At 39.1% G+C, this 144,179-nt stretch overlaps 2 protein-coding genes across 9 annotated transcripts; one reads left to right on the forward strand and one right to left on the reverse strand.

Moving 5' to 3' along the window:
- Positions 1-18,159: 18,159 nt before the first annotated feature.
- Positions 18,160-62,844, reverse strand: ENPP3 (ectonucleotide pyrophosphatase/phosphodiesterase 3). The gene is made up of 26 exons (XM_051613825.1): positions 62,591-62,844; positions 56,838-57,030; positions 54,748-54,826; positions 50,778-50,900; positions 49,572-49,697; positions 48,636-48,696; positions 47,206-47,303; positions 44,446-44,525; positions 43,756-43,875; positions 42,440-42,549; positions 41,020-41,085; positions 40,037-40,109; positions 38,572-38,680; positions 38,285-38,413; positions 37,011-37,042; positions 33,997-34,124; positions 32,532-32,598; positions 30,828-30,915; positions 29,904-30,073; positions 29,724-29,775; positions 28,836-28,990; positions 24,292-24,424; positions 23,667-23,744; positions 22,392-22,524; positions 20,587-20,743; positions 18,160-19,029 (listed from the first exon to the last, which is right to left on the reverse strand). Exons 1-26 carry the CDS (start codon positions 62,842-62,844, stop codon positions 18,856-18,858), a joined length of 2,988 nt encoding a protein of 995 aa, XP_051469785.1. The 3' UTR covers positions 18,160-18,855.
- MED23 (mediator complex subunit 23) lies at positions 62,789-101,129 on the forward strand. 8 transcript variants are annotated; one of them, XM_051613609.1, is made up of 30 exons: positions 62,789-62,902; positions 65,162-65,193; positions 65,296-65,383; positions 66,112-66,236; positions 66,369-66,480; positions 67,196-67,294; positions 67,804-67,905; positions 68,828-68,897; positions 70,498-70,610; positions 71,815-71,910; positions 72,493-72,510; positions 78,839-79,039; positions 80,480-80,653; positions 81,732-81,877; positions 82,421-82,666; positions 82,842-82,984; positions 83,550-83,724; positions 85,319-85,482; positions 86,594-86,718; positions 87,204-87,409; positions 88,340-88,520; positions 89,465-89,635; positions 90,915-91,131; positions 91,968-92,204; positions 93,589-93,754; positions 94,622-94,694; positions 95,755-95,969; positions 96,563-96,683; positions 98,644-98,775; positions 100,018-101,129. In XM_051613609.1, exons 1-30 carry the CDS (start codon positions 62,843-62,845, stop codon positions 100,189-100,191), a joined length of 4,182 nt encoding a protein of 1,393 aa, XP_051469569.1. In that variant the 5' UTR covers positions 62,789-62,842; the 3' UTR covers positions 100,192-101,129. The 8 variants fall into 8 exon arrangements, with proteins under 8 accessions (XP_051469569.1, XP_051469573.1, XP_051469574.1 ...); XM_051613613.1 differs by having other exon boundaries at positions 80,510-80,653; XM_051613607.1 differs by lacking the exon at positions 62,789-62,902 and adding an exon at positions 63,502-63,520.
- The last annotated feature ends 43,050 nt before the right edge of the window (positions 101,130-144,179 follow it).

The raw sequence follows: 144,179 nt of genomic DNA on the forward strand, positions 1-144,179 counted from the left end.
TTAAACTGAGTGTGGAAAATAATTAACTAGCATGGAAAATAATTAACCTACCAGTGAGAAGTATGATCATTTCAGCTGACTGACAGGGTGTCGAGGTACTGTAGACAAGAGGAGTGGGAAACCAGAAGGACTAAGTTTTGACATGGAAAAAATCAGGTGAAAAGTCTCCTGTTGAATACTGGTAGAAGAGACAAAACATTTCCAGTGTTAAACCTTCAGAAATCTACAGATGCTTGATCTCTTTCGGAGGGAATTGTTAAATAGCAGTCAACAGTGACAAAAGATGTCATTGTGCAATGAATTAATTGCAGGGATTACTGCGCTGGATAGTGCAAATCCAAATTTCAAATAATTGGCTGTGGCCATTTCAATAGAGACTGAGGAAGCTTTTGAGGAAGCTAGGGCTGCTGCCAGCACAGCTGCCAGCTCCAGCTGTAACTGGGTCAAGCTGCCTCACCAAATGTCAAGGGAGAGCAGCATCAACACTAGCTTCATGCTTCCAGGCATTATCTGTAAAGGGAGTAATCAGATATTATAAATTTTAATTTGTCCTTTAGCTGTTAGCAGCTGTAGGCAAGACAAGTGAACAAAAATGAAGTAGTAGGGAAGAAAGGTAAACATAGAGAGTTATCCATACTGCTGCTGTGCCAGATCTTGTGAAACTTGCATTTTTGTAATCTCAAAAAATCTCCACCAAATGTCTGTTTCTGGCCAGCAGGAGCAAGGAAGTGATTCTCTCCCTGTGCTCAGCACTGGTGAGGCTGCACCTCGAGTCCTGTGTTCAGTTCTGGGCCCCTCACTACAAAAAGGACATTGAGGTGCTGGAGCTTGTCCAGAGAAGGGCAACCAAGCTGGTGAAGGGGCTGGAGAGCAAGTCCTTTGAGGAGAGGCTGAGGGAACTGGGATTGTTTAACCTGGGGAAAAGGAGGCTGAGAGGAGACCTTCTCATCCTCTACAACAACTACCTGAAAGGAGGTTGTAGTGAGGTGGGTGTTGGCCTCTTCTGCCAAGTAACAAGCGATAGGTCAAGAAGAAATGGCCTTGAGTTGTGCCAAGGAAGGTTTAGATTGGGTATTAGGGAAAAATTAATAACTAAAGGGTTTGTGAGGCATTGGAACAGTTTGTGCAGAGAAATGGCTGAGTCACCATCCTTGGAGGTGTTTAACAGGTTTGTCAATGTGGTGCTTGGGGTCATAGTTTAGTGGTGGACTTGGCAGTGCTAGGTTGATGGTTGGACTTGACGAAATGGTCTTTTCCAACCAAAACAATTCTGTGATTCCATAAACACCCGAGTACCCACATAACCCTCATCTGACCCCAATGTGTGAGGTGGCTGTGGCACAAACAGGAACTATGGGCTAGCAACAGAGGGTGAAGATTACACCTTGTTGCATGACTGGACTATCTGCTCACTCCAGCCAGAGTGTGAAGCCCCTTGCTGCTTTCATAGCAGGGGGACAGACTGAGCTTCCATGCAAAAGAATGTCATCATACTAGGTTGCCTGTGATAATCAGTTCCAAGCTGGCTGGGTCTTGACCTTTAAATTTCCCTATAAACCTTCTCCCAGTGGTTGGTGATTGTGGAAACTATTTCATGTTGCTTTGTCTCTAGTCCTTAGCAAAACTTCTGTAGCCATGAAAAAGGCCAGGAGCTCCAGAGTAAAAGCCTGAAGCTGCTTGTTAAGAAGCATTGATGCTCAGTGTAACACTGGACTGTCCACCTCACAGAGCTGAAGAAGCCCAGTTTCTCAGCTCCTGCTGTGAAGACATCTCTGGCATTGTTGCATGAGAGCTGCATTGTAAAGTATTCTAAAAATCAATGAGAAATTAGCAATTATCTTACTTTTTGAGAGATCATAATGGGGATTTCTTTTTTTAGCACTCAAAATATGTCTAAAGCTTTACAAAAATGGAAGAAAACCTTAATGAAAGGGACAAATGAAACTGGCCGTGTAGCTGAAACTGTTTCATTGTGTATGGCAGTAATTACTAAAATTAAGTCAGAAGTCCCATGGCGTTTATGAGCCCATAAAACCGTGTGGACTGAACTGTGTTTTTCAGATTTGTATCTGTAAAAGCGGCATTAACGGATGGTACATAGCTGAGCAAAGACCCAAAACACGTGAGCAAGGTAAAGTTTCAAGACACACTTTGCCAGACTCAGGTTCTGAACTTTCCATCTTGTTGTCTCTTTGTCAGGAAAAATCTTAGTACAAGTTAGTCTTTTATAACAGCTGCTTCTAGAATCTGTTAATTTTGCTCTCCAAAATGCCCCCTGTTAGGCAAGTACACAAAGGAAGTTGTGTTTTGTGAAGAATTACCCATTTTTTGGCTATTTTACTGGTCTTCATGGAAAGTATGATCTAAGGATAATAAACTGATCCCCTAATATTTCTTGTATCATTGAAAAATGGCATAATCCTGCCTGCTTTCCAGCTTCATGTGGCATAGGTTATTGCAAATTCAATAACTGTTAATCTAACAGTTGTTAGATCGCTGGCAACAATACAAGCAATGAAAAGCCGTTATTTTAGCAATGGGAAATACTTGCTTGACGATGATTGCCTGTCTCTTTAACCTATATAAAAATGTTATTTGATATCAGAAAAAATGCCTAAACACCTTTAAACTGTAAAATCCTAACAACAATGTATTGGGAGTATTTGACAGGAAGCACAGTATAAGATGTGTGAATACTTTGATGTTTGAATACTTTAATGCTACCCAAGCAGACATCCATTTTTCTTTTATCAGCATAATGAACAACAGCTTGTTGTCTAGCAAACACAGTTTTAATACTTAATCTGCCAACCATATATAGAGTGGTCTGCACAAGCCAAGCCTATTACCAAAAGGAATTCTTTTCTACCTATGGTGGAAAAACTGTAGGATGTTCACCAACCAGAAGAAAAGAGAAAAAAACAAAGGAAAAATACTGTATTAGAGTAACTAGGCCAGTGGTTTCTTGAAGACCTGAAGATTTTTAAATCAGTGCTGCTTCTAGTGAGATTAAAAGCAATGCTTTCCAACCTGAGAGGAGTCCAGAACAAAGCAGTAACATCCACTGCAGCTATCTGGTGATTTAAAGAAGATAAAACATTCCTTCTCAAGTTAAATGTTGTGTTAGGATTTAAACTAGATAAATAAACTGAAGGTTTGTGTTCTTATCCATACTGGTTTCTGTGTGATATTGACATGCTACAAACAACTCCTCTTTTAATTCCTGTTTTAATACCCATTTCTTTTGAGACATCTATAACAACTTGGTGATCCAGAAGGTAGCATGTAAAAAGGAAGCTGTGAAATTACATTGCTTAACTCTCCTCTGAATCTTGTAGATGTGTTTCTAAAGCCCAGCCTCACCACCCTAAATCACATTGATAAATCCCCCAAGATCTCATTGATTTTTACAACTCCAAGTGAAAAAAACTCAATACAAACTAGGATGGGAAAAAAGAATACGCAACCTTTCAAAATAGATGGTCAGCCGGGGACAGAAATTAGAAAAAATGCCTATGGAGTGCACATCTTACACCTCCAGACAGATTTATATTCCTAAATGCTATAGGCATTTCATGTCTAAGGGTTCAACAACTGCTGTATTAAATCAGGTTAAACAGTAGTCAAAGGTCTTTGGTTGAGAAGAGAGACAGGGAAGGTCTCTCGGTAAGTACTGTTTGAGATAACTTTTCATCACATCTAACCACTTTCTGAACACATGCACTCTTTTAGCATCTACCCCATTCTGCAGTAGGAAGTTTTGCCATTTAATTACTGGTACCTGAAGTAATGCCTTTTTAAATTTTAGTATCTATTGTCATAATGTAAAATATGTAGGTCAGTGCAATTTGAGGAAGCCCTATGCCCCGTATAGTAGCATTACCATTCAGATGCTGCATGTTTCCTTTTCAACAGCTACAGGCATTGGCATTCACTACCTTTTTACGGGAAGCAAATGCATGGAATGCCAAGTTAGTATTTCACTGCTGGAACAACATCTATTTCATATGAACATACTAAAATATCATCAGAAGATTCTGGAAAACATCTTTACTTCTGAAAAGTACCCAGAGTAATGCTTTAAGGCTGGCTGCACTGAAATATCATTTTAAAAGTTTGTAATTTTCACAATGCAAGTTGTTTCTTCCGGAGTTTGACTGACCACAAATGATCCAGGAACTTGTTGCATATTTTAGGAAACATCTGGTATTGTAAAATATGATATTAATAAAATCCAAACAAACAATTAAAATACTATGTACAGAGATAATGAGAGATGTACCACTTGTTACTCCTTTCAGAAAAAAACACAAAACAAACAACAACAACAAACAAAACACTAATGAAGATGTAAGACAGGAGTTTAAATATAATGAATATGAATATCAACATTATGAACACTATACCTGACAAGTGTAATGTTAAGACCAACTGGAATACTTGAGAGATAAAACTCAAAAGATCTCCAGAGGGGAGGGAGAAGAACACCTGGGAGGAAACACAGTGCAAGTTGTATCTTCATCTTTTAATGCTGCACGTGCTGTTTCTCTTTCATCTGAATTTCAGTGCTCTATATGCAAGCGTAAGCTTAGGAGATTGACAGATTCAATAGAACAAAATACCTAATGAAAACGTTCTCTTGTTTGGATCAGATTTTCCTTCTGTAAAAGGACATCCGTAAGACCTCCAAGTAATTTGAATGGCTGTGACACTTCTGTGCTTCAGAGCAGCAACAATAACAAATACTCCATGTTTCTGGAGTTTTGATCATCACAGCCTTCACTGGACATCTGGTTTTGCAATCCCGAGAGATCTGTGCAAAAACACTTTTGAAAGCTTAAACTCTGTTTAAGAACAGCATCTGTATATAAGTTTTAATCAATCATTAATTTTAGAGCTCTCTAATAATCTCTAAGTAAACTGACTAGAGTCATACTTTCTCAGGAAGACTATAAATCTTTCCCAATGGAAACAGCTCTCACAGAATCTAAGGGATAGGAAGGGACCTCAAAAGATCATCTAGTCCAACCCCCCTACCAGAGCAGGATCACCTAGAGTACATCACACAGGAATGTGTCCAGGCAGGTTTTGAATGTCTCATTTTTTCTATTAATTTTTCTATTCATTTGCCTTTTTGTAAGAAGATATGAAGACTTGTATCGTCAGCTCTTGTAGGGATGTTTCTTTAGACTGTCATAATTTAAAACCTACTATGTTCAACCAAACCCCAGTATGTATTTTATGGGAGGTTGAATTGACTCAACCAGGATGTTAGTGGTGTCTAAAAGTCAACTTGCCCTCACCCCAGAAAGAAACATCATGTATTTTTAGTGAATGTTTATTTTTGTCTGGGGTTGCTTTTTCATGGAAAGTTCCACAATCTCTGTGTACCACATATCTTGGCCACATAGTTTAAAAGTTATTGGTAAATCAGTTTGTCTCAGAGTACCCATTTAAGCTTCTGAATGAATGCTTGTCTTTGGAAGGTATCTTCCTATAAAACTTTCAGGGTGTTAATTCACCACAGGGTTGTTGCTCTTAGTCACCCTGGTACTTACTCTTCTGAATTGCAGCGTAATTCACACAGAAAGCTTCTGAACAGTAGTGACAGCTACTGTGACATTTTGAAGATGGCAAATTTGTGCTGAGGTGCTTCTTCATTAGTTGCCTCTTCAGGTTTTTTAGTGCTGATAATCATGATAGCATTCATTGACAGCAAGTTGGCTCCTAGTGACACCCTGTGACACATGATTAAAACCATTAATCAAACAGATATACAAGGTTTTCTTATGTTTTGAATCCCAAACAGTGTTTATTCATGCAGCCTATTTAGAAAAAGGTCCAAATTTTACTTAGAGGAGAGGGGTAGGGCAAGCAACTCCTTAAGATGAAGTAATGTACTTTAATTGGTAGTCAGAAGCTGTTGCTTGTATTCTGGTTTAGCAATCCAACATGTCCCATGGGCTTTCAGAGCATGTACAAGCAATTATGAAACAAGGAAAACTTTGGGCATAGTTCCATGTTCTTGGCATTCTTAGAGAGCAATGGAAGTGTCTAAGAGGATTCTATAAATGCAGATTAGCTTTTCCACAGAAACAATACAGACTATTTCCCCATGTAGATAAGCCATAGTTCCATTGCCTGGTGCCTCAAAGACACATTTCCTCTGATTTTTGTCACAGTCCTCTACTAGCATAATTTATAGTACAGGAGCCCTTAGCCTGTCTTTTTCCATGACTCACAACTCTCTAACAGAATCCAACAACTGTGAGATCAGTCAGGAAGACAACCACACAAGAAGGCCTACTTACACAGGATCAACACCTGGGACTTCCACTGTGACCTGGTCGCACACCACAACCACCAGTCCCAAAAATGAACTAGACAGTTGGCACCAAGTAATAAGATGGGATGAATCCCAGTCACTGATGGCCAGTCACAGCAGTGCCATTGCCCTTGAACTCTGTTCAGTCAGTACTTTCTTTACAAACAAAAGCTTACATGTTAACAAATATTGTTTAGCTTCTCAATCAATTATTGGAAGATAGATATTAATGGAAGGGGTTTTGAGGATGCAAGGAAAGTATTACTATACTCCTTTCTGTGTGTGTGCTTAAAATCACAAAGTACATGCCAGAGATCTATCTTTTTAGAAGCTTTATGTGAAGAGCAGAAGTAAGTAAGCATTGATTGTACCCTATGAACAACGTAAATACTGAATCCTTACAAGGCTTACAAGTATTTGGAATAATCTTTTTATAAAAACTACAATGCGGTAAATCTGCTCATTCTTCCCCTTTATAGTATAAAAATCCCAGGCTTCATCACATCAGTTTTAGCTACCGTATTGGCTCAAGCATATAAACCAGTTTCCCTCTGGTCTTCTTTCTGAGATTATTTCTCAGCCATTGGTGTTTATCTTATACATTATGTGTCCCCTAGAGAACTGAAAGCTAGACAGAAAGGTAGAATTATTTTTTTTTCAACTACTTTGGAAGTCTGCAAATGATAAAACAGGCAGGTCTTTCCACTAACCAGCATCCTAGGCTAACAGCCGGATCGCTAATAGAAACATGACACTGATGAACAGTGATCAACAGCTGCATCCTGTATCCAAAAAATAAAGAGGCTGGGACCCAGCTCTTATAACAGTCATGTAACAGTCACTTGGACAATCAGCTCCCACATGCAAATCATTTAATACACTTAATTGCCTTTAGCCTCCTGCATTTCTTCTTCATCTGCTAACTGACTGCCCTCAGTGGATATAAATAGGAATGACCTGCAAAGACAGCTTCTCTGCAATGAAATTTTCTGGGCAGATCCAGAAACTACCACATTCTCCGTTGTGTCTGGGCTCTTTTCAGCCAGGCTGCCTTGCCCCAATCTCTGTATATGTTCCAACTAAAATTCATGTATATTTTTCTTATGAGGAGTTGGAATAGGATTTTGGCAAAGAAAGCAGTGAAAACAGCATGAGTTTTGGATGTGATGAAGAGAAGAGTCATGGCAGAAAACTGCTCTGGAAGAAATTTCCTCTCCTCAGGTAATTTTTAGAACTTCAGAAGTTCTCACATTCTGCACAAGGTCATAGCCATCTTTGAGAGGGGGAGAACAATCAGACAGAAAGGCAACAAAACAAGTAGTAAGCTGGTTCTTAAGACACTCACTCAAGTTGTACAAAATCCAGCATCAAGCTTGTGCCTGCAAGCTGCTCCAGCTATGAACTTTGTCACCTCAGCTGGCCTTGGAGCAATATGGCTGTCAGCCAGGACTCTATTCAGGTTGTCTGTCAACACAGAAGAAACCTGAAAAAAGTCATGGAGATGACATGCTGGCATCTAACCTTTTTCTGAAAATTGTTTGGCTGACTAGGTTATGTTGGGACAGCACTGAAATTCAGACTGTAAAATTATTTAACTTCAGTGAGCCAACTGATTCATACAAATAAACAAACAAAAAAAAACAACAAACAAACCAGAAAAACCCACAAACCAACAACTAAGTCTTATTGAGCTTTTTCTGACCAATTCTATCCGTGCCCTTTTTTCCCTAACTAGTCAAAGGCACTTTGTACAATCATTTTCTGGTTCAGCATGACATTTCCTGTCATTTCATTTCAGAGAGGCTTTCTCTTGCACATTCTTGCAGATGCAATGCAAAAGAGTCACTAAAGTCAACAGAGGAAGGAGGCGTTGATGAGTTGCATTACAACTTCACCCTTGGAATAAAGGACCTCATGACCAGCTTTTTCTGCAGGTATCCACACACATACTTCTCAACCTCACAAACACAGCTAGAAGTAAAGCAAGTAGGGAACAGTTTTCCTGTCCAAGTGGTCAGGAAGATGATTCATAAGTACTGAAAGCAGAGCAGGAGCCAGGCCTGCTGAAGTGGCAACACAAGCAGCTGTCATGCAAATCCTAGTAACACAGATGCTTTTTATTTAAATTACACTAAGCCCAGTATGTTTCTCAAGTTCCTGGCCATGAGGACTTTCTGTGTTAATCTTCATTAAATACCCTTGAGCACTGTCTCTATCAAACAGATCTTGCATTACCTTCCTATGGTAAAAATGCCTTTTTAAATAAATTTTATAATTATTCATTAAGGCAAAAAACCCCACAGATCCAACTGAGTCATTGATACAATTCCCCGTCATCATGGACAACTGTGTCTTTCAGGCTAATTCATAGGTTGACCAAGCTCTTTCTTAAAAATATTTGTATTTGTTCCTTGCAATTTCCCTTGAGTAGCTATTCCAGAAGGTTACTGGTGAGAATCTGTCTTCCAATTTCCAGCAGGAACCTACTGCTAGCAAATTATATATAGTTATAATTGTTTGGTGCTAACACTGTTCTGTAACTCTGTTTAGTAGCTCTCTTTTTTCTTTCTCTGTTGTTCATCACTACTATCACTTCTAGCAATACAGCTAGAAAGATTGGTTTATCTCCGCTCAGGTTCTGGGTTTGCTCTGCTAAACAAGACGAGTTTTTTTAATCTTTTGTTTGTGAAGAGCTTAAAGTAGGCAAGAATGCAGGGACTTTGTTTTTTATCATATCAGGATCCTGCCTTTGCTCCTGGTCCGAGTTGAAGCCAACTCTTCGGTAACTGTAAGGAAACCCTTACAGTTTTAACTCCCCTTCATCTACTAAACAGCAACAAAAATCATAGAATCACAGAATGGTATAGGTTGGAAGAGACCTTAAGGATCATCTAGTTCTGACCCCCCTGCATGGGCCGAGACCCCTCCCACTAGATCAGGTTGTTTAAAGCCCCATCGATCTTGGCCTTGGAACACTTTCAGGGGTGAGGTTTCCACAACCTCCCTGGGCAAAATCCTGCTTTAATGTCTAGTTACCTTTTTATCAGACTTTTTAATACCATGTATTTCTCATGTACCATCAATGTGCATTAACCAGTCCTACATCAGCTCTACTGTGTCTCTTCCTATAAAAACTACCTCTGGAGACCATGTGGACAACTATTTGACAAGCTGCTTAGCTGCTGACAGTCAGCAATCCAAGACAGGGAGGTTCCACCAGTGACAGTCATACTGTTTTTCACTTTGAAGCAAGCTTTTGGTTAGGTAAGGAACTGCGGCAGCTGTGGGTGAACTCTGTGTAGGCTTCAGGATTCCATTTTCTTGGAAGCTTCACTTCCAGTGATGGTCATTCCAGGCAAAGAGCAGAATGCTTGTGCCATCTAGTCTGAACTGGCCGAACCTGTATGTGGCTATATGTGAAACCACTGAGAATTAATATCTGAAGAAGAAATTACACAATTATTTGTTTCCTCTCCTCTACATGGTCACCAGGGAGGCTATCACTGAAGTTGTCACTCAGTCCAGGCAAGCCCATGTGGGCTCTAGAAGCACCAATACACACAGAACACCTGATTTGTAATCACAGTGATACATAGCAGTTGACAGCAGTTCACAAATGACACCAAGTAGTTAAAAAGCAGATGGATTCCCAGAGACCAGGAGGAAATAACTGTTTTCTGCCGTTTAACCTCAAACCTCAGTAAACAATTCAAGATGTCACACAGGAAAATCCCAGAGCATGAACAGCATACTGGTGTGTCACGTCCCGTACATCATTACCCTATGGTATAGCCGTCCAGAACACTGTGCAGCTTTGTTGGACAAGAAGTGGACTCTGGATTCAGTCATTCATAAAGCAGAAGCCTTAGCCAGAATCTAAAAATCTGTCAGTGCTATTTTTCTTTGCAGTTATTCTGCATTAATGACAGTATAGAAACATAGAATAGAAAATAGAAAATTTAATCTTTCTTATGGCAGGTTTCATAAAGTTCCTGAGGTAGTCCAGAAATCAAGTAGACAACTTTCCTTTTGACTTGAAGTCATTCATCAAGTATGTTATGAACCCGTTATTCACAGCAATCAATCAGTGAATTTGTCAAGAATATTGCAGCAATTTGTCCATGGTTGTAATAGACTGTTCCTGTCTGGAAAAGAAGGAGCTTTCCATAACTGCACTAGCAGCAGGCAGTGATTTCTGCCTGCTATTTTGGATTGTACACTGCTTGTCTTTGTGTGAGACACAAAAATCTCTTTCCTATTTTTATTTCTATATCCTGAAAGCTTCCACATTGCTTTTATACACCTCGTTTAACATTTGCTAATTGTTAATAATTAGAATATTTTGTAGTACCCCTAACAACATTTCCACTGGATGATTTCTCTCAAAGATTTTGCATGTGAGGAAGATACTGAAAGAGTTACTGGATAAATTTCTGCAACCCATACAGTTTTACAGCATTTCTCATACAATGATGTTTACTTGTAAATTCTCATCCACATTTCATTTAGACCGACAGAAATTTTCTAAGGGTCTTTACACTGGTACACTAAATCAGTACCTCAGAGAACAGTTACAATGACATAGATGTTATCATAAAATGTTCAAGTCTTTTATTATAGAAAATGCTTGTTTCTGGACTTCTCATAACTCACCCTATTCCTTTGGCAGAAATAATATTATTTGAATGAGTAGGTTAATCACTTTTATGCTGAGCTTTCTGAGGGTCCTGTGTTACAGAAGCAGCATGATTTCTGGTTGCAGAAAACACAGGTGACAGTGATCAGAGTCCCAAAGACAGAGCAAGGAGCTAGTTTACATATGGGTTTTATTCCAAATTAATTGTTTATGGAATACAGCTGGCACATGGACAGTTGGGCCAAATGCTGAGCACCAAGATGGAGAAAGGACTGAGGACTTCTCTAATTGCAAGTGGCAACAGCTGGGGAAGCCAAAGATCACATTGACCAAAGGCGCAGGGGAAAAACATGACTGGGGCTTGGAAGAGAAAAAAAAACACATTGGAGTGAAAGAAATGATAAGCAGGAACCATTGAAAAGAAAGATGCTGACAGCAGATACAGCTAGTGACTCACAGCACGGAAAATAGAAACTGGTGTGGTTGCTGCTTATACCCAAGGTTGTGGCTCAGCTACCAAAAGGAGTCACTGGCCAGTCCTTGTGCCTTCCACAGCCCACAGTCTCCTAGGAAACATTACCAGTCCTTTTTGAAACATGCCTCACTGCTATCTCCTCTCTTTTCGTTCCTCTGCTTTCTCACCAGACAATGTCCTGTTTGCTGTCACTCCATCTGACTGTGCCTTTAGGACCCAGGATTATAGGGAATTATTTATTGTCAAACCACCAGAAGCACATTCAGTATGGCAAACACAGCCTGAAAGTTGTTGGCATTGTTCATAAATAAAAATTTACTGAGATAAAGACAAGATCGTATGATGTGCATTTCCTAAGCCTATGCAGCTAAACAGTTACCAGAACTATGTACTACTCATAAGATTAAGTCACACAACACATAAAATGTGATCTAACTCATAACTGAGGGAAGGAAATGAGGCAACATTTCTCATTCTGTGGAAAGAATTAGCATAAGCAAGAGTTTGAACTCACCTTTCCCATGGGTCTGTAGTCAAGCTTTTACAAATGCCAAGGAACAAAACCTGGAATAGTCTTTTTCTACATTCAGACAGTGTTCTTTTTCTGCTCTTCTTCCTCCTTCTAACTGAAGACTGATCTGAAACGCCTAATGGTGCTAGGGAGATACCCATCATCTCAAATCTGAACAAAAACTTTAGAAGAATGTGAACTGGTGAGATGAAAAGATGTGGACAGTGCCCCTTAGGGAAGAATGGAAAGAAGGACTGCAAAGTAATCCCTTTGGAATCTGCTGCTGCATGAAAAATGTGCTCCTAGATATAGAAAAGTCATCCTTTTGCCTAACATGGAGGACTAATTCATAAAGAGAAATTAAAAACAGCTATCATTTCTGAAGGACATTTTGCATTCTTCACTGATGGGAATACCCTTCTGATATTCTAGAGTTCATAGAAATGGTATTTACAGCTGTAGTTTTGGTAGTTAGACATAAATCTAACAGATTTTCTCCTGAAAACAAATAGAAATGGGGGAAAAAATCCAAACCAGAACAGCTGAATAGATGGAAATAACATTCACTGGCTTGCTTGCAAAGCCAAAGGAGCAGTCTTTTCCAAAATGCTTTTTCTAAGCCATTCCCCATCTGTCCTCTTTATTCCCCTGGAGACCTACTTACTCCTGAGATTTGCAAAAAAATTCTACAGCATGTGCTGAATATGATAATAAGAGAATGACAGAGGCTGTTAGTTCCCATAGTTGTTGTGAAAAGGTTTTTTTGTTGATCAAATTGAGTGTTTTATATTCACAGCTGACTGATACACCTTCCATCTGTGCTGGTGAGTATTAAGCTGCTCATAAAAAACAGTCTTGCATATCTGAAATACAGGACTCTTTAATCCCATCAACAAAATAACGGGCTTGTATTTTGCCCCTAAGAAAAATTCCATAACATAAAATCACTGGCTTCAAAAAGCATTCCTGAAAAAGCCCAATGATTACCCTTGCAACTTTGTGGCATTGCCATCGCCGAGTAGCCTCTAGTGGTGTACCCCAGGGGTCTATATGGGGTCCAGTAGTGTTCACCATCTTCATTAGTGCTCTGGATGATGGAGTAGAGTGTACCCTCAGCAAGCTTGCTCACACGGGAAGAGTGGCTCACATGCTGGGGTCCTGCTACCATCCAGAGGGACCTCTACAGGCTGGAGAAATGGGCTAACGGGAACCTCATGAGGTTCAACAAGGGGAAGTGAGAAGTCTTGCACCTGGGGAGGAAACACCCCATTCACCAGCATATGCTGAGGGCCACCCAGCCAGAAAGCAACTTAGAAGAAAAGTACATGGGTGTTGTGGCGGACATCAAGTTGAACACAAGCCAGTAATGTGCCCTTGTGACAAAGAGGGCCAATGATATCCTGAGCTGCATTAGGAAGAGTGTTGCCGTTAGGTCAAGGGAGGTGATCCTTCCCCTCTTCTCAGCACTGATGAGGCCACACCTGGAGTTTGGTGTCCAGTGCTGGGCTTTGTAGTGCAAGAGAGACATGGACATACTGGAGACAGTCCAACAAAGGGCTACTATGGTGGCAAAGGGATTGGAGCATCTATTCTATAAGGAAAGGCAGAGAGAGATAGGACTGTTTAGCTTTGAGAAGAGCAGGCTCAGGGGGTTCTCATCAATGTATATAAATACCTGAAGGGAGGATGCAAAGAGGATAGACGCTGGCTTTTTTCAGTGGTGCCCAGTAAGAGGACAAGAGGCAATCGACACAAACTGAAACACAGAAAATTCAATTTAAACATAAGAAAAAACTTATTTGGTGTGTCAAGATGCACTATGTTGCCAATGGCCTAGAAAATGCATTTAGACTAACCTTCAAGTCTTTTCAGCTTTGTCTTCAGTCTTACCCTATAAGTGGTTCTTCTAGGTGCTCAGAAGTTCTCCTGAGTTACTGTGGATATCCTGTCTGGAGGCTGCTGAAAACTTAAGTTGCTAAAGGGCAGAATTAGGGGAGGGGAATTTTTTTTTTTTTAAAGCTGAGGGTTTTGTTTTTAAGGAAATGAAAAGTACTTTGGCTTATCATGCCCCTGTCATGAGGAACCTAAGCAATAGCTCATTTCCCTTTCAGATATCTGGCACTACAAACAATCATACAAATGATTAAAAAGCACTCACTAGCCTTTTTTTGGTATGCCTTGCAAGCACAGCTGGAGTTGGCATGGTTGCCATGTTTGTTTCTGAACCATTGACCTCACTGAAATCACAATGTGGTCGAAATTCACTTGTCTGGCCTCGGCACCTTTAAGACAGTGGCTTCTAAATAATCTCCTGCTGTCATTGTAACTGTGAGCATCTGTTGCTGAGGTACAACCAGCCAGATAAATGGTTTTCTTACTGCCAGATGTGAGATTACTTGTGCCTCTTCTCTGGTAGGAAGGAAAGCTTGTGCCCACTTACTGCCCAGATGAGACCACCCTGCCTCTTACCTTGTACCACCACTCTCTGAAGTCCGTAACTTGCACAAAAAACACACATGCCTTTGGTGAGTTGTCCTGTCTGTGAGCCAGCAATCTGACTCCATGATAAGAGGCAAGCTAGAAAGCAAACAACACTCAGAATGTTTGCCTTTCCCCAGAGGGCCTCTGGAAAAGTGGAGTCTCCCCTAGCCACATTTCTCTCAGATGGAGTAAGACCTGGAGGTGTGCCCTTCCTTGCATCCAGTCTTGGGAAGCACTTGCTCTCCTTCTGACTTGTAACCATCACAGGCAAAACAGGCTGTGGCTGAACTTTGTGGACAGTGGGCAATTTGGGGCATGTGCCACATCAATTGCCTGGTCTCCTTAGTATGCTTTCATGGGTAATTTGGGTCCTTGGCAAAAAGACTCCTCCTGCTTCCTGTCTGGTTGATCCCAAAACCAATGCTGTCCAAAGCCCTGACCCTGACTAGATACCGAATCACGTTCCATCCACTACTTTTTGTCATTCTTCTGAGAACACTGCTATTCTTTGGTTTCTGCTCCAGGGACTGTGAAAAAATCAAATTTCTTGCTACTTACAGACAGTGGGAAGCAAAGTAATTCCAGTAGTCTTCACTTCATTCTCCCGAGGGGAAGTGCAATGGGGCAGGGAAGAGCTGCTTAATTAAGCGGACACTTCTGAGCCTCCACTTTTGCCAAGACATCAAGTCCAGAGGCATAACAGATTTCTCTACCTCATTATTGACAGCTCTTCACCCAGGGGCAGAAACTTTCACACTGCACAGAAACAGTACAGTTAGGATAGAAAAAACCTGTGCTTATAAACATCGTTGCATATTTTGCATATGAAAAATCCCATCATCCTACGAATCTATGTACAAACATTGCAGGACCAGCATACGAGGTAATTAAAAAAAACCAGTCCTTTCTATATCAATTAATGCTATTTTCCTTGAAGACTATACAAGATAAGAGTCACAGGTATTCTTTGCATTTAAATGTCTGCACTCAGCTTTGAAGTTGGCCTTCAGTGAGGTCTTGACAAAAAGCTGTCAGTCTCTATAATAAATATTAAGCAAAAAAAAATAAATTATTTTGTATGGTGACAGTATTGCAGGACTAGGGTGTGGTGTTAGGGAAACAGAGTAACTCTCACAAAAAAAAAAAAAATTTAAAAAAATAGCAGTTAAGTTTTCCTTACTCTGGCGGTAGGATTTTCTGGAGCAGGGTAGGCTGTGCCTCCTCTACCTGCTCCCTTTCATTATTACCTTCTGTTGCTACAGAGACAAGATGAGCTATAGGTAGTGCCCGATTTCTATATTTGCTCACAGGTTTGTTTCTAGTAATCTACAACTCAAAAAAACCCAAGCATAAGAGAGTGAGACAGCCAGATCCTCCTGAGCTCAGATTTCCAGTGGGTACAATAGTGCTCAGTTTCTCAGCTGCACTAGTGGTCTATGGAAAATCATGTTTCACAGTTTTTACATTTTTAATTCTCACACATAAGGTGACTCTGAAAGCTGGGACGTAGCAACATCTGCTTTTACAGTCAGCAGACTTATTTATGTCTATTCCACTCCAGCTTGATACTTTGGGGTCCCAAAACTGGCTAAAAAACACAGAAACTAAAGGCCTTGCCATTCTTGGGAAGTTTTTTCACATCCCCTAGGAAATAGGAGGCTTGAATCTTTCAAAACCAGCATTATTTCTTAGTTCTCAAGACAAAGCAGACGGGTTATCAATGGAGGACCATGTTTTAAATTAAATATTTGCCATATGCTGATTTTACTATGTGTTGGTTTTATTTATTATTATTTTTATGGCTTTGTTGTTTTAACTTCTGAATTTCTCAGTGTTTCTGAGTAAAAAAAGTAACCGATTATTCAGTCAACTGTTGTTTTGTCCTGCTTAGGTTATGGTTGGACTCGATGATCTTCAAGGACCCTTCCAACCAGGATGATTCTATGATTCTGTGATTCTATGATTCTATAGTAAGGAATGTGCCCAAAGTAGACTTTTCACAATGTCACATACTGTTTCACTGCCTCTAAACTGCAATATAGAACTTATTCCCCTCCTGCTCTCCTCTACATACCAGAACTTTCATAGATTTGATAACTATAAGGAAGACTAAGTATTCTTTGCTTTTGGAATGCAAAACAGAACGACCAGTTGGGAGTGTTGAAATGTAAGTGGCTGAAACATTCCAGGTCAAAGTTATTTGAAGAAAATAAATTGTTTAAATTCTTGGAATGACTGTACTGTAGTTTATAACTTCGGTGGCACATAAATTCTCTTTGAGGCAGCTGTTCATTTGCATCTCCATGCAATGTGCAGAAGTTACTCTATTTCAAAAAGAAAAAGATCCATAAAAATGTCTTAGGGAACTGCGTAAGTTTCAGGCTTAGGGAACTGCGTAAGTTTCAGGCTATGTCTCTTTTGGTATGTACACAGTGTTGGGTGTTTTCTTACAAACTGGCAAGATTTTTTTATTTTTTTTTGTATTTTAATAAATGGATAAGGCTTTACATTTATTTTTAAACAAAAATGCCTGTGCAACTCTATGAACTTGTTGAAAATTGTAGATATGGTCACCAAGGCCTGAACACCAATGAAAATAAACACCTTGCATAAATCTCCAGGTTTTGAAAGCTGCACTTCCTACCACGTGCAGCTTTAATTATGTGATGAGAGGGTGGTACAAGGGGCCAAACTGGCTCATATAACTAGGGAAAGGAAAGCAGAAAAACTTAGCCCACAGTTTTCCACCAAATCAGTCAGAAGCCCAGACATCTTTTAAAGCAGTCAGTGACTAGGCTCCCTGGCTGAACTTATTAGTGATGGGGAAAAGAAAACTGTCCGTGGTTGTTCCTGTAAATAACAAAAATTGCAACAGATTTAAGGAGGCCTGTGAAACCACAAGATCAACTAACAGATGGATGCTGCAGCCTCTTGGGAGGAGAGGGAACACAATGCTGCCAGCAGCAAACAGAATTTATATCATGGGGTGTGACAGAAGTTGTATAATACTGCATAAACAATTGGCACTGAGAAAGCTGGAGGCTCTGCAATATGAAGAGAGTCACCCCAGCATCAGTGCCAAGGGAAGAAGAAAGGGCTAAGAACCAAGTCCTTTACTCACAGAAAATTTTCAGGTAGTTATTCCTATGCAACCTCCATACTTTCATGTGTAAAATGATCCACTACACTTTTGAACACTAGATCATATGTCAGCTGAATTAATAGTAGGGGAAATAAACATGACTATAGCAAAGCCATTCTCATATTTGCTTTCTCAGAGTAACTACAGCTTCAGACTCCATTACCACAGAAGTTTGTGTAAAACCAAGTATGTGATCAACATCCTTTGGCGTTGGCTGCTATACAAATACTGAATGAGAAATACAGTTTTTGTCAGCCTGATAGAAAAGGAACTTTACACAGAAGGAGCCAACTTTTATCAGCATGGGGGTGTTTTTGGGGGAGGTAGACATTTTGATAGAGCAGAATACTAAAGAATCTGGTGAAGGAGGACAGCAAATGAGTTTTTGCTGCTATTTAAGTCTAGTACCTGTTGTGTGTGAGAGCATGGATGAAATTGATTTTCAGAAGCCTGGGCAAACCTCAGAGATATTATTTCATTATGCAGGTACCCAGAGTTATACATAATTCAAACACGAGTGTCTCTGTTCACAAAGGCATATCTACACCAGAATCTGTTTCATAATTGAACTAGAGTACTGGCCTGAAGCTTGTATTGCTGCTGTGTTTGGTGATACAGGGGTTAATTCAAATTTAAATATATCTAGTCACAACAACATCACATAAGTCCAGCTAGTTCTACTTTAAATTGCTAATGTAGACCTAACAAATATTATACCGTTAAGAAGCTCTTTGTTTCTTATCTCTGAAATCAATGTTATTATTCTAGACTAGTTAATTTACATGTCTAAATTATGTATTATGTAGATTCATTGACTAAATTACGGTAGGATTTACTATGCAGTGAACAATCAGTTGTATTCCTAAGTGAGGCAGTTTAGATGAAGTGTCCAATTTAGATGGACAGACTTAGATGCCACAGTGTTACAGGGTGAAATACTCTTCCATGTTTGAGATGATAGTGTCATGATTCAACAGTTCTGAGGTCTCTCTACTATTAAACATGTTCCTTTTGCAGGTTTTTTTCAAACCACTCCTAGTAAAATATTCTCTATTTTGAAAGCCTGGCTCAGCAATGATGATTTAAATTACTTTAGGTAGTTTTTATTCAGTTGGCACAAAACACCTGACCAAAGAACATGAATTTGAAAAAAGAAATTTGCTCCTCTAAGCATGTTTCCCTGTAGAAAAGCTGTAGTCATGTTTCCTATATATTTTAGCAGGGAAAAAAGTTAAATCACTTGATTTTGCTTTCTTCCAAGCACCGACACTTTTTTAACAGACACTCAGTTAACTTCAGTCTCATATACTGGCAAAAAGGTCTTTAGCTGTAAGATCTTGGTGATGGGTTCCTCTCTTTCCTGGTAAAAGTCAAGCCCAGTCAGGAGCTCCACATCCCGAACACGTGCAGAATGAGCCTGAACTCTTTCTTCAACCCATTCGGAAAGTGACTTATTTTCCTGCCAAAACCAAACAAGAACAATGTTTAAACACATAAAAGGTGCTCTGTTGTTTGGTGGTGGTGGTGGTGTTAGACAATAAGCAGTGTTTGAACTGGTTTCACCAACTAAAGGCATCCAGTTGCTAAAACGTCTTCCAGGTTTTCCTAGGCATCTTTGCGGCCCTGCATTTAGGGATCTCATTTACACAGAAGCAAACGGATGTCTCCTCTTCCCACCTCCAAAGTAACAGGAAAACAAAATCATGCTGAAATGGCAAGGATGACTTTTAACTGCAAAGTACAGTTGAGTCATATTTTAAATACACAAGTAAGGATAGTTTCAGTTGCAGTATAAATTAACTGCAGTGCTCAGGCTAGCCAAACAACAGGCACCTGACAACCTGAACAAAGTCTTTACAGCAGCTCAGTCTTGACTGCTGGACAGCAATAACAATTGCTGGAAAGACAGGGAGAACAACAGAAATGTAAACACTAATCAATCAAAAAATGTTATTGCTCAATTCTTAATTTTTGGCTACAAAGTTGTTTTGTGAACGGATGGTAATTTGCTTTTCCATTATCAATATCTGCTTCTGACACAAATGGTTCACTAAATTTACATCCCTGCAAGACATAATGAATATAAAATGCAATGATATTTGGGGTTTGTTGTTAAACTTTAGAAATAGTAGTTATTAATTTCTAAAGTATAAAGACTACAAATTTTTTATTTTGTATATTTAGTCAACTCTCAACTACCAAAAAGATCCCCGGGCAGCTGTGGGTTATCCACACCACAGATGTGGAGACAGTCAAGTTGTTTCTAAGCAGCACAAGCTTGCACCTGTCTGGAGCTGTGAGTTCAAAGTTATAAATAAATTAAATAAACACAATTTTAGTGCTTTGAGGGCCAGTTCAAGTCTGTGCAGCTATACTTGTGTGTGGGGAGACTCCGTAATACACACACTGAGCTAAGGAACCTTTTGCACCCCAGAGTTTATGAAACAGACACTCAGCTGGCTCAACAACACATATTACACTTGGCTAATATATTTTATTTGCTACAACACAGGGGATTTACACTCGCAGTGGTAGCATAGATTTTATTTAACTCAGGTATGAATTTCAACTGCTGAACAATCCATCTAAATGTCTACTGTCTAATTTCTGATAAAGGTGGAACAAAGGACTGAATTAATTCTTCTAACTCACTGGAGGGCATAACACTCTTAAGTCCTCTGATACCCATGGAGTAAGTTTATCCTGCAGCCTTCCACAAAGCTAGCTCATCATCCTGTTGGCTGTGCTGGTCTTCTAAGCCCTTTCCAGGTGACAGCATTTCCAAGTCCTCTTATCAAACCCTCCTTTCTTCTTCTTCCTTGCTTCCTATCAGCTCATTAGATCGAGATACCTCTTCTGGAGCTTCTTACTCCCTTAGTCATTGCTTTAGCTCTCAACTCACTTGGAATTAAGTAATTAAACACTTAGATTTCTAAAGATTCTCCAGATGACTGGATCCCACTGGGATTCAGTTCACAAAGCATGGAAGCATATGGGAGCATAGAACTATACTTACAGCACAGCTTTCAGTGTTGTCAGGTCGATGAGGAATGATAAAAGAAGAAGCATCCAAGGAGCCTGGACAGTTCAGTGGTGTATAGGACTTGTCCTTGCAGCTAGTCAGAACCACAAAGTAATGGGTTGGGACAGGGATTTCTGTATTGCTTACATTCCTACAAAACAAACATTAATTCAGGGATTTATCTATTATTAAAATTACTGATGTAATTAATAATATATAGAACTTAGCTTAGATCTTTCACTACTATATTACTTTATTTTATAATTGAAGTAAATACCTGATGGGGTACACAGCCTCACTATCTGTTTCATAAACAGCCAAACACACGTTAATAAGTCCTTTTGCTACAAGCAATCCCACTGAAACCAACAGGATTCCTTATGTAGTCAACACTCTATTTTGTCCAAAGCCAGAGATCTCTACATCTGGAAGAGGCAGGAGAGAGTTTCATATTTGCCCTTCATCACATTAAGAATTTTAACCAGATGGAACTGAATTGGAGAAGCGTGATGAGAATATTAGCTTCTAATTCCTTGCCAGCAAGAAATGTCAGAATAATGACTTGTGGCTATGAACTTTAGAAACCAGTTTAGGATATGTCTTAGGAAGTGTCTTTGCCTCCATTTTCTGGCTATTCTGTGAATATGGTCACTTTTGTATATAAACTTATGAAGAGCTGAAGGCTTCCCAAATTCACTGTCTGTCTTCAATATTCAACAAAACACCACCCCTGAAATCATTCTGCTGCTTCGTATGGCTGACTAACTATGCTGAATACAACATTTATTCCAAACTGCAGACAACACTGTGTGGTCGACTGGGTATTACAGGATTCTGCTTGGAAGGAAGTTCTAGTCTCTCCTCCCTTCCACCCTCCTACTTCGTGGCAGAGCTGATTTTCCTACTCTCAAACCACTTTTGACAGATGTGGTATTAAGTCTAGTCATGAATAAAACATCTTCAGTGACAGATTCAGCTGTGCAAATTTCCCAGCACTTTTCAACTACATAAATGTTCTTACTGTCAGAAGCCATTTTCCCTATATTTGGAAAAAATTAAAGTTGTTTGTTCTTGTTCTTTTTTTTCCTCTTTCTGTGCTCATTCACTAAACATAAATAATTGGTCTTTATCTTTTATATTTATCTTTTTTATGTAAGTCTCCTCTTATTCCTGTTTCTATACAGACATTAATTGTAAAATGTATTTTATTATGCTACCAGAGCTCATCAAAATGTACAAAGAACTTGTCAGATTCCCAAGTGACTTGTGTGAACCATAGCTGTGCAAAGGTAGCACTCAGGAATGTTACCTGTTACGTTCCCAGTTGCATGATTCAATGAGGGCAAAGACAAAAATCTGATCTTTGATAAAACACATCAGTTTGAGACAACAGGGATAAACAACACACAGATGAGTGAACATAACATGGAAGTGAGAAATTTATGCTTGAACACAACTTCTGGGTATTTAGATGTCACACAGTCTCCCAGTATTTCTGTTGCAGAGGCCCAAAAATCTAGGCATAAGCTTGGGAAGTTACTGGTCTGTATCTGTGCATGTCTACATAAATACACATGTAACTGCAAAGCTTTTTTCTCTTTCCTGGATCTTCAATTACTACAATACTGTATCTGTTTGCAAGAGTATTTGCTGTTGTATGAGTAACAGTGGATGTAGTTTTATAAAGGTAATATTACATTCTCTATGATACTATTTTCTTTCTGAGTAGTAGCTTGTTTCTGTGAAAATACAGTGGGAAATAATCTGGAGTTTGACTTCTGGCTTTTCTGTGTACTTACTGCTTAATTTCATCAAGGGTATCAAAATGGCCATCATAATTGTAATCAAACACTGGTCCACTGATAACATTTACTCCATTCCTTTCTCTAGCATACTCCTGAAGAAGCACATTATGGAAATAATCCCATATCTCTGTCATTAAAAGAAAATATAAGCATATTTAATGTAAGCTTGAAGTTATTTCACCACTAAAGAAAATAACATAGAACATTCACTATAAATGAATAATAAAAACTTCCAAACTCAACTGCCTGTAAAATCAATTCTTGTTTGACAAAATCTGAGTTTTGTCAGAAAGGACATATTCTCACTCACCATTCAAAGAGGCATGGTAAATGTTATTACAGCTCTGCAAGGTCCATTGTACTGCTGGAGACAGTGTGTTCAATCTGAAGCTGAAACTACAATTCTAGAGCTGAGCAGTCATTCATTTCTGGCCTATCTGCTAGCACCTGCAACTGCCAATTAGCAGGAATTAAGACAATGGTTTTCTAAGAGGAATATTTACCACCTGAGAGGTAATCTAACTTTATGGAACTCATGTCAAACACCTCTAGGCAATTTGTCTTATTTCACAGATGTAATTTGAGAAAACACAATTTGTAGGATATAAACCAGTGAGATTGTTTGAATATTCACAGCTACCATGGCAAAATAACCAGATGGGTTTTGAGGATTGAAGACATCCCCTACTGATGTACATCTTGCTTATGGATTTTTTCATAACATCTTTGATTTACTTGGAAGATTAAAGCCAATTAGGTTTTCTGGATCTGTTTTTCATATGACATGAGTGAATTAATAAATGAAGTCTGAAGGTAATGAAAATCACTGCTTTTCCTCCAGCTTTCTGCTGGATGGAACAGGCACTGTAACAGGGCACTGCTTGCAAACTTTGCAAAAGGATAGAAATAGTGCCATTTTCATTCACCTTGAGCATTTCCCCAGGGGAATATTATGATGAGAGTTTCACAGTTAGCATTTTGTGTTAGGACAGCACTCAGGAGAGGAAGAGAAAATTCAGAAGTAAAGAGGTACACCTAAGCAGAGGTCAGACAGGAATATAAAAAAACTAAACTTAAAAAATCAACTCACATCACTGAATTTTAAAATTTCACCCATCTACTTTTCAAAAGTTGAAAATATATTTGCAAAAGATATGGATATACTGCAGGCCATGCATTAATGTTGTTAAGTCCTTGTCATATCTTTATCAAATCCAGAACAATAATTACAGAAAATTAATCAAAATTAATCAAAACTTTGCAACCTACCTTTGAAAGCTCTATACATGGGAAGAATATTGCTGGTGAGTAAGGCATCATACTGCTCAACAGCAGATGAACTGAAGTCTATAAAAAGAACAAAGTGTAAATTAATGAAACACTACACAGAGATTAATTTGATTCTTATGTCACTACAATTGCAGGTATATTAAATGCAGTTATGTTTTACACTGGAGGATTAGTGTATAATCCTATTGCAAACTTATCTACAAATTTATTTGTTCAATCTGTTCAATAAACTAATTACCAAATTTTACAATAGAAAATAAAAATTCATACAGAGGATGGGGGACAGCTCTTCACTCCAACCTGTTACATATTTCGAACCAGTTTTCTTCACACTCAAGTTGTTCCCTTTTTTTCTTTTTTTTTTCTTCTTTTTTAATTTTTTTAAATTTTTTTTCTTCTTTTTTTTTAATTAAATATTCTAAACTGAAAATTTTTAGATACAAGTCATGCTTTTGGTCAGTCTACAGACACTGGAAACCTTTTTCTGCCCAACATGATGACCCAAAGAAGTTTGTTTTGGTGTTTGGGTATATGTTTAAACATAAACCCACATCCAGCTGATTAAGACTTTCTAAGCTCTGGCTATAAAAAGAACCGTGCTCACTGGGAGGATAGAGGAAACTGCGGGTGAAGGTCAGCCCTTCTGGGTAGTTGGAACACTTTTGGCTCTGAGCAACAGGGATTCTAACATCAGCCCGCAGACAGTCTGAAAGAGTGGGAAGAAGAGATGTGTTTTCCTGTGAAAAGGGAAAAAAACAACAACAGTATTACACCCACAGCTGTGGCTAACCCATTGCTTTGTATGGTTTTAACTTTCTAGAACAGACTTCATTGAATCTTCTCTTTTCATAGTGAATCAGGTCAATGTAAGTAATGGACACTGATGCTTTCTGCCTAATGTTTTTCCTCTAATTCTGTTTTTAAGTGATTCAGGGAAATCCTTATGCAGCATGTAAAATTGTAGTAGCAAAATAAGGTTATGCCTTAGGCAAAAACAGGTGACAAGCTTGACTCATTTGTCACTTTTACATATTTCTGGAAACATAAACTTGATGTCACATCCTCCTGGAAAGCAGCTAGTATATAAAGATGACACTATCACCTCAGCTTAGCATCTGAGGAAGCCGTTACCATAATAAGAGTTTGTGTTGCTCAAGAGCTAAAGTTAAATAAATTCATAGAAAACTCAGTACATATTGCTGGCTAGCTTCACTATCTTCAGCTGAGAAATGTTAACATGCACACTAGCTAAGATCTGGCCAAAACTGATCCTGATGAGTGCAGTTATTTATATAACCTTAACTTTTTTTCCCCTATAACCTTTTCTGTAACCTTTATCATAATTTTATGATAGCATTAACAAAAACATCAGAATATATTTTTCTGTGTTTAACTGCTTTTTGTTTTTCATACTCATTTACATGTAATTTATTTCCATTTTGGTAACAATGGAACATATTTATTTTCTTTATACATTTATACACAGCAGTTAAACATCTAAATTGATCTTCATTACATTGTTTACTTCGATTGACTAAAACCAAGCAGAAATAAAGGACTTCAATGTTCTTCTTGTACCTCTTTGTACTCCTTGATTTAATTTATTGACTTACTTTTATTACAGTTCTTGTAGATGCCCATATTATGGTCAAGTTGTGTAATAATGAAAATTGTATATATCATGTGGAATGAAATATGAAAGACAAAAGACTGCCTTTGCCACCTGGGTAGATAAACTGTCATTGTCCAGCAAATGTAAAACCCGATACAAAAGTGACATCCAATTAATTTGAGAAATTTGTCCTTTTGAGTTTCCAAAGCAATAAGGCAGTGTTAATGGATCAGGGTTACTGAAGAAACCAGTATTTTAAACTAACTAATAGAACTGTGATATTCAAAAAGGGCTTCAAATTCTGTGTGGTCTCTGAAAAGAAACTTGAGTCAAAGTAACAAAGGTCAGACAGAGTAAACATGCCAAAGACTACCCTGAGGAGAACTTCATTCTTCTCACTAAACGCAGTGATCACAGATGACATTTTCCAAATACAGCAAGGAATCTACTTCTGACCTATATCATGAACCTAGGTTATTAATAGTATTCACATTTTCTCCAACCAGAAGCAATGAGGACACCACTCAACTCTCTTCTCATTATTTGACTTTTTTTGAAGCTAATTGTATAAGCTATGAGCTCAAATCCAAGTGCGAAGGCAGGAGGACATTGTTTTAAAGCTATCTGTCACAAATGTAATACCTCATGTAACATGCATTTTCACAAACATTCCCATACATTTAGAAGGGGAAGGTTGCCTGTGGCTGTTTCCACTGGGAATCACAGGAGAAAATTCTCCATCTGAAGAAATGAGAATTCATAATGTACTCATGGACTCTCAAAACACTGAAAAAGCAACCATTCAATAATATTTCAGCTTGATTTTTCAAGTATCTACAAGTTAGCAAGAAAAAGGTATCAAACGCTGTTGAGAGATCAGAAAGGCTACATCTGCATCACCTTTTTAGTACAATGAGATCAACAATTAATGCATACCCAAACTGCAAGCAGTACTGCTAATTCTCTGTGAACTAACACGCTCACTCTGCTACAACCCATCTTCATTTTTTTCCTCAAAATAGAAGAATAAGCTATTTTTATCAGACCATCTATAAATAAGAAAAGAATGATGATCAAAGAAGCTGTTGAAAGTGTTCATTTATTAAGAAATGAGATGACAGCAATAGCCACCATCTCACAACTGCAGAATCAGAAAAAAAACCCTCATCAGGAATGCAACAGCTTTAACCATTTGGCTCCTAGTCTTTCAGGTCAAAGAACCACAATGTATTCTGAAGAAAACAGCTGCAACTTAAAAATGGCTTTGCCTGTCACACCATGCAATACCTTCTCAGATGCAGGTTATTGTCTTTTGACTAGCTAGTAGTTCATGTGAAGAAGCAAGAGCAATTTGCATCTGCACTACATGGCAGACTTTAAGCATCTGCTGTGGTCTGTCATGTCAACTTCATCCACCTCCAGGAACCTTTTTTCAGTAGTCAAGAAGAAAAAATACTAAACCACAAAAAACAGAACTCCCATAATCCCCAGTAAGATGAGCTTTAGTTCCAAAAATCCCAGAGGTTTATACAGGTCTCATCCCACTGCAGGACAGATTAAGGTTGTTATGTATTTTTATAGTAAACTTTAGTGATTCTACATAGCAAAACTGTTTCAATTCCACAGGTGTCTGCAAGCAGGTGGAGGAAATCTGCCTGCCTTCCTGGCAGAAGAGTATAAAACCTCAGGAAAATAAATTACCTTTGATCTTAAATTTTCCTTTGACTAAGAAAACTAAGTAACCAAAATTCTATCTGACATTGTTTATTTAAGATCTGTAACTATATATTATTCATAATATCCCTGCTCCTGATAGCACATGCAGGTGCATTAATACTGTGCAGGCTTAATCAGCCAGCCCAGTTTCAAAACTTCCAAATCACACAAAACCAGTAAAACTCCAGCTTACATAATCTATTTTACTGTTTCAGCTCTTATTTATAACTACCTAACGTCAAGAAATGCCTCGACTTGCAAATTGTGTGAATCGCTGCACAGGCTTTAGCCACAACATAAATAACCAAGGATGCAATAAAAATTCTGTGGAAAATGCCATTTTCTGTCATTCCCAAATATTGTAGCCAAAGCTTACAGTTAAAGGCATTAGCTCCATCCCTTTGTCCTTCCACTGTTGTTATAATCAATAAAGCTTTTTTCTCTTGATTACCACATGTTGTGATAAAAAAACATTCTATCAACTAACTTACTGTATCAGGTAAGTCAGTGAGTGAGCCTCTACACTTATAGCCTTTCACCTTTGTGTCTTTGAGAGTACTACAGAGGAAATTCATTCCTTTCTACTTTATCCATAGAAAGCATACATTATTGCATTAGAGTCTGCTGCAAATTATACCTCCAAAACCATCAGTTATTCTCTGCTTCCCACAGTGTTGCATAAACCACTGCAAAAAATTCCCATAAATATGCGTTTCTGTGGATTTAGATGATATATTGGGCTACTACTTTCTTTACAGACTTCTTTTCCAACTGAGAATTTGGGTTTCAACAAAGGAAAATGTCTGAAAAGCTATTTGCCCTTTTTCAAGCTTCTTGCTGCTGGTGCTGAAATCTGGTGTGACTTTTAAATCCTTTCAAAGCAAAATCAGAAAAAGCCTGCCCACAATTAACTGGTTTTCATTAGGGTAATGCACTGTCCTAGTAAGCTATAAGAGCAGATCATCAAATATGATGAAGTAAAAATAAACTTTCTTGAAACTTACAAGCCTTCTTTGGGTTGCATTTGTGATCCTTCACCCAGATTATGAAAAATGTATAGAAAGTATAGGGCAAAACTGTCTGAAATACTAATATTCTAGCAGGATATATTTCATTAAAATAATTTCCCCACGTTTGTACTGATAAAATAAGATCATGCAGACTTCAATGACTTATCTTCAGACAGGAACATTAGTATAAGGTTATTTCCTCAGAGCAATTAATTAAGCCTGTGAATGTCCACTAGTTTGCGGACCCTGCAAACACAAACAGTTTATTCTAGAGCCACATACCCTTGAACCTCAGAGGTCCTCTCAGCTATAATTAAACTTGTCAGTAATTACATAATGTAATAGAGAGCAAAAACAGAACATATAGAAATATGTATTAGTACAAACTGTCTTGCAGAGTTGCACAAAGGCCTGTTAATAGCAAGAAGACCATGATATTCATAGGAAAGCTTAAAAGCTTCCTATTTTGGAAATCACAGCCTGCTTTTCCTCGAGAATCAACAGACAAATTGAAACACCGCTGACAACTTATCCCCTTTACAGAATAGGCTTAACAGATCCAGCTTACCAGCAGCTTTACTCTTTCATAACTTTTGTGTCCCTGGCAGATGGCCTTCCCACTTGTTAAAGAAAAATATTATAAGACAGTTTAAACTTAAAAGATATCAAAGACCTGTTTTTTCTCTCTCACATAACAGCCTTAGTCATATGGTATCAACCAGTCCTTAACCAGCATTCCTGATGAATGGATCACATGTTCAATCTATTATATTACAAATTTATGAATAGTACAGATATTTGATAACTTACAGACTTGTTCACAGTGTATGCAGTCCACAGTGGCATACTGATATTGTAGCTGTATCCACTCACATACTGATGATGCGAGAGGAGGCAGTAGACATTTTCCTTCTGAAGAACTCTGGGTCTCCCATATGGCAGATGATAGGAGTTTGCCTTCTTTACTAGAATTTAAGCAATAATTATTGATTCATTCTTCTATAACATTTTGGATGGGTCAAAGGTTTAAGAGAGCAGAAAAAAATGTAAAATAAAACATTAATAAATAGAAATAAAACTAACAGTAAACAAGGATGTATGTTTCTTTAAATTGTTAGCTTCTGAGTGGAATAAAAAATGTAGAAAATGGTTTTTATGTCATGTTTAACATATGAAAGTTAATGTAATATAGCACACTTGGAAATTCTAGTTTCTTTGCAATTTCATACCAATATAAATCTTTTAAACTTGTCTTGCCAGTGAATTGAAATTTATGCCTTATTTGGCTAGGAAGCATTAGAAAAAAGCACACAGAAATATCTATGGGAATTTTTATTCAGAGAAAGGAAAAATTATGGCTATAAGGTGGGGAACAATAGTTATGGCATACAGCCTGGAAGCGTTCAGCCTTTCTCCAAACACCATTGAAACCTGTGTGATTTTTTCCAAGATTTTAATGGGATTCAGATCTGGTTCCTACACATGGATGTTGCTGTAACAGTATCAATCAGCATTTTTTTTAATAAATGCAAAGAAAAAAGAAGAAAAAAAAAAAAGTTGTGGTTCAACTTGGCTTTCCTGCTTCACTTCAAATTGCAATTAACATTTACAAAATTCTCACTGAAACCAGTAATAAAAAATCTAAACCAGGCATAGATATAAAAATATTGCTGTCCTTTTTAATTTCTTGCTACTTACTTTCTTCTTCAGTGAGTTTTAACTTCTCATTTAGTCTTGAAGCATCTTTTATCTGCAAATTACAGGAGAATCATTGAGAATTAACCCAGAGTTTAGGGAAAAAAAAAAAAAAAAAAAAAGCAAAGGAAACAGAACACACTTGATAAAGATAATTAAAAGATTCCAGAAGCCCCTACTTACATGCTCGCATGTGCATCCTAGTTCATCTCTGGGAGTCAGATGGGAAACTGGACATAAAGAAGGAGGTGATTCTTCTTTTGCATGTGAAGGACTGTAAAACGGTTTTTTTAAGAGGTGATTCAAGCTGCCATGTGTTCCATTGTTTGGTGCTGGTGTAATATGCAGCAAATCTGTTGAAACATTTGAAATTCATAAACATATTCTGAAGCTATTTTAGGACTGAAACGGCATTTAAAAAAACAATTATCTTTCCAATTCTACATATTTCCTGTGCATTCACTCTAAATACAGAAGAAATAGCTTGTTCACTTACCTTGCAATTTTCTAGGTATGAAGGTTCATTGCAACATTCCACCGCATCAAGATTTGGTAATTATGTGTTTGAGTGCTGTTGATACAGTTGTATACTTCACCTTAACATTCATAAGATTAGATGATTTAATGCCAAGTGTGAAGGTGATTGCAAAAGCATCACATTGTGAAGCATACTAGCCTATTGCATTTTTGTGTGATGTCTTAACCCATATTTTTGAGGAATATACTTCCTAATTGCACACTGCTGGGATTGCAATGGCCCATCTTAAGTTACAGGCAAGAGCAGTAACTCTCTACAAGATTCCTTATGCCAAAATTCTTCCACAGGCACCATTTCAACAGCAAGCTAATATGGCAGGAGAGATTCTCTCTGATTCTTTAGTGGACTCTTCCAAACAGAAACAACCTTCAAAGCAGACTTATTTCTGGAAGTTATTTTTTAGCACTGTACAGAATGCAAAAAAGCATGGCTTCAGTGTTTTGTGTGAAAAAACTAGCTTCTGAATTAATTAACTGAATTTTTAATTGCTCTTCTTTTAGCTCTTACAACACTGGTATTAGAAAATACAGTTGTTTTATGATCTAAAGTACTGGGTTGTTTCTACTCACCACACAAAAGGTTGTAAACTTCAATGTTTTCAAAAGCATCCACTTCTGTTTTCTCTTTGAAGCTTGGGCCATAGGCTAAGAATATAGCCTAGATTGTAATAAAACAAAAACTGTTATCTAGAGACATGCAAATTCAAAATCAGTATACTTGCATTTTACAGAAACAGGGACACTGAAACAAAATACAGTCTTTTCACAGTCCTAGAAGTTACAGTGTAAGATTGTTCTGGCAAAGAAGGCAAATTTTGCGAAGAAAAATGCAAAATGTTAATTCATTTCTCAGGATACTTTCATCTATAAAATTAATTCAGGGGTGGGTGGTTCTGTAATATTTTGATGCATATTTACAAAAAATGTTGTTTACTGTTTCAAATTCACACCTTTTTATGTTTTCATTACAACTGTCAGTAACAATGCCATTTGAACAAATGCAGAGTTAGGACACTCACAGATCCTATCTAACAGCTAATACTGAGCCAAAAATATAAGCACTGTGGGGGAGATGGGGTTTGTTTGTTTGTTTTAATACACGTTGCATTCTCAAAAGACTTTGGGTCCTTTAAGAGCCTATTGCCATGGCTAAAGCAAGGAGCAGGGAACTGGGGAGACCCATCCCAAGCTCAGCAGAGACCTGTATCAGTACCACCAATTGTGCAATGTAGTGCTAAGGTGGACCTTGCTGGGGCCTGCAAGCATTGTAGCAGAACATATACTATTTACAGTCTTACAGTAGTTTCTACTACTTTATAGGTCTCCTGAGCTGCCTGCCATAAGATGCAGGAAATATGATTAAACCAGACAATTCTCTGTTCTAAAATAATATCCTCATGTTCCCATAATAGAAAAGGAACTCTTAATTTATTTTAAAAAGACAACTTTAACACATTTTGCTTCTTTATAAAGAAAAAAAAAATTCCTCAGACACTGTGCCACCAGCAAAAGGTTATCTGTGATTAAGATATCCATGTTAACCAGAAATTACCTTCTTTTTCCATGCAAACATTCAGCACCATTCTGATCAGTGTGTTGACATATGGTTTTAATATAGTTGTGAAGATCTGGAAGAATCTGAGTCTTAGGCACAGAGTATGGGACTAGGAGTGGCATGCTTGACCTCACTTAAAGGTTCACATCACAGAAAGTACATGAAAAAACAAAAAGTTCAAGACCTCAAAATATTTTTGCTATAACCAGAAGTGAAAATGAGATGAAACTGCAATACAGGCTATACTAATATACAGGTTTTACTAAAGACTTTTTTTGCTCTGATGATAAGATTAAGCCTTGTAAGATAAGCATGGACAATGAAATTCAGTTTATTTGAGCATACAGGTTTTCAGATGACTAACTGAACTCCCAGAGCCTATGGAGATGTTTTAGTCAGTGCCTCAGCAGAAGAGTGAAAGAATGAATGAATTCAGTGTCCCACAACTACACATGGTATGCTTGGTTTACTGTAGTCTATCCAGCTCCATGGAGCTAAGGTGAGCCCAGAGAAGTTTTACTACAGGATCCCAAGGAAGCGGGCCTTGGACACATTGATGAAGGCAACACGAATATGTGGATCCAGCATGTGTTCACATTTTACATGTCTGGGTGACACAGAAGAAAAAACTATCATATATTCTATAGTCCACTGGTTCACCTAGCACATCATGACTGTCAATATAAGAAGGTGCAAGACTTGAACAGAAATCATCTTACCTCCATACTTTTAAATTCGTTGTTATAGCCATGGTTACCCCCTCCACAAGATGTGTAATTTTGATTTCTAAGAAGGAATCATCATATCACGTAAATAGTAATGTTACAAAAAGAACAAGTTCATATCAGTAATTCTGAATTACTCACTCAGGGTGAAGGAAAGTTGTGGATGGGTGTGTGGGAGTTATAGGATTAATAACATGTCAGAATAATCTGACTTATAATGACTAATATTGTTTCAGTTTACCCGTTGCTGAGATACATGGAAAGATAAAGAGACAGTCATCACAGTCGTTAAGAACATGTATCCTCTTTTCAAGGGCACAAGAATATTTGAGCACAGTTTAAAAAAGGGTGAATATGGAATTTTTCAGTGGGCATTTCTTTTTCTATGTCCAGGACAATTATTTGGTTGCAGTAAAACAAATAATCAAGTCATATACGGATTGGGCATTTTCAGCAGTTTGAGTAGCCTTGAAATTCCAATTTGGCTCAGGCTTTTCCTATTGCAATACCGTAGCTCAGTAAATACAGGCTTTGCACTGAGTTTTCAAAGCCTCAAGACTAAGACGCGTCTGAACTGCTCTTGACTTGCTCAGAGCTATTTTTTACTGCTTAGCTCTTACAGCAACTTTTTGTCATGACAAAGTGGTTATGTCTAATTTGTTATCTGCTTATCTTTGTATGGCAAAGACACAATTTTTATAGACATGTCAATAACAATCAGTTATTCTGTGTAGAATGCAGAACCCAAGGCTAGAAACAGCTAACCAATGGTCAGTTAAAGAAATGCAGGCCTAGAATTGTGCAAAAACAGACTAAATATAAGAAAGAGAATAAAGAGCAAATACCTAACCCATGTAGAATGTGCCATATCTAGTGAACTGAGATGTAATGCTAACTCGCAGGCCAGTGAAGAGAGAGCAAGCTGTAGTGTTCACATCCATCCAGGAAGGACTCCATGCAGGTCACAGCGAGAAAGAAGAAACACTGACCTCATGTTCCTCCTGAGGAAGGACTCGTAATGCTGTTTACTGGCCATATCCACACACAGACCAGAGTGACCCCATCAACCTTAGGACCCGGAAGGGTAGTGGAGGGGTGACTGTAACACCAGGAAAAGGGCTAGATACTGGGAAGGCTTTGCATAAAAAATTTAACTGCATTATTTCTGAGACTTTTTCTGTCTTTTTTTTTTTTCCTTTTTTTTTTTTTTTTCTGGTAAAAATTTGATCTGAAGTAATGAGGATTCTTTCATTAGACTGTTAAGATTTTACTTGTACTAATAATACCATTCTCAGTTTTATGAATAAGGCACATTTCGTTTTACACTTAGCAAGATTTTAAATGTAACAAAGAGGGAAACGTAACAAGTCTAAAGCAAAACAGGAAATGGGGCAGCTGTGAAGGAAATTAAAAGGATGAGAATGGGATGAAAAAGATAACAGTCACAAAATTATGTTACCTCACTGCTAGCCACTGCTTATCCACCAAAAGATGAACTTTATCAATACGAATGTTATTAGCATAGTGGAATCTTTTTGGCAAGTCTGGCGTCAGATAAGGCTTGAAGTGCTGAGGAGATCTTTTGCACTGTGCAAGAGGAAACAGCCCAGTCATGAGTTCTACTCAGTAATAAAAATAAACACATCATTCAAAATTATCACAAATGTCGTAGTGACAGGAATGTAAGCACAAAGCCCAATATTCACAGATAGCTTCTCAGATAACCTGCAGATCTCATCTTTGGCCCAATAAGGAAATACAGCTTTTTTTTTTGGAATGGTTTGAAAATACACTGCTATAATATGTACAGCAAGTTCCCAAATACTGTGGTAGAAGTACTCCTAAGGCTGAAAGACATTTAGTACCAATGTTTAGTCTGTGTGTCCATACAAATGTCACTGGTATCTAGCATGTAAGATTACACTCTCCAAGAGAAAGTACTCTGGCAGTTTATATCTGCTATCTTTCATTATTTTACCATTCAATAAATAACAAAGCAAACCATGTATACATAATGTAGCACAGTTCAGGGTTTCAGCCTCAAGACTGAACGTGTAGTCTCATGCCATATAAATTTCCAGTGCTCAGCTGTTAACTAAAGGCCTTAGCTTTTACATCCACCTTTAAAGTGTAAACAAAACTGTTTTGTTAGCAGACATGTTGTGAATGAATTTGGCATTGAGAGCCTAATGACAACCATAAGACATGCTGCAAAGATTTAACTGCATATGGCCATCGGGAGCCACTCCAGCTGGCTACAAGCATCATGGCAGAGTTTCAGAAATGTTGCTCTTAGTTAGGAATCCAGCACTAGGACAACATGAAACATCTAAAATGCTGAGGGAAGAGCTCCTAGGAAGCTTGGTAAGCCAGAGAAGTGGATCTGTTTTACCACACAGGCAGTACAAAATCCAACACCTTCACCTCTAAGTACTAGAATTGTATACTCTGCACAGAATGATTTATGTGACATGAGAGTATGTGTGCCTGGCCTAGTCACCAAAGAAACACAGTGGAATCCAAGAACATGAAAAATAAGGATTCATTAGATTTGATAGCCCAGGAGAAGAGACAATACTAAAAAGAGTAGTCAAATTAAATGGAAAAATAGAGGAAATCAACATATAACATTACTTTATGTCTATGGATTAACAATTAATATACAACACACAACTCCCTTCTCTGCTCAAAACTTTTGTTCTAAGAACTTGAAAGGGACAAAATATACAAAGGAAAAGGAAAGAGGAAGTGTCCTTATACCACCCCATTCCTGTAAGACAGAGATGTTACATCTCTGTAACTATCAGCAGCTGAATTTTCAGCTGGGGCTGAGAACATGCAAATTATGCTACTCCTCTCATACTAATGCTCTTCGATACAACGTGCTCTACATCCAACAATGGGGTAGAGGATGTAACAGTGGAAAAGCTCTTTCTGATATTCCCAACCATTGATATCATACTCCTGTGTCTCCTTTGGATGCTGGGGAATGAAGGACGTGTTCTTAGGTATTCAGAAGAAAAAAAAATGAAAAGGAATATTCACTGCCCTTTAAATCTCAGTGGCAGGCAACAGCTACACGTAACGTTGCACAACTGTTGTTCAACAGGTTACAGGAAGACCTCTAGTGGTCATTTTCCAGAAGTACACGTAGCCGAAACAGCTGAGAATTTTTCCAAGCTGAGAGCATTTATTCTAAAATAGTAGACAAAACATCTGTCTACTGCTTGGACTTGGCCTAGTCATAGAATAGAAAACAAACTGGAAGTGACTTTAATAAGGGGAAAATATGAAAATATATAGAAAGCAAGTATTTTAAACGTTTAACTCACTGTAAGTAAAAAATGCAAAGAAATAAAAAAATACAACTTTCCTACCAGTATTTTAGTTTCTCCATCACATTAATCCCTCATGTCTTAATGTATAACAAAAAAGTAAGTGAATTATCTATCTAAAAAAGTGTAAGTAAAAGTATGCACTGTCACATCTTCACATCTTATCACCTTCCAGTAAAAGAAACACACTTGGTGTTCCTTTGTTTTGCACTCTGTTCTGCACTCCTTTGTTTGCACCTTTCAAAGCTCAGCTTTCACAAAGTGCACCCATAAGGAACAACAGTCTACACTGAAGACACAGAGAAGCTTGGATCTGCCCTTAAGTGTCACCTCCACACAGTATGACAGAGACCTGAGCAGAACTGTCAGTATGGAGCCCAGTGGTGGTGCAACATATCTAAAACCACTGCAAGTGTTTAAGTGATTTGTCATAAAAGACCCTAAAAGAGCCATACTGCCTCATGCCAAAGATCCCTCTTTCCCAGTACTCTGTGTCAAATCAGATCTCTAGAATTTCCAGAATCCAATACTTAGAGAAAGTGTTTAAAAACAAGTCAAGTACTGAATGAACCTTCTTCTTTGTACCAGCTCCGTTTCCTCTAGGCTTCAGGAATTCCTTAAGTCAGAGTTTGCTTGTGGATCATGTTTAAAAGCCTTTACAGGCCTGTCCCCCATTAGTGTGTCTGAAATCCCCCTTTTCCTGTTTATATTTCCAAGCTCTACAAACACCCTGTGGCAACGTGCTCTGCAATGTCATTATCTATTGTGTAGAAAATTTGCTTTAACCTAGCCTGGGTGCAGCATTTGTAGTCCAGGGCTAACAGATGTCTATTATCTAAAGCATCCCTGTGTGGTATTTTGTTCTATAATAAAGCTATACCCAACCTTCTCAACAGGAAGTCACACACTTCTCTTTCTAAGTGAAGCACAGAAAGCTCTTTAGCTCTGAAAAGAGATCCCCCATGGCAAACCTTTATGCATCATCTTGTAACAACTTCCAGAACTGCCCCTGTGGTACACTGAAGTCAGCAAACTATTTAAACTGGCACTGTAGTCTCAGGTTTTCATGAACTGTGTTTTTTGATCACATACCTATTAAGAGAAACTATGAGAAAAAAATATAAAAATATTTACTTACTGTGAGGTTTTTAACAATTCCTTCGGAGTCAACTGTTAAAAAGAAAATATTAGTTAGCATACATTTAAACAGCTGAAGGTCCAGAGCCCCATGAGAAAAATTTCAACATACTTTTTATCAGTACAAGTGAATTTATTAGCCTGTGAAGATTATGGCAACCATAACCTTCCACATGCAGGAATGTTACGTTACCAAGGGTAACTGACTGTGGGTGTGGGAGCCTGTGGAAGTACCTAGCACTTGGGGTACACCAAGACAGACTGCTATGGTGATGACTACCTATACCTAAAGCTGACGCATCATCAGAACGAAATTTTCTTCTCCTGCCTAATCTCTGTATTATTGCACTTTCAGCAGCAGAGAAAAATCCTGTCTCAGTACTGTCACCTTCTGTATTTTCAAAGGGTGAATTTAATTTTTTGACATTAGCTTTCTAAAAACCATATCTGAGTGCTTTTCAGAAGGAAAACTCCTTCAGAAAAAATAAAACCATTAGAGGAAATGAGTCAACAATTATACAGAGATTAAGACACATACAAAACATCATTATTCTCTCCTATTTATTAATCTGCCCCTGTCTTAGATTGTTTTCTACTTAAACCAAGGAAAGCCTGTTGTATGCTGTATAAATATTGTGCCTACAAATGCAGAAACAATAGAAAAGATAATTGATTCCTTCTTCTCCCTGATACTGGGATTGTTTCATTGGGTTGTTTTGGGCTGTTGTTTTTGGGGTTTATTTCAGTCTGGTAGCAAAGTATCTATTTCAAATCAGAGTCAGCACACATGGTTTCAATTTTGTGTTCTTTTGTGATACTAGCTAGAGGGCTCAATCAAGGTTTAGATCCCACTGTGCTAAGATTCAGATTCCGTAACTTTGTACGTGCAGTTAGAAACCGTTCTGCTTCAAAAATACTGACTCTGCCCATGTTGCACAAGAAATCTGTGAAGAGCGATGCACTTATGAAAGACCTGAAGTTCCAGTTCAAAATAAAAAATAATTTTTACTTTGTCTTTCCACTTGACAAGAAAATTCAAATCAGAGCCTGCAAGAAGCTTTTCTAACCTTCAATTTCACCTAAAGGGGTAATTTAGAAAAACAAACAAACAGAACAAAACCAAAACAAACACAAGTTTAAGCCAGCCTAAGTGAAAAAGAAAGCTGTCCACTCTGGTGATTACTACTGATACCCATCTTCCCTAATTATTTATTTATTTAATTCTTTGTTTCCTGTTAGACTGATTGTGCAATCCCAGGATTGGTCCACACTTACAGGTAAAATAGTCCTTTGGAACATTTTTTGCTCGAATACGAGCTGCAGGCCCAGCATATATGTAGAAATCAATCTGTTCGAAATAATTGGTCATATATTCCAACTGGCTGCAGTAGGTCTTCTCCATCCCTGAAGGACAGTATAGAACCAGTTATTTTTTGATACAGTATATGGCAAGAAAGATAAAGTGAATTATAAAATGGATTAAAAGAAGCACACATATTACACAGAGAAAGGAAACCATGACTCAGTAAAACTGAAACTGAAAAAAGAACTATATACATTACCATGATCAGCTACAACTATGAGGTTTACACATTTGTGTAGGTTTCTTTGTTTAAGTCCATCCATTAGCATCCCCAGTGCTTGATCTGCTTTCTGTAAGGCTTTGATTACCTGTGAGATAAACCAGCTTAATTAGAACTTTTAGTTATTATTTCAAATTCTCACTTAAATGCAGTCATCAAAATCTGAAAAAAAGGTGAACTTTTCTGTTAGTTTTCAGGTCCTTAATATTCCTGCTTCTTTTCTTTTTCCACCACCATTAGAGTACAGATGTGCAGAATTCCACTACTCTACCACAAAATACGCAACACAAAAAATGTCACAATTATTGTTCTTTTATTACTTTAGAAAAATTGAGCTTTGAAATATGCTGATTGAAAGAAAAAAATGTCACATGCAGATCAAACTTATATAAATTGTTAGACTTAAAACATAAATACATTTTTTGTTGTAGTATGCACATGTAAATATATTAACAATAAGCAGTGTTTCATAAATATTTACACACATGTACTACCTACAACCCCAGCATTGCACCCAAGAAGCCATGGTGTCGTTCTCTCATACTTACAGTCCCTTCAAACTTCCTGCAGAAAACCACTGACCACCACTGAAATAATATAGGAGAAATGCAGCACCACCCACCCTGCAGCCATTCACCCAGGATGGCTCTTCCCGAGCTGGTGCAGTCTTCCTGTAAGTCCTTCAGCAAGGACGGTACCTGACTGAGTCTGAGGACTCCGTGCCCCAGCACTTGAGCTTTCCTCGTTTCCCTGGCTCTCCTTCACTCTCTTGAATCTCTTGCATGCATGGACAACGCACAATAATAGACAATTACACAGACAATAATGGGGGTTTAAGCCCTTTATGTGCAAAGAGAAATGGAGATCCCTATCCAGTTAGGGAGCCTAAAACTATCCCTAAAACTTCCCACAGGTGGATCAGTTTTTCTGTCGTTGTTCACTACAACAAGGCCTTTCGCTGAAGATAATTTTCAGATCTATTAAACACGACCGTTCCAGGAAGGAGCTGATATGATAAGTCCTAAGTTTCTTAAAGATGGAACTTTTTGCCTGCATTCAAGTAATATTTTTTGGATTACAAATTAGCAAACATTGAAGTACAGAGTTAGGAATAAATGAAAGACAGGTCTGAGAATTTGCCAGGCCATGTGCTTACAAATATTCCTTGGCAATAAAAACTAAATCAATCTAAATACAACCACGAAAATAGCATGATCTGAAATTATTTTCTGCCAGTCTGTTTGGTTTACACCAATTTTGATTCATACAGTGTTGGAATCATAACAATGTGGTGAACCACAAGAAAGAGTTCTTAAGAAAAACTCATAGAACAGTCATGGTAATTTTTTATCCACTGTCCTTTCCAAGTTTATAAATCGGTAAAGTTCATAGTGCAGCACCATTTTTACTGTGATTTAGTCTAAGGAAAACAAAAACTACTTACACCACCACTAACTGGTCCAAATTCATGTCCAGAAGAATCTGGTTCTTCAATATATAAAGTGTAGAAATCAGGCCTGGAGTTAGAAATAAATAAGAGTGGCATATTATGAAAATTTGGAGACAACATTTCAAAAGAACAATTTAATATAAAAAATAAAATAAAATGAAACTTTAAATTATATTTATAAATAACTTTTTAAAACCTTAATAATACTCCATGTAACAAATATAATAATTCCGATTCCTCTGAAATTTAAAATTAATCAACACAGACTATCTGAAGTTACAATTTCAGAAATGGTATCCACTGTATTTAATTGGTGTCCAGATATTACTCTGAAAAACTTTAAGATCTCAGAATCTACAGCAAGCTGTTCCTTTTTGAGATATAAGTGTAACTGCCACGTAAAGGATCTCTTCCTGATTAAGCAGTGAGGCTCTAGAGTGTATCTCCTAACTGCAAATATATTAGGAGTCTGTTAACAAATCTTGTTTACATGTCACAAAGTTGAACACCACAGTCAGTAATGACATCTAATTTTACTTTTCATCCTGAATTACTGTCTGAAAGTACTTTATTCAGTAATAAATAATGAGTCAGTTTACTGGACTTTATTCAGATATTTAACCTTTCTTGTGCAGTATTTTTCATATAAAATTTTTAATCCATAAACTTAAACTAGAAACTGAAAGTTCCATGTTTCCTCTAGGCCATACACCAAGAAAAAAGACCCAACAATAAAATAAAACTTTCACAACAGTACATCCCATTCAGATATATGCACACTTCTTATTCTTTTGTATCTACAGTCTTAGCCTGAGAACAAGTAGCTATGCTCTGGAATGAGCTTAAGCTCAACACATTAGAATTTATGATAGTGAGGAAGATTCCATGTTTCACACACACCAACAGAAATTTCAGTTGCTAAGCATTAAAACCTTTCTAAACTATAGTCTCACAAACCAGCCAGATATCACTGTTACCTTTCAGATTTCGTCTTAGCCAGCCAGTCCAATAATCCTGAAATTCTGTGTTCAAATGTAAATGAACTGGAAAGAAAAAAACCACACACACACAAAAAAATAAACAAACAAACAAAACAGAAGATAAGAAGCCTTTTTCTGATAAGTCCTTCTAATTCCATGATACAAAGTGTCTACCCTCTAGTCATACAGTAAAGTTGCAGGTCTAGTTTTCAAAAATGATGCATTTTTAACAAGGTAGTAGCAATAATTTTTATTATCCTCCTTGTTGTTTGAATGCAATCACTTTTAATGGTAAATTAGGCAGATCCTGCTTTTGTAAACAAAATGTGTTGCTAGTGGGAATACTCAAATATTTACAATTAAATACATAAAAAAGATTTCAAGTTTAGAACATAAACCTGAATTTTTATTCTTTCCAGCATGTATAAACCTTGGACCTTCATATTTGAAAAGCAAGTAAGGTCCCCTGCAAAATCTTTATGAGGTCACACTTTGTGTCCTGTGGAGGAATTCACCCATTAATAGCTTTGTTTTCCCCCAAAGTCATGCAGAAGCTTTGCTAGTTACCTATAGTACTCAGGTGCTTTCTGTGTACCATTCCTACACATCACTGCAATACCTTTGCTATCTATAGAGTTACATATATACATATTTATGAGACATATATATGCTATATATACTTGCTTTAGATTATATTTGTAAATATGAAGAATCATGGGAGATTTACTGGAATAATAATGAAAATTTAGAAATAATTTACTAATAGCAATGCCTTCCACAAGGAAAAAAGTACTATTAAGGTAATCACTATATTTTCATGTGTGTAACCTGTGAATTAACTAGACAGAACTATGACTCAGCAGCAGTGTGCACATTATCACACACACAAGGAAGACCAAAGGGAGGTGATGTAGAACTCTTTTTCCTTCAGTAGCTTCCCTATCCAGCATCCTCTCATCAATTAATTTCTGCCTTCTATATCCACTTGCTGTGGCTTCTGAGTTTATGTTCATTATCTTAGGATACAGATTAATGGAAAGCTTGTTCTCAAGTACAAGTCTTTTTAAAGGCCTGTGTAGTATGCGTAGATTTTATGTTTGGTAATCATTGGTATAATTATAGGATGCTCTCCTAGTGGAGAATCAGTGGTTAGCAGGTGGCTGAAACTTTCAAAACTCTCCAGGAGAGGACAATATACAGTTCTCTTTGACTTTAGAATTGTGAATCCCTCAAATGGTTTTGAAAATTTAAACTGCAATTGGTAGTTCCATGGCAAAAGCAGGGTGATGTGACGTGGTACTTACCTCTCAGGCTGTTGTGTAAAAATCTTATCTTTCATTTCCTTCAACTGTCATATGGCAATTGGGATTTTTGGATCAATTTACAGGAATTTACTACAAGCCCTATAAAAACTTACCGGTTATACTCTTTGTACAAGGTAGGGTATGTTCCATTAATTGGAACATCGGAGCCTGGCCAAAAGAATGTGCCTGATTTCAAATTTTGATACATTGCTGTCAGCCAGACCTATGGGTAAAGACACAAATGAATGATTTTATGGCATTTACACCACTGGAGGACCTCAGATCACCAAAGTAAAAATAAATTATTGGATCAGAAATATGGGCTGCAATCATGCATTTTTCTTTCCTCTTTCACACATCATGCAGTTGCCCAATGACCCCATCTGATTTGAAGTTCGTTTTCTGTGTACACATTTTGAAGAAAACCTAGTGGCACATAAGCCAGGATGTTGCCATTTCTTGAGTATTATCAGCCTGTTAGTATTTAAGAGGCATTTGGACAATGCTCTTAACGATATACTTTAACTTTTGGTCAGCCCTGAAGTCGTCAGGCAGTTGGAATAGACCATCATTGTAGGTCCATTCCAACTGAAATGATCCAATTCAATTCTATTCTATATATTCTAGTTATATAACTTCAATATAAGAGGGCATATTTCTATTCTCTTTAAAGAGTGCAGCTGACCTGATGGAATCCTTCATGAAACAATAGCACCAAAACCTGGGTACTTGAGCATCCTATAAACATGAGTATATAGACACGTGTATAAATACACACATGTGTAAATAAACATATAAAAGTATATTAAGTAGGTACACCATATGCTACACGTGTATTTTTTGTCCTTTTGTACCATTATTGCAGCTTGATATTTCTAGTAAAAGGCTGATATAAATCATAACCATAGGTACAATCAGGGTGGGTTTTTTAATGAAAGGAGTCGTATGTTATATGCAAGTGTTCATTACGGAATTAAGCTCTTTGCTACTTTCTTTCTTGCCTGGACTTTGTAAACGTACTTGTAAATGTCTGTAACTTGGAAATAGGTTTTTATATTTAATTTTGTAGCTAGTTTTCAAAAACAATGAAAAAATCCCACAATAAAACCATATGAAAAATTTACTGTGGCTTCCTGTAGCAAGAGTTCCATTTCAATACTAGCCAGAACATTTAAGCTTTTTTTACTAACAGCCACATTATTTTAAGTCTCAGAATTAACATTCTTAGAGCTATTTTACTTTCATAAAAAGCAAATTTTTTTGTAGGCAGGCTATTATACGACTCCTACAGGATATTTACCACATACTGCAAATATATCACACAGCTAAATAAAATGCAATTTTATCTCTTTTTTTTGTTGTTGTTTTAGAATATGGCACACGAGCCACTCTAGACATAAAGGAATACTGTGATGAAAAAGAAACCTACTGGCTGCCCTTTCCACCACGAAGGCTGGAATTTTTCAGTCCCCGAAAGTGAGAAATGCTTGTCCAAGTCTACATCATACATGCTGTTATCAATAATACCATGAGATTCTGGATACAATCCCTGCAAAATGAAAATAAAAATATATATATTAAAAAAAAAAAGCTGCATCTTGAAATCAAATGGAACCTAAACTAGGTTGCAATGCACATTGTTGTAGTGTTGCAATTATTTTCAGGGCTGTTTTATCACAGAAACAGAACATGCTTTCCTAACTGAGATTATCAGGTGCCAATAAATTCAGCATGCCTGTCAAATTCCCTTGAGTTTCCCTGTCTTCTCCCCTATTCATTTAATACCTGATGTGCTTTAGCACTGCATCTGTCATGTGGCTGTGCCTCAGCTGTGAAACCCATCCTAACACACACTCCCATCAGATGGCTGTGTTCTTACCCATGCTCACCAGCATCCAGTTGGACTGACAAAGATCAGGAATAACAGGTTCACAGGCCAGAATTAGATAACATACATATAAAGCCACATAGATCATGCCTGCAGGTAGTGTCTCAGCATATCTTTCTCTCTTTTATTCCTATAGCTTGAGCTCCCATGTTCCACAAAAAGACTGGCATCACAAAATCCCTTTTATGTTGTCCAGGTAATGAAAAGGAAAAATAGCAAATTCTCACTTACTGTGACAAGAGTATAGTGGTTTGGAAAGGTTTTTGTGGGGTAAACAGCCCTCATGTATTTTGAATGTGTGCCACATGTTTCTGTAAGAGATCATGGAGTTAATATAAATCTGCTTATAATTTTTTTTTTTTAAATTGAAAACTTACAGTCTTTAAAACAAACAAAAAATACCACAGTCAGTTGCTGTGGTATTAGAGGGGAAAAGCGACTCCAAATTAAGATGCATACCTTCTGGCATCTCCTGCTGAGCTACGCCTACCTTCTCTTTGCAGTCAATGGGCCCTGGACACTCAATGCAGCTGCCTAAAGCCTAGATGCCTTGAGCCATTTGAGACATCTTTAATGATCCTGCTGCACCTTCAGATACTGCTGCTACACTCATTTGTCTGCCAACCCAAAAATGTGTCTCAAATACTTCTGAGACCCAAGATGGCACTACACATATATGTTTATGCAATGAGACTGAAACCTCAGGTCAACCCAGGCAAGATATTCCTGCAGAGCTGTCTGGTGACCTGATGCATGGGAAAGACTCAGTTGCTCAAGCTCTGGAGTCCAGTGCCTTTTGAGATATCCTCAGATTTCCAGGACATCTGCATAAAAGCTGGCAGTTTTGATGCAGGATCACTGGGAGACCTGAGTTCTCCTGACAGGTGCTGAAGGACATCTACGATATACCACAGAACTCTGAAGTATGCTAGAAACATAGGTTAAGGTAACAATTTTTCCTGTGGCGCCCTCTGTCTGTTGATTGAACTGACTTGTCCTCTAGGCTCTTGTGCTGCACTGTACAGACTGTACTAACCACAAAAGCACTGACTACAATGAGCATGTTGACATCTCACATGCAGACACCTGCAAGAACTTATCTAAGTGTAGATGTCCTGTTCTAGAGCGAATCCCATCCTAGGTGGCCTACCTTTCTCTCCAAACATTGCATCATTTTTCAGCAACCTAAGGCACCTACCACACCTGAACATCTGCAATATCTAAATTCACTGTATTGGCTAACTTCTTTACCCACAAAACAAAGGTGTGAAAACTAGAAGATGCTTTAATGCCATTTTTTAATCTAGCTCACATGGAGAAACAGTTCTATGTTAAGCTGTAGTCAGATGATTATCTGATTCCCACTTAAGTACAATTTAGTCTTGGATGTACAGTGTTTCAGTCAAAGAACAGAAACTGATTTTAACTAAACAAACTCAACTAAACAATTAGAGTCTGAAATTAATCAACAAGATTGTTCCAGTGTGGTACAGAAAAAGCTTAAAGAATGCTGAAAAAAGGGCTGAATAATTGACAAACACATGAGAAAATGAGCATAGTTTTTATGGATTTCTCTTGAATGGTAAAGGAGATACATTCACAGTCTAGATATTCTATAACAACTATCTTGATTAGCTCTACTGAAGATCCTAGGTTAATTGTGTTAATAAAGAGGAAATATTTGATGCTACAAATCAGTGTTACGTTTTTTCTTGGGTAAAGAAAGAAATTTCCCTTTCCTTTTCACTGTAGATTTCTGAGAAGTGTAAGCATGAATGTGCACAAGCAATTGTTAAAATTGTTCATAAATATGAGTAACGCTGAATTAGATCTATTCTTGTTTGACAGGATTTCTTGGAAAGACATACGTAACATGGTTTTCATGCCTTTTGTCAGTTTGGCATTTCCTTTTCACCTCTTTTAAAAGAGTGGAACTGAACACTGACTTGTTCATGCATGATTTCTTCATTGAATCAAGTTTGTTTCAAAGTCAGAATGACATAAAATAGTAATAGATTTGCACAAGTCAGGCTTACACACTGCTACGAATTCAGGCTTCTGGATACCCTTATTAGCCACAAACAAGATTGTTAAGTATACTTTGTAACATCCATGTGAAGTTTTCAGATGAGCACAACAGACACAGAATATATGTTCATAACATATACAAACCCTGCCAATTTAGGCTATTACTGCTGAGAAGAAATGAATACATGTGCAAACATTTTGTCCAGGTAGAACATATCTTAAGAGATGAACTCTAAAATATTTAGAAAATTTTAATGAAGTATGCATTAATGGGGTTTCATTATTAGAACCCTTAGACCACACACTAAAGATGTTCAACTTACTATTTCTCCCAATATCTAGAAATACCTGTTCTCAAGACCCCTCATCAGCCCAGTTGCCCTTCTCTGCACCCTCTCCAGTACCTCGATGTGGTGCCCAAAACTGCACACAGTGCTCGAGGTGTGGCAATATACTTCACATTTACACAGCAAAATACATTCACTGACATACTTTTAAATATGCAGCTTCTCTTTCATGGCTTAAAATACCTGGCTTGAAAAAGTGCATCTTTGAGGAAAAATTCCCAATAAGGCAATGAAGTTTCTCTTCATATTGCACTTCAAAGTTGACCTCCTTATCAGTTCGAATTTTTTGATGGAGTACAGATAACGCAGGAAATCCTCCTCTGGAATTTTTTTTTCAGTCTTAAACTGTATTTTGATGTATATTTCAAACTATTTATTTAATAAATGGCTGGTTCTCAGTATTAGGGGCCTTGTTAAAAAGTCACGTTTGCTGTGCACTCAAATACAAGAATTAATGTAGAACAGAAGAAAATGAAAAGATATAAATCATGAGGGAGACTTGATTTGTGATTTTCTTATTGCTGAGCAACACATATGCATGGCAGAAGTAAAAGGGACTGGAGAGGTTGCATGCAGACTTTTAAAGCAAATAGTCAAAGCACTCTTGGTAACTTACTGAGTTTTTCAATATTTGGCAACAAAGAACTCCAAGTTTCCAAGTATTCTGCTCTAAATCCATCCATTGAAAACAGGATTACTGGTGGCAGATCAAACCTACAAGAAAATGTGAGTTTGTCAACGTAAAGAGTTTGGAGAGTTGCTGACTTAAGATCTTTAACAATATAAATTCTACCTTTAAGAGCAGGATCCAAAATTTCTATGTATTTCACAGGATTAATATTACAGTGTGAGATAAACAAATAGTTCCATTTTGAGAGCAAAAACACAATCCTCCCCAAAAAAACTCTGGAGGAATAAAATACAAGCTACTTAGGATATATAGAACCTAGAAAAAGAAACTGGGTTTTGTTAGTCCTTTAATTACAAATTTTTAATTGCAAATAAAAAAAAAAACAACAAATGCTGCAGGCTAGCATTCAAATACAAACCCAGAGTATAGAACAGTGAAAATAGCCCTGTACATAGTAATGAATACTTGAATTCTGTCTCATTTCTTAATGCATGCTAAAAAATCTTTGAATGGTAGAAGTAAAGCAGTCACCCAGAAAGGGATCAGCTGGCCTCAGTGCTGGGAAAAGTAATCTCTTTGCAATGCCAGGTGTGTGCTAACCCTTACCTTATCACATTTCCTTTGTGAAGACATCACTAAGCAGTCCTTTGTGGATCATATCTTTCAGGCTTCCCAGCTCTCAGAGGGCTGGAGAACACCTCCTTGCCTCAAGGCCCCTAACAAACTGAACTCAAAGCTACAAAAGAAATGCAGCAGCTGCTAATGTGCTTAAGATAACACTTTGTGTGAAGAAACAAGGGTAAAAGCCTCAGATCTGAGCTGATGCAGTTGGTATGTTAAAAAATAAGCACAAACTACCTAGAGGTGGACATCAGAATTATTGTGTTTCTGCATTTGTAGATACACAGCTAGTTTCATAGCTTCCTTTTTAACACACCCTTCTTCCCGTAGATAATTCCAGTAAAAAAAACAACAACCAAACAACGTGCTACTTAGATAAAAAATTGCAATCACAGATTCAAACAGTTATTATAGCTTGCATAGGGTGATTTGTCAGAATTATCACAGATACAAGATGGTAACATAAAATGGACTATGAACAATTTGTAATACATGAACCATGAGATAACTAGCAATTTTTCCAGGTCTTTGCAAACTGACTTTCAGTCTGGATTTGAACTCCTGCACTCTGCCCTAAACTGTAAATGATAACTGAATGTGCAACAGAACAGCAAGGGTTTTAGAAAGAGAAAACATTGCTGGCCACAAACTGCTTCAATAGAATATTTTATGGGGCAAGAACCTTATTCTCAGTAAATATGAAAACCTTATTAAAACCTACTTCAGGACACTGGATAGCTTCCAACCATCACAATTATTTTATTTGCTAAGAAGACAAAATTATTTTATCCTACCCAGCTGGACACTGAGGAGTTTCAAGTGACACACACGGTTCTTCCACCCATGGTATTTCGCCTACAAGTTCAAAATACAATAATGAGTCAGCATTAAAAACCCACACCCAAACAACAAACATGTTTCATGGTTAGACTTCTTCCTAATACTTTTTCTGTTTCACTAGAGAATTATAGAAATGTAGGGCTAAAGATGCCTTTAGGAATCATTTAGTGCAATCTATTAGCCTTCAAACTCTGAAAAGGCTAATGCTTGTAGTACTATACAGACAAGCAAACAAACAAAATGGAGAAAAAATCACTATGAAAGGTTAGTCTAAATTTCATCTGGTTTTAAATGGAAAACTTTTAAATTGTATCCTGCCCACACAGTATTACTGCCTTCTTTTTTTGCAGATACCACTTACACATTTAGAGATTATTGCCAGAGCTCCCTTTAGCCATTTTTTTTTTCCTGTAAAGACCCCACACTCCTTCAATCTTTCTTTGTTGGCCATGGCTTCCAAACTCAGGTATGACTCCTGTAATCTGCTTTTACCAGTGCTATTCTTTATGTTTACCCACAGTCTGTATGAAAAAATCAATCATGAACAAAAATATTCAGAAATAAGTAAAACTTAAGAAACCCAAACTGAAAATTAATTCATTAAAAAAAAAAGCGTGTGAAATTTTAAATTAGGGTTTATTACTACAATATGTGCTTTGGGTTGCGTGAAGTTGGAAGCAGGAAATATGTCTCCATCGTTTTTTGAAAAAAAGAAAAGAACCAACTAAAAAAATCCACATTGAACATATTGCTGCAATATTCAAAACGTTAGTCACTGTAAGATGCTAATCTTGAGAAACAAATGCCTCTATCGTTATATTTGCCATGTTTGCTCATTTGTTCATTTCACAGGAAAATTTATATAAAAATATATTTTACTTTCAATTTACCTATGCAAACACTGTTGTAATTTACACAACAGTCTTTTTTCTGCAAGCAGTCATCAGAACAAGAACAGTGACTTCCAGGTATTCGTGTCTCACCACAACGGAAATTAGTGCATTTCCAAGAACGAGCTGAAAATCGGAAGAAAAAGATTAGGATTCAGTTCACAGAACTTTACGGAAACTCCTTTGTGTGGAAATCCCCCAAACAGGTAAAGAAAAACAAAAAGGTTTTGTTAAACTATAATTTAAATGTCCTGTTTGAGTGGTTTTAGAAGTTTTTTCTCAAGGGAAAACTCAAGATAGTGTTTAAAACATAAAGCCTTTTTTCTGCAACCACTGAATGGTAACACAGTCATAGAATAATTTATTTTACAAAGGTGTCCCCAAAGTCACCCTGTTCAATGCCTTCCACCCTTCCAGGAAGATCTAAAAAAATATAATCAAATAGAGAGAGGAAGAGAAAGAGAAGAATACAGATCTTTTTCCTGTTCTTGCACTTGATTCCCAGCAGACAGAAAAAAAAAAGAAAAAAAAAAAAAGAAAAAAAGAGATGTAAGGACTGAAGGAAGCAGCAAAAGAGACAAGGATGAAGAAACAGCCAAGCAGCTGCTGGGAAACCAGAGAGAGACGTTGGACAGGAGTCTGACCTGGATGCAAAGCCCGGCTGGTCCCCTGGAAGATGAGTGCCCTCCTCCAAGCCCAGGCCCCACTGAGCAGCAGGAGGCTGAGTGCGCCTGGCCAGGAAACACCCCTTCATTTTCCCAGACACAAGAGGTGCTGGCACAGCAGCATCCTTTCAGGGCCGCTGGTCAAAAATAGCCTACAATTTCTGCTCACACTCATCCACAGCTTTATCTGGACCAGGAAATATGCACTGCAAAGGCTTTGGTTATCCACAGGACAAAATAGAGGGATCTGACTTCAGAAAGAGACAGGAAGATTTCATGGCCTGCCAAGTCACCAAGTTACGGCCCTCCAGCCACCTGAATGCAGGGGCAGCTCAACACCGCTGCGTCCTAATTTCTGTATATCTGTGCAAATACAAGAATTTATCCTTTTCCTACTACTATCACCTGGGGAAAAACAAAAGAAAACAAAACAAAACAAACAAAAAAAAACCAAACCACAAAAAAAAAACAACAAAAAACCACAACAAAACAAAACAAAACCGAAAGGCAACCAGTGAACGTTGCCTGCAGGGGAACATACTTGGCTCCACGCAGGTGTCCTCGTAGTCCCAGCAGCAATCCCGACGCTTCTTGCAGCCGCTGTCGCACCTGCAGCCTGACACCCCGCTCCTGTGCGGCTCAGTGCACTTGTGCCTGCAGCTGACTGTAAGGAGAATGCAGCGAGACTGAGAGCTCTGATAACCCTCTTCCAGACAGGTCAATTAAACGGATCACAGACATGGGCTATCGGGAGAAATGTGCAGAGTAATCTCCTGAATTCATTTCTTGAGTCATTTTCCAATGTGGTCACCAGCGCATGGGTTACCACGTTAAAATGAAAGATGCAGGAAGTTCTCTGGACACTGAAGGCCCTTGGTGGCTGTTTGGGTCGTGCTCGCCCAGAGCCCGTGGAAGGTCTGTTTCTGTAGCAGGTCTCCCCAGGACCAGTGGCACAGGAGGCAATGCTTGGGTGTCCCACCCTCCCAGCATAAGGAGGGGGAAACTTGTGTCTCCCCTGCTCATTTCTGGGGCTGGGATGCAAAAGGAAGAGTGATTCCCACTTCGGACTTTCCCTAATGTACCTGCCAGGAGCTGCATGGGATGGTGGGTCCCTTAGGGCCAGGCACCCAGAGCCATGGGGGCTCCCCAGGGGTGATGGCGCAGGGCCTGGCAGCCATGGCCCGTCCCATCACACCAGCCAGGAGAGGGGCAGCCAGGTGGGCTCCAGGGTAGCACCAACCCAGGCACGGGCCACCTCCCTGGGGACAGGGACAGGCCAAGGCCAGGCTGCTGTCCTGTGGATGGGCCCAGGTTGGTAGGACCCGTGCCCACACAGGGCAGGATTGTGGGGACCTGGAGCCCCACCCAGATGCAGCAGCCCTGGAGCAGGGACTGACCTGGGGTCCTGGGCTGTGGGCAGGGTGGAGGCAGCCCTGAGGGGCCATAAAGCTTATTTGTGTACTTGTGACTCTAACCATATCTCTCCTACTTAATTGTTACAACATTCCTTAAAAATCTGCAGGTTTGGTTGTTTAAATTTAAAGAGAGAAAAGGGTCCCAATAAGAGGCCTCATGTTGGAAATGGAGACATGCGTTTCCTCATCACAGCTCTGACACATTTGTGCAGACAGAAGGGAGAGCTCTGGCACTGTACTCCCTAGGACACCCAAGGACACCCGAGGACAACTCCCAATTTCCAAATATCATCCACAGCTCCACACTAGCCAGGACAAGCCTTGTGTTCACATTCTCTGTATTGAAGAAATACTATATAAACCACTCTAAGCACCTGTATTTCCAGCTTTCTTATTGTCCTGGTTTGAGCCAGGATGAAGCCAATTTTCCTTTTACTGATTTTTTTTTTTTTTTTCCTTCAGTAAGCTTTCTTTTAACTAGCACCAGAGCCTTCCAACTAAGGCTGATAAGAATGGAATGTTTCTCTAACTGCTGGGTCTTCGCACCCCCACTCTGCCAGCTCAGACACTACAGGGAGATCTATGACCTCCCCGTAGGAGGCTGAGTTAGACAGACAGCAAAACTGGCCAGAGATATTCCATATATCTACGTAAGCTCAGAGGAAGGTCAGAGATCACAGAAGACAAATTCCTTCCTGCTTCTTCTTCCCTTCTCTTCCATCCATGGTTGGTGTCCGGAGAGGACTCCATCCATCCATCCCTGTTGACCCCCAGGCTCAAGCTCTCCTGACCCTCATCACTCCCCGCTTTCTCTGGCTAAGTCCAGAATTTTTCGGGACTTTTCCAGGTCAGGAGATGCTGTGGGAGTTGCTGGGGATGGGGGGAGGGGAGAGGCTTTTGCACATACCTGAACATATTTGCATATAATTGTATATATTTTCTTTCATCATTGGTGTTTAATTAAAGCTGTGTAGTTCAGTTTTCAATCCAGCCAAGTCTCTCTCTTTTTGTCTCCCTCCTTCCCTACCCAGGTGGGAGGGGGAGGGGATCGAGAGCATTGTTGTCGGACCTGAGTCAAACAGTGACACTTACCCACCCACACCATTAGACAAGGATATGTGTAACTACTCAGATTTGCTGGTGCAATTCTATTATAGTTGCAAAAAGGTTCATGCTTTTGCAGGGTGCACTACCTACAAAATCCATGCTTAAATATCCACTGTTTAGAAGCCATGTAGAGCTAAAATAACTTTTTTCAAGCTAGCCAGCTTGTTTCACATGTGTAGAGTTCTCATGTTGTACCTTGTGCTTTAAGTGCTTACATCAACAATCAGGTCAACGCAAGAAAGCTGTGCAAATTATTAGAATAACAAGCAAGTAATGGATCTGTCAAAAGAGATTTAAAAATTAATTGAGACTTAAGTATTTGATGACTGGAGCCTGTTCCGTCAGAAAGAGCTATAATTTTCCACAAATGTACATAAGCATATGCAAACACTTTTTCTGTGCTTTTTTGACTGAATTTTAGAGTATTCAGTTTATTTTTTCCTCTCTCCATTGGCTTTTGAACAACTCAAAGTTATTCAGACAGTGTACCTGATTTAAAATGGTATAGAATATAGTACGGTGAGTCTAAGCCAGAAAATATATAAACCTTTTCCTCTGTCTGGAATGAAACTGTTCATACTGCTTATCATTTACTATCCATGCTTCTAATTTCTTAACAATATTTACATAACTAGTGAGGTTAGGAGTTTAGTATTTCCTTAACATTTATTTGGAATAGTCACTACAATTACAGGAGCTATAAGAAAACTTCCTTTGAGCATATATGTAAACTAACTCAGGTGTACTACCACCAGGTGCAAACACTGTGCTGTTTTTTAAACATACAGAATGGCAGGTCCTTCTGACTCCTTTCTTAGCCCCTCCTCCTAAGACCACAAACCCACAGCACCCATCTCAACTGCTACTCCTTTTGCTCCTTAACAGCAAGCACTCTTTCCCACTGCCCTCTTAGCAAATACAACTCCACAAAGGAGCATGCTGGTCAGGACTGAGGCTTCCCTTCCCATGCCACAATGTAATACCATGTGTTGCTAATTCATCTTTCCCAGGTAGGTCTGGTTTTCAATGTAGCTAATAAAGTTAGTCAGTCCCTAATTAGGGTTGCTCTGTGGTGCCTACAGACAAAGGCACCACACTGCTAATGTGCTGATTTGGTGTAACCTTCACTTATCAGCTATGATCAAGTTCCTCAGGTAAATGTCAGTAAAGACTAAAACTGTGGGTACGTATGTATTTTACACAGAAAGTTGTAATAAAACGTGTCATCAAAAAGCAATTACACTTCCATCTTATCCTATTTACTAGGCCCACAGTATTGAAACATCTCAGAAGGAGCTAAGACTTGACAAATAAGTAGGTAAACAAGTTCAATATGTGTTAATTAGGAATGAGAAAGAGACTGTGATTCCTTGAGCTCATCCAGTATGAGATTACTATTGTTTTGACCCTAAAGGGAGTGTTTTATTAATTCACCATGTGGTGTGTTGTTTGTTCCCACTGGACTTGACCCCCTGATGTCAAATTGCTACTTTTTTTTTCTAACTAAAGAATAACATTGCACCAAAGCAAAGCAAAGTTTTCAGAGAAAAATTAAAATCTGTTTTAACATTAGGTACCTGCTGAACTATGCCAACTGTACCCAAAGCATGTGTCTCAAGGGTGGTCCAATGATATCTCTTCTATAAAATATATAGTTTAGATAATTGCAAGGTATTATATGTAATAATTACTCTTTTCTCAAGTTTTCTAAAAGTATTATTATGATAAAATCTCCAAACCTGTTGTGATCAGGGTTTAATACTCCTAGAAGGAGAAGCAAGGCACTCAGGGGTTTAGGATAGGTTTTTCACATATAGATTGTGAGTGTACAGGTTTTATACAATCCAGCTCGAAAAATGAAAGAACTTTATTTTCACAGGTGGTAAGTTTTCACAGAGCATTTACATTACGCTATAAGAGAGCATCTGCTGAAGGCCTCCAGCAGATCTAGCTTCAGCAGCATTTATGTTGAAAGTGTCACAAACATACCTTGCTCCTGGTCTCCACGGTTCAGTCCTAGTCCTAAACCTAGTCCCAGGGATACAACCACCAAAGCACACAGCAGAACCTGTCACACAGACACAGGAAAATTAAAGTTCACAACTATCACAGAATCACAGAATCATCCTGGTTGGAAAGGACCTTGAAGACCATCAGTCCAACCATAACCTAAATCCACCAAACATAACTTAATCTACCCGTTCAGTGCTTAAATCATGTCCCTAAGCATCACATCTTACTTCTTTTAAACACTTCCAGGGATGGTGACTCTACCACCTCCCTGGGCAACCTGTTCCAGTGTCCAACCACTCTTTCAGTGAAGAAATTCTTCCTAATATCCAGTCTAAACTTCCCATGTGCAACTTCAGGCCATTTCCTCTTGTCCTCTTTTAATTCACTTGGGAGAAGAGGCCAACTCCCACCTCCCTACAATCTCCTTTCAGGTAGTTGTAGAGAGCAATGAGGTCTCCCGTCAGCCTCCTCTTCAAAATAAACAATCCCAGTTCCCTCAGCCTCTCCTCATAGGACTTGTTCTCCAGCCCTTTCAGCTCTGCTAGCTCTTCTCTGGACATTCTCCAGCAACTCCACATCCTTCCTGTTGTGAGGGGCCCAGAACTGCACACAGTACTTGAGGTGTGGCCTCAACCACACAGAGTACAGGGGCACGATCCCTTCTCTACTCTGCCTGGCCACACTATTCCTGATGCAGGCCAGGATGCTGTTGGCATAATAATTATGATTTACTGCTACATTTATTAGAAATTAACTCTGTATTCTTTCTAGTAAAGTATGATTTCTTAGGAACTAATCATCGCTCTGAACTTTTTCATCAAAAAAATGGAGGCGTTCTGAGCCTGAAGATAGAAGAGGCACAAGAATTACTACTTTGTGAATTTCTTATAAGCCAATGCCTTGATACCACACTGTTAACGTATGGCCAGTTCCATGTTGTAATCAGGGAAATTTTCACTGGGGAAAAGACAAGAGGAAGTAATATAATCACCTGTTTTGCAAATTCTTAATCTGTGTAAAGAGAAGGTAATTCCTTTTATTTAGCTTCTGTATTTTCCTGAAATGTTCACAAGGATTTCTTAAGAAACCCAGCAGGACTAAGGCTGCCAGAATGAAATTTTCATCTACATGCCAGTTTCTCATGATCAGTCCTCTCGTTAGTGAAGTTAAAGGAAACTGGAAAGAGACAAACAGCCCAAGGAAGCCCCATCACAGAAAGCAACAGATCGTTTCAGAGACTGGGAAAGAGCTGAGTAAGCCTCTTCAGCTTAACAGACACTAAAGATGTAGATAAATGGTGTAGAATATTAACAGCTTACACCTACAGTATTTAGACTTTGCTTTATTTTAGTACAGGCAGGCAGTTGAAAACTAGTGCACTTGAAAGAATGAGTATGTTTTAGCATAGTTAATTTTTTCAGTTTAGTCTTCCAACTACTTCTTAAAAGTATAATTTACTTTTCCCACATTGTTTCTCATGTTTCATTTCTTTTTACTGAAGACTTAAGGAAAAAAATGTCTGATATTTTATCTTCTCTTTTTTTCTGCAGTTTCCAGTATTTCCCTCGTATTTTATGCAATCCTTGCAAAATGTAGCATTAAATAGGAAGTTATACCACATGAAATTGTTCTGTTGATACAGAGCTGAAGAGTATCATAATGTTACTCTCTTTTTCATAGGGCTATTTTCAAAATTAAGTTTTTAGTCTTTTCAAAATCAGTACCTGTCATTTTCTCTAAATTCCAGTTTAAAGAAGCAAGAGCTTGTGAAAACATACACAGGTACATATATATACACACAAGTTTAATGTTTGTTTCTTTTGTGATCACAGAAGCTTAAAACTGCATATTGGTGATAACAAAAGATTTAAAAAACAACAAAAACCCTACTTATGATTATTTACAAGGCAGCTGCATGACTTCTGTAAAATGCCTTCATCCTGTAAAATTTTAAGCAGCAATTAACAAATTAGCCAAGTGATTATATTAATGCAATGAAACTTCTAAAATTTCTGCAGATCTGAGAGCTGTTAAACTAGCAGCCCTGAAGAACAGCACCTACTTACAGCACAGATGACTTTGTACTTCAGTGTTTTGGTTTTCTTCTCATACCCATACGGTGACATTTCATTTGTATATCCGCCTTGACTCTTGGTATCATCCCGAAGCTCCATTCTGCCGAGATGTGCTGTGTTTCTCAGCCTCTCCAGCCGGGTCAGCTGTTTCTCACACACTGCTCCAGCTTCAAGTGTGTATACACTTTGTTCACGGGTTTTTTATGACATACTAGTGTTTGCATCAGTGATAGGTTTGCAGGAAGGCAAAGTAAGCAGGAAAACGACTCAGAAAGGTCAAAGGCTTTAAGGCATAATCTGTGTCCAGAGAACCTATCTGTCACATTTCAAGATAGTCAGCTTTAGGTGAACTCTTAAGTGGAGATTAGGAGTAATACATTGCTAAGCAATAAAAAGCAAAAATAACACAAATTCAAGTACTCAACTATTTGGTTAAAAGCTTGTTATCAAGAGTATTTATTATCTTCAAAGAAAGTGTTACCAACATGAAAGTAGACAGTTTCTTAACTGCTGCTCTGTGTCACGTGTACGTTTTCAGGTCCTTTCCCTTATCTAGCACCAGAGGATTCCCCCTGCTTAGTTACAATCCACCTTTGTCACATACTTCTTTCAGTTTGTTAAATGTTTATTCAGTAGTGATAGATGTACTAAGTAAAAACAAAAGCTATACAGCCAAATCAAATTCAACAAAAAAAAATAGAAAGATTTTGTTTAGGTACAATTTGAAATATATTTGTTTCTCAATTTGGTGATTAACAGAAGGGTTATTTGTTACGAAAATGTACCTTCAGAGCCTACTAGGGCTATGCAAGTGTAACTATTCAAATGTTGGTCTGATTCTAAAGTTGAGCACTGCATGAGCTGCAATTTATCATAGATAAAATTATAAAATTTTAATCATAAAACCAAACGCAAACCATAGTACTATACGAGCTGGTATGAAGAAAAGTGAGTCGACTCCAGCAAAAACCAGTACAATCTCTACTCCTTATTCTATATAATTTCTATCACACTCAGGTCACCCATTATCCAAGAATTACTGATTAATCACACACCTCTCCTGCTCCCATCCTTTGATATATGGACAGATATCATTCTCTTAGGCTGTGGGTCACCCCTGTAAAATTTCTATATAATGTCCATTGAGTTCTCTTCTCTCATGAGATGGTCTGCAGTAGTTGCTCTGGACAGGACAGGCAGTGTGTTGTGCGGAGTTTTAGCTGCCAAAACATATTCAGGTCGAGTCACACACTTGCAGGGGTTCCTGTGAAGCTTGTTCTCTGTTCAAGTGGCTTCTGCTATGGTACTTCCTATAATGCACAACTCATACAACAGGTTACAATAATTTAAAGTTACATCTACTCCAGTCTCTATGCCCAGTTCCTTTGAAACAGACTATAAGGTTTAATACTGCAATGAACTCCTCCCCTTGGCCATGCTCCAGGATGGACTTCACCACATGCTGCAGTCCTTTCCCTGCAAAGCTGCCTGGTGGAAAAGGACCTGGGAGTACTGGTCGACAGCTGGCTGAATATGAGCCAGCAGTGTGCCCAGGTGGCCAAGAAGGCCAGCAGCATTCTGGCCTGCATCAGGAACAGTGAGGCCAGCAGGAGAAGGGAAGTGATTGTCTCCCTGTACTCAGCACTGGTGAGGCTGCACATCGAGTGCTGTGCTCAGTTTTGGGCCCCTCACTACAAGAAGGACATTGAGGTGCTGGAGCATGTCCAGAGAAGGGCAACCAAGCTAGTGAAGGGTCTAGAGAACAAGTTCTATGAGGAGCATCCGAGGGAACTGAGGCTATTTAGCCTGGAGAAAAGAAGGCTGAGGGGACACCTCATCACTCTCTACCACTAACTGAAAGGAGACTGTAGTGAGGTGGGGTTGGTCTCTTCTCCCAAGTAACAAGAGCCAGGTCAAGAGGAAGCAGCCTCAAGTTGTGCCAGGGGAGGATTAAATTGATATTAGGAAAAACTTCTTCACTGAAAGAGTTGCCAGGCACTGGAACAGGCTGCCCAGAGAAGTGGTTGAGTCACCATCCCTGGAGGTATTTAAAAGATTTGTCAATGTGGAGCTTAGAGACATGATTTAGTGGTGGAATTGGCAGTGTTAGGTTTATGGTTGGACTCGATGATCTTAAAAGTTTTTTCCAATCTAAAACAATTCTATGATTCTATTTTTCTATGATTCTATGACTCAGGGGTTTACCTGCTCCACTGTGGTCCTATCCACAGCCACAGATGGTTTGGGGTGTATCTGCTTCATCATGGAGTCACAGTTGACAGAACTTACAGCTGGAGTTCAGGATGTAGTTACAGCATTCCTACACTACAGCAGTAGAGAAACAGCAGCACAGGAACAGCAGCAATGCCCTGGCCATATGCCAGCCCATGCACATGGCCAGTGCTGTTATCAAAATGTTCCTAAGCACAGCAAAGTATAATAAGCACTACAGCAAATAGCAGCCACTATCACTAGACTCTAACATACAGAGCACAGAGCCTGCCAATTAAGACCTAAACAGCTGTAGCACCTATAAATCCAGTCTAGCACATTCCATTCAAATCTGCCATTATCTCAAAGCCCTCTGGCCCTGCACTGGGTGCCAAAAAGCACTCTTGAGGGTTAACCCCAGTAGGCAGCTCAGCCCCACACAGCCCCTTGTTCATTTCCCCATGGTGAGATGATGGGGGGGGGGAGGAAGAACTGGAAGGGTTAATGTGAAAAAACTTGTGAGTTGAGATAAAGAATTTGACAGGTAAAGCAAAGCTGTGTGGGCAAGCAGAGCAAAATCAGGAATTCGTTCACTACTTCCTGTGGGCAGGCAGGTGTTCAGCCATCTCCAGGAAAGCAGGGCTCCATCATGCCTAATGATTACTTGGGAAGACAAACACCATCACCACGACCATCCCCTCTTCCCCTCCAGATTTTATTGCTAAGCACAATGTCATAAGGAGTGGGGTATCCCTTTGTTCAGTTGTCCCAGATGTGTCCCCTCCTGACATCTTGTGCATCCTGAGCCCACTCACAGAGAATGCATAAAACTTAATGAACATTGACCATGAACCCAGATGTTTCTGTTTAAAGGTCAAAGGCCTCACACAATTAAAAAAAAGGCTTTTCACCCCTCCCAAAAGATAGTTCACATAAAAAAAGAAATCCATATGATGAACAATTAAGAGTAAAGAAAACAACAGGGAGGAAGGAAATAATTATTGGCTATCTTTTGTGTTCTCAGTTACCAAATCATAAATTTCAGTGACCCCTCTGCATACAGACTGATACAAATGCAGGGCCAGGGTACAGACAAGCTCATTTCCCTATAGTCAAATTGCAGTCCTCAGTTCATCTAGCACTTCCAAAATGGGAAGATGGTTTTGAAAAACATAGGCAGGACATCTCTGCCACATAACTGTTAACAAGTGCTGCGGGGAAATAGGGAGAGAGATTTCTGAACAGTATTGTGTTGTAGCTCCTTTCAGTTTTCACTACAATTCCTGTAGTTTAAAGCTACTAAAATAAAGCAGCTGAAAGTCCTCTAGGGCCATCAAGAACTAGGCAGGCTTTACATATCATCAGTTAAAAGGCATCTTTATACTCATTTGTCATCCATCTTCTAAAATGAATGGCACTCACTTTGGAAAAAAAAACCAAAAAAACAACAAACCAAAGCTTAACTATTTTTGTCATAAATGTTTATAATCCTTAAACAAATGGTCATTTTTATTAAGGTTGTTTTGCCAAAAATAACATGATATTTACAGTCATTTTGAAAAGTGCCTGTCCTTTTCTGTCTTGAAGTGAAGAGTGTCATTTCTTCCTCATGCAAACGCTGCTTTTCTTCCTTGTTTGGTGAGGCTTCTTGCTCTGTGTTACCTAATACACTGAGCCCGACCTGGCTTCCTGCCTTGGCACAGACCCCTGGGTGCAATCCCAGCATGTAAGATATGTACTGTTCCTCCTCTTGGACACTGGGTTACCTTAGGCAAAGCAGGGTGACCATTGCTTAAGCAGGATGAGCTCCTGTGGCAACCCTGGCCCTCAGCTCCACCCCAAAGACCAGATTCTCTGCCAAACATAGGATTTCAGATAGTTCAGTTCTGTTAAAATGAGCTCTGGTCAGACAAGGAGTTAATTTAGGAGATAAATCACCATCAGGAGTTAAAGGTTATCATGTGGTCCAGGTTTAAACACAAAATTGGGTAAATATTTGGGCCAAGTTGTGGAGTAAGACTCTAGTTAAGGTTAGAACAAATCTGTCTAATAAAGGTAACCAGTTAGATTTGGGCTGGCATGGTAAGTATAGTTTAGAATGAACATTGGTCAAATCAAGATAAAGTCATATTAGGCACACAGTTGTGGGCAGATTGTGGTTTGGTACACATTTAGGTTGGATCTAGATGTGGAGCCCAAGGCACAGTTAGGAATGGCTGTTAGCCTGTGAGCACTAAAGCAGATAAAAATAAGAATAGTAGACTTGTTCTCAGTAGAAGGATAAGACATAATTATGAGTAAAACAACCTCTTAGGGGCTCCATTTCCAGTCCCATTATGGGTCACTATGGGAATGGATTAGGAGCCAGGCACAGACTTAGATACCTACCCTGAGCTGGTCTGCCCAGAGTGGAAAAGTACTGACTCTGTATGTTAAAGGGACATCAAAGGTCATGTCAGATCATACCGCAGCACACTTTAAATAAGCACACAGTGAGGAGAATAATGAACCTTTCTTACAGAATAAATAGCATTGTGTTAAGACTGAGGGAAACTCAATTATAAGAGCAACACAAGCAAGTTCAAACGGACCTTCCTTTATATGATATCCTCTCTGTTTCCAATGATCATTCCTTACATGTATACGTAGGTAAATAATAGAAAGGTAAGCATTTTTTTTTTTTTTTTCCCCCAGCCAGGTATTTCCCATTACTGACAAGAATGCACTGACTTCAGTCATGTGTACTATACTGCCTGCTGGCTTCAGCAAGCATTTCTGCTAGCTGTGCCCATGCTGGTGCCCCACAAAACACAGCTTCCTGGTGTACTTTTTAACATTTATTTATATTTCTTATTGCTCACGTTATCCATTCTTCTAGACCTGTTTACACAAAAGCTGACCACATTTACAACAAACAGTCCTCTCTCCCCGATGGGTGCACCCTGTCTTTTGCTACTCAAGCTCCAAGCCTAGAAATGGTAACGTCTTGCTGCTGTGAGGCCTTCGTCTATCAGCTGGAATTTGGGATGATCAGCTTTATTTCTCTGCTGCAGACGTAGTTTCTTTCGGTACTAACCAGCGTTAACCAGACCCGGAGCTGTTCCCAGCAATGGCCCAAGGGTCACCGACAGCTCCCAAAACGCAGCATCGGCGTCAGAGAGCCACTCAGCTTTAAAAAAACTAACTCGATTTGGCATTTTGTGTTGAATCTTAAGACCCACTGCACAGGTGCAACGCGTCCCCGGACGTTTTCAGACCAACGCATTTTCTGCTCATTCTGACTTCATTACTTTTAACGGGAAAATCTCCAACTTTACGGCAAGTGCAGGCGAGTACAGCCCTAAAATAACGTAAGGAAGTTAAATTACGAGCCCCTTACTATGAGACCCTTCCTGTGGGAACCAGAGCTTGTCCCCTGCCACGCTATTCTAAGCACAGATTATTAAAAACAAACAAAAAAACCAAAACCCACACCCAATAAGCCTAAGCAAACATTTTAGAAAGAACACCCCAACAAAACCCAGCTCCCAGACGTCAAGCGGCAGCTGCCCGCGCCGCTCCCGCCCCGCGCTCCCTTCCCGCGGCATTCCCGGCGGGAAGCTCCCGGGCGCGGCAGGACGAGGGCCCGGGCCGCGGCGGGGCTGCCGGGGCCCCGGAACGGCCGGGCCGAGCCGCCGCCGCCGGGGGAGCGGGCGCAGGGCGGCGCTTCCGGCGCGGGAGGGGGCGGCGCGGCGCGGCGCGGGGCCGCCATCTCGGGCGGGCGGCGCGGGGCCCGGTGCGGCGCCATGGCCCTCCCCATGGCGCCCCTGGAGACGCAGCTGCAGAGCATCTTCGAGGAGGTGGTGGTGAGTCCCTTCGCGGGGCTGCCGGCCCAGCCCCGGGGCTTGTCCGGGGCCCTGCGGCCCGTGGCGGTGCTGGGGGCGGGGGGCGTAATGGAAAGGATAAAGCGCAGAAAGGGGAGTTGGGGTTTAAAATAATAATGTGACTAAAGAATGACATCATTATTATTCTGGGGGGGTGAAACCCCGCCGTCCTCCTTAGCGGCGAGGGGCGGCCGGGGAGGGGGGTTTCTCAGGGCAGAAAATCCTGCCGCTGCTGAGCGTGAATTGTGGAAAAGCACCCAGACAGTGGCCCCTGCAAATTAGTGCGCAGTTTGGTAGGTCACTAAAATAAAGCAGAGTGGAATAAACTGGTACAGTTGGGAGGGCTCTATAGTGGTAATCAGGTCCAGTGGCCTCACCAGTTCAGGGCTGACTCAAAGCATGTTATTAAGGGCGTTGTACATGAGCTTTTTAGACACTGACATGCCTGGGGCTTTGACCACCTCTCTAGGAAGCCTGTTCCAGTGTTTGACCACTCTCTCGTTAAAGAAATGCTTCCTGATGTCCACTCCAAAGCTCCTCTGGCACAGCTGTGAACCATTGCCATGTGTCCTATTGCTGAATCTCAGGGAGAAGAAATCGGTACTTCCCTCTCCCCTTCCTCAGGAAGCTGTAGAGGGCCGAAAGGTTGCCCCTCAGCCTGCTTCTCCCCAAACTAGACAAATCTAGAGGCCTCACCTGCTACTGATAGGACCTGTCTTCCAGCCCCTCCACCAGCATTGTTGCCCTCCTTTGGACACATTCAAGGACCTTTACATCCTTCTTAAACTGTGGGGCCCAGAGCTGCGCGCAGCACTCATGGGGAGGGCACACCATCTCTGTACAGCAGGATAATCCCCTTATTTGACCGTCTGGCTATGCTAGGTGTGATGCACCCCAGGATGCACTCCATTGGATAGGTGACATTGTGATAGGAGGGTATCAAATGAGTTAAACAGGACTTTCCCTTTGTGAACCCAAGTCACTGGGTCATTAAATCATTGGTTTGTAGAGCACAAATGAATGAGCTTCTGAACTGGAATGAATATGTGAAGTGTGACTGAAAATTATGTCTGTTTGATGGATTTCAGTAGAAGGCAGGTTGGGTTTTTCTTTCTGTTTAAAGTTTGCATTGTAAAATACATGAGGTAATTTTAATGGAGTGGTGTTAAATTGCTCAGACCCGATTGATTTCTCCTTTTGTCACTGTCATTCAGATTATGTTTTCACACATTTAACATTGTGATTGAACTGTGTTGTCACATTGCCTATTTTTGAGCAACATTATTTGCTAAAAATTTTTATGGAACAACAAAAAAAAGGCCCTTGCTAAATTTTATTGCAATTTTGAAGCCATAACTGAGAAAATAGCAAGTTGTTACTTTCACTGCTGCTGCTACCAGCTGGGTGAACAGCAGCGAAACTTACCTAAGTTTCTGTGCAGAACAGATGAGTTACCAGTTTCTCTTCTGCTTCTTGAGAAAGCTACGAATAGCAGTGGCAGGCAGCTGTGGGCTGTATGATTGAAAAGGATCTCCAGAAAGATTGATTTATTACATGCTGTCATTTGTACAATACAAAAATGAACATGGATAGCGGTCAGTTACAGATCACATCTGAATATAGTAGGAAGTTCTTACATGAGGTGAAAAAATTTTAGGATAGTCTTTTCCAGAAACTCTTTGCTGATGTATTAGAGTAAGGATGTAGAAGCCTTTGAGCAAAATGGAGTTGTTTGTTTTTTTTTTTTAAAAAAGGAATTGTATTAATATATAGTATTTTATTTAGTTTATGTCCATATAATAATTCAATAGAATTTAAAAAGCAATTGGTCTAAACTCAGGTGAGCAAATAACTGTATGTAATTGATTTGTGTAACAGAGTGTAATGGAACATATGAAGTAGGACAAAAATTAATGAGATTAAAATATATGGACTTTATTAAAAGTATGGAAAAAAGAGCTGCAATAACAGAATCAAACCATTTCTCCACCTTTGGGAAGCAAATTAACCTCTAGGTGTTCAGAAGAAAAAAAAAACACAAAACAAAGAGCCTTAATCTGGATCCACAAGGTATGTTGTTTATATGAAACAAAAAAGCAGTGTCAACTTTAAAAGTGTCTAGTTTAGCAGAATAAATATATCTGTTTATGATCCAGTCCCCTACCAGTACCACTGTTAGTTTTTGCTTCATCCAGGTGGTGTGATACTTACAAAAAACCTCACAAGGTTTTTCTCTTACAGAAAACAGAAGTAATTGAAGAAGCTTTTCCTGGGTGAGTGTAATGTTAGTTTATTTGTGCAAGACTTTCTGTATACATTTATTTTTCTACTTGTGCTCTTCCGTTGCTAATAACTAGTGTGCTTACTTGCATTAGGATGTTTATGGACACTCCTGAAGATGAAAGAACCAAACTGATCAGCTGCCTGGGTGCTTTTAGACAGTTCTGGAGCAGCCTTTCCCAGGTTAATGTTTAATTTGTTGCTTATATGTACTTCATATACTTTTTTAGTATAGTGAAACCTTGTCAAGTAGACAAATACTTAAGCTAAAAGGTCTGTGTCTAGTCATTCAGAATCTGGTTTCAGATATGGTGCAGTAAAGAATATAAGAAGATTTTGCAAGAAAAACGGGATTAGTTTTGACATGTATAAGTTGTTTACCAGAAGTTGGTGTGTGGTGCAAATGAAGATAAGCAAATGGAAGTATAAGAAATAAACAAAAAAGTTTGTTTGTTCAAGGATTTTTGGTAGAAGTAATTAAGTAAGGGAGAAAAAAGAGATATGTTTAGGTTCAAAAATAATCTTTGAAAAGTTAGATACCTCTAGGCATTATTCTGTAATTGGACATATAGTTGTCTTTGTTTTCACTGAATGTAATTGTAACTGTGAAAAATGTAGAACAGTTCTATTTTGTTCTATCCTGTGCTAACTTATATGTGAAAAACAAAGTTGACTATGGAAATCAGTGTTTCGGCTGGGACAGGTTTCTAGTGCTGAACAACTGGACTTCTTCAAAATAAGACGAAAAGAGTTGTAGGGAAAACTGTAGGTTGGACAACTGGGCAATTTCTACCACTTATAATCTTGTTCTTTTTTTGGTTTTGTTTCTTCATGGTAGGATACTGTATGAATTTTACAGTTCTTTTCACTAAATGTAAATACATTCTTTCTCCCCTCTACTGCTTTTTCAGGAATCCCATGAACAGTGTGTCCAGTGGATTGTAAGATTCATTCATAGCCAGCATAGTCCTAAAAGAATTTCTTTTCTTTACGACTGTTTAGCAATGGCTGTAGAAACTGGACTTTTGCCACCCAGGTAAGGTGTGTCAGAATGAATCAATCAATAGGATACATGGAAATTGTAATATTTTAAGATGACATTGTAAAATTATTACTGGATAGCATGCGTGTATTTTCTGACAGTCATTCTTGTATTGTCTCCTGCTAGGATGGTTTGTGAATCTCTGATAAACTCTGATACTCTTGAATGGGAAAGGACACAGCTGTGGGCATTAACATTTAAATTGGTGCGGAAGATTATTGGAGGTGTAGACTACAAGGTATCTTCCCCCATTCCTTTCTTTGTGATAAGGCATGTTATTTACTGGCTTTGTTTTTGTCAGAGACATTCACTGCTTTGATTATGGAAAAAAAAATTTAAAAAAATCGGTGAGACACTTTTAATGCTTTTTCGTAGTTGAGCTTTACCTGTATGGACATTGTAACTCCTCCTACTCTATGTCACGCAGTCATCTTATGTCCCTCTTTCAGTTACAAGCCAAGTAACCCTAATGTAGTTGCAGAAGTAGTACATGTGGAAAAGTAATGCTATCAAACATTAAAGCTGAAGTTCTCTCATCTACTCTGCCCCCTGTTGCTAAGTAGGAAAAAGGTCCTGAAAGCTGAGCCTTTGGCAGGGTACAACTCTTAACAGAGGGAGTAGGACAGCATGCATCTCTTGCAGAGGATCACATCACTAGCACTAGTGAATGTGTTAACACAAAAAGCATAAAATACAACATTGTACTTCGATCAGTCTGTAGAAGCTGTTATAGGTTGATGTCTCTAGATGCAACCCAAAATTTCAACTTTTATTTTCTCATCTGGGATATGAGAAGTTTAAGGTCATTAGCATTTGTGCTTTCAGTAGCAATTCTGACACTTAGCAACAAACAGCTGATTTGTCTTTCAAAATATGTTCTGATCATATTATGTAACCTTTCTGCCAGAAATAAAGAATATCTGGGAACATGAATTTTGTGTTCTTTCTTTCAGGGTGTGCGTGATCTGTTGAAAGTGATCCTAGAGAAAATCTTAACAATTCCAAACACTGTGAGTTCAGCTGTTGTACAGCAACTTTTAGCAGCAAGAGAGGTAACTATATTCATGTTATATGTGATAATTACAGAGGAAGTCATTCTTTTGTGGTTAGTGAGTTGGTGCAGTTCAACAGTGAAGACTTGCTCTTTGTACTCTTAAATCTTCTCTGGAATTTTATAGAGTAAACAAAGAGCTTTTGGGGGATATGGTAGATTAAAATCCCTAACAGGAGAGCCAGGCCCCATGTTTGACTTTCCTAAGATAAGAGGTATGAGATACAATATAGAGGTTAATTTTTTTTTTCCTCAGTGAATCAAAGTAGTAATTGTTTTCAGTATGTTGTAGGCAAACTCGGATGTATTTACTTAGGCTTAAGCAGTCTAACTTACACTTGTACAATTAAAAACAGGTTTTAAAGTAATGTAGTACTATCAGAATGCTACTTCACAAAAAATATTTTAATTCTTACATTTATTTTCATGAGCTGCCTCAGACAAGTAGACAGACTAGCTTTGTTTACCTTATCTAAAAGCTTTTACACTAATGTATTTTTTTATTTGTAGGTGGTAGCCTACATTTTGGAAAGAAATGCATGTTTGTTACCTGCCTACTTTGCCGTTACAGAAATCAGAAAACTATATCCGGAAGGAAAACTTCCCCATTGGGTAATGATATGATATAAAATCATGCAATCTGGAGTTTTGTTCAACACAAAACAGAATTATTTTTTTAAAGCAAAGTTTAAATGAAGATTTAAAATCTTCTGCTCCACAGTAAGCTCTGTGTGTAGGCATGTAAATTAAGACACATGCTTGATGTCATTGCGGCAGCAGCACCCTCTGTTCTTGCATGAAAGTGATGATGTAATTTTGACGTATGGCATGATGATGAAGCTCTTCAAGAACTGAGCTGGTTTTTTTGAATACGTTTGGAAGTGCAGGTCATGCTTACCTAGCTGTTTGTGCTTTCTCTCTGGCTTCAGGATAAGAAAAATCAATTTGAATAGTTGACTAGGGTTTTCTTTCTGTTAAGTTATGCAAAAATATTGGGGGCTCTGGTGCAATGAAAATGGTCACTGTTTCAAAGAAGAATGTCACGCCAGTTTTTAGTTTTGTATTCTGTTAAATTAATCAGGTTAAAATCCTGACTCCCTTGAATCAATGGAAAACCTGTTATTGACTTCTTTCAAGCCAAGATGTAGTCCAGGGTCCTTTGTAATACAGATGTAATACAGGTCTTTTGTCTTTGTGGAATTGCTACCCAGAGGCAAACAGATTTATTATGTTCTAAAGCTTGTCTTAAATCATCTGTTACTAAATAGTGTGCACTGAAATAATGTAGTATGTGTAGGAGAAACAGTTATATAGGCTGTCATTTGGGTGCTTCCTGCCCCTTTATAAGGTCACATTTTTCCTTTTTGTGGTTTTAGGTTCTGGATGATTTTTCTAACTTGTTGAAATGTATAGGAAGCTAGTTACTTTAGTAGATTCCTGTGTATTTTATTAACATGTGTAAACTGTTTTTACGTCTTAAATATTCCTTATGAGTATCTGCAACTTAAACCCTTAATTTCTTCTTCTCACCCAGTTACTAGGTAACTTAGTATCGGATTTTGTGGATACCTTCAGACCTACAGCAAGAATAAATTCTATTTGTGGTAAGATTATAACTTCATGAATGACTTAAAAATAAATCAATTTCTTTTGAACTGTTTTGTTTCTTATAATCTTTTCAGGCATATGTTCATCTAAGCCAAATGATTCAGAGCTCATGTTTCATGTAGTATCTTTACTCTTGTCAGATTGTTCTCAGACTTTCTTCTCTGCAGTTTTTGCTTTGAAGGGGGAAATTCATACTGATGAGATCTGATACTTTTTTTGCTACAAGCTGGTAGTGGAAGCATAATACTTGCTTCCATGCATGGTTGCATGACCATGTAGTTTCTAACTACAGTAGATGTTAAGAGAACAATAGGTTTTCTGTGCTCAAGCATTTTGATTTCACAGATCCACTGGTATGCTAGTATTTTCTGACTTCAGTTTCCATTTGTAGCTGCTCAGCCTTATCTGTGTTGTTGTAGGCTTCTGTGTGAATGTTTTCTAGCTCAGATGAATACTGGCTCTCCTTTTCTGTGAAAGAAAAACTCACCTTTGTTTACTGCTAGAAATCTGAAGATTAGTATTTGGCTGTTTTAGTTGTGATGCCTGTTGCATTTTTCTTCAAAAAGATAAAAATATCTTGTTTGCCTTGAGAATTATGTAGCTTAATACCAGCTTCATTATATCATAGATCTGAGCAACGTTTATCACAGCTGAGCTTCTTCAGTGCAGAGACTAAGAATGTAAATTTGTCTGTAGTGCTGCAAAGCTTTTTGTGTTTGAGAAGCATGAAGTTATTCCTCTGGAAAGCGTGGCACAGCTTTTACGCATATGACTTGCAGGAATCACACACAAATTTTTGCAAGTCTTGTGTGTGTAGATGACTTGTATAGACACAGTTGAAGGGGAGAAAGGGATATTTATTTACTTCCTGTTTTATCTGATAGTAACATGGCCAGCCTGGACAATAGAAGTAGTAGAATTTGAACTGACAGTGAGAGTTAGGTCAAAGTTGAGACACCTGAGTTTAGATGCTGCTATTCTGGTGTGCTAGGGGCTCAGTTCAGATGCCTATATTTAAGCAACTGAAATAAATCCTAGTTGTTTTATCTACACTAACAAATCTAAATTTACCCTACAAAAACCTCTTCATGTGGTTAGCTGAATCACATTGGCCTGAACTGACTAGATCTCTTGCCTATAATTAGAGTACAGACACTTGTATGTGACTAGTTTAATGAACAGAATCCTTCCCACATATAAATGAAGGGAAATCAAAAGACCAGATGAGATCCTTAGATTAGTAATACGGTTTTCTTTGTGGAAAGGGTCAGGGTACCAAAATTAAATCCCTAGGTCAAACAATGGCAGTGGTCTTCTTGTAACCTAAAAAGGCAGTCTTAGATTAATATTTGCAAATACTTCTATTTTCAGGATACCCAGTCTGAACAAATGGGGATTTTTCTCCTGAGATATTTTATTATAAGAAAGTTAGTTAGAAAAATAAAATCGGCCTGAAGCAATCCTATGGTAAAAGGCTTTAAACAGTGGAAATCTAAGGAGATCGTAAAAGTGACTGAGGCCAGTTTTTGCATCAGAATGATTAATCAATCAGCCAGTTTCACTGTTTTCGAATTTATAATGTTTCATTGCATGTAGGTCGCTGTAGTCTTCTTCCTGTGGTAAATAACTCAGGTGCCATGTGTAACTCATGGAAGCTGGATCCTACAACCCTTCGTTTCCCTTTGAAAGGTCTCTTGCCCTATGATAAGGTATGCCTTACTAAGCTTCTTAAATGTGTTATATTCAATAAATACGAAGCTTTTTTATCATTTGGGTGGAAAGTAATTTCAACTGTGAATATTTTGTTGTTCCAGCTAGGCTAACATTGAAGATGTAGATTTTTTCACTGTTACGTGTTTCAATGATACCAAGCTATACATGGAGGACCTTTAAAGTAGTGTGTGATATAACTGCTGCCCAGGAACCAGAGATGTTTAATGGGCTTTGTAGGTGTGTGCGTGTGACAGAGCAAGTGAGAGCAGATAATTTATTGGAAAACTAGTTTAGCAGTGGGGAGATGAAAGAGAATGGGCAGGTACTTCTTTTCTGTGCTCTTTGTTATTCCATAGGAAAGATAACTTTACAATTCAAACTTAAATATAAGCTAGCTTATTTAAACTTAAAACTCTTGAGTGTGTAATAGTGGTATACTGAAAGAATGTAAGAACTATAAAGGATCAGGACAAAAATCCATATTGTCCAGTGTACCATTTCCCATATTCTAAGTGTCTAAGGAAGGATATAAAGGTAATATATCTGATGACATTTATGGTGTTTACACCCTACAGCCATTATAATTTCAGGTGTTTCCTGAGACAGGCTTGGTTTCTATATGTTATTTCTTTATTTCTATATAGTAATAAACCTTCCTCTTCCAAATATTTGTTCAGTCTCCCCTTAAGCCTATGTAAACTGTTAGCATCCTCAATATCCCTTTGACAAGGAATTCCGCATATCAACTTCGTGTTGCGTGAAGAATTTGCTCCTTCTGTTTGTTTTGAGCTTAGCTTCAGTTAACGTTTTTGTAAAAGTGATTCAGCTACTGGAAGATATGAACAGTTGTTCCATACCTGCTTTCTTCATGCTACTCATGATTTTTGTGGATCTTGGTCATGTGCTTCCTCAGTTGTCTTACTTGACTTCCTTTGAGTTCTTCACAGTCTTCCATTGTTTCACGGCTGTTTCAGAAAGTCTGCCAGCCTTTTATTTATTGAATGAAGAACGATGTTCTCCTTGCTCCCCATAAAATCTGTCATGTCTTAAGAGCTGTGATTACTCCTTTCTTTTGGGTGTCAGAGAGCAGAAAGATTTGCCAGATTCTTACATCATTTACCTTGGTTAAATGTAAACTCCCTATTAAACATAATCTTGAGGCAATATATGTTTGTATGTGATTGCTTTTTTTTTTTTAAGGATCTGTTTGAGCCACAGACTGCCCTGTTGAGATATGTGCTGGAACAGCCTTATTCAAGGGATATGGTCTGCAATATGCTAGGTCTGAATAAGCAGGTACTGTACTGTGCTGTAACACGTGATTAAATTCTGCGTAGAATCTGCACTATTCTTTTTCTCTTTTCTTTGCTTATAGCTAACTAAGCAAAACAGTTTAGGTCCAGAGAGTGATTTTTTTTTTTTTTTTTTTTTTTTAATATGAGATCATATTGGGTTAAGTGGACACTGTTGTTCCTATCATTTGTATATTGCTTTACGAATGTTAAATTGAAAAGTAGAGATTTAAAATATGATTTTTTTTTTGCATTGCTTTTTTTTCCTATAAGGCCAGCCTCAAGTGCACCTTTGACAGACAGTAGGAAGCTGCTAGCTCAAACAATTAAAAGTTGTTATTGTTTATGTCATTAGTTTTTAAAGCAGTATTGAACTTTGTGATATTGGCATGTTATAGTGCTAGAATAGTGCAAAGCTAGGTTTTGTTTAGTTTCTTTTTTTCTTTTTATACGTTAGAATGGGAGGGCTTAGTCTGACTTGGGGATCCTTGAGGCTGGCCTCATAGTCACTGTTTTGTCTTTTCTTTTTTTCTTCCTTTATTTTTGTTCTGTCCTGTCTTGTCCTGCCCATCCTCCAATGCTCTAGACCTTGAACATTGCTCAGGTATGTTCACAACCTTACTGTTGTATTGTGACTAACGATACGCTGGCTGCTTTGTAGCCACTGATTCCAGTTAGAGAATACATGTACAGTCAGGGCTTGAAATTGGAAGGACCATTAGTCAAGGACAAATTCTCAATACAAATATTTAGAGATATAAGAGATGGAGCCTAAACATGACAGTCAGTGATCCTTTAGTCCTAAAATTTTTCTTGGAATGGACTGCTACCATTTCCCTGATCAGTTATAAGAACTTTGCTGGAATTTTCAGATGAGGAGGGATTCTTAGTTCAAAATTTCTTTCCTTACGCCAGTGGGAAAACATCCACTGCACTTGATTGTAAAATTATAAAGCTGTAAATAGATAAAAATAACAATAAAAAAAATCTTTACTAGTAGAATTTTCTTGTCATTAGGAAGCCTCTGTAACAAACTTCCCAACAGGTAGTTATAATATTCTCCAAGCTAGGTGAAAGAAAGGTAGTACACAATACCACATCAAAAATAGTTCCTTAAAATTTGACCACTTGTATAAATAAATAAGTGCCTGAGAACATCAACCGAGTGGACTTCTGCTTGAAATTTCAAATAATGCATCTTTTATTTACAGCTGATCCCCTGTTACAGTAATAAATTCCACATCTACTTTAAAAAACATTTTTTGAGATTTATAAAATAGCGTTGCTGTTTGCAATACTATAGTGAAGGTTGTGTCAGTGTTTCCATTTAAGAAAGTTTCTTCAGATTTGTAACTTGACTATATGATCCTGAAACCTTGTCAGTGAAATACACCAGTGTTCTTTCTGGATTGGGACAAAGGTTTTGAATGCTCAGATTCCTGCATTGTGGCAAACAGTACTCTGTGGTGTATACAACAATATTTTGAAGATGAGAATTAAAGCAGCTGAAATGTTAAACCTTGGAAACAGGCTGCTAGGTTTAGTGTTGAAATGAGTAGTATTTGTATTCTGTGTCTATTTTGTGTTAATTAATTAAACTGTTCTTCTAAGCATCTTGTAGCTGGTAATAGTACAAGACCTAGTACCCATTTTTTTCTAACTATGGGTAGTTTGTGCCTTCAGGTCAAAAAAACAATGTTAAAAATGCTGGGTTTTAACCCCTAATCCTGTCCTCTAAAAGTAACTTAAGAAAATTTAAATGAAGTAATAAAATTAATAAAATATATTGAGCTATACTTCTTAAAATATTTTTGCTAATGTAGGAATTCCTACACAAAGTTTCAACCTGGCATGAATTTTTATGGCCAAGGAACAAACTTGAAGAACATAGTTTATAAAGGAAATGCTGACAGAACATGAACTATAGTTGTGCTATTACAGTTACACCAGCATAAAGATGTTTGGGCTGTTGAAAATTTGTGAGCTAAATGTATAAATATAGAGTAGGGTGCTATAGAACAGGAAATAATGTTCCATTTAAACGTTAATATGCTCAGTTTAAAACTGTGGAAAACATAAAAATTTTACTCGCCTTTAGGTACAAATTAACTTCAAGTTACAGTTTAATTTGTTAATGTTGCCTGCTTTTCTGAAGTTGTGCAGCTGTATCAATGCTCAGTAAAATGGCTGATAATATTGTATTATATTATTAGAACTGAACTAACCTACATAAATGAGTTGTTAGTATAATAGAAGACGCTTAGAAATGCAAATAATACCAAATGTGTTTCAAAATAAACACAGAGACACCTCAAAGCAATGATCATTATTTATTTATGATCATTAATTTTTTATGGGAAGCTGCTATCAACTACTTACACAGATCCGGTTGCAGGATTGGAGCCTTCATTTGAATAATTTGGCATCACAAACTAGGTATGGATCAGCCAAATTTGTCCCGCTTCTCAAACATTCTTGAAGATGAACAATGAAATTTCCTGGTTCAATCCTAACTAAGCAGATCTGTGTTAGAGAACTGTTCACTCAAACTGTCTCTGAGTTGTTTAAAAAAAAAAGTATGAATACAGCTGTCCTGTTAACCTTGCAGAAAGAAAAAAGAAGGTAAAATTTGGTATGTTTATAAACTCATATGTTCCTTTCATGAGTTTGAGTTTTGTTGTGAAGTGAATTTTTCTAATACCTTTATCAGATATATATGGCTTTAAGTCCAGATGTAATAGTACGGAATTCAACATGGTTTTCCTGTCAGAGTCCGGGGATTTTTATTTTTTGCTACTTTATAATTCTGTGTGGGATACCTTTGTATACCTGTTGGATCTGGTTTGTAGGAAGTAGAGGTTTAAGTTTTATTTTATCATACATGTTATGGTATACAGTTGGACTCAGTGATCTTAACTTCCAACATCAGTGATTCTGTTGATTCTATGTCAATTTATATTCTGCTGTTAACTGGGCTGATACTCTCAATACTTCATTATCTTTTAAGTAATTTGTTGAGAGGTGTGTAGTAATTTGGCTTTGGGGATATTAACAGTTCAAAGTGTCTTGATACACTGCTTCCAAATTAAGATTCAGGTTACAGTTGGTTCTTAAAATCAAGCTTTAGTCATCTTAAGGACTTGAAGTCACTTTGAACATTTTTGTTTATATCTTTGCCTTCTCTATATGTACAGACTTGCATGAAGAATAAAATGCCTATTTTATTTGCATAATTGCAGTTTGGATTGTATTGCAGTCCTCTAAGCAAGGGAAGACTGTTCAACTTTGATTTCTCTGGGTTGGGACATACTTGAAAGAGGAGGCTATTTTCACGTGTCTTGTTTCTATAATGTTACATAAACTTTTATATGGCAGCTATTGTATGAATGATTTTGCCCTTTAAATAGTGTATTTGGCTGGTCACCTTTTAAACTAGGAGTGGTGATCTGCAGCTTTTAGAAGGCATTTATCTGTACCATACTGTGTTCAGGTGATTGTGTAGTTGTATCCTCTTCTAGCTACAAACCAGGATGGTTTGCTGGGGGAAGATGATGTTTATTTTTTGTCTGTCCATGCAGTGTGTGAGCAGAATCATTAAGTGAGAAGAATGACATAATGGAATACTTTAAAATAAATAAATAAATTACTTTCCCTTTTATTTTTAGAATATTGTAGGTTGATGCTGGGAACTTGCTATCTGATACTATTACTGTTAACGTGGCAAAGTACTTAAATTGAGGGGTGTGATTATTTTTTTTGGTATTTCTGGTTGTAAGAGTGTGTGTTGATAACACTTCAGTGTAACTTCCTTGTGAAAGCTTACTCCATTTTTTTTTAATGAGGAAAATTTGAGACTGCCAACCAAATTCAGTTAAAAGTAGAGTCGGGCATAATATAAACAAGCTTTAAGGTTTTGTATCTTGGGAGCATAAACAGTTGTGGAAAATGAAGTGAGACAGGGGCTATGTTTCCATCTTGTATTAATGACTTCAGGCATTTAACTTTTACATTTTGAATTAGACTTTTGGAACTACAATTTACTCTTGCAGGCATCTTGGGCTTTGAGCTTTGGTCTTCTGAATCCGTCTAAGTGTAGCTATTTATTATATACTTTTTAGCTTAATGTTGTTTGTTTAAAATACCAAAAATGGTAATAGCTTGCAGCTAGGCTTACTGCTTAAAATACTTTTCTTCTAGGGAACACTTATAACTCTACCCACTCTCCCTCAGCCCACCAAAAAAATCCAACCAACTGAAAAAAAACCCAAACAAAAATCAAACCCCAAACCCGATTAAAGCTCTGATCCACTGAATAGTATTACTAGTCCATCAGAGGGCTCTCAAGAAACATTTCAGTATCAAATTGTCATGGTAGCACTTCCCTCCCCTCATTTATTTATGATTTAATAATGTTTTCATTGAGATTATGTATTTGTCAGATCTTGAAATGTTATTTTCAGGGCGAAATGGAGAATATGTAATTATAGAAACAAATTACAAAAATTTTAATAGGAAAAAAGCATAGTGGTTTTGAATGCTGTGTTTTTCTAAATATAATCCAAAACAGTTTTTGTTTTCTTGTTTTGGGCTTTTTTTTTTTTTTTTTTTTTAATTTTGTTTAAGCCATACCAAGACATTAATTCCTACTTACTTGTAAAGATCTCACCTGTGTTTGTATTTATCTTAGTATTTACTGAGATGTTCTTTCAATTATGACTCATTAATAAAAGCAAGGCCCCAATCCCACAAATTCTTACGCAGCACCGTGTTTTACTCCTGAGTGCTCCAAAACTAGATAAAAAAATTGTGCAAAAATGTGTGTTCAGTGAGAATACGGAGAAAAAAAGATGCCAGAAAATGAAATTAATGAAGATGGAATGTGAACTACTGCTATATTTCTTATGGGTTAAAAATAATTTTCAATAAAAGCATGATTTTCAGAACAAAAGAGTGAATTTATTTTTTTAATTTCCTTGCTCCTAAACATTTCCCAATCAGAATTACTCAGAATAGTGAAAATTCCTACTGGAAATTCTGGCTTTCTTTTTAGCAGTAATATTTTTCTGTTGTATTCTTTGAATAACTTTATTCTAAATTAATAGAGCCTAACAGGATTAGGCTTCTGGACATTAACCCAGTGCTTAGCAAACTATTAAATTTCAAGCCCTGTACGTAGTAGTTTTGCATGCTGGATTATAAACTAGTCTGTAGTGTTGTCTGTTGCACCCTGCTCTGCTTCATAATTAGTTGCTTTGGGAGGGGGAAAAAAACCCAAAGTATTCTCAACTGATGGTGTTACTACTGCTGTCTGTAAACCTGTAACGTGGTTGAGCTGTGACAATGGCATTAGCTACTGGAAGAGAAGATGAAACAGTAATCAATGCTTTCTGTTCTAGTTAGAGGTTTGTGTTAAGCATGCTTCAAGAAAGCACAGATGGAATTGTAGCTTTCTGCAGTTTTGAGCTGGTGAAGAGCATGCAACAGGGGATGCTGTTCAGTATGTTTTGTCAACTTTTCCCATTCTTGCATTTTATTTTTAATTGAAGAGAATCTCTTCTTTTCATGGCAAAAGACTACCATCGATGAAGGTAGAACAAGCATCTCCTTTCAGCATCTCTCTTTCCTTTTATTATTTCTTTCTTTATCAATCGAAAGGGGTTTTTTAGGCCGCCTGCCTAGTAAGTCAAAAGAACTCATCTAAGACATCCCTGAAATGTTTTATGAGTATTTGGGCAATCTTGTTAAATGTTTTACATACACCTTTTTGTCTCTAGAAAGGGATACTGCATTTTCATGATTAGTGTTTGAGCAGCTCAGTTCTTTTTCTTTTGTGTCATTAAAGTAATAATGTTTTCTTTAAGGCTGCATTACGTTACAGGCATCAGGTGTGAAGAAAAAAAAAAAAGAGGAAAAGTGAGCATTCCTGAATAGGAGATGGTAAAAAACAGCTTGTGGTGTCTAAAATCAGTGAAGTTCCCCACAGCTTTTTGTCCTCAGTAATTGTACTTTGTACTAGTATAACTCTGTGAATGCAGGGTTCTTGCACTAAAGAACTTGTGATGTGTGACATCATACTTGATGATCTTGAGTATTTATAATCTTGAGTCCCAAACCACTGGTAGTGGACCTGATTTACATTCATCTGTACTAACATATGTATCTGAATATATAATGCATTCCTTACTTGATCACTATTAAAAGTGATCTGGGAAGATGTCTATTTTAATTGTTTGTCTGCTTAGCTCACTGTGGAGATTGCAGCAGTGTGTTCACAGTATGTAGAACATACTCCCCTTGCAAGATTAATTTTCAAGATTTTTTGACCTTGTGCCAGATGGTGCAGTGTCAGTAGGACAGCACCGAATTACTGGGGTATTAACCAGATGTTATTTCTGCTGCTAGTTGTAGGTGAGCCCAAAATGAGAGTGAAATGAAGATAGTCATTACATACCTCTGTCACGTATTGGGATGTTTCCTCTGGGTTTGGTGGTGATCCCTACTTTTGAAGTGGAATTTAAAGGAGAAAAGAGAAAAGGAGATAAAACAATAATGAAAAACCCCACCCCAAAACAAACAAAAGAACCCCCATCAGTGTATTAAAATAATTTACTTTGTTTTCTGTGAATGCAAGATCAGAGAAATAACATTCTGAATTAGTTTATTAAAAAACACAAACAAACTCTCCAGTATTACTTGTGCATTGATGATCTGTGTTTTGGAACAGAGTAGGGAGTTATGTAATGTGTGCAAAAATCATTGTGACCTGTAACATAGTGCAGCTTTAATACACTGGCTTATCCTTAACTTAAGTTCAGACTTCATTTCATGCTTCCCAGCCTTCTGTCAAAATACTGTACTGTAACTGCAACTGTACAAGTTTTGAAGTTAATGGCAAGGCTTTTGGAATACTGTATCTGATCTCTACCTTACAGCACAAGCAGCGCTGCCCTGTGCTGGAGGACCAGCTGGTGGATCTTGTGGTGTATGCCATGGAACGGTCTGAGACTGAAGAGAAGTTTGATGATGGTGGAACCAGTCAGCTTCTGTGGCAGCATCTGTCCAGCCAGCTCATTTTCTTTGTGCTCTTTCAGTTTGCAAGCTTTCCTCATATGGTCCTGTCACTCCATCAAAAGGTAAATTGTTTGTATCACTCGGTAAGAGAGATTTAAAAACCTAACCAAAACAAGTTATATATGTAAAAAAAGGTCACCCCTGCAGGAAGTACCTTATGTGTAAAGACTAAATTTTCAACCATTGTGCTCTGTAGAAGTCAAATTCTCAAGTAACATTGCTATGATCTAGGTCTATTTCCAGTGTATTCAGTTATTTTCAGGTTGTTGCATTATATTTAGATTAAAAATGTGCTAGTAACTAGAATAAGGAGATAACTGGCCTAATTCAGAAGACCCGGGGAGTACTGTGCCATTGCATCCAGTTTGTATTCAGAGAGAGCACCCAGTTTAGTTTGTGAGCTAAAGAAATGTGCCATGTAAGTGGATGCAAGAACTTTTTGTGTGTGTGTAATCAAAGCAATCTAATCAAAGGTAATTTGTCCAATTACAACGATATTGGCAATCACAGTCCAAAGTTACTTACGCTTCCTAATGATAATTCTCTTTAAATTGATACACTTTCTAATATTTGCCCTTTACTCTAGTGCTCAGTGCCTCTCTGAATCCTAGGGTTGATGGTGCCAATCCTCCATAAGAGAGGAGAAGGGGGGGGTGACAGTAAACCAGCAATATCCTGAGGTCTTTGCTGAGACAAAGTATGGTGTTGGCGATAGGAAAGGGGTGATCTTTCTCCTCACCATACGGTTAGTTTGTGGCTATTTAGATACAGTTTCTAACATGCACTACACATTGCTCCATCTTCATTTGTCCACAATTCTGTGTTGCATCAAAGTTTACTATGTATCCTGTGTTTTACTTGTGGTGGATTGTAGTTCTCTTCTCTCTTTGGTATCCCTGAAATTAGTTTTACCAGGGTTGCATTCCTTTAATTACTGTTAATGAAGCATTGAAACAGTAGACAGTATACAACACAATTGCACAAATCTAATCTGAAAGTAAGGCAAGCTAGTGAAGAGTAAAGGTTAAGAGGAGAGTACTGGTTATTAGAGAATTGCTGTTACAGGTAAAGAAGTTAAATAATAAAAACCCATAACTTTTCGATTGGTCCAGATGAAGCAAGCCCAAGTTGTTCTAGTTCAGAGACACTATTTACAGACAGACTTAGTATAAAACCCATGGCCTGCTGACAACAGTGGCAATACTGTACTTGGCTACAGGGCTAAAAGGTAGCAGTTTAAGTCCAATCTTCAAGATTTACTAGTTTTTCAAAGCAGTGATCCTCAAAAGCTAAATGCATTTTAAATCCTACCATTAATTGCTGTGGCCCTCCCAGAGTCTGTGTTAACTTAAATGTCCTTGTTTGCCATCTTTCTGAAAACATGATGTACATTTCTGCCTAAGTCCTGCTAAAAAATTCCCAGCAGCCTTTGCTGGAACCGTTTTAGTCTGCCCTTCTCCTTTCCTAGAAATCTTGGAGTGACTTTTTTCTTTCGCATGCAGTGTTTGTCAGTTACTGAGTGTTTTTGGCAGTTGGCAGGCCGTGGTCTCATTAAAGGAAGAGACCATCTGATGTGGGTGCTACTCCAATTCATCTCTGGCAGCATCCAGAAGAATGCGCTGGCTGACTTCCTCCCAGTTATGAAGCTTTTTGACCTCCTGTATCCTGAGAAAGAAGTAAGTCTTCTCTCTGAAATTAAAAGTTTCCTTTTTCATTCAAAATTAAGTGAGATTCATTAAAGAAGACTTTGAAATGTTTCTTGAGTCACTGTTCCAGCAGTGTGCTGCATAGTTGGAGAGAAATGTTTCATAAAATTAGATGAAAATTTCCAGGATTTCCTAGCTATGTTTTTCCAGTAACCGCATTTGTGCAGTGTTTTTAGGGGTGGAAAATACTTCTATTAACTCATCTTTTTCTGGAGTTTGGCTTGACCAAGGTTTCGAGGAGTGTGTTAAAGCACTGAGGATACTATTAAGGAATAATGTTGTGGAATTTTATTGTTACATCTGGGCTGTAACAGAATAATACACCGAGATACACTTTTAGGTGCAAAGAACTGAAGATGACACTACATACAATTTGCATTAATGGTTACTTAAAATTTATTCTGCAGTAGTAAATCAAATCTTAGTCATGCTTTGTACATTCCTCTAGAATAAAGGTTTCTGAGGAAGGAGGAGTTAGGGAAAGTTTGTGAACTTCTCTTGTGACGGCACTGTCAGCATGAATTCCTGATTGCTTGCTCTTACTGTATTTTCCAGTGGCAGTAATATACCTGAATCTGTAGGCTAAACCTTTTGAATTTTGGGCTTTATCTGTTCCTTTTCATAGGAAGTGTATTAATCTATAAGTGTAATGGTGATGCTAGACAAGTTAGATTTTTCAGAAAATATTGGTGAACCACTGAGTCCTACTGTGGAAGCAAATACCCATAACTGATTTCTAAATGGTGTGAGGCTGAGAATAAAACTATATGCTTTGGAACTACATATTCCTTGAATTTGTATATTCTAAGCATGAAGTACCATTTTCTGAGGTCCTGGATTATTTGTTTATTTTGGGTTTTTTTCAGAATAATTACTAGATTTAAAGTCGCATGCACAGATGAGGGTAGGACCTGTTTTTTAAAAATGTTGTTTATGGTGTTGCAAATCAGAAAAAGAAAAACTTGACCCTGTGAATGCTGGGTTATCTGAGCTGTTTTTCTGTACATCAACACATGCATTATATCACATTCATGTGTTCTTTCTTTAGTGTATTCCTGTGCCTGATATTAACAAACCCCAGTCAACTCATGCGTTTGCCATGACCTGTATTTGGATTCATCTGAATCGGAAGGCCCATAGTGACAACTCCAAGTTACAGATTCCCATTCCTCATTCTCTTAAACTTCACCACGAGTGAGTTTTTGGGGTTTTGTTATGTTTTGACTTGTCTCTAGACATAATGGAAGAGGAAGCTCCAAGTCTGTGTTCAGAAAGTATTGTGTGATGATGTGTGAGGTGTATCAAAGGACTGAAGCAGGACTAAGAAAGAGCTGAAAGTGAAAATATGCTGTTACCACACAGCTAACAGAAAAAATGCATAACATATTGGGTTAATAAGTCTTTTTTATTGATGTACAAAGCAAAATTGATTATTTTGTTCTGCTGTGGTTTGGAAAGTGGAGTAAGCAGTACATTGGGTTAAATTTTGTACAAACAGGTAATTTTTAAAGTATGTTTTTCTCCTGAGTTGTTTTTCTGATTTAAGAAAATCATAACACAGTGAAACTGTGGCATAAGTTGTAGTCATTTTGGTGTGGTGCAATTAATAAATATTTTATTTTTCTACTGTCTTGTAGTGGATTTTTGACTGGGGTTATTTTGGTTGTAATCCTGGAATGCATGTGTATTCTTTTGCTTGTTTCTGTCTACTTAACATTTAATCTCTTTGTCTTGCAGGTTTTTGCAACAGAGTTTAAGAAATAAAAGTTTACAAATGAATGACTACAAGATTGCCTTGTTGTGCAATGCTTATTCGACCAATTCAGAGTGTTTCACTTTGCCAATGGGTGTACTAGTTGAGACTATTTATGGAAATGGCAACATGAGGATACCTCTTCCAGGGACTAATTGCATGGCATCGGGGTCTATTACCCCATTGCCAATGAATCTCTTGGACTCACTCACAGTTCATGCCAAAATGAGGTATAGTATGCAGCTAGCTTTTTTTTTAACCTGTAAATCTGTGTGTAACTAATTCTCACCAGGACAGCTTTTCTGTGTCTAGACATGTAAAGTATATATATGTTTATTTAACTTCATACATTTCTTAACTTTCATGTCCTTGTTTTCAATTGAAAAATACTTTCTCTTTCCTCAGTCTGATCCATAGCATAGCTACCAGGGTAATTAAGTTGGCTCATGCAAAATCTAGTGTGGCCTTGGCTCCTGCTCTTGTGGAAACCTATAGTCGCCTGTTGGTTTATATGGAAATTGAGTCCTTGGGCATCAAAGGCTTTATCAGTAAGAAAAAGCCCTTTTTATCTCCCTCTTCCTTTTGTTCAGTAGCTTTTTATTTTAATAGCAATTAAAGATCATAGTAAAAACTAAAATCTAATGATGCAGCATGTTGAATACACATATAAACTATTCTAATATAAAAGAAATTGCAATAGTTAGCCTAGTGTTGCAGTAAAATTTCAGATTAGTGTGCTGCTGTCCCTTTATGCCATCAATTATATGGTCAAGACCTTCCTAGTTATGCTGCATTGTGCAAAAATATGCTTAATGGAAAATCAAAAGCCAAGTTACTGAAGTAGATGCAAATGATAATTAATTGCACTCATTAAAATAATGTGCATGTCTGCTCTGTATGTTCATGTAAAAGATTGAGCTCTATGCAGTTACAGCATCTTCAGACAGTGCTTGCACACACACTCTTTAAAAGTATTACAATTTTCAAATTAAATACCTGACTTGAAGTTAAATGTAATGGTCTACCCACAGGGTAATATGTAGTTTAAGTTTTTTCTTGTATTTTGCAGTGTAATCGCTTGGAAAACTTACTGTAAAAATTCTTTTTCATAAGGTCAGCTCCTGCCAACAGTGTTCAAGTCTCACGCATGGGGAATTTTACACACACTGCTAGAAATGTTTAGCTATCGGATGCATCACATCCAGCCTCATTACAGAGTCCAGCTTCTCAGCCATCTTCATTCCTTGGCTGCTGTGCCACAGACTAGTCAGAATCAGCTTCATCTCTGGTGAGTGATGGTTACCATTTGTAACTGGAATCTGAGATTCCTCCATCATATATTGAAAGCTGTGTGAGAACTATGTTTTAAAGGGACATGAGTACTTCCAGCTCTTAGTTCTGTAGCTAAACTGTTTTGTGAATCTCAGCAGGTCACGTTTCCAAAGTACAGTCAGATGTTAGCAGTAGTGCTCTGCAGAGTTGAGTGAGGCAGCCTTTTGCAGAGACAAGGCAGCAGTGTTACAAGTCAAAACACAGCAATGTGCACCGAACTGTTGTGTCAGGAGGTGTCAGGAAACTATTGAGCTTGCACTGGAGATAAAGGGCAATGCCTGCTACTTCTAGTCTCAGTGATTTGCTTGTCTGCTACTGGAACTGTACTTGCTTACTCCTGTAGAGGGTATTTAATTCCATTACAAGAGTTAAGTTGATTCTGCTTAATTCTTTAGTGAAGTTAATTTTCAGTCAGATCAGAGAAATAACCTGATCCATCCTGCAGCTCTACAGAAGTTGGTGCAAAGCTATAGTAGCTGTGCATGAACCTGAGTGGAGAAAAAAGTGTCACTTCCACTGTATGGTGTGTCTCAGTGTGAACCATGGCTAAATCAATAGCTAATTTGGATACAAAAAATAAGGAAAAGCTGGTTGAAGAAGCTCTAGAGTTGATAAGCAGCTAATTTGAGTGAACAGCTATGAGTTTAACTTATTGCAAAAAGTTGAAGGATATGAGATTCAATTTGTATGTGGAACCTGGGGTTTGTTTTAGAAAAGTTAGGAGTGTCTCTTTGCTCTTAGAGTAGAATACTTCCTGTGGGTGTGAGGGAGACAGCGCAATCTCATTATCAGGTCATATAAAGGGAATCTAATTTCACAGTAATTTCTTAGTTCAAATTCAAATTGCTCAGTTGTTTGTCCCCTATCAAGAATAAGGAGGACAAGTGAAGACAAGTTTCTCCTTAAATTCAAGGTCTTGCTCTTTTTATTCACCTAAATCTTGTTTTGTCATCTTAGTCTGTGAAATAAGAATTTTACTCAGTCACTTTTGATAAGAACTGTGTGCAATTAGAATGGAGTAAATAACTTGTGGCTTTGGCATTTCGAAGACACAGTGCTATAAAAATCCTTTAAATTACTTCAAGCTACCTGGTATGAACAGTGATTCCAGCTAGAGCACTAGAAAATAGTGCTTTTAATCAAAAGCAGTACTTCCTCTTTCTTTCATGAGGATAATTTTGTGCTGTTTCAAGGTGTTAGTTAGCTTTGAAACTTTTCATGCATTTATTAATGTCTTTTTATTCTGATTTTGCATGTATGTATTTATGTATCCTTGTTTAGATGAAGTCTTCAGATGATAACCAAAAGGGGAGGGCTCTAAATTGGAGACTTGCACCTGGAATTTTTTGAGAAGTTTATTTGGAAATAAAGTGCTTAAATAGTTGATAATAGATTTACTAAACAGTGAAAAAAAAGCAAGTTTTCCAGAAGGTTAAGAACATAGCTTTCCAAAATTTGAAGCAGAAAATGGAGGATAAATAGGTAATTTTTGAATCTTAGAAGCAGCAGTATAAGCGTTATTTGCTAACTGGACTGTTTTCTTCTTTCAGTGTCGAGAGTACTGCTCTAAGGCTAATCACAGCTCTGGGCAGCTCAGAAGTCCAGCCACAGTTTACACGATTCCTCAGTGATCCCAAAACAGTTCTTTCAGCAGAATCCGAAGAACTGAACAGGGCTTTGATCTTAACTCTAGCAAGGGCAACACATGTGACAGGTAATAGCAGTACTGAGAGGTAACATCAAAGTGAAAGCTTTTGTCAAGCTGTTTCTCTAAAGTACCATTTAACAGAACACTGTGGAAATGACAAAGTCATAATATATATCCCATACACTTCTGGTTTTGAAAAAAATAATTTTTAATTTCCAACTACTTTTTTTAGTCAAAAACCTATTATTAAAGCAGTAGTCAAATTGGACATTGTTTAAAAAGATACAGTGTGATTAATTTTTTTTTACTGTCTCATTTTCACTTTCATTATTTTAAATTTAAATATTTGAGTCAATTACATGCCATTTTAAAAAAACATGAATGTTCACAGAAAGTATGATGTTCATGTAGAAGACACCCCCTCTACAGCTTACCTTCAAGAAAAATAGTGTGTGTTTTGGGTTTGCTTTCTTGGGGAAGTGAGAGGGGGAAGCTTTTATTGTGTGTTTTAATGTTTTAACAGTGTGCAATGACATGGGTCAGGTTTTTGTTAGCTTTGAGGGGTATGTCTTCTCTGTGTCCTTCTTTTATGGTTTAGTCTGGAGACTTGCTAGAGGGTTAGAACTGATTCCACAAAAAACGGATGAAGGTAATTTGAAAGTGAAAGGGCTTCTTTATATTAGGTTTTTTATTTTTTAACCTTTGTTCAACCTTTAATGTTAAATTAACACTGGGGTGGGAGGAATGAGAGATGTATAACTGAACAGCTTAATTGGGAAAGGTACTGCTGAGAAGCCTTTTTAAAGCAATAGGAAATGGCATCTGGCAATTTCATCTTTATCTTCGTCAGGCTTTTTTTTTAAAGTCTAATCAGTTAATCAGCAAAAGTTTGTCTTAATGTCATTACAGGAAATTAAATGTAAAATCTTAAAATAATGATTGCTTTATTTCTAGCTCAAAACCTAAAAATAATTTTGTTATTGTCAGTAGCATGAAATATATAACATCCAGCTTGTTCTGTTCACTAAATAAGATTCAAAGATAGGGATTGGGATAAGCTGGCCAATAAAGCTGGCCTGTTGAACTAGCAAAGCCTTGCTGTATGTGACTACAAAAGGAATACCAGTAAGAAATGTTCTTTTATTTGAAATTCTAATATCATCAATCCATTTTCTAGACTTTTTCACAGGCTCTGATTCAATTCAGGGAACTTGGTGCAAGGATATATTGCAGACTATCATGAGTTTTACTCCACATAACTGGGCATCACATACACTAAGCTGTTTTCCGGCTCCTCTGCAGGTAATAGTTTCAAACTGATTATTTTATAGTTGGAAATGCAGAAAATTTACTTTCTTAACAAAATGCTTTGCCTTCTGCTCGTTGGTGAGTTTCTTACCTTGTCCAGACTACGTGAATCTGAAGACCCTAAAGAATGCAGCATGATTGTAACATTGATATTTCTTCAGAAATGCATTATCTTCTTCTGGAGTATTCTGAGGCCAGGTTTGGTCAACTGATAGTTCCAGTGGAAGGTACATGAATTCTTTTAAAAATGAAAAAATAAAAAAAAAAGATGGAGAAGCCTTTTTTCTTGTGGTAATTTGTCATGTAGCTTTGTCAAGTAACAAAGCACTGTGGTGTCATGGTGAAGCAACAACCCCACCTAGTAAGTTTGTAATGCACAAGGAAGCAGGAACTCATAAGGTGCCAAGTCAGGCCAAAGTTTGCCTGTTCAGATGTTTTATTCTAGGCTCTCAGTCACAGCAAAGCCTACTTTATTTCAGGTGTTCTTCAAGCAGAATAACGTGCCTCAGGAAAGCCGTTTTAACCTGAAGAAGAATGTGGAAGAGGAATACCGGAAGTGGAAGTCCATGACCAATGAGAATGATATCATCACACACTTTTCTATACAAGGTTCACCCCCACTTTTCCTTTGTCTCCTATGGAAGATGTTGTTAGAGACTGATCACATTAATCAAATTGGCTACAGGTGAGCTTATAAGATGTGCCAATTCAAAGTCATTAGAGCAACACTGTCAGTTCTGAGGACATAGGCATTAACAGCTTGGTTTGTACTTTTTTAATCGGTTCAAAGTGTGCAGAACATGAAAAAAAGGAGTGGAGCTTAGGTGTTAGCAAGCATATGGTAATAATTGTGCAGTGTTTAAGATTGGTTACACCACACAGTCATCTGCAATGTATATTCTCCCTGGTAAGAGACAAGGATGTGAGGGTTTTGAGGTAAGCAGTTAACTTGTAATGGCAGTGTTTCAGGCAGACTGAAATGGTAAACAGAAAAAGTGTTTATTTACTTAGCCTCTGGACATGAATAAAGGACAAACTTTTTTTTTTTAAATAAAAATTGTTGGATTAAGATGAAAATTTATTATAAAAGTAGTAGTCCTACTTTTGTTGTTTGTTTTTTTTTACTTGTTCTCAGTAGTAACAGCATCAGCTCCAGCCACAAAACTTATTCAGTCCTTCTTAGGTCTGTTGAAACAGTTAATATTTATGATAGAATGAGGAAATACCAGTATTTTAATGCTGTGCTTATAGTAAATCACATAATGCAGCAAAATAAAGTTGAGTTGCAGAAGATTGTCTTAAGAGGTGTATACCTAAAAATGTGTAACCAGAACATGGGTTCTAGACAGAATACTATACATAAGAATTGCTAAACTTAAAGTATATTTCTGATTAGTATCCAGCCTTTGGAATTCCACTGCTCAAAGATCTGGGTTTTTTGCTTTGATTTGTGGTTTTCTTCATTTAATAAACGGAGGGATTTTTTTCTTTTTTTAAAGACAATTGTATTAATACCCAGTAACTCTTATACGATAGACCAGTTAAAATGTATTAAGAACAGTAACAAATGTTCATTACTTCTTTTTTTCTTTCTTCTTTTCTTCTTCCCTTCTAGAGTGTTAGAAAGAATTGGGGCCAGAGCTCTGGTGGCACACGTCAGGACATTTGCAGATTTCTTGGTGTATGAATTCTCTACCTCTGCAGGAGGGCAGCAGCTCAATAAATGTATTGAGATTCTCAATGACATGGTGTGGAAATACAACATTGTAACACTGGATAGGTTGATACTGTGTTTGGTGAGTATGGCCATACCTGCTGGTTGTTGCAGGCTTTGTGAGTCACTTTTGCAGGAGCAATCTTTTTAAAAATGCATTGTTTTTAGATAGTGACTATTTGTTCACCCAATAATCAAGTAAAATAATAGATTGCTTCTGTAGGCATAAAGTTCAAAGTCTTACAGTTCTCTGAATCTTCAGGGAAAGCTTTTCTTGGTTATTTAATGGCAGCTGTTGAATTGGTACTATTAAATGTTGTTACTCGTGCTTTGGGTCTCTGACCTCAGAGCTATATAGTTATTTCTGCAGCCTGAAAAGGTAGAAGGGGCTTGGCATGCCAGGATTCAGGAGGAGATGGAAAATCTTGTATCCACTGGACTATGTTTTCTTTTCTTACAATTCAGCCTGTTGCATCAGAAAAGTAGGAGAGAAATGGCATTCTCTGCCTTTCCAGGTTGTCCCACAAAATAATGCAGAACTCACCTAGAGAAAGTTAATTTTCCTTCAGTGATTATCTTTTAATATATTTTAAAATTTCATCTTAATGTAAAGCTGCTTGTTTGAATTTTACTTTGATTTTCAAACTGAAGTCCAAACATGTCAGAGTGGCTAAAAGTTTGAAGGAATCTTAAACAATGCTTATGAAGTTATTTTCAGCATGACATCTGACAGCTTAAAGAGAGCTAGAATTCTTGTAGAATGTGTTCTTTCTGGGGAGTTTGTAAGACTTCCTGCTTTTGGAATAAAAAAATGTGATGTATACTTTTCACAGGAGGTGACTGAACCTATCTCTGTTCTGCGTCTCCACTTGAAAAACAGACTTAAAAGACCGAATGTTCAGTGTGAATTTGTGTGCAGTTGTACCTAATACGCAGGCAAATTTGCTAATTAATATTTGGGAGATACAATGCAGGCAGCAGCAGCATCAGCTGTAATTCCATATTTTCTGATCCATTTTTTTTAAGGCTATGCGTAGTCATGAAGGAAATGAAGCTCAAGTCTGTTACTTCATAATTCAGTTACTCCTACTGAAGCCTAACGATTTCAGAAACAGAGTGAGTGATTTTGTGAAGGAAAATTCTCCAGAGCACTGGCTGCAGAATGACTGGCATACTAAGCATATGAATTATCACAAGGTATCAAAACTAATAAAATTCTTTAATACTTTCTGTGGAGTTGAGATGAGCCAGATTTTGTCCTGTAAGTGACAGGACAGCTCTGTCAATCTTTGGAGTTGTTTAGTAAGTTGTAATTTATTTGGGTGAGTATGAAAAAAATATTTTTAAAATTGTGATGTTTATGTAATAACATTAAAATGCAGTGATACTCAAAAACAAGAGCAGCTGAAGAGTTGGTTGGAGATTCATTCTTGCTCTTCTAAATCAAGTAATTTTTAATTCTTGGTTTTACAGAAACTCATTTAAAAGAAAGTTTTTGTGCATCAAGGAGAACATTTTTATGGTTATAACAACAGTTAAATCTACATTTTCTCCTAATTATTAAAGCTTCCTCCACCTCCTGTGTGGCAAGAACATGATGTCCTGATATGTTAGGGAAGAGAATTGCTGCTGTAAATACAGTGGCTGGCTTCTGCTGGCTAGGAAAGGATGTACCAGTGTAGTTTTCTGTCAAAAGGTAAATCAACAAAAAGATGAAATAGTAAATAATGAAATAGAATAATAATGAAATAGAAATAGAAATAATAAAATAGAAAGTACCAGCAATCTCTCACATAGCTAAATACATACAATCTAGTTCAGATCCAGAAATTATTTGGTTTGTATCAACCCTCTGCTCTAGCCATACAGTGTCTAACATTGCCTAAAAATGTAAGTGTAGCACAGAAGCAAATTATATTAGCCTGGGAATTGTTCTGACATTGCTGCATAGTTACTAGACTTAATCTGGCATATAGAAATTTCAGTTATAGGTAAATCATTGTAGATCAGCCTTGAGCTGTATTCATCTGGTATTTGAGTATCCTCCATTTCTTTCCCAGGGAATTATTACATGCATATTATTTTAGTGTTCTGATTCACTATATCATGCAGAAGCTTTCAGTAGTGCTGATTTCCCTTGGGTTTTCTCTTAAAATACCTGACACGGGACACATAAGTGCTGGCTGCTTTCAGCTTTGCTTTGGGATTCTTAATGTTCTTTTATGCCCACTTTTGAGTGATGGTGAAACTTAGTTTTGTTTTTTCTGAAGAAGTTCGTATCTACTAACCTAATAACTAAATAATTTCACTCAGAGTTGAATTATCTTCAGTAAGCATTACAGTGAAATCTTCTCACTGCGTTCATATGTGATATTGAGGTTTATGAAGTCTTTTTAAAGCAAAGTGGATGCTAAGTGTTTTATACACTGCATGTAAGGAAAAATCTTTTGGTTTTGTTGAATTTTTTTCTCTCCAGAAATACCCGGAAAAGCTGTATTTTGAAGGCTTGGCAGAGCAAGTCAATCCCCCAGTTCAGATCCAGCCCCAGTACCTACCAATTTATTTTGGAAATGTATGCCTGCGCTTTTTGCCGGTGTTTGACATAGTAATCCATAGATTTCTGGAATTGCTTCCGGTGTCCAAATCACTAGAAACTTTACTGGATCATCTGGGAGGTTTATATAAATTCCATGGTAAGTTATCTGTGAATACAGATTTTTACTTCTGTTGCAATAATTCTATTCTCTTTCATCTACTTCCTTCATAATTTTCATCTACTAGTACTAGTACAGCAGTGTTTTAATCCTTTCCTGTTCTGTAAGCCCTGTGTACATTTCCACAGATAAATACAATCCCTATTTAGTGAATTTCAGCCTACTAGAAGCGATCTTGCTTTTATTCAGGTAGCTCTTCTGATTCATGCTTCCTTCACATCTTTCCCTTTCACTCCCTTCTAGTAGTAAGTACTTGGACCTGTGTCTTAAAAAACTTTTGTTGCCAAGAGTGAAACAGCTGAAAAGCAGTTCCTCCATCTATCTTTGTTTAAGCTTCAAATAGCTTCAACTGTTTTTTTTAACACACTTATAACTGCACTTCTTGGAAGACGTTTTTGTATAATGTCACTGCTATGTAATGAACAGACAATTAACAATATTCTTTCTTTACTGTTACTTCATACCTAGATTCTTGCTATTTAATGCCTTTTGTATGAAGAGGTTATTTAGACAGTTTGCTTACATGAGTATTACCATTAGGATATGAACTGTTAGCAATACTGACTTTCTTTGCTCAACTTCTACCCTCTGCGCACACATTAAGGTGTATCTACAAGAGAAAGGAAAATCAAGTGTTGTAAACTACAGCGAGATAAAGAATGTGAATCAATTCCATGTTTGTTGCTTTTAAATATATACAACTTGGTCTTGTAGAGCTCTTTATTTTAGTTTTATGTTTGCCACCATCAACATAATAATGATGCTAGAAGTTATTTCTGTTTGGTTTTTGTTTGTTTTCCTTTTCTTCTTGGCAGACCGTCCAGTGACATATTTGTACAACACTCTTCACTATTATGAGACGCAGCTCAGAGAGCGCACGAACCTCAAGAGGAAACTTGTTCATGCCATAATTGGCTCTCTCAAAGATAATCGCCCACTAGGCTGGTGTCTAAGTGATACTTATCTCAAATGTGCTATGAATCCCCGAGAAGAAAATCCATGGGTTCCTGATGACACTTACTACTGCAAGCTCATTGGAAGACTAGTAGACAATATCCTTCCTAAAATTTGCATTAAATAAGCTCTGCCAGTATCTTATGTTTCATTTAATCAAAATATAAAGTTCAATTTCAGTCTGTTCAGATATGAAGTAAAGCTTGGATTCTTTATTTAGTTGTGTATATCAGTCTAAATTAATATTAGATTACTTCAGTGTGTTTATTAAATTATTATTCCACACAGGGACTGAGCTGCCCTAATAAAAACATATTGAAAGATATGGTGAAAACAAAGTACAGTGCAGCTGTATAAATGTTTCACTGGTTAATACATCACATACAAATACTGATGTTTATGCATTCCAAATTTAATTCTAATTGCCAGAAAAATCATCTTGATACAAAGCATGAGTATTAAATAATATTTATAAATAAGATTACTTTTTTTATAATGCCATTATCAATATTGCTAAGAATAATTTTTTGTAAGCAGTGCCACTTTTAAGATGGCGTATCACTGGCTGTATCTAGTTGAAGGCAGGTATATGCATTGTTAGCAGCTGCTGAGAATCTGTTTTTTAGGAGGAGTTTTTAAAAGAAACCTGTATTTTCTTAATTGCTGTCTTTTATTAGTTTTTAGAATTATTACTATAGCCAATTTAAATTTCTGTGGAAGCAGCAGGTGACCCCATGCAGCTGTGTTCTGGAGAATAGCACTGGTGGGATCTCCCTGATAACTGTGTTCTCCCTGTGTCAGCTTTATGGGAGTCGACCAGTTTTCTGGATATTACCTGTCTTGCTTCACTTCTCTTCTGGAACTTGGCTTTCTTTTATGTGTTACTTGAAGGAAGTTTATTAGGTCTCTCTAAAAAAAAGCTAAAATTACATAAACCCCTTTTTTTAATGCAAATGTTAATGGTGTTCAGAAATCTTTTCTGTATGTAGCTCAAATGAGTTAATCTTGGTTGGGAAAGTGGAATGTTTTCAGAGACTAAACAGGTGCTCGTTTTGCATAAATTGTCACCTTAGAAGTGTGCTGGAAGATTGTAACACTGAAGCAAATCAGTGGTTTCAGAGTATTATTTCAGTAGAAAGTTCTTGTTATTTTCATTTTCTTGTCATTGAAGCAGGTAATGAATGAGATAGTTGGTGTTTTGTTCCACTTCTTAATCAGGGAAGTTTATCCTCTGTATGACCTAGTGTCTGTGTTATATTTATAGCTATATATTCATGCAGTCCTTCACTGATTGAGTATCATTGCCTTATGTTATTATTTTTGTCCTTATGTCTTATTCTTAGGAAATGTAGTTGCTTTATTTGTTCTCAGGAACTTACCTGGCGTTCAACTTAGTTTGTAAGGTATACACGTACATTTTAATCAGTGTGCTGCTCACACCAGTCTATGTTGGGGCAGCTTTTTTTCCTTAATTATTGTCACCTATGGCAGGCAAATCACCTGGTCCATTTCCAAACTGTGACTGGAGATTCAATGAGTTTCCTAATCCGGCTGCCCATGCTCTCCATGTTACCTGTGTTGAGCTCATGGCTCTGGCTGTTTCAGGGAAGGATGTGGGCAATGCACTACTGAATGTTGTGCTGAAGAGGTATGTTGGCTTTCTGAAATCCTTTCTGGGATATATAATACATGATTAGATATTGCTAAGATAGTCTGATACTAATTTTCATCATTTTAAATTTTTTTTTTTTAATTTATATGTAAAACCTGAAGTATTTATACTAAAGTATTTTTAGAAGACAAACGAGGCTTATAGGGATTAAGCAGAAAAATGGGGTTGGATTTCTGTGCTGTAGTGAGTGGTGTGTGCCTCAGGAACAACTGATTCAGCATAAAAGACAGAGGTAGAACCTCACAAAGGCTAAGAACTTATCCAATGGATTCAGTGAGCAGACACTGAAAAATGTCTGCTCTTTCAGCTGTGCTGGGAGGAGAATATTTCATCAGTATCGCAAGATCTTTGAATGCAGAGAAAGGGGCAGGAAGCACTGGCTGGACTCTGAATCCTCCTGATGCTAATGTAAAATTAGAGTTACTTTGGAACAGTGGTGTGTGCCAAGGTCAGCCTGTTGTGATGAAGCATTAAGTCTGACCCACAGCTCAGCCACTGTGAAAAGAACTGAAATGAAGGAAAGGACCTCCTATTTTTGCAGTGATTCAGATGCTATCTTTGAGCAATGACAAGCTGAAATTATCCCTTTTCAGCCTCACTCGGCTTGGTAATGCCTTACTGTTAGCTGAACTTAGGGCACATGGAGGGAGTCAATAAAGGAACAATCAGCCCTTAAGCACTGCAGCCTGTTTGGTAGGAAGAACAGTGTGATAGCAGCCTTTGAAGAATACAAACCCTTGGGAAATATTCTTTGCAGAAGTACACTTTGTCTTTAGGTACACCAGAAGCACAAATGGCAATAGTGAATTTCAGAGCTTCAGTTTCCTTTTTTTCTGTCTCCAGTCAGCCCCTGGTGCCAAGAGAGAATATCACAGCTTGGATGAATGCCATTGGGCTGATTATCACAGCCCTACCGGTGAGTCACTGTGTCGGATTTTACAGTAAAAGAAAAATAAATCTCTTCTTCTATGTAAGGTTTATCATCTCACTAGAGTATGTTGTAAAAACTTAGAGCCAACATCTAGAAATTCTGCAGAGAGCTATTCAGAGGGCTGCTTGCATGTCTGAGAAAAGTCTGCTCCTCCAGCATGGAAATTTGACCAGGTTTTCTGTTTTTCTATTAAGTTTGAGGCTGGGATGAAAATAAATAAATCACTCCTATTTGAAAAAGTATTAAAATGCCATGTGTGTAGTATTGACAGCTAGAGTTATGAAATAAGATCTGTAATGGTGTCATTTTCCATTAATGCAGCAGTTGCTTACCCTGTATCTCTTAAACAGTGTAAATGAGATGTACTAAAACTGCAAAATCAAATGTGTGCAGTATTAGAATTCATGTATCAATAGTAACTTTGATCTTCAGAATATAATGACTCTTGATGCCTAACCAGGACTGCCTGAATAATTTTGATGTTGCTTACCTGTTGTTTGTATCTGCTACAGTTACCCTTCCTTGGGACTTTTCTCCCCTAAAAAAACAATTCCTTTTCCCGAAAGAAAGCCAACATGGATTTAATCCTTCCTATTTTTAGAATAATTCTTCTTACTATTCTTTCAGTTTCATATCCTTGCATCTTCATCTGTATTTTTTTACTTTTTAACTTTTTTTTTAATTTCCTGTTTCCATCTGGGATTTTTGGTCTGTTTGTGCCTCCACTCAGAAAATTCAGAAGATTCACAGCCTTCCTCTGTTAAGGCTTTTTGCCTCTGCTCTGCTTATTTTGATGACCTTTATGTTAGCTAAGTAAATAGTCATGAACTGTGTCTTGATAATGCCACACCTTGAGCGTGCCTCATCCGCTAATGTGGATACTTTCAGTTTGTGCGTCTTAATTGTCATGTTTCTCAGGCAGGGTTCTAAACTACCACATAGTTTTAGAAAATGTTCTAGAAATGCAGTAATAGTAGAAAGAGTTGAAGAAGCATTGTGGTAGATGGTGTTTTATTCAGAAGTAATTCTGACTTGTTTTTTCCAGGAGCCGTACTGGATTGTTCTCCATGATCGCATTGTGAGTGTTATCAACAGTCCTAGCTTGACATCAGAGACAGAGTGGGTTGGTTACCCATTCCAGCTGTTTGACTTCACAGCATGTCACCAGTCTTATTCTGAGATGAGCTGTAGCTACACTCTGGCTCTGGCACATGCTGTCTGGCATCATTCTAGCATTGGACAACTTTCTCTCATTCCTAAGTAGGTGTAATGATACTTGATGATATAATTTTTCTTAAATTCCATGCGTATTGTGGATAACAAGCTGTATCCGTAGCATTTTTACCATCATGTATGTACAGATCACAAGTTTTTTTCCAGCTCCCTCTTCCACTGGCCTAGCTCTTGTTACCTGTAATCTTTGAGGCTGTTATCTAGAGTGTGAGTGCCTTTAATGATCCTTTTTTTATCTTGATCAGCTTTTAGGCTTTTATTAATTTCAGTTTTTCTTAAACCATTGACTGTAGCATATTCCTAAAGTATCAACTGTCATTAGTAATTAGTAGTAATTAATAATAGCTTTTTTTGACTGTATGTAAGCATTCTGCGGAGCTTAAATTTGTTGCCTGTTCTAGTCCAGTATTAATGTCTGGAAATGTTCTAGAGCTTCACTCAAATCTTTCAAATATGAGTTATTCAAATATGAGTTAACTGATACTTGTAGAGATACGTTGTGTTTTCTTAAATTAAGGCCTACATTTTTGAGAATGTGATGTTTTACCTAGAATTTGAGGTATGGGAAAGAAGGAAAAAAAAATTCCAGTTGAAGTAGTAAGTGTCTTGAAATACTACAGGTTCCTCACAGAAGTATTGATACCCATTGTGAAAACAGAGTTCCAGTTACTCTATGTTTATCACCTTGTTGGTCCTTTTCTACAACGGTTCCAGCAGGAGAGGACACGATGCATGATAGAGGTAAAGTCTGGCTCTTGCTTTACTTTGCACAGTATACAGCTTTACAATTATATTACAAAGCAGAATTTGATAGAGGTCTTTGATAAACATTCAGAATTAAGTTCTATACAAATTTAACAGTATTTTCAAGGATCTGAATTGCTGAGTTGGTATTCAGCTACCCAGTTAACTGAAATCCTGTCAGCTTGGTTCAGGATAAAACACCTAGCTTTTTTTTTTTAAAAAAAAAAAACCAAACACAAACAACAAACAAAACCACAACCCCCAAAGTAGCAAGCAATACATGTTTTTCTTTGACTCTCAGACTGCATGCAAAATATGTGTCAGGCTTACTGCCTGTTTTAAAAGCTTCTCTGCAGGAGAGGGAAGTATGCAGGAGCTGAATTGTGAGGATGGAGGAGCACAGGCTGGTTCTTAAGGTCATACCAATGTGGGTAAGGGTAGGGGAGGAGAAAAGAGATGAAGCTGACCACTAGGCAAATGAGCTGAAAAATGGCAGGTAGCAGAGACCATTCTAGAAATAAATGTTTAACTTGGGAATCTGAAGTCTTTAAATATCTGTTTTGTTGGTATGTATATACACAAAGCCTTATGTTAAGTATGCATCTTGTATCCCTCTAGAGTCTGACCAACACAACACAGAGGTCTGCCACCACTACTGATTGCTTTTTCAGTTACCAATGTCTTTGCTGGGGATTTCACTCTTCACCTGCTTAGGTTTTTATCAGTTCCTGTGCTGCAGCTCTCTCCACCCCTCTCTCCCTAGCCCCAGTTCCTTCTAAAATGCTTTGTAACATACATTGTCTTTGAAGAAAACAAAAAGCATAGGCATGCCTACACAGTGGGAGAAGAGTTTGGGTATATTGTAGCACAGGATACTGTAAGAAACTATATCAGAAAGTTAGGTAATCATATGGCAGTGTTTCTGTATACTTATTAACATACTTCCTTCAGTTTTGCCCCTGAGTTACAGCCTTTTCTGATTATTTTTTAAGTTCACTTTGGAAGTATAAAACAAATATGTAATTTTGTTGGAATGCATTTTTTTTTCCTTTTCTTAAATTGTAAAGGTACAGTTAAAAGTTAGCTTCAAAAAGTTTTTTCATAAAGCAGTGCTCAAGTTGAAGTACTTGACAGAGACAGAAAGTACTGTTCAGGCATGAATCAGTATAATTTTATAGAATTCTGTGTAATACTATGAATAGCTTGTAAGTATTGCTTTGACTGGTTTCTTCCTTCCTCTGCCAGAAAAGAAGTTTTTTCTGCACCTGCATTCTCTGTGTTGAACCAAAAGACAACAAAATTTAAAGAGCTGTCCTCTTTCCCTGCTTCTTCACATTCCCATACCACTCCTTTTTCTTTGTGAGGAGTTGATTTCAAGTATGAGGATATTGTGAGGAGGTGCTACCCTCAGAGCAGGCAGCAACCATTATGTGGCTTAAATGAGCAAGCATGAAGTTGAAGTTTCTCACACTGTCTTTAAATGGTCATAGGTGCAGGTGTTTGCACACAACACTTCCTTAATAAGTATGCTCAAAAACTCTCATTATAAACTCATTTTAGGGAGTTCTTGAGCCATCAAAATGCACTGCATGCATTTGCTGAAGACTTTGGAGTCTAGATACAAGCAGAATGCTCTAAACTGTAATGTCTTCTCCAGAGAAGACTCAAATCTTGTGCTAAACTTTGCTAATTATCTACTGGGGTCTACTTTTACAAATTTTTTAGGCTGTTACTCAAACCATATTGCAGTCAATGATGTTTAAGCACTAATTATGTAGCATGTACCAAAATACCATCTTGCACTGGAAATCAACTTGGGAAAATCGGATGAGTTAGCTCTGCCCCTTTGTCAGTGTAAGAAAGCAAATAATTAGGAATCACAGCTACGTTAAACGCTTTAGAGCAGAAATAAAAACCTTGTTTTCCTTTGGTGTGCATTTTGTCTCTGTGGAAACAGATTGGAGTGGCTTTCTATGAAATGCTCCTGAATGCAGACCGGTACAGCTCACACCTGAACTACATGGATCCTATATGTGACTTCTTGTATCATATGAAGTATATGTTCACAGGTGACAGTGTGAAAGACCAAGTAAGTAAACAGGAGTTATTCATACTTCATTTCTCTTTCTCTTCATGTAGCAATTTAATCTTTTTTTAATTAATTACTTTCATAGGTAGCAGTGCAAGAAAATGCTTAACAGTTGACTAGTCTCTGTATTCAAATTAGGAGGTCGGTGCACTTCTACCCATTTAAAAACTTCACATGCTGTAGACTAGGTATCTTAGATTTCATGTTCCTCATTCCAGTATGTACCTTTTAAGTTTTTACCTGGTTTCTGATTCATTAGTATAACTTGACATGTGACAAAAGCAAGAATGCTTTTGTCAGTGATAAATTCTTCACCCAATTTAAGCGTAGTTTATAACAGTGTGCACATATAAGTGTCAGTTGTGTGAATTGTGCTGCAGAGCTTTGGTGTACAACTGTTAGACCAGGGAGGGTTTTTTAAAGGTTTGGTTAATCGTAAAAGGTCCAGAAGTTAACATGGTAAATAAATTATTGTCACACTTCGACTCAGGATTGGCAATTAAACCAGCGACACCAACACTCTCGATCCCCTCCCACCCTGGTAGGAAGGGAAAGAATGAGAGAGATGCTCTGGATTGAAAACTAAACTATAAAGCTTTAATTCAATACTAATGATAAAAGAAAATATGTACAATTATATACAAACATGTTCGTCTATGTGCAAAAGCCTCTTGCTTCCCCCCACCCCCAGCAACTCCCACAGCATCTCCTGAGCTGTGAACAGTCCCAAAAAGTCCCGGGGCTGCCGGAGAGAGCACAGAGGGATGAGGGTCAGGAGAGCTCGAGCCTGGGGGTCGGTGGTGACGGATGGACGGAGTCCTCCCTGGACACCGGCCATGGACGGAAGAGAAGGGAAGAAGAAGCAGGAAGGAAGTTGTCTTCTGTGATCTCTGACCTTCCTCTGAGCTTACGTAGATATATGGAATGGAATATCTCTGGCCAGTTATGCTGTCTGTCTAACTCAGCCTCCTAAGGGAGGGTCACAGATCTCCCTGTAGTGTCTGAGCTGGCAGAGTGAAGGTGTGACCTTGGAGTCCCAACAGTTACAAAAACATTCCAGCATTACCAGTCCTAGTTGGAATACTTTCTGCTAGTGAAAAGAGCTTACTGAAGGAAAAAAAAAATAGTAAAAGTGGCATCATCCTGGCTCAAACCAGGACAATTATCAACATAAATACCTCTATTCACAGTATCTTTTTCCTTTTTTCATTGTGCTGATGCGATGTTTGTTTTTTTTAACAGGTTGAGAAGATAATTTGTAATTTAAGACCAGCTTTGAAACTTCGGTTACGCTTCATAACACACATCAGCAAAATGGAACCAGCTGCTGTTGCCCAACAGCCTCTCAATAATGGGTCACCAGCACAACAGCCAAGTCAAGTGCCTGTTAATGTTCCTTTGCCAGTAACACAGTGACATGAAGTGTTTAGCTGGCCTTGGTGTGAAGGTGTCTGTTACTGATCAAGGTGAAACATCTGATCTGAAATCTGGTATGCTGCATGAAAGGGAAGAGAACCATGTACAGATTTCTGCTTCATTTTCTTATGCATAATGAAGCTGTCTTAACTGTCTGCATGCCAGTCTTCTTACCTATTTCTGTTGGACACTAGATGAGGTGATTGTTGCCTCTCTCTGGAAGCACTGAGTAAAGCTGTGTAAGCAAATACATGGATTTCTAAAGAGTTTACAAAAATTCTGCTCTCTATCCTCATTTGAGTTGTCTGGATTTTTCCTGTCTGTCTATGTTATTGAAAGGACACTCAGTCTATGTAGCCTGTTAGAAAATTACCTTTTAAAATTTGATTTCTGCCTTATTAAAAATTCCTATTCTTCTTGTCCAACAGAGGAATTTAAGTTCTTTTTGTCTTTTGGGCAGAAAAGTAAAGAACTTACACAGAAATGCTCCTATACAGAGAGGTTGCATCAATTATATTAAGTTAATTATAATATCTTTCCAAAGACTAAGAATGGACCTTTGAAAATATCTTTAAATTTTGTATGTACAATTTATATTTGACAGATGACTATAGGTTTAGTCTAGCATCAATTACTAGACTGTTAGATTACTACCCAGAGGCTGTTTCTAACAAGTCTGTTGAAAGTCTACATATTCATCTTAAGCTGTGCTGGTTTTATCTTTCCTATTTGGGAAATGGTGTCATTTTTATTAAGTCAATTACATGAATTTTATTAGTATCTTCTTGTATTCTAGATTTGTATAATATTTTGCTTTAAATTTTATGTGTACCATGTTCAGCAGGCTTTGATAAAAGAATTGAAAGGATCAATGTTTTGTAAATACTCATCTTGTTCAACAGACTTTTTAAATAATAAAAAAAAAATATTTAAAAGGCTGTGTTACTATTGTTAAGCTTACTTATTTTCCATACCCATTACCTTAAAAACAGAGATTGACCACAGCAGGTACACTTCTGTGTCCCAAGTTCTCTATCAACTTTACAATAATGCCAAATTAAACCTGGTACACGGAGTCCAGATTAGTAATGTCAGGACTGATTTTTATCTCTGTAAAAATGTCACAGCTATGAAAAGAAGCTGTTGATTCAATGGGTGATAGGTTTTTTGTCTGTTTATTTTTGAAGGGCAGCAGACCTGGATTGCTGTCATTTGTATTGAACTTGATTCCTAAGTTCTGCCAAGTGCAACTGGATCTATGAGTGCTCCTCAATGAGTTTGTAATCTGAGAGAAAAACATGTTTGCCCATCATGTGCTGTGTGTTTGGTTTAAAAGGTCTTGTATTCCATTCCAGAGACAATTGGCTCTGATACCATTTGGCTTCATTTTGATAACAAGATGAACATAGCTGATCTCCAAAAATGCAATGGACCATTCTGTCCAGGCTTTTCCATAGGCTTTCTGGGACAGATCTGAGAAGTAAAATTCTGATCATGGATTTGCAAGTTTCTGTTGGCAGTGGTACTGTTAAGACTTACTCTCTTCCTAAACAGCTTTTGCAGCATATGAATAGAAAAGCCTGTAGAAACAGCATGGCTATTCTGTAGGCATGTTCTATCTGAGCTAATGCTAACACCACAGACATCTTTCTGAATTGTCTTATTTCATGTTGAAATAGTTTAGAAGCTTGATGTGGGACCCAGAGTACCCATATTAATATTTAAACTAGCACCTGTTTTCAGTCCTGCAATTTCAGAGATAGTGTTGAAAAGTTGGATAACCATATTCAGAAGCAAATCAGAAGAGCTGTTAGAATGCCTCAAAATTGTAGCTGTTTTTAGTTTTGTTTTTTTTGCTTTTTTTTCTCCTCTAGGTCTGGAAAATTAATCACAGGATGATACGATGGTTTGGGTTAGAGGGACCTTAAAGGTCATCTAGATCCAACCCCCCCTGCATGAGCAGGAACACCTCCCACTAGACCAGGTTGCTCCAAGCCCCATCCAACCTGGCCTTGAACACTTCCAGGGAGGGGGCATCCACAACGTCCCTGGGCAACAAGACAAAATTTCAGTGTAGTTTCAGACATGTTTGTAATTGACTATGGCTGTTAAGTGGCTGGTTTTTAAAGTTCAAAATACTGTGTTTTGGCCACTGCTGGAACTCAGAGCAATTGTGAGTAGTGGGGGAACCTTAAGTCTGAGGTTTTGGGATTTGGGTTTTTTGTATTCCAAATTAAAGGGAGCCAGTGCAGCTTGGACACAGTAGTACCAGGTTTCCCCCAGCTGATCTGACTTGTATAGAGAATATTTATTTAGTAAGACTTAAAAGAGTCTATTGTAATATGGCTGGCTGAGTCAACGGATGGAAAAAATTGAATTCCCTCTTTAGCCACCAGAGGGAGGTTTCTACAAAAAATGTAATCTGCTCTTAGGCTGTTCTTTGTATAATGCAACAATTACCAGAGCTGATGAAAGATTTGTGTACTTAATCACCTGAAGAAAAAAAAAAAAAGGCAATAGATAGCATTAAGACTTTTTAGGACATAAGTGAATACCTGTGGCTTGGAAGACTATGCCTGAAATCATGCAGCTTTTACAGAAGGTGCACCAAACAAGGAGAGTGTCATTGCAGATGGCTGCTTTGACTGTTGAATTCCCTTATCCCTGTGACTCTGCACAAAACGGGCTTAACCCCACTGTGCCTACTCTGGAAAGTAATCTTACAATAGGGAATGACTAAATGAAGTGATCACACAGTATTGAACTTGCAGTACCTTCTGCAACTCTAAAAGTTGGAGAATGTTTTTTGTTTCCACTGTGCCTTTGTTCTTTCAGCAAATACAAGTACAATAAGGCTCAAACTGGTTTAGGATCCAGAAACCTTGCATGAAAAAGTTCCACCCAACACTTCTATTTCTTCGCTTGCACATCTGCTATTAGCAGTGGTCAGGGGGACACCACTGTGTTTCTGCATCCTTTCTTCTGATCATTTGAATTCAAAGAGAGGTGTCCTGTGGTTTGGTATCTTTTCCCCCCATCTTCTTCCCCTCCCCCATGTCTGTTCTGTATAAGCTCTTGTGAATTGTAGAGCTGCTCAGGTTTGGTCCTTCACCTCATTAGTGTTTCACACAGAGACCACTCCCTGAGTTGGTGGTGTGCACTTGATGTCAGATTTAATAGCAGTGAGTAGTTTTAAAGATAAGTGGGCACCTTCTAATATTTTTTTCCTGTCTGTGTCCTGGTCAGAGAAATGCAATGGATTCCTGTCAGCCATCAAAGGCAGAGGATCTTTAGTTCTGCCCTAACCCTGTTTCAGCACTGAATGGGCACAGGCTGCTTTGCAGTTGAAGTTTTAATTAAAAAGCTGAAATGCCCTCACACCAGCTTGCACCATGTCAGTGCTGCATGGGAAATTTTTAAACAACCCAGATGTCTTTGAAGCAAATGCTGAGCTGCTTGAAGGAGAGACTGAGGGAGGCTGTGAAGACACAGGGAAAAGCCCAGCATTATTAAATAGTTCCTAGGTGTATAATTTCATCCACATTGTGCAGAGTTATGATCCTTTCGTATCTGTGTTCTATAATTAAATTGGAAGTTTGGTGTTCAGATTTAAGGTGTGGCTCCAGTAATTATTTTTAACTCATGAGAAGAGCCATGTCAACTAGCATAAAGCTTTGGGCCAGACTTGTTTAGTTGGTGAATACTTGAGGGGATGGGATGTATGTTGGGAAAGTGGAAGCAGAAAATACTGATGAGATAGTAAATTGCAGTTAGGCACTGTTAGGATTCAAGAAAGAAATTTGAAAAAAAAGAATAATCATTTCACTATAGTAAAGCTGCTGCTTTTCCTTAAAGGAGCACCTCTAAGCCCTGCCTGGGGACTTAAAACACAGCTGTGGTGCTGTAAGCCCACAAATGTGAAGGGATCCTCTTGTCATTGTAGGCTGTGCCGACTCAGATCAGCCTGCACATCAACAAAAGCCATCGTCACAGTTACTGCCTCTCAGGTGCAATGTCTTCATCTCATGTATGAATCAAGATTCAGATACTTTAATTTTTTATAGGCCTCCGGAGTGTGTATTTTGGACACCTGTGCCACTTTAATGCATGTCTCCATAGTGGAAGGTGGGTAGGAGGGGATAGGTGTTGGGAGAGGATAGACTAAGGCTTGCGTTGCATTCCTTGGAAAATAGGAGACAAAGCAAGGCTGCAGATGGTCTCACTCTTGGATTAGCCATTAGAGCATCTGTTCATCCACTCCAGTGCTGGACATAAGGCACAAGGCAGATGAATGAGGCTGAGCTGGTTGGTTGGTTTGCAGTCAGGAAGGTGAGTAATGTTGGGGTCCCTCTGGAGCCAGAGGAGGTTGCAAGGCTCTGCTGTTTGGTTCTCCCTGGGAACTGGCCTCTGGGAAGGAGCCTGACACTTTCCATTGGCTGCACATCACACCAAGGGAGACTGGCTGGCCCAGCTAGGGTTGTATGAGAACTACCCAGTCCAGTGCTGGTAGGATACAGTACCTAGGAATCTTTAGGACTTGTTAAATTCCACAAAACAAGCAAGGAGAGGATGTACAGGTGTCGGTGAGTTCCATGATTCACATAATTACAAATGGATAACTGATGGCCATGAACAGTGAAAAATGAGCAGTCAGGGAAGAGTCTGTCAGTCCTTTGTGTAACGCTTGTGCTGAGATACCAAACGTGCAGCAGGGGTCTGTTCCATGTGGGAAGAACATCTCTGTCATGACATTTCCGTTTTCGTTTGGATGAAGTGTGTTTTCCCAATGCTGCTCCAAAAACAACATCAAGTACATTTAAAATGAGCGAAGTTCTACTGAAAGTTGTATAAAATACAATTAGCATGTTCAGTGTGAAGTGACAGCATAGCATTATCTGTATGACTGCACTGGAGTTGAGAGAGTCGTGCTAATTCCCACTGCAGCTATAACTCAGGCAGGACATTATCTATTAAATACTGTCAAAGAGCACAACACAAGGTCCTGAATGAACCAGTGCCTGCACCAAAGAACTTACAACCTGCAAATGAAGGTGTGCAGAAAGATAAAAATGGTATAGTTGAGAAAAAAAGAATAATAGCTTGTTGGGTTTGCACATTAGCATACTGGTTTTCCAGTGAGTGCTGCAAAAGCAGGATGTATATGTGGTATCTTTGGCTGACTTTATGGAGGTGTTTGGCAACTGGAGAAGGGCCTGAAGAGGTGAGGATGAGATAAATGGATGGAAACAGAAACTTGGAAACTGTTGATGTTCTCAGAAGAGTTGTGAGGCAGAATTCTGGAAGAAAATCCCAGTTGGCTCCTTCCCTTCTTGATGCTGTTTCTGCTAAGACGTAAGTTAGCAAAAAGGAGACTTGGTCCTTTTCACATCACTATCTTTTCTGTTTTGTTTTTTTTTTGGTTTTTTTTTGGTTTGGTTTGTGGATTTTTTTGTATTATCAAGCCCGAGCTGAACCAGCCTTTTAGGGGCCCCTACAGGAGTAAATCTTTTTATTACTTCCTTTCTTCAAAAGGGTTAATGAAATGATCAAAGGAATGCAGATTGACTCCACACAGGGCAGTAAAGGTAGATTGTCATCTGCATTCAGCTGGCATGCAGCCTCTTTTAATCAATGGCAGCAGTTTGACTTTGGGTAAAAGGGGAAAGCTGGAGAATGTATCCCCCCCACCAGTGCAGAAGTAGCATTGCTCTGGGAGCAAAAGCCATGTTAAAATACATTATAAAAAGAGTTCAGCAGCAATAATGGCTTCCACTTCTCACTTCCCACATTTCTACTTGTTCTTGCCCCCACTGACTCCCCTGCTCCCTAACTGCAGAACTGCCCTGTGAAAATAAAAATGGCATTTCCCCTCCAGATGTGGATCCCAGCTGGGACACAGCCTGGGAGAGGCTGTGGGAACCTCGGCGTGAGCATCTCTCAGCCTTCATGCTGCAGGGAGCTGATGCCACCTGGGGTGAACATGCTTGTGGAGGTTTATCAACATGAAATGGAGTCATAAGTGTTGAATGGGTACTTTGGAGCTACTTAGTGGCTTGAGTAGCAGATCAGTGATGGGGCTCTTTGAGCTGGAATTGCAAAGGACCCAGCCATGCTGGTCATGGGTCTCTAGGCCTAGATGTGCCCACATTTTGGAAGTGCAGGTCACACAGCAGCCATGTCACCTCTTCTTTAATGGCTTTCTGCTCACTTTCCTCATGAGAACTTGGCTGGAGAATCAGATTTTTCCAGAGAAACGCCTTCTTTTGGAGACCTTACAGCTTAAAGCAGCTGAACACAGGGCTCTGACAGCCTCCTTCCTACCTATGACCTCAGATTAGAATGTGATGCTCTGGAAGTAACCCAGCCCTGCCGAGGACAGGATGAACAGAATTTCATCTCATCTGATACCTCCTGGCAGTTCACCTATCCAGGGTTGTCCCTCAGAGGACCCTTGCTGTAGGTGCAGGGAGGAGGGCACTGAGGGTTCACACGTTGCAGGTCAAGCTATATTTTGACAGTGTGCAAATCCATGTGTACTGTAAGGGCTTTCTGAGCCTTTCAGCTCTATAATTAAAGGAACAACTGAGAGAAGTCTGAAAGGCACTCAGACACGAGCATTAGAGACTGGAGTCCTGTTAGCCTCAAATTTAATGACAGAAGCACCGTGTGTGCTGTATCTAGTTGAAGATGTAGCCTTAGTTAAGTTTATTTTACTATGTTTAGGCAACAGTGTGCCAGTCCCCACTCTTTGAGATAGCATTAGGATGAGTAAAACTCCCAGGCTACAGAGAGAACAATTACCCTCTTTTTCTTAATAAGAAGGCATCTTTTAATATTATATATATATATATATTATATATATATATTATGTATATATATATATATTATATATATATATTATTATTATATATATTATAATATATACTCAGTTCTACTCATGTCAATAGGTGTTTTTTGAGCTCTGCGAAGTCCAGGGTTCAGAGAAATAGGCCAAAAGAGGGTGGTGAGATGAGACATGGCTGAGGGGCCCAATCACTCTGAACACTGGAAAAATTCACTTCTGATTTTCCCCAAACAACCTTTGTTTTAAGTTCAAAACAAAGACAAAAAATGTCAATCCTGAAAGCAACATATATGAAAATTCCTTTTCTTCCCCAGTAGAATAAATGAGGCTTTTTCCATATTTTCCGCACCACTCCTTCTTTTAAACAAAAAGAATTAACAGCCTTGAAGAAAGGTCACAGACAGTAGCAACATCATCCTTCACAGCCTCACAGGCTCTGAGCAAAAGTGTTTCTAGATAGGTCTGACAAAAGCCAGAGATGCTGTTTACCTGTCCCTTTGAAAGAGGAGCTCCAATTATTCCAGCTCATGGCTTCAACTTGACCGTCATTCATGCTTCACCACTGGGGAATTGCACCAAGCAGGGCTGATCCTTCCCTTTGGATGATGGATTCACACTTGTCTTCCTGCCAAAAGTGTCAGAAAACAGCTTTCCTCACCTGCAACAGGGGTGAAGTTGCTGTATGATTTGCTTTTCTTTCCATCCACAGGAAAAAGCAAATGCACAAGCCCAGCAGCTCCAGTTACTACTTTCTCGTCCTTGAGTTTGTCCTGGTTTTGGCTGGGATAGAATGTATTTTATTCCTAGTAGCTGGTATAATAATGTGTTTCGGATTTAGGATGAGGATAATGTTGATAACACAGTGATATTTCAGCTGTTTCCGAGAGGTGCTTACTGGAAATCAAGGACTTTTCAGCTTCTTGTACTGCCATGCTAGCAAGGAGGCTGGGGGTGATCAAGAAGCTGGGAGGGGACATAGCTGGGACAGTGGACCCCAACTGGCCAAGGGGATATTCTGTAGCACATGACATCAAGAAGAACAATAAACCTTGGGGAGTTGGCCAGAGGACTGTGGTGGCTGCTCATGGACTGGCTGGGCATTGGTCAGCAGGTGGTGAGCTATTGCATTATGCATCACTTGTTCTGTATATTCTTTAATCATCATTATTATTATTTTCCCTTCCCTTTGTATCCTATTAAATTGTCTTTATCTCAACTCATGAGTTCCACCTATTTTTCCTGTTCTCTCCCCCACCTCCCTAGGGGAGAATGAGTGAACGGCTGTGTGGTGTTTAGCTGTGTGCCAGGTTAAAGCACAACAGAGCCTCTTGGAAGGCACGACTTGTTTTTTCCTAGACTGTTAATTTTGCAGTCTTTCATATGACTAAAATGCCACTCTAGCAGTTCTTAAGAAATACGTTTCCATGACTTAGAATGCTGGGAGGCACCTCTGGGGTATCTTTGAAGGACAAAGCTTTCACAAAACGCATCCTGTCTCATGTTGCTATTCATAATTTAGACACGTTCTTTTTTTTTTCCCCTTCTTTTTTATTGTGTTTGTTTTGTTTTGCTTTTGTTTTTATCAACAGCTTATTTTTTACTGTAGACAAAGGCATTTGCTTTAAAAGGATGGATAACCCTTGACCGATAATAGCTCTCACACCTCTGCACTCTGGCATCTATTTCAAATTCCCGTTGAGACTTCCTCGGGGTTTTTTCTACCAGTTTTTATTTTTGCTCTTCATTTCCTGAAGGAAAAAGCAGACAAATCAAGGTCAGGGGATTTTCATGATTCCTTACCGTGCACTACCACATTTCAGAGAAAAAAAAAATTTGAAATTCCTGTGCTTCAGTGTTTGCAAGAAACTCTACCCCAGACACAGACACAATTGGGCAAGCACTAAAGGAGTCAGTCAGGCAAAGCAGGTACCTTTCCACCCTCCATCCATGGGCTTGACTCCTGCACCCCTGAGCTCCCCCAGTGAGCAAATGGAGAGATTTCAGACCAGCCCAGGAAGGGTGGCCCTGTCAAGAGCCACAGTAACACAGTTTCTTCATTTTCCACAGTTCCCATGTTGCCATTATCCTATTTCTGTCACTTTGTCATGCTCCTTTTCTCACTGCTGTCATCACAGCTTTCCTCTGCAGTTCCTCAGTGGCCTCTGGCCACAACTTCCACTGGATTTTGCCTCCCCCAGTTCTCAGCTCCTCACCCCTGGGAGCATATGAAGCAGCCAAGAGCTGAGCATGGGTATCACAAATAGAAGTAACCACCTGATGAAGACACGATAATTTTTGCCTTTAAAAGAGAACCAGATAAATACTAATTGATAAAATAATAAGCACATTCACTATGATTTATCGTTACTTTTTTTCAGAGGATAAAAAAAAAACAAAACACCTTGAAAATCCGGAAAATGAAATAAACCACATTTTCCACATAGATAGAAATTTGATAGAAATATTTATTATGGTTGTGTGGTTTTTTTTCTCTCAATCTCCCTGACACATCAGCATCGTTAGGATATTTGCCACCTGCAAAAGAATGTCATTGGGTTATTTTCCATAGCCTTCTGAGAGACGGGCTGTCACATCAGCTGTGGCAACAGTCCAGCCTCCAAACCTGCAAAGAGTTTTATCGATATTTTTGATGGTGCTTTTGGCTCTCTCAGAGACAGTTTGGGCCAGCACTTCCTTCTCTTCAAAATGAGCACTCTAGCCAAAACAAAAATAACAGGGGGCTATAATTATATTCTCTTTTTCTCTTTGTTGATGAAATCAACATTCAGGAAGATGGTGTCTTGATAACATTTCCAGCCAGTGTGCAAGCGGAACTGGCAGTACTGCAAACCTGTGAAACAGTTTTTTACATAGACATTTCTTGTCTGAGCCTTATTTCCATTAGAAACATATGTAACTGTATGTAGTGAAGTCAAGCTGTCACACACAGGAGGCTTTCCTAGTGTTGTATCCCAAAGCACCAGTACAGCCCTCGGGGTAGTCCCTGCTCTGGGCACTTTCCCAGTGCTATGGCTCATGTAGGAACACCTTAAAACAGAGAGGTTGCTCAGACATGTTCCTTTGAGTTGTCTGTCAAATGTTAACAAAGCCCAGGGAACCTTCACTAACTTCACCGGGATTTGGATCTGGGATTTGGCCTTCTTCTGGGGCTAGCACATGCAGCCCAGCCATCAGGTTTCCCTGGTGGGGTTGTTCAGCAGTCAGCCAGAAGTGAGCAATGCCCTGAAGCAAGTTACATGACACCAATGCTCCATTTAAAACTTTTCAAATGTTCATCACACCAGCCCTGAGCATGCAACCCGTGTGTGTCTATAGCTATTATTTTTAGATTCAGATGTTGGAATATATGGGGTTCAGCTAACTTGAAGAAGATGCAGGACGGGTAGTTGTAGGAATGACAGAGACAGCGCTCTGGAGCACAAGCAAGGCTTCTGAAGTGACGTCCTGTGTCAACCCTGTCAGAGAAAAGAGAGTCTTTCAAAATGGATGGGACACCATAAAAATCCAACTTCTGTGATGCATCAGCAAACTCCTTCTTCTGCCCCAGTAGATGACAAGGTGACAAAGCTCATTTTAAAGAACGTTTTTGACATGATTAATAAATTATAAAAGGCAGCTTGCAAATGGCATATTTCATTTGCAGTGACATAAATCCCAAACAGATTTTCCAGTACTGTTAAGAATTACATAAAGTGATTTATAGTTGCCTTGACATCCATTGTCTCTCTTTCTCCTTGAAATTAGACAAGCTAAAAGACAGAGAAGTAGGACAGCATTAAAAAAGCATTAGGATAAAACATTACAGAGTGGGAGTATTTGAAAAATTAAAATATAAAATGCTAACAAACCACTAAGGAATGATGAACTATAGTCTGGGATACAAGAAGGGGCTGCAGGAACATAGATTCATTCTTCTTTTCTGACACAGTCTTCCCAAGTGACCTTAGACAAAGTTCTGAGATTCACTGTAGCTTTATTGCCCATCAGTAAAATGTGGCCAATAAGGCTCCTCTACCATCTGCTTGGGCCACAGAGACTGTAAAGTGCTTGTACATACATAGTGACAACCAGGACCACGTGATGGCCATAGGGAAATAACAAGGAAAATTATGAACTAAATTGCTAAAACATCCCTTCCCTTGAGTCTGATACTGTCTGCTTTGTCTTCTGCAGAGGTTCCCAAACTTGCTGTGCTCCTGTGCTGTCACCATTATCACTGTCTTCAGCTGCTGCCCTGGTTTCTGTGTGTTTCAGGAAATTTTCCATTGATTGGTCAGCACCTGTGGGATCTGAAGTAACAACTTATGCACCCCATGCCAGATCTACCACAATTCAGGAATCCCAGGTCAAAGTATAGAATGGTTGTTAAGATGGAGGTTTGGTTTTCCCCAGAGAAAGGAGGGTAGAAAAAGAAGTTTCCAGTAGACACGTAAGCGACAGAATCATGTTTATCTTGTAGATTTTTAAAATGTATTTTATTTTCTTAACGAGCTGTTCTGCACACCTGTCAGTTACCTGAGTGGGTGAGGTTTCCTCCCTGGACTTGGGCTGTGACAAGGAGCAGAATGAGCAGCACGATGGCTCTTTTACTCTGATGTTCTTCATCCTGCAGCCAGGTGACAGAGGGAAGACAAAAGACATTATTAAAGGTGTGGGAAGACTTCTGACAGCCCCCTAGACCCAAACAATTACATTCATCCCTGTATTAACTTAGTCAAGCCCCTCCATTTGAAACTGTCAGAAGAGAACTAAGAGCTTGTTCATAGCAGAGTTTGTATAGTTCAGCTAGGCTTGTGTGCTAGAGTGATGCAGCTACCTAGTATATCTAGTGGCCAGTTTGTGGTGCCCCTCACTAACCTATTCCACCTTCCAGCAAGGTTTCTGTGCTCATCCTTCCACATGTTGTGCCAAGACATTTTTAATCTTCTTTCACCTCCTTGTTTTTAAAGTGGTGAATCAACCACAGCTGTAAATGAGGAAAAATTGGACATTCATCATTTGCTCGCCTGCATTTTGAGCTGTTTTTCCTGTAAACATCCTCCCTGTGGTGCTACCAGGAGACCAGTGAATAAGACAGGAGTGAGCAAATATGAACTGTGAGCACAGGCAGGCTGTGGCTTAGCACAGCTCTGTGAGCCCTGCCTGGCAACAAATGTGGGGACAGTGTGACATCTCCTGCTGCCACCAAATTGGGCACAAGAGGACGACATAGACAGCTAGTTTTCTTTCAACAGGAAAATACACTTTTATTGATAATAATAGTCCTTCTTGTTTTCTCATCTTAAATACGCAATGTGGAAGAAGATATTACAGGGAAGGAATTCTCCACCTGAACCTAAGGGGCAGCAAGGATCACTCTTTAGGCTACACTGTCCCTGTTTCTCAAACGAAGTGTTTTTTTCTGGGCAAGTATTTCCCAGAAATTGAATGGAAAAAGAGAAGACAAACTTAGGCACCCCTTCCCTTTCCATTTCCACTTCCCATTCCCCTTCACTTTAGCTTTTCCCTTCCCCTTCCCCCTCCACACTACTCCATAGAGGGGGTCAGGCCCTGGGCTGAACACTGATGGCTCCATCCTGGTGCTCGGGAAGCCAAGAATGGCTGCTGCAGTGCTGCTTGCCCTCCATGCACTGAATTTTGGGGTGCCCCTCTCTGTTGCCATCATCACCCTTGCCAGTCCGTCAGGCCTGATGTGGGGCCAGCAAGGGTGTGAGGAGGAGGGCAGGACAGGGGTGCCTGTGCCCACCTCTCCACGCCCCTCCCACCCCCCTTGCAATTGGCAGGGTCTTCTTTCAGCAGTCTGATACTCTGAGGAGAAAGCAATCCAGACAAATAAGTGACAGCAGGAACACAGCCCTGCCTTTTGTGGTCACAAGGAAGTTTTCATGGAATAAAATGAAAGCTGAGATATTTTGCCAGCACTGGTAGGTCCCAAGAGAGCTGAAACCAGTGCCCTACTGAGACACGGGGAACAGGCTTTCACTCAGAATCGTATGTAAACCCAGTTACCACAGGTTTTTGCAACAATGTGCCTTAGTTAATGCACTACAGCTAATCTTACTGCTTTCAGCACTTCAGATGAATATACTGAGTTTATGCAGCTATAACTGAGAATCAGAAGTGACAGTCATACCAGTGGCAGTAAAATTCAAACCTTTCAGGCAGCCAGAGCTTGAGCTTTTCCCACATGCAAATATGCAAGACCACAGTGCCCTGAAAGACTTCTCCTCTGATACCATTAAGAGGTGGCATTTGATTTCCCAAGCATTTGTGAATTGCCTTCTCATCTCACTGTTACTGGTTGTATAGAAACAAGTATCAATGGGAATTTGTTGCGGCAGAAACTCTGGTGCAGAGAAACTCTCTTCTATCACATTAGCTCTCATCCTCTCACTTTCACAACAAAGACACTCCCATTATTTTTCTGAAATTTAGAAGAGATTATTTGCTGAGCACAGCAGAGCCTTGCCAAAGTTAATACTTCCAAATCAGCAACTGTTTTTATCAGCAGACAGTGAAGGAAAAAAAGGTTTGGGCGGTGTCATGAAAACTTCATGTTCAGGAGTGTGCGAAGGACAGATAACACACTGATGCTTTAGAAGCCCCAGTAGTCACACAGAAAAATTATACTCAGCTTTGCTATTCTCCTCAGTTCTCAAGTGAGATATTAAACTGTCTTTCAACTGATGCTTATACTAGAAGTGATCTTTTTACATTTGACAAATTCTCTACATATTTAGTGTCTTTGTCTATTGTGTCTCATCATGTATGAGATCTGAAGTTCCCCGGGACAGAAACTCTCCTTTTAACACATCTTCTCAGTAACCTGTAAAGCAGAGCTTTAATTCACCTGAGTGGGGCTTTTAGGCACAGCTGTGCTGCAGCATTAGGTGCTTGGAAGCCCCAGACCTTCCACAATGTAGAAACTTGCAGATTCTGACATTTACTCTTCCTTCAGATCTCTACACAGCAACTCTGAAGAGCTTTGTTTGTCCTGCTGGGAATGCTGTGAAATAGTCCTCTGCTGTTCATCTTTTTGGCTGAGATCTTTGAAACTTTCATAACTTCTTGTGGAGGGAGGACTAAATATAGGGATTTATACTTGCATTACAAGCTTTATCATAAGTATAACACTGCTACTTCAATAAAAATTCCTGACTTCCAAAGGAGCTGGATTTTGCCTCACTAAGAATATTTTAAAACAATTAAACTGGTTATGTGCTCCATTTCAGAATGCATGCTCTTTCAGTGTCATGTTCTTGTCATACTAACTCCCAGCAGATTACAAATGACAATTTACTACTGTTTGGATTTTCTCTGTTCCAAAACTCACTCATCCAGGCTGGGTGTTCACCCTTTACACTGATTAGAGCTGTAGCTGTAATATACCTTGATGTGATAGTGCTCCAAAACCACAAGGAACTGATTTTAGCAGAGCAGAAGTTCTGCAAGGTGTTCAGTAACAAGCAGAACCATAATTTTGAGCTTTAGAGTACATGAAATAATTAAAAAAAACTCAGAAAAATAACAAATGCAAGCCTGGAAATTGCTCAAACAACACAATTGCGAAGGAGGAAAGTCAGAGGCATGTATTGAACAGCAGCCAAATGGTGACATAAATGCAAATCCTACATTAAAGAAAAGAAAGTGTGTCACACACAAGATTTCATACCCATCAGTTGTTTTTTTTGGTTGCAGTTTAGCAATAAAGATTAGTGATGTTCCTTCATTATTTGTCAGCCAGGGAAAGACTATTATCATTTTTTCACTTCCTAAAACGCTGTGGTAGCACAGTGGGGAATTCACAAGCACTTTGATTAGGACATAAAACCGCAAGGAAATTTAAAGGAAAAACAGAAGAAGACAAGCAGGAGGCAGCTCTTTGTAAGTGTGCTTTACGACACACAGCAATGAAGGTAAGGGTAACTCCAGTGTTTTCTCAGTGTGCAGAGACCTTCCTTGCATTGGCTGTGGGTCAGGAGAGCAAGGTCAGCAGAGCAGACCTTGTAGCGTGCTGGAGATGCCGTGAGTCACCCTGCAGCCCACCTGAGCAATGTCTGGTCAGCCCAGCTTAAACAACTCCAGGGACACGCAGTGCCTACCAGTCTCCCCCACCTAAAATTAGCACAGTGAGATGGCATCAGGGGGGTCTAGGAACAACTCTCCACTGCCAACTCTGCCAGTTCTGCAGAATGCCTCACCAGTAAAAACTGTAAAACTGTCAAGGTGCTTCATGTTACTGGTGTTGGACTAGAATGATTTGGTGTTCATTCAAAACAACAGCACGTTCCTACAGCCCTCGTCTTTGACTGGTGGGCAATAGCAAATGTGGCACATGTGCTTGGACTGAAGAATTTATTTTAGCAAGTTTGCTCACACAAGAGCCACTCTTAACAATGGTTTCTGTGCACTTCCCTCATCCAAGAAAGGTCAACCCTTCCTAACCTGCCTGTGGAGGTCATTTTACCATGCAACCTTCTCTATCATGCAAGATTTTTTCAGTAGAGGCTTTTGTTTAGATTTTGGCACAGCAAAACAGGACAACAAAAGCACCAGTACCAGTTCAGCTTCAAAAATCTATGAGTAGGAATCTACCTTATCTTCATTCTTGAACAATTTAGATGACAAATAGAGAAAATTATGTCAACAAGCAGCGACCTAGTGAGTTTTTTAGTTTGAATTTATTAGCAGTCTTACTACCATAAGCCAGAGATGAGAATGAGTCTTCTATGCTGTTGTCATAACACTCACAGCTTTTGCCTTAAATAAGAGAAAGCCTGCCTGCCTTGCCTGCACCACAGTCTGGCAGTCAAGGGTAGTTCTGAGGCTTTTAGGGCTGCTTGGGAGTTGACAACAAGTGCTTTGAGGGTGTCATTCCTGTTTGAGCTGGAAAACCCAATGACTTCACGCACCAAGGTAGAGGGGCAGAAGTCCACCTATTTGTTCATGAGGTCCAGCAAAGGCAGATGACACTGGAGCCGTGAGTGTGGAAACATCGACATGCCAGAGACACAAAGGTTTAGTGATCTAAATGCACCTATAAATTCTGTATCTGAATAAAGATAAAGGAATTGACAAGGAATGTGTCCCACACAATCCTGATAAAGGCTCTTCCTTCTAAATGGGTATTTTTAACTATTCTAAAGTGACCCAATAATATATGACTTGCTTTGTTGCAAGGAGCACATATATGTATTTTTAAAGATTATTCAAAAGGCTTTACTTGTTTGAGAGACTGCTCTGTCAACAAGCCCTTTGGTGTTAGTTTTTGGTTTTGTTTTAAATTTTGCAAGATTCAATAAGACCGAAAGATAGTTATGAAAAAGATTTTTTATGGAATTTCAGGCAGAATTGAGTGATAAAAAGTGATTTGCACTTTCTTACAAGCAGTAGCTATATATATATATATATATTTCTTTGCTCAGTACCCTTGAGATGGTTGAGAAGAGATGTAAATTGCCTTCTCTCCTGAAAAACTTTAATTCTCTAGTGCCTTCTGTTGAAAATATCCCAGAATCTGGGAACTTTTATTGCATTAACCTTGCTTGCCTGAAATGCTAAGGATGTCCTTCAATATCTGGGTGGTAAGGCTATTTCATGCTGTGTCTGTGGTGTGCATCTAAATGGCATCAAATCTGAAAGGAAGACAATAGCTTCACTGTAAAGCTTTTGTGCTACAGATTGGAGGAGGTGGATCATCCTGCATTAAGGCACTAGATCAAAACTCAGAGGAGAGATCTTCCATTGTTTACACTTTCTCTGAAGCTGTGATCTTGTCTCATAAAACCTTCACTCTACAAGAGATTGTTAGGACAGATGCTTTGAATGTTTGATCAGATACTGTATAAGCAGTTATTTACTGAGGAAAACTGTAACTTCAGCTAATGGTCTCAGAAAATTCAAGGGGGTCTTCTTATAAACCTTTCTCTGCACCTTCTACTCCAGGCCAACCAAAAATAATGCAAACAGAGGAAACGAAGCTGGTGTGCTGATACTCTTTCAACTACCTCTTTCATTCCCTGTAGCAGAAGTGTTAAACATGATCTATTTTCACTGCCTTTCTCTTGCCTTTATGTTAGCTAAATAGAGAGCTTCTGTCTTCATCATTGTCAAGGGAAGTGTTCAGTAAAGGCCCAGTCTGATCACTAATGAAGTTCATAGGAGCCTTTCCACTGACTTACAGGAGATGGTGATTGAAATGAAAAACAGCCTCAGAGGTTTCTGTATCCTCCGGCCCAATATCCTTACTCATGGGCAATCTGCCTTGCTGCCTCAGCTTGGGGCCAAAAAGAAGATTTTAACGGGAGAAGGCATGGATTGGAAGTCCAGAACAAAGTGTTCAAAATACAACAGAAGGTAAAAACAAAAATAAAAACTGAAATAAGCAACGAGTAATGAGCAGTATTCAGAATTGTCGACTTCATGGAGACAAAGTAAACCAAGTGTGAAACTGATCCAGCCTGTTACAAGATGCCGGATTTACTTTTCAAACTAGATTTACTTTTCTTATTTTAGGATTCAATTTTAAATGGTTCAGAAGATGCAAGAAAAAGGAAGTACAACAGTTAGCATTTAAACCTGGTGTGCTTTCTGAGTACACTGGAAAAGCACTTCTCTGTCATTCTTGTGTATGCCTTACAAAGAGAAAGAGATGATGACAGTATTTCTCAAATTGTTTTGTTTATGCTCTCCTTCCAGAGCAACAAGCAACTTGCAATCTTGCCTCCCAAACATCTCAGCTCTGAGTTACAAATGAAATTATTCCTACCCCAAACCTCCTGAATATGCTGCACCTCAAAGGGTGGAAGCAGGAATTCTGGGTCAACCAGTCAGACCCTGGGGGTTACTTGAGGTTAAACTCCCTTTCTGGACAGCCCTTTCTGCATATCCAGAGCAGTGCTATGGGTACCATTTATTTGCATTTTCTCCTTGATGCTGAGTGTCTCTGTACTTTCAGTGTTGCCCTCTGCTATCGATGGCTTCTTGCTGTTCTGGTTCGAGCCAGGATTAAGCCAATTTTCCTTTTACTGATCTATTTTTTCCTTCAGTAAGCTTTCTTTTAACTAGCAACAGTGTGTTCCAACTAAAGATGGTAAGACAGTGGAATGTTTTTCTAACTGCTGGGTCTTCAAGGTTGCACCTTCACTCTGCCGGCTCAGACACTATGGGGAGATCTATGACCCCCCATAGGAGGCTGAGTTAGACAGACAGCAAAACTGGCCAGAGATATTCCATTCCATATATCTATGTAAGCTCAGAGGAAGGTCAGAGATCACAGAAGACAACTTCCTTCCTGCTTCTTCTTCCCTTCTCTTCCATCCATGGCCGGTGTCCGGGGAGGACTCCGTCCATCCATCACCACCGACCCCCAGGCTCGAGCTCTCCTGACCCTCATCCCTCTGTGCTTTCTCTGGCAGCAGCTCCGGGATTTTTCGGGACTGTTCGCAGCTCAGGAGATGCTGTGGGAGTTGCTGGGGTTGGGGGGAGGTGAGAGGCTTTTGCACATACCTGAACATATTTGCATATACTTGTATATATTTTCCTTTATCATTGGTGTTTAATTAAAGCTGTGCAGTTTAGTTTTCAATCCAGCCAAGTCTCTCTCTTTTGCTCTCTTTCCTTCCCTACCCAGGTGGGAGGAGGAGGGGATTGAGAACGTTGTTGTCAGACCTGAGTCAAACGGTGACACTTGCCAATCTACTTACAGAAATAATATAACAAGGAAAACAAATGGCAGAAATTCCATCAGCTCTTCACTGATTTGTGGTTTTGTTTCACATCCTCTGTCTACCTTGACTGTAAGACAAGGTGTCAGTACTTGTCAGTTGTCCCCACCACATTCTGCCAGAGGAAGAAAACTTCAAAATCGACAGGATGGTTATCCAAGCCTCTTGCAATGTGATACCAATATTCTTCAAATTTTTACAGAAGATAAATTATTACAAAAATGGATACCTAAACTCTAGTTAAAAACGGAAAGTATCAAGATCAGGATCCCAGTTCCAGCCATCAAATTTTGACCATACTGATAAGTAAATGAACAATTCCTCAAAAGTTTCTGCTGTCACCTGTTTCCTTGTGTGCCCTATGTAATCTGTAGATAAGTTATTCGACTGATAACTTCTTATTTCCACTTTATGGAGGGTTAGACTCTTTCCCAACTGTGCAACTTTCCCTCTCTACTGATGAGAAGAAAACTCAGAGGAATTTATTATTTATGGAGGACAAATATGAATAGTTCATGATGAATTTGGTGTGGTGGTTGCAACAGAAAAGCATATGGGTGAAAGAGCTGCCTTATGACACACCTTTTGTTGCGAAGCTTTCGCTGCTGAACATTCACTGTGTCAATTATACTCGATGGGAGATGAGGTTGGTTTCACTGACACCAACAGTGACTGCTAATGCACTGATTAGCTAAAAGCAATGGCATCGTTACTGAGTGAGTCATTAGCATCCTCAGAGAAAACGCATTAATGAGGAGGGAAAAAACCCAATTGCTTAGAAAAAAGCACGAAGCACACGATGGAGTATTTTAATTTGTTCAAAAATAGCTACTGCTCCCCTGCTCCTGTAAATAAGGTTTTATTAATTTAGGATGGGAACAGATGACAGCATGAAGCTCTGTGTGTCTGCATCAGCTTGGGTACTGCTCATAGCCCCGAAGAGAGACCCCAGAAAATCAGAAGCACCATGGTCACTTTCAGCAGGAGAGGTTCCTTCATGGTAGAGCCTGTGGGAGAAATGAGTACCATCCGTTTCTGTATTCATGCCTGCTTCTGTGTCAGCTTTTTACAGCATGCCCTTATGCTCAATGACCAGATCTCAAAAGTCTTACTGTTTGATCATGTGCAGTATAATTTATTTTCTGTAGACTCCTAACAACAGCCTACAAGTAACAGGCAAAAGAGGCAAAATCCTATGCCTCTGCATGTCAATGGGAATGGGTATTGGAGTATAATCAGGAGTTCAACCATAATGTAATGATTTCCCAACACTACACTGAGTATATCTGTGTTGAAATAATCTCCAGAAAGTCCTCAGGCAAAAATACAATGAAATAATTAATGAGGTCTGTATCAGGCTCGAAGTCTGGGGCTGGTAATAGGAACTTCTTTTTCAAAAAGTCTGGGTTGATATTCTCAGGTTCTTTGCAAAAGGACTGTAAAGTGGTTCTGAAATATAGATTTTCCTGGTTAATACCACTCAACAAATTTAAAAGAAATAAAGCATGACAGTTTCTAGATTGTCCATCTGTATGTGCGGACGCTGAAAATGACTTGCATGTTCAACATTCCTAGAGAGGGATCATAACTATTAGTGAGCAAAGACTGAAGGCCCATCTCTGCCAGGTTCTGTGTTTCTTCAATCACAGATTCAGAAAATCACAGACTAATTTAGGTGGGAAGGGATCTCCTGAAGTCCCATGTACTCCAACCTTCTGCTCAGAGCAGATCTAATCAGAGCACCTTTATCAGGGCTGTGCCCAATCAGATTTCCAAGGAAGGACATTTCCCAGCCTCCCTGGGCTCTGTTCTAGCATTGGACCACCCTCAAGGGGAAAAATATCTAATAAGAATTTCTTATGTCTTCTGTCTTCTCAGATCCTCTGACCAGGCAGATGCAGACAGCCATAACATCTCCTTCAAGCCTTCTCTTGTCATAGGCTTTAAAAGAAAAGCAAACTGCAGACAACTACAGATTCAGGCTCAGCACTGCTGCCTAATCTCAGGCAGTGATCCTTAATGTAAGTAGCCAGACTGCAACATCACTCATTTCTACCCACTTTTCTCCTCTGTTTGTACCATCTTCTTCAGAAATACTATTTTAAGGGAATCATGACTCTTAATCTGGTTGCTGGCACACCTCCCACTACTCACAGGAAAGCACAGCAGCAACTGAGACAAGCACAGCAGAGCTGTGCCTGCTTTTCTCATCCTGGGTTCCCCAGGGTGATGGTGGTTGGCCCCTGTGCACATGGGGTTAACCTCTGCAGAAAGATTCCTGTGAACCAAAATCAGATTTGAGCCCAGCACTTTAGGCACAGATTTAAGAAGCCTAAAATCCACATCAGTCCCTAGCACAAGTTTCCTATTGGCTCATTCTGCATCATCACAGCAAATAGTAGACATGGCTAAAAAGGTGTGATTTAGGATTTTGGTCTTCTTGCAGATAGGGCTTGTTATGGGCTGTCTTGTTCTGTTCAGTGTTGTGCTATGCATTTTAGCAGCCAGAAATGGCAATGATTTGGGTAAAATATCAAAATTCCTGCATGTTAACTACCACGAGAGTCCACATATGTAGAAATCTCAGCACTGAGGATGTATTAAAATGCTTTTTAGGATGCAACACAAAACAAAAATGAGAGGAAAAAAGAGAAGAGCCTTACTTATTGAAGGCAGTGGGATTCATGCAGACTACCCAGGTGGGTCACAGAATCCAAGCATCACTTCAACACTTCACGCCTAGGCCAACACAGCTGCACTGAGTGTCTACTCCATGTGAGTCCAGCAGCAACTGGCAGTACTCCAGCCTTCCCTGTGTGGGATTGGTATGCTTTAGGATCTTCTTCTTGGTGCTAGCATTGAGATTACACTACAAGTAGTTAAGCTTTGTGCAGGAGATTGGACCAGATGACCCCCAACCTATTTTTTTCTGTGACTCTGTGAATTGCCAGACTAAATTTAGAGACTTTTCCCTGCCCTTCAGTTGAGGTTTCCCACAACACAACATGGCAAGGGCTGACGATTCAAGGGCGTGGAACGAATGTTTGAGTTTGAACCCTTCCTGAAGTTCTCTTAGGTTTTCATGCCTGATCCAGCATCCAGATACATGTAGCTCTCATCAGCCTTTTTGGAAAGCAACAATACAATACTTCTAACAGCTCTGTGTAAATAGCCAGGACATGAGCACCTACAAGTATTCCTGGACAACAGGACAATGCAATATCTAATATTTAGACATGTTTCATTTGTTCCGAACCGACAATGCCACTAGTGGGTCGCCATTCTCCACACCACTAAATACCTAAGACCTAATTCAGTAAAATCCAGCAAGTATGAAGAGAGCAATTTTGAATAGCTAACAAGTCATACCTGTCATTCCTTATCCCATGCAAAATGGTGCTGAACGTGAAGGCTTGAGGAACCTTACTCCAGAGTATCTCACAGCTGCATTATCCATGAATACTCTGAAATGTGGGTCTAACACCATGCAAACAGCAAATAAAATAACTCCTGTTTTCCTCTTTCTGGTGAGCACTCTCTTAAGTGGCTAAGTCAGTAAATAGGACAGGATCCCAGCTGTGCCATCACTTGTGTTTGCCAGACTTCATAAGGTGATAGATACTCTGTGCCAACCCCAACAGCATCCATAACAGGAGTAGGGAGGGAAGTGATATCACTGAAAACTGAGGGCTCTGTGGGACTTAAATGCCACAAGCAAGATTTTTTGAAGCTTGTTAGAGGAAGCCTGAAGGCCAGGAATGTGAGGTACTTTGACGTTTCCGATGCTGAATGTGTTTAAGAGCATATACATTTTGAGGACAAGTAGGTAGCTAAGTCCACCTGTGAAGTCAGTCTTCTTGTTGGGAATAGGCCTTCTTTGTACAGATAAGTAAACAGACTATTATTCTTAAATTGCACTGGAGAACACCTAGGGCTTCAGGGGAGAAATAGTCTTTCAAAGTTGTGTAATTTTTGTTGAATCATTTTTAAAATACATTAATCATTTAATTGCATGATTGTCTTTTAAACTGATGGATATTTTCGAACATGTCATGTAGTACTTTTCTATATATTTGATGTAAGAAAAAAACCCTTAAGTACTGAGAGCAATGATTTTTGAGAGTGAAAGAAAGTATAAACATCTCATCATTTCTCTTCCTGAATAGAAAAGTAGTTCAAACTGATTATAATTTTTTCTGAAAGTGTTACAGATTTCTTGTTGCTATGAACCTGGGAAACCCTGTGCATTTGCACTTCAGCTTAGCAAACAGAAGCCTTGCTGTTCTCTTTGTTCAGAAAGGTTCAGTTCAGAACTAACAAGCTGATAAATTATTTTGCTCTAAATTGTTATGAGAATCTATGACATCGCTACGTTGTCATGGTGATGAGAAGTGCAAATGTCAAATGCAAAATAGAAAATGGTATCTGTGATGGTTTGATTTTGAAAAAAGATTTTACTAAAGCAGGTTTCATAGGGCTCAGATGTTCTTTCCTCCAACAGATCACACAGACTTCAGCAGCTAGAGGCCCAGTCCAGAAACCACCACACGCTGTCACCCTCAGGCTGTTGGTTTATGTGGACTGTGGACATGACCATTAGGAAGCTATTGATGTGGGGCAAATGCGTTTGTTTTCTCTTTGCACAGCAACAATTCCTTTCTACAGACTGAGGCCCTACAGTTTTGGGCACCTCAATTCAAGAGAGATATTGAGGTGCTGGAGCAAGTACAGAGGAGGGCAACGAAGCTGGTGAAGGGCCTAGAGAATAAATCTTACGAAGAATGCTTGAAGGAGCTGGGAATGTTTAGTTTGAGGATGTGGAGGCTGAGGGGAGACCTCATCAGTCTCTACAACTACCTGAAAGGTCATTGTAGAGAGGCTGGTGCTGGTCTCTTCCCACAGGTAATTATTGATAGAACAAGAAGGAATGGCTTCAAGCTGCAACAGGGGAGGTTTAGACTGGACATTAGGAAAATTTTTTTCACAGAGAGAGTGTTTAGACACTGGAATAGGCTGCCCAGGGAGGTGGTGGAGTCACCATCCCTGGATGTGTTTAAGGGTCGTTTGGATGTGGTGTTGGTGGATATGGTTTAGGGGAGAACTTTGTAGAGTAGGGATGATGGTTGGACTCGGTGATGCCAAGGGTCTTTTCCAACCTGAATGGTTCTATGATTCTATGATGATTTCCAGATAAGTAGAAATCAAATTCATTTCCAAGACAGAAACAGATAATTTGGTAGAATGGCAAAGGGAGTTTTAAAATAAACTGCTTAACTCTAAGTTCTCTGAGGACAGTATTAAAAACATAGTTTGCTGACTATGAATTAAATTCTCTGTACAAATAATGACATGTTGCTTCATCCAAACATTGCCTTTAATAATCTGGCTTTTTGACTAGCTCTTTCAGATTATATTTGTTCAGAAGCCTTAAATGAAATTACAATCACAGGGATTTCAGTTTAAATCTTTTCACCATGTAGGGGATAGCAGTGAATGCTATAATTATTTTTCAGCCGGCGGGTGGTGCTCAGCTTCCAAAATGAAGGGAAACCTTCAGCTAAGAGTACAGGCACTGCAGTGGAATTAGCAGTGATGTGGCCTCCATTTACTGTAGCAGTCACAGTTGCTACCACTATTATGATCAGTATTCCATTAGGAGCTAATGCTCCCGATGTGGAAGAAAAGGAAGGAGGCTGATCACTTGATGATGGCTTAACTGTGGAGACTTGTTTAGTGGCCACAAGCTCAGCTGCAGCTCTGATACACCTGCTGCTGGGTGAAATAATTGTTCAGTCACTCATATATTTTAATGGTTTGTGTGTAAAAGAGATGGTGCTCAAGCCTGTTCTGCAGTGGTTTTTTGCACATTTTCCACATTTTAGGATTCAACACCTTTCTTAGAATGATTAGCAGAAATGAAAATTAAGATGTACTAAAAGCCAAACTCTGGAAGGTGCAAGAGACTTTCATTGATTTCAGCAGAAATTAAAAGCAGCAAATACTTCAACTTCTTGAAGCCTTTTGTTCTTAAGAATCAGCTTCTCTGAGTGAAGCCACCAAGGTCCTGGGCCTTTACCTTCTCCAAGGTGGAATTTTGCTACCTGCCAGGTCCAAGTTCAGGAACTGGATGTCATTCATAGCCACAAGCTTCACCAGTAATACCAACAAGAGTTCAGAGTGGCTAAGGAAATTATTAAAGGCAAAGGGACTCAGAGGACTTCCCAAGGAAGAATACAGTGCTCTTCCACGAGTCCAACACATATAGAGTCTCCACATAAAGTTAGATACATCTCCTTAAGTGTAACATCTCCACAACAGCCCAGACATGCTTGTCCCATCTGCAAGAAGCAGGCTGCATTGCCACAGGGTCCTCCCCTTTGCCTGTGCTGATCCTCCCGTGTCTGACATTGGTGCCCTCCCATCTCTTAGAAGATTTAGGTCTCCTTTGATCCTGGAATTATCCCTGGGTAGTGTATTCTGTACTAGCCTGGCAAGAGGCAGTTATTGGTATCTTAATACATTTGAACCTGTTTGCCTGAGACCAAATTTCCTAATTCTTCTTTTTCTTTCTTTCTTCTCCAGCTTCTCACTGTTCTGTGGGCTTAGTTCTAAGCATTCAGTCAGGCAATGGTGCAAAATTAAGGAAGAGAACAGAACCATAAGTATATTCAGACAAAAATACTACAGAACTGCCAATCTGACACCCACCATTTGCCACTTCTGTGACTACTAAGGGTTTATAAAGTATGAAGAACTTGAAGCTTTTGGGGATTTGGTGAGCAGAAAACTGTAGAGCCTGAGAAAGTAAAGGCCACTGAAGAACTTCCAAAAGAAGGGAAGTTGAGACAACAAGTATTGTCTTCTTCTGCATTTAGTCTACAAAAATACCTCCTGATCCTTCTCTGAGGCTCCAGCAGAAGTTTCTGGGCCTGCACCTGCACTTCTCAAAGAAATTCATGGCACTGCCACAAGCCTAGTCTACACTCATGAGCTGGAAATCTCCTGCCTACAGTTCAGTGGCTTGTGTCTAATACTGTTCCACGGAGATCCGCATGCAAGACATTGCAGTCTGGTATTCAGTGCCATACAGGTTGCTACAAATAGGTTATACATTCTTCTGCCTCCACCTTTTGTTACTGAAAAAAACCTCAAAACTCTTGTCTTTACTGTCATATTAGATATTTCTGTGGACAATTGCTGATCTTTCAGTTCATCAGTTTTACAGAAGGCCATGACAGGAGAGGTGTCAACATCGTGACCTTCTGCAGATCACAACCCATAAAGATCACTGCATTTCCCTCCAAGAAGCTCAGAGGCATGATCTGATATTTCACTCTTTCAAAAATAAAGTGGTATGTGCAAAGCTGAGAGCCAGAGAGACCAGATGGTGTCAGTGCCAAAGGCACCTACCAGTGCAGGGCTTCGCTGCGTCCACAGCTCCCGCAGCCAGCGTGCCATGCTGTAGAGATTCACCCTGTCAATCTGATCTAGAGAAAAATGTGACACTACAGCCATCGGCAGCACTTTGTACGTAAGGACGGGTTTTCATGCCTCACCTCAGAGAACTTGTCCACACAAGCACTTTCTCTTCTAGTCAGTGCACATCTACTGTCACTTTGACAGCAGAGTTGCCATGTGTGAGCTGCGCTGCAGAAACCTGTGCTGTGCAGTGGGATGTGGGCAGGGAGATCACAGCTAACTGCAGTCAGACAGCTCTGAAGAAGGGTGCTCCTCTGTCAGAAGTAAATGATTTCTCAAAAACATTGTGCACTGCATTGATTTCATGAAAAGAATAGATATTATTCACCATTGACTTGCTTTTTTCCTTTTAAAACGAGTTTTTGTTACAGTTTTTTAAATATTGTACACCTGTTAGACAAAATCAAACTGAAATGTTTGGTTAAAACCAAAACAAAATCACTGATAACCTTAGTTTTAAAATCAGTTCATTGGGAAATTTTGATTGCTTGGATTTTACACTACTTCAGTCAAATTTGTGCTCTTTTTTTGTGGCAATCTTTGTCAAATGGAAAATCCATCTACTATCCATCCTTAAACTGACCAGCTGACCAGGCTTTATTCCTGGTTTGTCTATAAAAATTAACCTGGTATGTTTCTGTACTTTTTAAAAAAATCACATGAATTTTATTTCTGAAAGGTAGAACTTTGATGTGATCCTACTGTTTGTTTTATATTTGCAAAACTAACAAAACCATGTATTTCAGAATTCTTTTGTGTTAGTTTAAAATTACTTCCAAGAAAAAGAGGAAAACCACTGGCACCGTGCCGTGTCATTATTTTCATTTGGATAATAGTATGAGTGAATCAGAAGTCATGATGTAATTGGGGTAAAATGTTTAGGGAAGTACCAGAAGCTAAGGAAGCACAGAGGTGTGACTTTAGGTGTGATGATGCTGTCTTTGGCAATGGTTGTATTGAAGAGATTGACTTTTCCCACCAAGCAAGTAATACATGCAGGCCAGATTTTTTAAATTAAATTACTGCATCTCTTGCACAAGACCTGCTGTTCCTTTTCCAAGAGCTGACAAAGCTGTGCTTGGTGGGCTGGCTAAGATTTAGAAATGAATCTTCAAGAAGGTTAGATCTTTCAAATATGGAATCAAAATGCTGAGATGACTTGGAACTTCTTCGTACAGGGGTAATTTTGTCAAAAGACATGATGATGTGAACATGCAGTGTGTCCTGAGAGAAGAAATGAGCTCTCAGAGTGTATTCCCGTTTGTCTTTGTAGTGCTTCTTTTCCCTTTGAATCTATTTTGGGAGCCTCAGTGCACATTTGTGACAGCAAAGGAGTCTTCATATGGTGTAGGCTAGAACAGACTGCAGTGTAGGAGGACACTGGATTACCGTAGCCTCATATTACCAACAAATTTAGCACTTGCTTTAAAAGCCAATATAAGAAATAACATCAATAATATCATGACCAAAAAAGAAAAAGCCTAAAAATGTAAATCTGAGGCTTATTTTATTCTAAGACCACATCTAAGTGAAGAGAAAGAGACTGGGAATGAAAGGGAAGAGCGCACCATTACAATAGTAGGAAAGAAGGTCAACCTAAATGAGTGATTTCTTGTCTGGTGCACAATCTATTACATTAATAAGACCATTGATTAATTTGTAACTAAATCCTCTTTTGCCTTTGTTTTTATTTTAAGCTATTTTTAAAGTTTAATGGTTGAGGTTAGCCCAATTAACATGTAGTTAGCAGACAGCGGGGTGAAAAAAGGATTCAGACATTATTTCTGGCTATTACGAATATCAGAGTTCTGGTAAGGGCTTAGAGGTTGGAGAGGGGTTTAATCCTTTCCTGTCCCTGATACGGTCCAGCCAATTGTTAATGCAGTTTAAGTAACTTTCCCAGTGACCCATAAGTCCCCAGTAACTTCCAGTTTGTCTATGAATGAGCAACCTCTATTGAAAGAATAAGAAAAGCAAAAGCAGCCTTTGTCATTCAGTAGATGGTGCTCTTCCCTTCTCATGAAGTTATGCCTCACAGTGCTGATGTGTTAGGTGCCATGCTTCAGAAGTGATTTAAGTCTATAGTTCTGCTTCTGGTACCACCGCTGCTTCCTATGCGTTTTGCCAAGATTTGAATGTTAACCCCTGTGCCCAGGCCAAGTCAGATTTTATCTTTTTTGCTTCATTTATCTAAAACATCCCACCTTCTCACCTGACAAGGACTAGTTAAAAATATGTGCGGTTTGGGTCTGCTAATTTTATGCTGCCAGTCCCTATGAAAAAAACATTGTGTGCATTGATATCTCCCTATAAGTGAAGATTCTGATTTTCCATAGAGGTGCAGTACTGTTCTGAAGTGTCTCCCACTCAGGCACCCATACAGAATTTTCTCAACCAACTGGATTTTACAGGACCTACACCTACACTGGTGAACAATAAAGAGTCCAAAGGGTGAGTACCCACGTCTTGGCATATAGCTTGACTAACCTTATTCCTGACATGTGATGAAGCAAGAACTGGGCATCCACCAGCCACCCTGCAACTTGGTTCCCATCAGAAGAAAACCTGACAGTATCTGTTCCTGTCAAGGCCTTGATTTGGATTTTGCAGAAATGCTGAAGTGATGCAAGAGCATGCATCTCCTGCTCAGTCTGGAGACAACTTGAGGGTTAAGATTTAAAAAGTCAGAAAAGCTGCAACAAAAACACCAAGCTGGAAGATTAAACTCAAGATCAAGATGTGGCTTCTGTTGCTTCTCAGTAGAACAGGATGGACAGGGTGGATTCCTAGAAGACCTTTTTGAAAAGGCAAAGAGACATTTACTTTTTGTGGAAGGAAATTTTGCTTGTTGTACTCTAAGCTCATTTAGTTTCAGAACACATTTCTGGGCACGTGAAGAAGATGACTGGGAAAAGCCAGGATGGATTTACCAATAATAAATCATGCCCGAGCAATGTGATTGCCTTGCAGATGAGGCAAGAGCAGTGAATGTCATTCACAACGACATTAGCAAGACTTTCAACTCTGTCTCCTACATTGGCCTTGCATCCAAGTTAGACTATAGGCATCTGGATGGGCAGACAACTAACTGAGCAAAAAAGTAGTTGGCTGATTGTAGGAGGCAACAGGTCATGTTTTACTTCCAGGCAGGGTACAAATGGAGATTTGCAGAAATTGATTCTGGGACCTGTCCTGTTTATCATTTTTAACACCTGGAAGAGATGACTGAGTGAAATCTCATCAAATCTGCAGACAAACTTGGTCTGTGGGCACCATCGATGCCCACAAGGAGAGGGCTGCCACTCAGAGACACTGGGACAGGCAGAAGTAACAGGCTGACAGGAGCCTTGTGAAATTCATCAAGGACAAAGGCAAAGTTCTGGACCTGGAAAGGAAGAACCCTTGGCAAAGATGTAGCATCAGGACAGACTGTCTGGCGTGCAGCTCTGTGGGGAAGGCCTGGGGTCCTACTGGCAGTGAACTCAGCACAAGTGACCAGTGTGGTCTGGCAGGAAGGCAGCTTGAGAGAAGGGTTTAACTCTCTCCACTCAGCACTCACTGAACCACCTCTATATACAGTGTCCAGTTTTGGACCTGTGTTGACAAGAAACACCTCATTAAACTGGACTGAGTTTATTGGGGGTGACCCCAAGGTCGTTGGATTTGCAACACTTGGGCTGGGTGGGAAAGGTGAGGGATGGGGCTGGTTAAGCCTGAGGAATAGATATCTTTTGGGGGCTATTAGTGTCTGAAGGTGGATTTATTTCAGTCTACTTTAAAGAGTCAGGAGGTGCTCAGAGAGATGTGCACATGGTTGCCTGATCATTAGCTCTCTGCTGGGGCAGAAAGAGCCTGGTGACTTGCATGTGGGTTGGAGGTGGGCACCACATGGGGAAGAGGGAACCTGAGGGACCTCCCTTGTTCACAGCTTAGCCAAGGCTTCTTTGTTTTTGTTGTATTACTCTGAGATGCAAGGATCCATCACTGAATTCATCATGAAGATGAAAGACAGCTGCATTACGGGAAGGAGAAAGATCAGTCTGGGCTTATGCCGACTTCAGCAGTAGACCCTGAGTTTTCCTTTCAGAAGCCTTTACATAGCATATAGTTGGAAGAAGACTGTACCATAGAAACTGAAAATAGCTGCAAGTATATACAGAGTTAATGGGATGCTTCAGCTGTGAGCAAAGGCTGCTGGATGCTCATTTTCAAAAAATAAAAAGGCTACGCCTTGTAATAAGGAAGGAATCATGAACATTCAAATTGTGAGCAAAGTTCCTAAAGTATGGAGAAATGTCTGATAAAAGAAACCTTATCTCCCTGTCAGTTTGTTATAAATTAATATAATCTCTGTTTTGGCAGAGATTTGGATACTGCTCCATTACACATGACAATGTCACACCATAATAAAATGAATGGTTTAATAATTACCAAGTGTGTTTTAGCAGTATTCCTAGCAAATTAAACATGTGCTCATGCTTGTAAAAATGCAAAATCTATTAGGTTAGCTTGATTTAAAGTTACTAAGAAAGATTGGCTAATTTTACCTTCCCACAGGATTCCCCAGCTTGCTGCTGATTTCTGCCACAGAGTTTCCGCCAGTGGCACCTACTTCCAGCTGGACCTGCAGAAATGTTTCTGACATACACTTGTTATCTGTCACAATCTGTTTGGGATTTGCACAGCAACCCAAGTGCAAGTCCCCAGTCTGCACTGCAGGAAACAAGCAGAAAGTCTGTGACAATAATTTTTGAGCAATTGCCTTGAAAAAGTCATGATGGAATTAGGTATTTGAACTCCTCTGACTTTCATGAACTGCATAATAATGCTGCAAAAGAGAAAAATCATGCTGAAGGTGGGGTGCCTCCGTCACCACTACAGATGAAACAATGGGTGCTAACTAACCCATCTCAGTCTCCTAAAGGCATATCTACATCCTTAGCACATCCTGCAGTACCAGCTAGATTACAGACAGAGGACATGTCTTTATTGTAGCATAGCACACCCTTAGTGAAGGAGCCACCATGCAGGAAGAGACAAGGATCTATTTTATATGGGGACTAATCCAGAAGCTCCCATGGAGACTGGAGTTCAGACTTTGAGGCTGGATGCAGTCTGGGTTTCATCCTGTAAGTGATAAAGGATTGAGAGAATGTTTGGAGCAGCAAATACATCTGTTTTCCAAGCTGGTTTGCTCATCCCAATTCAGAGGTGAACACTGGATACAGTTCTTAGTGTAGCAAAAATAGTCATCAAAATCAATATTCATTACGAGCTATTTCACACTCAAAACAAAAAGCAGTGTTGATTTTCAATTTATTCCTTAAATTAATCACTTTTATTTTTATTTTCTCTTTGTTTCTTATTTGATATGTACTGTACCATTCTTTACTGATTGGATTTTACTGAACAGAATTTTTAAGAGCTCTGACTAATCTTTATAGTATGGGAAAAAATTCTTCTGTGAACAAGGGGAAAGCAGGCAGCACTAATTATCTCCAGCACAGAAGAACTCTACGTCAAAGAAATACAAGCTTTGAAATATATTTTCCCATCAAAGCTTGACTCAATAATATGCTTATCAGTCATGTACATATTCAAAGTATGTGTCACATATTACAAATATGAATGTGTCAGAGTCATGTGGATGAAATATATAATCCTTTTAAAAAAAATATTTAATTAAGAGCCTTTTCAGAAATGTATTTCTGCTGTTGTGTTGTTCTCTGCATCTCTCTCTTCTGCTGAGCCAGCAGATGGGGGAGGGCTTCTTGTGCACTATGAGGTTCTGGCTTTTCCAGCAGGAAAACTTAATCATCCAATTTTTTTGATCCTGAGCTCAAAGCTCAATGAAGGCTGATGTTCATCTGTATGAACAAAAATCCATGACATTAAAGTGTTTCCCCTTTTTTTCCCTTTTCCTCTCTTGCCTTTTCATATCAATATTCAAAAATCAGACAACATAAACCATCTCAGAAGCCCAGCCATTTTAAGTAAGTAGTTTCTTAATGTGTATACTTCTGCCAGCTGGGTACACTTTTGGGCAGAGCCTTTGCTGCAGGTTGGGCCAGGGCCACCTACACAGTCCCTGCAGCAAATCAGGAACGTGTGTCTTGCCTGCAGGTCTCTGACTTTCATCTTTTTCTCTTCCTGCCCCAGAACAGCGAGGGCTGATGTAGCTGAGTATGTGACTGTGGCTGGCAAGCTGTCCTGTCCCTGGGTGGGCAGGCATGCCCTTGTCCGACCCATTTCCCATGTGCTCTGAAGGGGTTGATGCTCTGAAGAGCATGGCAGTAGGAAAGGCTCTTGGACTTCTGGAATAAGAGTCCTCCCTTGCTTCATATCTGCTACCAGGTACTCCACAGGCACACTCCAAACAGCACATATAGAGGAAACCTTTTCCTCTAAGAGCAACCAGCCAGGCTCTTAGTACCATCAGAAAGCTTTTGGGCAGATGGAGGATACTGATTCCTCTTTGACAGCTGAAGAAAATGAGCAGTTCTGCTTGGTATTTTTTAAAGGACAGCAACATGATTAATAATATTTTTCTTTATGATCTCTTTGCCTGCCCCCATACATAATGGCCATCTAAATGCCCTACGTGATGGAATCTGGTAGTTTGTACAAAAAGGAGTGAAGTTTTGCCTGATGCCACCAAGATTCCCCCAGCTGGTCTTGCAGCTGTGGGTCACCAAATGCATATGGCAAAGGTACTGAACAAGGAATGCGGGTGTGTGTAGCCCAAGTCATGTCTGTCCCAGAGGACAGAGGGTGGAGCTACCAGGACCATTTTCCTGAAGCCTCCTGCTCCTAAAGCATCCTTGCACTGGGCAAGGGAACTTATTTCACAGAACTAAAAAGGAAAAATGTGTTTTCTCCTATGCTTGTTCTCACAGCACCATTGAAAGCCAACCAACAATCAAAGGTGAGGATTACTCAAAACTACCTTCAAAAGCAAATACTTTAGCTTTTGAATAGATTTAGTAAAAAGGTCATTGAAGTCATGCTCATATAAACAGCAGTAGTTTAGTCTCCTCTCTTCTGGTTTCTTACAGTGAAGGAGTGAAGTCAATATTGAAAATACTGTGGAGATGGTTTTTTTAACAAAAATACATCAAGCTGCAGCACCTTATTTCAACATTGCAAGCTTTTTCCAAATTTATATTATTTTGTCACTGTGGAGCAATTTATCTTCATGTTGAAAGAAGAAGGCATGTTCATCTGGGCCAGAATTTCTGTAAACCTATGACTCATATCTTCTAACTTCTAGCTCCTTGGTTTTAACCTCCACACTCTGGCTGAAGCAGTTCTGGTGTAAAGGCTAGTGACATCTTCCACCCTCCTCAAGGCCTATCCATCTACAATGCTTTCTGTCAAGTCCTCAAACCTGAAGTAGACTCTTCTGTTGCCCTGACAACTCATTTCTGGTTTAGGGCTTTTTTTTGGTCCTCCTTGTTGTTATAGTTACTCACCAGAACACATATGTACTCCTTGCTGCTGCCTGAACAGGTATAATTTCCTGTCAAGGGCAGTGTCTACACTGAGAGTATAAAGGTTACACATTTTTAATTAAACACTATTTAAAAATATGTTAGGAGCCACAAAAGACAATGTTACATCACCAGTAGACATTTGTTGATTATGTTCACCCTTGTGGCCCACCTGACTGATGTATGTTTTAGTGGTTTAGGTGGCTAATATAAAAAACTAAACCAGCACTCACTTACTTAAAACACATAGAATCTGATTTTTCTGATGTGAGCAAATTCTAATCCAGTAGTTTATAAGGACTTGTGTAACTGAACTGTTCTTCCATCACTTCTGGTCCTGAATATGCAATTGCCAAACTACTTGAAGTTGAAATCTTCCAATATTCAGGCTTTCAAGACCAAACATCATCATTGTTATTATTATTTTCAGCAAGATACATCAGTTTACAAGGGACATACTGATAAACTTCATACCTTCCTAAGCTCCTGACTTCTCAGTATAAAATTAATCTGGCTGAACTTTTGTTTGGATTAAAAGATTGACATACTCATACTGTGTATTTTTCACAACTGTCTTTCACACGTTAGCCTTCAGCAGTGCAGCCCTACTTACTTTTAATTCCCTGGATATGTACACGAGGAAACCCCTTCTTTCCACATTTAGCCTAAACACTGGCAGTGCTGCTTTGCTGTCCTTGCCACACAAGTCACACAGTTTTTCATCACTTTGGCTGTTTCTACCTTTAATTACCCCAAGTAATAGCACGTGTCACAGTTTGACTCAAGATCAGCAATTAACACTGACAGGTGACGGGGATGGTTTTGTTATTATTATTTGTTATTTGTATTTAATTCTAAAAATGTTTCTTAAGGCACTGTCAAAGCAGAAGTTAAACTCTAGGTAATGTTATGTTTCCTTCGAATCCAGAGAGAAAAAACTTTGCAACCATTTAAGCTCACAGTTTGAAACCTATCAATTATAAGCTTAGGTCAAGACAGATATATAAATGTCTACAGAAAGGTTAAATTAACACCATTTCAGAATACACCAGAGAAGATTTTTTTCCTTGGGATTGGTTTGGACGATACAGAGATCGCTTTTTTAAGTTAGGTTGTTTGGTCTGTTTTGGGTTTTTTTAATACCCATTGGCTTAAGCACATCTTGCAGAATCCAGCCCTGTGTCCTACCAAGTTAAACTGCTGATCCTCCAGAAAGAGAAAATGATACAAAGAGCTGCCAGGAGTGCAGGGCAGATAAGTGTGCTATCTGGATTTTCCACAGATCCTAATGTCAGGCCAATCCTCCGGCACTGACTCAAGGGGGAAAAAATCCCACTGGTGTCAAAATGATTTTTTACTCAGTAAGGTCTGGTCTGACTGTATTTTCAAATCTGTGAAATAAGCTTAATGGTCAAAGAAGGGGAAAAAGGCAAAACAAAAAGCCCACCCAGCTTCAAAGACCTTGAAGTGATAACCAGTTTTATGCCTCTCACTCCAATAAAACCCATGCAGGGTTTTATGCAAAAATGTCCTTAAATCTGATCTCTTATGACAAATTCCTAAACCAGAAGGACTGGGGGAAGGGTACAACAGAGGCATCAGTGGTGGACTTTGAGGCCAAAGGAGTTCTCTGCCTATCATTTGTGACTAGATTGCAATGTCTCTGGTACCCCTGGAGTGACGTAGTTTAAAATTTCTGTTTTACTGCAGCAAAGATGAATGGTCGTCAGGCAAGAAACCCTCGTTAGTACATGGTTTAGTTCCTCATAGTCCACATTCTAAACTCATGTTTGATTTGATCTTCAATATGCAATTCTGCATCAGAAAAGAGTGGAGATCATCACTTCTGGAGTTGTTGATCATTAACAGTACTGGGGCTTTAGTCACAAGTTCTGCTTGCAAGTTCTCCTTGCTTAATGAATATACTTGTTACCTGATTAAGTATTTCAAACGGAAAACTAGAAACCAAAATGGGGCCAAAGGTTTTGCACTGGGAATCTAAAGTCTTCATTTTCTTTGGTAAAGAGATTGTTGTTGTTGTTAATTTATTTTGTGAGAGTTTGATACATTTTTGTGTTCTGATGATTCTTGCAGAGATCTTTTGAGTTTGCTTCCTACTATACTCATGCTTCCTTCTCTGTATCTGATGTTTCTTAATCTTTAGCTTTGCTGCTGCTGTTACTGGTAGGGAGATTTTGAAAGGGCACATCCATATGGTCCTCTACTGCAGATACAAGAATAGAGGCAATAGCAACAGACACAAAGACAGGGATACTGTGTCTATGAAATCCTCAGATTGGAAGAGGAATGCAAAAAAAGTAAGAAGAGAAAAATCCCCATGTTCAGGTGGAGGAGTCTTAATAAAATAGGGCATAACGTTGTAAGATTCCACATGGCATTTTAAGCTAATTGTGTCTATTTTGAGATGTCTTACCCTGGAAGCATTGATAGAACTCTCAACCCTCAGTACATAAATGTCACTCCTACTATTCAGCTACACAAATTTTAAGCTGACAATATATGTTTCCACTGCAAGTTATCATTATCGAAACCAAGACCTGGGTGCATTCATGACTCATGGCTATGATATACCAACATGATATAGCCATTAAAGGAGTTACTGAAGCTAAAAGACAGCGCTGTCACAATAATATATAAATAGGAACCAGCTATTTATAACCATGACCTGGAAACTAGGAGGTTTCTAAGCATCAAAGCTGTGAAGTGCTGCTATGCCTTCCCTCAGAACAACGAGGAATAAAACTCACTTACAGTGAGGGATAAAATTCCACATACAGACAGCACTTGAACACTGTGAGAAAGGCATTGCACAGGAGTAGCAGGACCTACAGCCTGTGGCCCAGGAAGATCCCTGTGTCCTAGGCAGCTTGGAGAAGGAGAGACCAAAGTCCACAGGATGTAGGACATAGAGACCAGATTTCTCTTTCTTTTTCACAGAATCACAGAATGGTGGGGATTGGAAGGGACCTCTGGAGATCATCAAGTCCAACCCCTCTGCTAGAGCAGGATCCCGTAGAGCAGATTACACAGGAAAATAAGCAGGTGGGTTTTGAATGTCTGCAAGCCTTCCTGGGAAGCTTGTTCCAGTGCTCTGCAGCCCTCAGAGTAAAGAATTATTTTCTCATATTCAGGTTAAACCTCCTGTGTTGCAGTTTGGGACCATTGCCCCTTGTTCTGTCACTGGACACCACTGAGAAGAGTCTGGCCCCATCGTCCTGACACCTACCCTGTAGATATTTATAAGCATTAATGAGATCCCCCCTCAGCCTCCGTTTCTCCAAGCTGAACAGCCCCAGCTCTCTCAGCCTTTCCTCATTTGGTAGGAGCTCCAGTCCCTTGATCATCTTAGTGGCCCTGTGCTGGACTCTCTCCAGTAGTTCCTTGTCCTTCTTCATTTTGGGGGTGGTGAGACACTGGAACAGGTTGCCCACAGAAGCTGTGAAGGCCTCATCTTCTCACTCACCCTGGAAGTGTTCACGGACAGGCTGAATGGGACTTGGAGGAACCTGGTCTAGTGTGAGGTAACCCTGTCCATGGCAGGGGGTTGGAACTAGATGATCTTTAAAGTCTCTTCCAACCCAAACCATTCTGTGATTCTATGACTCTATGATTCATCAAGGGCTGTATCTCAGTGTTCTTGGTGAATACTTTAATTGTTTCAGCCTTTAAGATCAGGGGGTTGAGTTTTTAATTTTTTTCTTCTCAAAACTATACTAGGAAAGCATTAATCCCTTTCTGTCCTTGAAGTTATCCTTCCCCTCCAAGAAAGCAAGAGTTTTTCTCCTCCTGCGAACACTTGATTAAAATTCTCTGTGAAACATGGTCACAGAAATGTCTGCAGGAGTAATCCTCTCTTCCAGCTTTGGCTGTAGATGTAGTCCTTGAATCACAGAATCACAGAGTCACAGAATCACAGTCCCAATTGGAAAAGACATCTAAGATCTTCTAGTCCAACCATCTCCCCAGGGTGGGGGGGAGCAGCACAACCCACCTAAACAAGCAACAACAACAACAAAACCACCACAACCATTCACCCCATAAAATGAGCAACACATAAGCCAGAAAAAATCCACCATGCCCACTAGAGCATGTCCTGAAGTGCCACATCCACAAGTTTCCTGAATACCTCCAGGGACGGTAATTCCACCACCTCCCTGGGCAGCCTGTGCCAGCACCTGACTACTCTTTCAGTAAAGAAATTCTTCCTAATACCCTGTCTAAACCTTCTCTGGTGTAACTTCGGGCCATTTCCTCTACTCCTGTTATTATTTTCTTGAGAGAAGAGCTCAACACCCACCTCATTACAGCCTCCTTTCTGGAAGCTGTGGAGAGCAACATCTTCGCTCAGCCTCCTCTTCTCCAAACTGAACAATCCTAATTCTCTCAGCCTCTCCTCACAGGACTTGTTCTCCAGCCCCTTCACCAGCTTGATTGCTCTTCTCTGGACTCACTCCACCAACTCAATGTCTTTCTTGTAGTGAAGGGCCCAGAACTGCACGCAGTGCTCAAGGTGCAGTCTCACCAGTGCAGAGCACAGGGGCACAATCACCTCTCTACTCCTGCTGGCCACGCTATTCCTGATACAAGCCAGGATGCTGTTGGCCTTCTTGTCCACCTGGGCACACTGCTGGCTCATGTCAACCAGCACCCCCAAGTTCTTTCCGCCTGAATGTAGCTAACCTTCCTGTTTTGGATCCTGCTGTCCTCCACGTGGGACTGCAGAGCAACCGTGGCAACCATGGCAGTGTCAGAAGATTTCACAGACTTTGCCTGTAACTCCTTACACAAAAATTTTACTATGAGGACATCAATGTAATTTCCTCCCATCCCTGTTTTGATCTGTCAAAAACTCAGGCCTTGCCTTTGCACACCAGCAGTAGGTTGCATTTATGGATTGCATGGCGTGTTGTGCCTGGACATCTGGCACAGTGACATGCCCCAGAGTGCACCCAAAGCACCAACCACTGTGGCATTCTGTCACACACTGCACTGGAGCTGGGCTCTCTCTTTTCTTTCTTCCCTGGGTGGCAAGGAGCCATGCCCTACCACAGTGCCTTCATTGTTGAAACATAAAGAACAAACCGCGGTGTTTAGCCTGATCACTACTGGAACAAATCACTGGTACTTATCAGATTGCAAGGCCTTTTCTGGGAACAGAAATTTGGAGTCCTCAGAAATGCAAGCGCAAAAAACCAAAACACAAAAAACAACCCTCAAAAGAAAAAGCAAACAGTCTGGCAAGTCAAAATACCATAAGGTAGCTCCACCTCTGAGGCTCAGTGTTTCACCAGTTGCTCATTTGTTTAACTAAGTACCATAGAGCTAGAGTGACACACATCCAGAGACCCAAAATGGAGGAAAGCAACTTTTTTATCATTAAATGCTTTCCTGAAATACAAATCCTTTCTGGCTATATACAGATATGAGCTAAAAAAAAAAAAAAATAGAAATTGCAACCCGGGACAGGACTAGCCCAGTGTCCTCTCTTGCAGCATTTAATGCCTGAGAAGCTGCCAAAAGTCCACTTGTAGGTAATTAATCATTCAGAGTTTCCTCCCCTCCCAGCACTTCAGCTGATGCCACATACTTTAAGACAAGGGTATTACTCTAGCATGTCAAACTGTGACATGGAAAAGAATCAAATATATATGACCTGTGTAAATGGTTGCTATTTAAGATTTGCCTGACAGGGAATGGCCAACATGGGTGTTAGTCCTGAACCTAACTAGGTTTAAAACAAAGCATCTAAGAGGAGGATCACCTGATGCAATTGCTGGGATCTGTGGTTCAGTGACCTTGGTAGTCTCTTTCCTTTTTGTATTATTTCCAGGTCTCTGCAAATAGCTGTTTGATTGTTACTAACCATCTTCTGCATTTCTAAGTAAGCTATTATATATATATATATATATATACATACTTTTTTTTCCCCATAGGTTTTAATAATACTGAGTTTGGTGCCAGAGAGCCCTCAAGGTCAAAGATCAGTCCAGCTTGTCCAAACAACATTTTGTTTTTCTTGGAGTATAGTTTAGGTAGTGTAACAAGTTCCCTAAACTGAGTGGAATGAAGACTTCACAGCCTTCTTCCTAACATTGTCTTTGTAATACTGCCTTTCCCAGACCAAACCCTTCCTTCCTTCCTTCCTTCCTTCCTTCCTTCCTTCCTTCCTTCCTTCCTTCCTTCCTTCCTTCCTTCCTTCCTTCCTTCCTTCCTTCCTTCCTTCCTTCCTTCCTTCCTTCCTTCCTTCCTTCCTTCCTTCCTTCCTTCCTTCCTTCCTTCCTTCCTTCCTTCCTTCCTTCCTTCCTTCCTTCCTTCCGTACTGTTTTTATAGGATTTTGTAACCTATGTATCTCGGTCAGACAGAATGAGGTAGGGCTCTAAAAGCTGCTCTGTTTTTGTAGATGTGTCTAAAAATACTAAAAAGTACAGTCTGATTAAATGAATTCCCATGATCTTCTTCTTCTTTTGTCTCCCAATCTTTTTCCTTAAGGCTCTTCTGTGATTCACACTGGTCAAACAGCACCAAGTCCTTGCCCATGCAGTCCCTTCACTGCATCCATGTAGGACATGAGGTGTGTGGAGCATTAAGTTGAGACATCTGGGATATTGATGGATCAAAATGTTGGGGGTGAACGACACAAGCAGTGAGACTCACTATGTTCAGTGTCTGAAAGCCAGGAAAACAAAAGTGTTTGGGCAGTTTGATGGAAAAGCCAGGGATGACAATAAGAGCACTATGGTGTAGTAAGGGAACTGGTGAAAGAAATGTGACCTGGCAGCAGTGTTTGCCCTTTAGAACTGAGGGAACCAGAGAAACTGGGATGGAAGAGCTGAAAAAGGAAAAGGACCAGATTAAGCATGGGAAAGAAAGGAAGCAAGAAAAGGTAAATCTTAGTAAAAATACTGGGAAAAACACTGAAAAAAATGGGACACGGACAGTCTATACAAGATCTACCAAGAAATGAGAAAGGTTAAAAAATGGACTTTTTGTACTGGTTAAGGCAACATCAAGCATGGTCATTTCATCAACATGAAGATTTGCAACTCCAGAAAAAGATTTATTTTTATCTTCTGCTAACTGATGTTCATTTTACTGTGTCAAGATCTCCCTTGACAAAAGCAGTTAATTTCATTATCTGTGAGACACCTGAGGTTAACGGTCCCTTTAGAGCCAGAGGTAGTGTAGAGGGCACAGGAAAGCAACATCCAAGCTCAGGCATGGGCTAAAGGGCAGTGTTGAGAGAAAAGTGATCCAGTAATTCTCACAATCCAGGCTCTTTTTCTATTTTTCCTTGGACTTTTGTGCTAATGGTGTCACTATTTGATTTGAGTGTCCAGGGTGAGGAGTGTGCCTAACTTCTTCAGCTGTAGCAACAAATTCTGCTCCCTACTAACCTGATTCATGTTTGAACCAGTAACCCAGAGCTGGGAGGCTGCCTAGCTCATTAAAAATTCCCTGAGCGAGTTTTCTGACCCACTTCCAAAACAACAGAGAAAGCTTTTTAAGTTGGTTTTGGAATTCATGTCATAAAAGATTCAGGCAACATATGGATTATTTATTCACATAAGGGATTAAAAATTGCAGCTTTATTTTTAAAAAGACCTGGGATTTCCAGTACTGCCTTTGTTTTACAGCTATTCAGGCGGCTACTAAAGGAGTGGGTGGAGGGGAAAAAGGAGGAAACTGGGACAAGGTCTTAGGCATGGCTACAAGGACCCAACAAATCCAGTTCTGATGCCAAACTGTTTTAATGAAAGAGCTGGTTTTACTTTCTGCTTGCCTGTGAAGGGCAAAAGGGCACATTTATTACCTCAGCTATTTTATTTGATTCTTTCTATGTAAAGGACCTGCCCTGTTCTCCATGTATTTTGGAGTAAGCAGAAAAAAAATAATTTCTCCCATATTTGCCTGTGCAGCATGTTCTTCATTTCAGAGTTAGACCCACAACAGATGCCACCAGGGACAGGCCCATTGAAGACACATCAGCTGCCCTGATTCCTACCACCTTCAGCTCTATTCCACACTCTGTTAATCAAAATGAATACAGGCTTGCAGCTTCACCAAAGATATTGTCCTTGGCTTCAGATTCTAGTTAGAAGCTCTCTCCTACTGCAGTTATGTTGCACAGCAAAATTCTATTGAGGAAACCAAAGGTAAAAATAGAAAAGCAACGTTGTCATTGCTGACAGATCTCAAGCAGGCAACAGCTTCTCTCCCTGACCTTGAGGCAGAGGAAGGTTTTTTTCAGGAAATCTGAGTAGCACTTGAACTCTTTGGCAGATGGAAGGTCTCTTTCATAGGGCCAGAGTAAGAAATTGAAGTACAGTGAGCTGTAGTTTCTATCCCTTCCAGCATTAGTTAATGAAAAACTAAGGAACAGAGTATAGAGATAACACAGGATATTTACACTCCCAAGGGGTCAGAAGCACAAATGACAGAGGCTCAGGGAAGCAGCAGTGACAAGCACAACATAAGGAATTTGGGCCCTGTGCAGGGATCCCAAGAGTGATGCTGCCACTCTTGGGCCCCTGTACCCCCACATGGTCACTCCCACTGCTCTCCTGCCATCAGGCCACAGGTTCCTCCCACTCCTTTCCTTTGGATAAGACTTGTCTGACCTTAGAAGATGAAATGTTCAGTTTCTAAAATTTTCAGCCCCAGAAAAGTGAAGGAGCTGTGCATTGGACCAGAACCCAGCAGCTTCCCAGCTGACAAAAAGGCTGATGTCTCACGCACTTACCTTGTAGTTCAAAGATTCCTGAAACAGTCCATCTGAGGTCACAGTATAACTTGGATAAATATCTACTGCTGCACCTGTGGATAAAAAACAAGTAATCAGTCATATCTTGCCAATCTTTTCAAGTCAGACAAATAAAAGTCCATTTAATTACAAGCCTGATAGCTTGAAATTAATCCCAGGTAGAATACCTTATAGCTGATCTGAAAGTCAACTAATAAAAAAATTAAAAGGAAGCAGTATATTTAATATTTAACAAAGTGAAATTATGAAAAAGTAAGTTGTTATCTGTTGATAATGTTATGAGATTCATTGTAAAAAGTAACTGTTGCTGTTGTAATAGACTCTGCAGGGTGTGTGATAGCATTTTGCTTAAGAGGCAAAGTGGATTAAAAACTGGCTGGTAGGTCTCAAAATGTAATGGGAATTTTTGTTTTAATGGTTGTATTTCTACAGGTTCCCACAGAGATCAATGTTTAAAATTATGCCTTTTAAAACTCTTAGGAGGCTAGACAAATGCAGTCATTTGCAAATGTTAAACAAGGTACTAATTTTGAAGCAAACAAGTCTCTGATACAGAGCAACATGTCTCAGTCAGTAAATGAGATGGAAGTAAGCAATATATATTTGTGTGGCCTATAATGAAAGTATGTCCCACAAAGACTGCAAGTTAAGTCATGGAGAGGACTGGAGTGCAGGCTGGAGGTCCTGCTACATCATCTGCTGAACATGAGCTTCAGGATGGTGATGGCAAAACCACCCGATGTCATCTTTGCTAGATCCTGATTATAAAAGCACAAAAGGAACAGAGTTTTGTGTCATGCCCACAGGGAGGCTGCTGCTGAAATGTTTGTCCTACAAATACAAGAAAGATACTGATGGAACTGGAGAAGATTCAAGAAAGAGCCACAGAAATTACCCCCATTGGCTCAAATCAGATTTTTCTAAAAGCCTGACAAAGAGTGTAACGAAGACTGAATCAGAGCAGTCCTGTGGGTTGTGTACTACAGCAGATCAGGCTGGTAGCCTTTCTGGTCTTACAGTCTCTGAATCCATGAACATTTGACTCATAAAAGCCAATGAAGAAAGTAAAAGGAAAAAAAAACCACAAACCAACAGTCAGCTTTTCCAAGGCCATGTCAGAGAGCAAAGAGGACTTTAAATGTCCTACTCCAGTTTAATAAGTGCCTCTGGATCCAACTGTATCCTGCTCGTCACAAGGACAGCTCAGAGCAGTGTGAGTGGGGTACCAGGGAAATCAGAGAGCTGGCCACGGCATTGTATCATCTGCAGCAGACTTTAGCTGAGCATTTGATTTATCTTTAACATTTCCCTTGCAGAGCAGTCTCCACAGGAGGAAGGCAGACTGTGGGGTTTTGCTGGTGAGGAGTGGAGCCCCACTGGGTGCTCTCCAGCTGGGTGCCCACAGCCTTTGAGAGGAGCAGTGTGTCAGTTTGCAGAACCTCCCTCACCAGGAAACGGTATCCAGCACTTGCTCATACCACGCTGAGAGGTAATTTAAGACTGTGACTGACAGATTTATTCTTATTTCCTTTTCAGATAAGCAAATAGTAAATAGGAATCACGGAACTGGGGCTGTTGTTGGTGCAGTGACAGACTGGATTTATTTGAGTACGCATGAATGACCCGTGTTCAGGCCAGCCACACA

Source organism: Apus apus, chromosome 3 (assembly GCF_020740795.1).
Source record: "Apus apus isolate bApuApu2 chromosome 3, bApuApu2.pri.cur, whole genome shotgun sequence".
NCBI lineage: Eukaryota > Metazoa > Chordata > Aves > Apodiformes > Apodidae > Apus > Apus apus.

Coding starts and splice junctions, on each gene's coding strand:
- MED23 (XM_051613609.1), top strand. CDS start 62,843: ATGGCCCTCCCCATGGCGCCCCTGGAGACGCAGCTGCAGAGCATCTTC. Junction 87,410..88,339: donor ATTAATCAAATTGGCTACAG/GTGAGCTTATAA, acceptor CTTCCCTTCTAG/AGTGTTAGAAAGAATTGGGG. Junction 91,132..91,967: donor AGGTTTATATAAATTCCATG/GTAAGTTATCTG, acceptor TCTTCTTGGCAG/ACCGTCCAGTGACATATTTG.
- ENPP3 (XM_051613825.1), bottom strand. CDS start 62,844: ATGGCGCCGCACCGGGCCCCGCGCCGCCCGCCCGAGATGGCGGCCCCG. Junction 57,031..62,590: donor GCGGGCAGCTGCCGCTTGAC/GTCTGGGAGCTG, acceptor CCGTGAACAAAG/TGTATACACACTTGAAGCTG. Junction 29,776..29,903: donor TAGGATGCACATGCGAGCAT/GTAAGTAGGGGC, acceptor TGTAATTTGCAG/ATAAAAGATGCTTCAAGACT.